This window comes from Gobius niger (assembly GCF_951799975.1).
Source record: "Gobius niger genome assembly, chromosome: 6".
In the NCBI taxonomy this organism is placed as follows: Eukaryota; Metazoa; Chordata; class Actinopteri; order Gobiiformes; family Gobiidae; genus Gobius; species Gobius niger.
Window position 1 is genome coordinate 31,796,734 of NC_136857.1, and position 144,179 is coordinate 31,940,912.

Sequence of the window (144,179 nt, forward strand, 5' to 3'; positions counted from 1 at the left end):
GAACTCTCGTACGCAATGGAGTCCTGATATGGGGCCATGCGGGTGTGGGATTGGGACAGGGTAGGCATAGGGAATGGGAAGGGTTCGGGCGGGGCAATGGGTGGGAAAAGTTCAGAGGCTGGACTACTAGAACCTTTTATAAAAGATTACAGAGATACAGGAAAAGGAGTGGGTTTGGGAACGGTTGGGACAGGGGGACTTGGTAGGGATTTGGTGGAACTTGGTCGGGATTGGGTGGAAAGGGTTCGTTTCGGGCTTGTACAAAAGATTACATGAGATACAAGAAAGAGAGGGGGTTTGAGAACGGTTAAGGCATTGGAAGGTAGGGTTGGGACTTGGTAGGAAGGGCATTGGGGTTGAACAGTTCAGAAGCAGGACTGTGGTATACTCAGGTGTTGTACAAAAGATTATAGACATATAGGAAATGGAGAGGGTTTAGGATCAGTTGGGGCATTGCGGGGACTTGGGTGGGAAGGATTCGGTTGAGGCATTGGGAGGGGTTGGTAGGGATTGGGGTTGAAGGGTTCAGCTGGGGCGCTGGGTAGGAACAGTTGAGAGGCAGGGCTGTGAAAAAAGCTGTTCAAGAGATTACAAAGATACAGGAAACTAAGCATGTTTGGACCAATCAGGGAGTTTTTAGGGCAGGAAGGAGCTGGGTTCGGAAGATTCGGTTGGGACATGGGACAAGAGCAGTTCGGAAGCAGGACTGTGGAATACTTGAGTCTTGTACAAAAGGTTACAGGGAAGGGTACAGGGTAGAGATTGGGTGGGAAGGGTCAGGTCGGGGAATTGGGGTGGGAACAGTTCAGAGGCAAGACAGTGGAATACTCGAGTCTTGTACAAAAGTGAACAGAGGTACTCCTGGGTATATTGAACATAAATATAAAAGTTCGGATTCCACAAACCATACAAAGTGATTCTTCTCCACAGCACGTCCCCCGCATCTTTCTGTGACAGTGGCCATGCGATCGCGTGATGATCGTGTCCCCAGGTGACAGGTGAGGTGGGAAATGTGAGCCGCAGCCTATTATTACATGTATCATCAAGGTCTTTATTTTCAACAAGGTGGCGCATGCCTGCCAATCAACAACACGGTCATTTTGTGATCGAGCACAGAACGGAAACTCAAAAATGAAACATGACAATTGTGTGATTAACGCAAATACATGAAGATGGAACACAATCTGAACGCAACAGAGATCTTCAAAAATATGAATACATTTACCGTTGATAGCTTCCCAATCAAACGCCATTTTCTTGGTACATCATTTTAGTGCTTTATTTAACGAATGAGCTAAGCTAATGAATATATTTTAAACATCGTTGTGATTGTCTGACTTTTGGTGTGACACAATCGCTTGGCCTGAAAAAAAAAAAAAAACATGGCTAGAAAATCGAATAAAAAAAACAAAAACAAGAAACAAAACGTATTCGCCTGTTAGCATACGCCTAGATTCAGTGAGCGCGAATGGACGGTTCTACTATCGTCACTATTCTATAATACATACAATGCTTTGGTTAATGGCAGTGACTTCTGTTAGCACCACACTGCAGTAAGGACGGGAGTTATGGTGGACATGCATTTAAAGAAAAATCGAAAGGGGGGGGGTTTATTGGCATTGTTTTCCTGAGTGCTATCTAGATTTCATCACATTATGCATTGGATATATGTATGACTGCGTAGTAGCCCGGTAAGCGAGTTTCATCATTCCATTTATATTCTATTGGAGGTTTTAGTGTCCTTGTGTCTCTTTCAGGTCCTCCCTTTCCTTTTCGAGGTCCACGCAGCTGAATCTTGGCATCGGTTTAGTGCAGATGATGCCCTGATGCCCTTAACCGCATACTGGCTTTGGAGCGCCATATAGTCCCTTATCCTGTACCGCGGTGTCCTTGTGGAATTAGAAGTGGCTGACTATTGTTAACAAAATGGAGTGGAAGCTCATTACTTTTTTTTCCCTTAAGGCTCATTGGCGCGATCATAATCAAGCGTTCCATTATTAATTGTGTCCGTTATCCAAAATGTTAAGGTTGTTCGCGGGGGCATGGTTTGCACGACTTTCTGACGAGGTGGAGTTTTGCTTTGCTTTGTTTTGCTGCCCATTTCTCTAAAGGTCCCAAAACAATATTGTGCATTGGGCCCACGGCCAGGAAGAAACGGCCTGTCTGCTCTACGGTCGTTTGTTTCAGGCCACCTCATAAAATATTCCACCTTCCAACAAAGCTTTCTTCAGGGACTTTATTTCGGCCTGGGAGTTTTATCATTTAGGCCGGCCCTCTTCCCAGTCGATGTTTGGCACACTCCGAAAGTCGCTGTCTTTGAGATCGCATCCAGTTGAGGACGATCTCTTTAAACACATGCCTAATCTGGGCCTGACACATCTCCGTTCCCCATCCAATTTATTGGTGTGAACCCGCTTGACTGAACTCAACCAACTTGAAATCAGTTAGAGGGGTGTTCAACACAGCTTCCCCTATGCTCAGGGTGTAGGGTGTCAAGGACTCCGAGGGGCACCACGTTGAGGCCATTGAGGATGAGTTATAGAAATGTGCACCAATCAAACATTTCTTCTTAGAGCACTGAAATGGCTTGCAGAAAGAAAAGGAAGGAAAAACTCAAGTTCTTTCTGATTTCAACGCCTCAGTCATTCTTTGACAGCCCAGTTAATGCCTATAGGACTGTAAGAGCCCAACTGTAAGAGTCTGGTATTTTATCTGGTGACCCAAAGGTCAACAGGAAATGTCACACACCCCTGATTACCCAGCATGCCAATAAAAAGGTGTTTAAAATAGACCTAAATTGGACAACCTAGACAAACACTTACCTTAAACTACATGACTACAACATACAGTTATCTACGATTTCTAAAATCTAAAGTCGAATATCATAGAAGACCCTGAGTATCACCTCTTGAGGCATGACATTTTGGCTTCTTTTATTTTCATGTGCAAGCTATATATTCGTGTGCTGTTATGTAAAATGTTGCTAAAACTATGATGAAAATTCTCATTGATTTTTTTTAATCTTGTGAGTTACTCCAACTCACCCCTGCAGCCCCCACAATGGTGAATCAGTGCTAACATTTAGTGTGGGCAGAATCGGCGGCCATTTGACAGCATTTCAAATATCACAAGCCAGGGCAAAAAAACAAAAAGAAAGTCTTGAAATAGAGGTGAAAATTTGATTGGATGGATTTAGATCAAGGGATTCTCAAAGTTTTTGTACTGTGCGACACTGCTCATGAATATGTTTTCCCAAGTACAGACCTAAGCTTGGGTGAAATCAGAGGGACTAAAACAGACCATGGACGAAACTCGAACTACTCCAACTAGCGTATGTTTAAGGCGAGAGACACTGCAGGCAATTTTCTACGTTTTGAGACCGATTTGTGGCCAAACGTGTATCTACACAACAAAGGTTTTATTATTTCACTGAATAAAGTTTCCTCCATTGATTTATATGGAAAAATTGCAACACTTGTCACATTGGCTTGTGGGCGCGATCTGTCAAGCACATTTGGGCATGGGGGCTCCGTTTCCCCTGAATGTCAGAGCTCGTTCAGCACGGGGCATGGCATAGTCCTGGGCATTGTAGTGTGGATGAGACATGTGCTGCCGCCACTCGGTCAGCCCCTTCTACCTTTGCCCGCTTCCACCAACTTAACGTGGCAAAAAGCACATGCTTCTGGGGAACGGGAGCTTTGTGCTGCATCAGTGAAGTTCTTCCTGCCCTTGATGTGTCTGGCAACAGCTTTCTTGCGTCTGGCCAGAGTTGTTGCTTGTTCTTTGGAGGACAATCGACAAGCCTTTGCCTATTGCAGGATTGCGTCGCCTTGGTTTCGTCTGGCACCTTGCTTCGCTTGTGTATATAGTTTACTTCATCACTTAGGAGTGTTTTTGTTTGTGCACTTAATGGCGGCAACGACTCATTCGAATTACACCCAGCTCGATCCCCTTCTTACAGAGTCCCTGAAGATATGGCGTACGTAGCTAGGTGGAAAGATAGTCTCTTCACTCTCACTATAACCTTTTTCGTTCAAGATTTCTAAGTCCTGTAATTAACAAAACGTAGGTTTCTGCAGAAGGATTTGCTGATATCTGTGGCCTCTCGTAATTTATTGAGCTTTTAAGTTGAAATAAGCCTCAATCAACAGCATTTGGGCTATTTCTACACAATGCCTTCTTACTTATGAATTCGTTAAACAATAGAAAACGTCTCTCTCTCTGAATGACTTTTTTCCTGTTCATCTACAGTGTCTCTCCTGATAATGTTCTTATTCATTGCCTGTTGATTACCAGTTTCAACTCTACCTACATAATGAAAGCTTTTCTTATTTTTACTGCACGGAAATCAAAAGCAAGTATCTGTACTGGATTTTAGAGTTTGAAGTACCAAGTGTTTGGAGCTTAAAAATGAATTGTTTGACCAGATAAAACAAGTCAAAAACCATGGCAGTAGAGATTTTACATGTTGCCGTCTGCACCCGGAGACTGTGTTTAAAATCTCTACTGCGATGGCAAACTCCCGGATGACTGAGAGCCCACACACAAACAAAAGACGAAGAAAGCAACGAATGGCGACTGTGTTATGGACTGGGGACTCCATGGGTCTATAAAACATGCCGCCTTATTGGCGCTGGCGCGATGGCTTCAGCAAGTACACACAGGGAAGTAAAGAAATCTCAAAGCAAAATGGAAATGCATTTGCCGGCAACACCGCGTAACATGACCATCCGGCTTCCCGTAGAGCGTGCCGAGTTCTAAGAGTCGTTACTTGATAGATATGATACACGCTGCGTCAAAGTGCAGGCAGTTGGCACAAGGTTAGTGTTGTGAAAGAAAAGAGTAACACATGTAAACAAAGACACTATTCCCCTCCCCCCCCCCCCCTCGAAGTCGCCTCCCACCCGAAAATGGCCGCTGTACACAAATATAGAATATATAGAAAATACATGTACACACGCAGTATTTTACAGTAACATCAGAAGAACCCTCTGGCTTTTTAGATTACACTTCAGTAAGAAAGGAGTCATGGCGGAAGGTCGACGCGTGAGGCTGCCGTACGCGGGGGCCGCCGCGGCTCAGGGGCTCGGAGTCAAAAGGGGGAAATGAATATCTGGGACAAGATGGTTTTGGTTAATGCTCCTGCACTTTCTAAAACACTGTTTACTCATGTTAAACAAAAGTCTGGGTGTTGTTTTAGATATTCTTCAGACCTCGGAAGGAACTTTATTTCCACAAATTAGCATTGGCTAACAGGACCTGGTATGGGTCATGGTTCCCACAAAATGTGTAGCTTTTCAAAGTCGTTGCCCTATAAATAAAAGCCATGTCAATCGTGTGACTTGCTGTGCTGCTAGTCTGCTTACATCTGGATTTGTTTCTAATGTGGCATTGATGTGGTCCACCTTTCGCGGCACATTTGGCAAAAAGAGCTCCGGAACTCGGGTCAAAATGAGCTGATGTTTAACATGAGTCCTTGGGCAGGTATTGCCAACCAGTAGCTCGGGAGCTACCGGTAGCTCGCCAAGCCTCTCCAGGTAGCTCGCCAAAGACTTTCTACATCTCAACACACTTGATAACTGACATTTTAGATGCATTTTCTGTTTGTTCTGAACATGCTGAACGCAATCTGTGAACAGTTAGTTCAATATAGTAAAGTAAAAGGACTAAACTCAAGTCAACTTTCTTTGAAATACCATATTGCCGAATAATTCTTCTGGGTGAACTCCACCTAAGTTGCATTTTTCACAAGTGCTTATAAACATAGGTAGCTCTCCGATGTTCATATTGTGTAAAAGTAGCTCGTTGGGTAAAAAAGGTTGGAGACCCCTGCCTTAGAGTGACATGGGAATGACAAGAACACATCTTGGTACAAAAACAAAAGCAAATGTACTGTAAATGTTAAAACTAGGGAAGCTAAGTGAATCTTTTTAGCTTATTTTGACCCAACTCCGCCAACATTCGCAGTCCAATAAGACCAGCCAAAGTGGGCAGTGCCTGGAGGACCATGTGATAGTGTCGCTAGCTTCTCTACGGAGTCCAAATTGCAGTTGACAGTTGAACCATGGCTGCATGCACACGGTTCTAGATAGTTTTAGTCCACAAAAGTCTCAATTCAAAGCAGGTGTTTTGATTTTTTTGGGGACGTTGCGAAGGGTTCCGAGCCCGTGAGCCGCCGCGCTAGCTCCTGTCACAGCGCTGTGGGGATGGCTTCGTGTGGAAATGTCCAGTCCAGAGTGTGCTCCACAGTGTTCATCCCGGGCCGTCTGTCCCTCCGTGACCGCCCTACGCACTTCCCCTTCAACATTGTATTGCTGTCTCTAGCCAACAAGTACCTGGATTCTAGATTTGTGGATTTGTGCTTTGTAGCAGGCCTCACATTTTCCTCTCGAGGCGCCGAGATCAGTGGTTCTCAACGGGGCGGATCGTGTCACCAAAAGTGGATGGTTTTTGTCAAAGCTTTGTTTCTAAAAAGGGTCGTTTTGTCGTTGGCTTTAATGACTGTAAAGAACTGTATCGTTTGACTGGTGCATATTGTGATTGTCCATTAATTGTCAACTGTTCTCAACACAGGAACTGGTAGGAGTTATTTTTTTTGTGTGTTTTATTGTAGATCTGTCGTCTCAAGAGCTCCACACACTCTTGCCCCAACATTTCTGTGCACAAATTGCGGGCACTACAAAGCATGCCTTACCATTACCTAGCAAGTACACCAAAAGTGGTTCACTTGGGTAAATATGCTCTCTGCTGGCCACAGTGAATCAAAGCGGCTTATTCCTCCTCCTTCCCCATGTAAACAAACCCCTGATGCCTCTCCATGGATGCAGCTACTGTTGGACTGTAGTACCGCTTTTGTAGTAATTATAGAACTTGCTGCTCTGCGAAGGAGGGCTTAGCTGCAACCAAGTGGGAGCTGGGCATGAAAATGTTTTTTTTTCCACGACAGGAAAGGCCAGTTGCTCCTTGATTGGCCAGTCTCCGACATTAGCAGCCAATGACTGATGGAGCTCCAACTATGACGTCACCTCCACAAGTCAACTCAAGCTTAAACTAGTATAGCTAAACCTAAAGCTAACCTCAAGGATAGTGAAGTTTTTAAGACTAACTCTAACCTTACCTTAACCCTAAGGATAATGGAGTTTATAAAAGGTCAGGTGTGAGCAACAATCTGACCAATCAGGGAGTCAATATGCAAATGTGGCCTTTCCCATCCTGGGGGGAAAATAATTAGCGAGCTGAGCTAACCTGCGCTATTCAAGATGGCATTACTATAGCTATACTGCGTGTTTGCTTCCGCGGTACTTCCGTGTTTGTTTCTGCATTATTTGTCCCAATGGACAGGAACACCGTTGTCCCACATCACGTGGCCTAGCCGAGGGGGAAGAAAACCTCTCATGGGAATCACAATTTTTCCACAATTTTTAGCCATTCTAGCCTCTGTGTGTTTAAAAATATGTATCATACACAAACAGAGCTAAGCCAAAATTGGGTCCATGTGGGCGTTTTTTCACAGTAAATAGTTCTGCAGTCATAGCTAGCATATGTATATATGTAGCATTAGGCTAATGTTAACTTCCTGGTTAATATAATCTGATTTGAAGTATTTACTTGTATTTTACGTTGTGTCTCTATATGTCTTTATCTTTCTTTATTTAGTAGAAAACTGTATTCATAATTGAGCATTTGTTAAACTAATTGTGGAGTAATGTGAGAAAGTAAAATCATTTTTCCCTCTTTTTTCCTCTTATCTATAGGGCTGGGGTAGGAGCTCGGGAAATTGAGGGAGCAACGCATGAGCAGACGCCACAGTCACCATGGAAAATTCACAAATTGAATGTGTCAAAACACAACTCTAAGTACGTTTTTAGATGAGGGAACAACACTAATATGGTAAAACCAAAACAAAAATCTGGGTCGCAATACGAGTTGAGAACCACTGCTCTAGAGCACCATGGAAATGGCCCTAGATCGCCACGGAAACAGCCTCGGGGCACTCGGGCAGGCCTCATCCGGACCGCGGAGCGTGGTGACTGGCTCTTTGTAGCTCTCTACTTCAACATGGCTGCTTTTACAGATAGACAGATGCATTTCTCTCAACACAAACACAGAAGGATTTGTGCGCGTCCGTCACATCCTGGCTCCGTAAGAAGAGTGATATGCTCAAAAAGTCCAACGCATTATTTTTTTTTGGTTGAGGAAATTCGGTCGTGGCACCCTGCAGGTACAATGGAGGTCTAATCGTGAGCGAAGCCTACTGCCCCCTGGTGGTGGTTTTTTTTTTTTTAATCAATACCATATTTTGAAGGCAAAACTTAGCCTGGCATGGCTCACATTCTCTACAAAGCCGTCAGCTGCTTGATTTCAATTTGGAAAGGGAAGATGACTGACTTGCCAAGTCACCAATCAGAAAGCCATATCCCATGTAAACAACAAACATGGCGGATTATGTGCTGACCGTGTGGCCTAATTATTCCCGGTATTACTGTAAAACAACAAGTCTGGCCCAAATAAAAAGTGTATGCCAATAGGCTCTGTGCATGGAAACTTCCTGCTAACTTCCTGTTTCCTGTCCTTGTTTATTCCTATGGAGAGTTAGCTGTGTCCTGTTTAAATAAATATTTTTTTTATACAGTACATGCCAGAAAATAAGCACATGTTTTATAGTCACTTACAACATATGAAACAAATGTATACAGATTATAAATGTAGATGTTTTTGCCTCGAAGCTAAAGGCTAATGCTAATTTGATGCTAATTGACTTTTTTAATTGATTTTTTTTTTATGAAACACAGTCTGCTTGCTTATTTCAGTTTTCTTCTGTTGTTTTAATCTTAATTTTCTTTTCTAATTATGTGGAGAGGAAGTATTTGTTACACTACACAGGTCAACAGGAAGTTAGCCATAAACATTGATCGCTAATCTGTTTATCAAACCTCAACAGTGGCGCCAGTAGAGCGGGGTTTGCAGCTGATGTCACAGCATGAGCGTCAGAGTTGAGCTATAGAGATTTGTTGATATTTGTTTTAACACTCAGTCCAGAATGGTGGTTTGACCAGCCAGGCAAGTTATCACCATCTTCTTCATGTTAATGTTCACGCACAGAAAAAGCAGGAATAAACAAGCGGTTGCGCACAGTTACTTTCTGAATCATCTCTGACTGAAAGCGGCAGATCGAGGGGCGGGTTCAGGGGCAGATTGGCGGCAGGTGTGGCATGTCAGTGGCAGGTTAGTGGCAAGTCTGTGGCGCTGGGGTACACCTGAGGGGGCGGGCAGAGCTGAGACTCCAAATGACCAGAGTGACGCTCTGGTAACTTCAGACAACGGGTCAATATTGTTCACATTTGAATAATCAGGAATTTGCAATAAAGACTCAATTTTCAAGAATAAAGCAATCGTTATAAAAGTTACAGGCCTCTGATTGGACTTTAGACGTTTGAACTTGAAGTTTATGGCAGTTCTTTATTAGTTTTATCACAGAAAAAGTGTATTTTCAGGCGAGACACTGCAGGTGATTTGGAAAAATAGATATAGTTGGGGTATAACTTTTACTGTAGATTACTTACTTACTTAAATGTAGGTTAAACAAAAGAGAGAAGTAAAGTAAAAACGTAAAAAAAAAAAAAACATTTATGTAATATTTTCTAATAGAAAGAAGAAAAAATGATGTATTTGTTGCAACAAAATCTGAAAAATGTATAGAGCCAAGTTTAAATCCCCAATATCATATTGTGTCTTTGCATAAACTAATTGAGAAAAAGATATGTTAAAAAAATTGCCTTGCCTAAAGTGGAGATGTGGCTCTAAAGTTTAGGCTGCAGATCGACCCAGCAGAAATTCACATTTGGGATCTTCCTCAAAGGAAGTGACCATATTTGGATTCCGCCGCGTTGTGTGGGAGGTGAGAGCTAACCAACGGTGCAGGCCAGGATATTTTGTGAATGGAGACGGCTCGGTTGTCGTCGCAAATGTCTTTCATGTCCGAGCTAAGATATTAAGGGAGAAAGCTGAGCTTTTCACCTGCCATGTCTTGCCATAATTATTGCTTTCAGACGGGGCTATGGAGGATGGAAAAGCGAGAGAAATGTAACGTTAAAGCCACCTGTTCGCCCTTGGCTAAACTGCTTTTGCCTACAGCTGGTAAGGGCTCTATATAACTACAATAAAAGTTTTTCCATATCACCCACTCGTCGCTCCATTGATGCGTCACTCTGGCCCCTTTGTGGTGTCTCGGCCCTCAGGCTTCGAACTAAGGACAGCTTTATGGAGCATGTTGAGCCTCGCTGGGGTAATCTCAATTAACAGTGCGAACCTCTCGATCGGGGTGCGGCAGACTTCGTGTAAAAAAATAGACATACTACTCTGTCCTAAAATGGGACCATTAGAAAGAATCAGAAAATCAACTATTCAATAAAGCATATACCGTTTTTTTTTCTTCTCCTTCCTCACTTCCTGGCTCCATTAATAGAATAGTAATTTGTATAAATAGGATTTTGCTGAACACATTTCTTAAAACTATTCAGAAACAAATACATATATATTTATATTTATATATATATATATATTTTCACATTTCTAAGAAAGAACCAAAAAAAAAAAAAAAAAGAGTTGTAGATACAGATTAAATAGCGCTTTCTGTGAAGTCCGTCAGCTGACTGGGAGTGGCACATAGTGGCATTATTGGCACATAGTTCAGAGAGTTTGTGGGTCCGCCGCTGGAGAGGCAGCTGGGGACACTTCCACGGAGAGAGAAAGAGAGAGAGAAGTCTTTTCATGTTTTTGGTGAGACGTCCACAGTCTGGTCCCACGTGTGACGGAGCCGTCGTCCATTTCCCCCAAGAAGAGGCTCCTCGTCTCGGGTAGAAAAATAAACATCCACCCAGCTCCGGACTGAACAGGTGGACATTCCAGAAGGTCCTGCGGAGAGAATATAGCAGCCAGGTTAGATCGCACAAACGCCACCGACGGCAAAAGTGGAATGACGGGGTGGCCGTTAAAAATAACCCTTTGACCTGGGAATGAATGTGATTTGGAGAGATGTTTTTACTCAGTTACTTTCGGTTTAATAATGTACTGCAGGGCTCCAGTTCCACTTCCACAGCGACAAAAATAATCTAAAGTAGGTCAGTAATAAATCTTTTTGCATTTGAAGTATGAAAATACATTTCTTTGCTCAGAATCACTCAAATCATGGTCAAATGCTCTTAATTTCAGCCATTTTAATTTATCAAAATATAAAAAAATGAGGAAGAGGAAATTATCTCCTTTTTCTTGGTTTGGGAGAGACATTTTCGCCTTTACACTGTGTTTTGGTAAGTGACATTTGCTTAAGGCCAGGCTCGAAGCAATTACGCGGGATTTGGAATAGAAACTTGTTTCTATTTGTGCCCAGTCATGGACTCCAGAGACACAACTGGGTTTTGGGACATTTTGAGTTGGACATAGAGATTATGAAAGTGTATTCCCCAAGCTGTCCAATGATGTGTAACACCTGGAAATCTGATCATAGTTGGAGAACCTGTGAACAGTTTAAGCTAAGCACCCAGGATATTTCTAAGCAGAGAAAACGGCTTCTGAAGTTATGCTCCCAGCAGCAAGTCTCTGCTGCGGGAGTGACAATAGGGCTAATTTACATCTCATTTAGATAAGTCATACCCCCCTCTAAAGCTGTAAAGAACAAGGGGGAGTAAAGGCAAAAGGCAAGAAAAATGTGCCATCAAGGAAAAAAAAAGTTTGGAAACAGGTAATATATAAATAAATATCTCTTGAATAAATCCACTTCCCATGGAGCCGACCTCTACAGCAACTAGCATCACAATGACAACTAGCAACATTTTCCCAACACACACACATGTGACCAGAGGGAAAGAAGAACACACACACGGTCATTAGTGCCATGGACAATGACTACGTTATATTATCCAAAAGCAAAACGCAAACGTGTTAGCTTACCACGTTAGCTTACAGCACAACAATGGCCTCATCATTGCTCTGCTCAGCAAACTCGTTCACTATTGTGATCAAATCCATTTTCTTCTCAGTTATTATGCAAATCCGTGCTACATCCATCTGTCTTAAACACGCTCTGAAGGCGAGTTGGTTCGGGAAACGTAATGGTCAGCAGGGGGCGCTGTGCATGCTTACAGCCAGGGCATCATCAATCACACTGGAAAAGTTCACTGGTTTCACACGGTAGTAGTATTCGGCTTTCAGAGCATACCACACACGGGGAAGCATTGCATAATAATGAAGCCACACACACACAATGACACGCCCCCACGGTGTGCGCTCTAACAAAACAAGCCTTTTTCAACCTGAAAATTGATCAACAATAGGCATATGTATAAAACTGCCTTTTTTGCGTGGCATTTGTTCGCTAAACAACGCAAACCGAAGCACGCCCCTACAGCTCGCTCCGAAATCTCCCAAATCAAGCCGGTTTAAACATACCAATACTGCTAGCTTAAACATGGTGAGGCTTCTTCGTGACCTCAACTGAACGATTCTGCAAAAAAGCCCCAAAAAGCAAACTTCTTGGTCAATTTGTGCTATTGTGAGTCAGCCGACTTGGCTCTTGCAATGTTGAAAGTGTTGTAAAATTGCCCATTCTTCCTTACAAATGTCTTCCAGAACTGAAGGATCTCTGGGCTGTCTCCCACAAATTGCTCTTTGAAGGTCCATCCACAGATCTTCCAAGGATGTTTAGGTCAGGAGACTGTGAAGGCGACGGCTAAACCTTCAGGCTGCACCTTGTGAATTTTGGGCCGTGTTTAGGATCATAAGCCATTTCACAGATCGGTGACAAATTTCCTCTGGAATTTGTCGCCATTGAATTGAAACAGTTCTTCGTCAGCACAAATATTGCCATCTCGATGATCAAAAACATGGTGTCAAAAATGTCAGCCAGCATTGGATGCACCGAACCAGTACTGGACGGAAATATGGAAGGATACTTTGTGTGGAAAAGTCCAGTGGTCCTTTTTTTAATGTTTTTTCATTAGTTTATTAATAACTCAGACATAACTAGTCATTGACGTGTAACATCTCAAGAAAAAATAAGACTTTATTGATCTGGCCTGGAATAGTATCAGATACAGACACTCAAACCCGCAGTATTAGTATTGGATGTAAAGAAGCAGGATCGGTGCCGCTCTCGTCTTATCTGGGTTATACACAGTCACTACTGGTGTGAGAGAGCTAGTCAACTCCCTCCCAGTCCACCTGCAGCTCTACCCGGCTTCATATCTGGGTCAAACTCAGGCGGTACATCTCCCCCAGGCCCCGCGTCGGAGGCCGTGGCGTGCGCTCATATGGAGGCGCTGCCCTATATGAGCCGGGGCGTGACAAATAGCTCAGATCAGTTCGAAAACAATGAATAAAAACACCTTCATTACCTCACGGCTAAACCAGACAAGGCTTCAAAGCTAATGTCGGCAAAAAGGCACTGCGACTGGACCCCGGTGGCTTCATGCTGCAGATGAGACATGAGTTTGAATGTATGGAATCACGGCATTGTTAATTTGAAAGCTAAGAGTTAAATCACTGAGCTTAAACTAACTTGAGACTTGGTGGGACAGGACCAAGAAGCTCATTTTTAAGGCAATTTTAGTGTGGCGCTTAATGTGCATATGACACATTTACCATAGACATAGATAGAGGCAAACAATTTTAAACTGTTGCCGTGCCGACCATGTTACGTCAATGGGAAATGAGTCAAACTGCTCTGGAACTTAACCTTTATCTATGTCTCTTCCTGTCAGCAGCTTAAACATTGAAATAGAAATACCTTTTCTGCCCAACATTTCTACATTAAAACCGCTGCAACTGAAACTCTGTGTTCAGAAGGCCTCACAGTCCTCCACCCATGATAGTTTGGAAATAAATATGTATTTTTATTTCTATTAAGATTATACATGGGTTTCCAATTACATCACGCATAGTTCCGGTGGCCATTTTGAACACCGAAGTAAAATTATGCAGTACTACAACATGCAACAATATCTCTACTCAGGATGAAATTGAAAAACGATTGATTGACAGTGGCATTTTTATGAACTCGTAATCATTGCTGAAGAAGATAACAGTAAAAACACGACCCCAGAGACACACATTTATGTGATATAACCAGGAAATGTGGCTCAGACACAGCAGCTCTGTCTGTGGAGCTACAGCAGGATTTACTAAAGATCTGCTTCACTCTGATGTGTGCATTTAGTCTTCAAACAGGCAACAGAAAAACTTTACAGTTTGTCATGTCAACAGTGTCTGAGTCAGTGTTTAAGCTGCTCAACACGTTAGCATGCTACCGGTTAGCAACTGTCAATGGCTTCAACCCGATAAATACATGTGTGGCTCACATCTGTGAACACTGAGGAAATACTACAGTAACAGCTCTGAGCTCTGTCACATGTTGTATCCAAGGCTGGATGTTTGGGGTTCAGGGCTTTCTCTTGGAGAGGTCGGAGCTGAGCTGTTGAAGCTAAATGCTATCCGGTAGCATGCTAGCATCTTAAACACTGACTCACTGGTTTCTTAACATAAACGTGTGTCTCTGGGGCCGTGTTTTTACGGTTTTCTTCTTGAGCAATGATTACGAGTTGATAAAAATGCCACTGTCGATCAGTTTTTCATTTTCATCAGATATTGTTTTATGTTTTAGTACTGCATAATTCTACTTCGGTATTCAAAATGGTCGCCATAACAACAAAAGTCACATGACTGAAAGGCATGTATAGATTTGATCTCTACATGATCACTTTGTTTGAAAAAAGTGTTTTCACAACTGAAAGTGAACGTTTGGCCTGATACAAAAACGATTGTCACAAAGTTTAGGCACATTTCTTCTTCAATAAACACAACTAAAAATGGGGTAATTTGACCCAGAAGGTTCTGCTCCATAAAGGGTCTCCGAGACGACCCCTGGAAATAAGGCGAGTCTCCAGGTAGTCTCTGTGAAAACGAACATGTTTGTGTAGATCTCTTTGGTATCTGACAGGTAGTATTCAACGGATAGACCACATGGAGACTTTTTCAAGTCTCCACTGAAATTGAACCTGTTTTCACCTAGACTACCTGGACCTGGGCCTTATCTCCAGGGGACATCTCAGAGACACCTCCATGACCAGCAGCAACTCCAGTCTCCAACTAGTCTCCAGGTCGGTGAGATATGCCCTTAAGTTCTGGTTCTGGGTTCGATAAAGACAAATCAAAATGAAATATTACACTTAAACGATTTATTTGTTTCTTTAGACAAAATTGCATAATCTGCGGGTGGTGCGTAGAAAAAGAAAAATACATATCGCGATCATTTTTCTTCATAAAGTTGCTCATGGAAACACCAAAAATGTCACCTTTAACCTCTTAACCCCCACCTGAACCGAGTGCATTTTATCCAGTTTGGACAAGGATGAAAATGCAACAAAAAAGTAACAAAAAAGGGGACAATAACACAATGGGAAAAAAGTGACGGAAATAGACTAAAGGGTGATGAAAAAGTAACATAAAAGCCACAAACGAGTGACGAAAAAGGTGATGAAAAAAAGAAGAAAAACTGAGGAAAACCATGGCAAAAAAACATTAAAAAACATTAGAAAACATGACAAAAATGTGATAACAATGCAGCGACAACGGGTCAAAAAAGTTCAGGATCAGTTATGCAGCTTAGCTTTCAAATGAGGCGTTACCCTGGCCTATAGGCTCCAGTCGAGAAGCTTTAGATTTGGGTAAAGCTGAACTAGAGAAAATGCGCCCGGTTAGAGGTTAAGTTAAATGTGATGGTTCAACTGACCCCGAAACCAGGTTCAACTGACCCTGCTCCTGCGGTAAAAACATCTTTAAAACCACATATTCCAGACAATTTTTAAGTTAATGACTGTTACTGTTGTATATGTTAACATTTTGTATATGCAACTCTCCAGCATCTTCCTTTTTGAAACGCTCACTCCTGTGAGAAGCCTGGGAGACCCTTGACTTACTGGATTAGATAACAGTTAAAAGTGTAGGTTAAGGGTTAAACCAATGCATTGATTTTTCTAAAAGAGTGGGCGCTGTTTGTGCAGAACTTCATCATTTGACTTATTTATTTCTTTTACCATGTTTCAGAATGTTTGACCTTTTGTTTAGTCAGACCTGTTGCTTAGTTACTTGAATAATAAATAACCTTTCATTGGATATTTCAGTCAGTTTGTTGTTTATGCTAATTCTGTTTGTGAGGAAAGGTTGATATGCCAGTGGTATTGGTCTGTTATTGTATTGAATAAAAATCTGTGCACCGTGTACTCACCGGGCACACCCAGCCCCCCGGGGGGAAACCCACAGCCTGGAGCCCATCAGCAGGAGATCTCAAACCACTTCTCTGAGACGAAGGCCACGGGGATCAGCTGCCGCTCTGTCGGGGACGGCCTGGGGACGAGAGGAGTCCGGGTTAGCACTTAGCACGACGACAAAGAGATAGCCGGTGGACGTGCTCTTGTAGAGGAAAACATTCAGCCAGGTTTTACTCGAGACCCGGATTAGTCCTGGTTTTATGTATGAAGTCTGGGACATTACGCGTGTGTTGTATTATTGGCTAAACTATATTCTATTCCACTGAGTCTTCAATTCATCCTCATCCAAATCCACTCCTAAACCCCACCGGGAGCCAGTGGAGAGAGCGGAGGACGGGGGTGATGCGTGAGTGTCTGGAAGTGTCGGAGAGGAGACGGGCTGCCGCGTTTTGTACCGGTTGAAGCCGACTGAGGAGTGATTGGTTAAGGCGAGACACTGCAGGTGAATAGGGGAAACTTTTGCTGAACATTACAGATATAAATATGAGAAAAAAAGTATTGCATTTTTTCTGTCATTTTATGTTTTCACATAAAAATAAGGCATTTTGAGCATTAAAATGGCCAAAATTGCCTATATTTTGGGCAACGAAATCAAAATAATGAATTGAGCGAGATTAAAATTATGGTTTTATTTTATTGACATATTAGTAACAAAGATTTTTTCAGAGGGGATTTTAGATATTTTGTTTAGTTTTTCAATAAACTGATCATCAGGGAAAAAATCTGTAAAAACTCAAATTCCGCCTGTTTTTTTGGATTCAAAGCTGAATAAATCAGGCTAGGAATTAGATATTAAAAAATCCCTCTGAAAAAACCTTCAAAATATTGTTAGGTCTCAGACTGGAAAGTTTGTAGTCTGTTGGAGCTTCTATAAGGGCTCACCCTCTGCCCGAGTGCGGTGCGGCATCTCTCATTCAGGGAAAACCAGCCCTGAAGTTTTGTAGCGAGTGCGCATGCGTGGCCCGTTCTTCGACTTTTCCGCACCAGGCCTGACCAGGCGTCTCGTAGGAGGAAAAATACCATATTTGGGTGAAAGCGTCATCATGGGGCCCCTTAGCAGCACACGAGGATGTAAAATCTGTCAATATTTATGAATGAATACCCGCGGGACTTCCGGGTTGCCCCCACCTCGCAGACGGACAAAACATCTTAAAATAATCATCATGCCGGGTGAGTTTTGTCATTTTTATACTCTGACATGAAAACTAAGATGTAAAGGGAGGAAAATAGATACAAATCTCCACATCGACCACTGCGTGAAAAATCAATACTTTCACCTGCCGTGTCTCGCCTTAAGTCCAGTGTACAGTGTTACAGTAGTCTATCCTCGAGCTGATGAAGGCATGAATGGCCTTTTCAGCTCGGGACAAGAAAGATTTGATCTTAGCCGCAACAACTGCACTTATCTTATCAACATGTTCTGCAGTGTGCCTTTAAATATGGGATATCCAGAATGTCAATAAATAAGTATTTGTACATTTAAGTACATACTTCTCTTTTAAAATAAACATATGGAGTGGTAATAAATGCATTCAATGTGCAGCGTTTCTAAAGAGTTCAAAAAAGAGTGATATTGGTTTATGAAAGCCAAAAGACTACACAAAAACAAGATGAGTCTAGTTTATGGAGTCATGAAATGGTTTAGGTTTGTCCTGAATGACCTGCTTTAGTCCCGGTTTGGTCCTGGTTTATTCCGGGCTTACCCTTTAGTCCTGGTTCTGACATTGTTTAGTCCTGGTTTAGACCTGACTTAGCCCTGACGTCATCCTGTTTTCACTATGATACGTAAAGCCGTGTGTGTGTGTGTGCGTGTGTGCGTGTGTGCGTGTGGCCGCTCATATCGCCTCCTGTAATTGCGTGTTTTGATGTGGTCAGTGCTGCTCCTGACCGATGGCGCCGCAGAGAGGGAGACAGCGCAGAGGTGTGAAGTGACTCATCACCACAACAATGGGCTGCGAGAACATGTCCTCTGTCTGCTCTCCTCCATTCCGCACACAAGCCCTTTTTCCAAAATCACTCCTGCCTCTCGTCGCTCCCGACACAAGGAGAAGAGCTCACAGCCATCGCAATGAAGGGGAGACTTTGTTTTATTGAACAATGTCTAATAGTATTTAGAGTAGGATTCGACACATCTATGTTGACATGAGAGAACCTTTCATATTGCAGCCTGGATGGAATTGGAAGTGGCCAATCTTGTAATCCATCGTATTTTTTGCAGTGTGGTTAGCCATGGGGAACATGCAGGATGTGTGGCCCAGGACTAAGGTGGTTGCTGAATCAGGAAGAATGACTAAGAGAGCTGTTTTTAGATCGATACAGCATTTTCTAACCAACAAAGTGTAAGATAGTGATCAAAATACCTGCAGTAACATGCAAAACCGAAGAACGTAGAGAAGAGGAATTGCTAAAATGACATAATCTCACACTTGTGAAGAACCCCAAGGTGCCACATGAGAAAGGTGGGCGCTCTCAGGGAGGTCCCAGAGTCAGGACTAAACATGGTGAGAACCTCAGGGAGTGGTCTCTAACTAGCCTGGAAAGCCATGCACACTTTTACTATTCTTTATGTACTTCTTAGTCTGATGGTCGGATGATTTCTCCATTGAGTTCTTAAGGGCGTGATTGACCAACATATACAATACATGTAGAACATCCTACTAAAAATCAGCCAATCAACAGGCGAGCTGCTAAACTATTCTATTACACATGAACTATACAACAAAATGTGTCCTCTACATTTAACCCATCCCCCGACACCACTGCACAACCCACTGGGAGCACTGGGCCAGTGGCAGGGCTGTGCCCAGGGACCCATCTCCAGATGTGGAGGGCCAGACTGGTGGTCAGAAACACCTGGCTGGAGGATTCACCTATTGTACATGTTTTTAGTGGTAGGGGAAACCGGAGTACCCGGAGAAAAGCTACGCCGACACAGGGAGAACATGCAAACTCCACACAGAAAGGGGAATCGAACCCGGGACTTTCTTGATTCGGAGCACGAGCGCTAAACCAGCCCATCAAATTTGAGAGTCTTCAGTCTTCCTCATTTGATTGACGCTTTACAAATTTGCATCTGTGTTTGATCTGAAACATATGGGGTGAACATGTGGCTGTGAGAAGACCCCCAGACGCTCCTCCTTTTGAACAGGAAGCAGGGCAGGCTGGCTGGTCAGTAACCTGGCATGAGCCGGACTGATATTACAGTGCCAAAAACATTCCCACTGATATCAATCTAGGATTGGCATGTGTTTGTGACATGTGCAGCAGCAAATCATGTTTTTCTCATCATGGTCACGTTGGTAATAAGTATCTATTAAGTTGAAGGAGAAAAGGCAGAGTGCTCACTGAGTATATGCTAGTGGGATAGAAGTAATCTATACAAACCAGATACTTTTCAGGCTCGTGGGCCGGGTCACTTGTAGAGGAGAAAGAGCTGAGCTGAGGTTCTCTGGATAAGCAAAAGAGCTCTTTTAATGTAGCGTCACCTAGTCGCGCTTCGACTCGTGGCCTTCATCAGGGTAAGTGAACAACACATGTGCAAGCCCATTTATACTTAGGGTGCTCACATGATCACAGTCACATGACGTGAAAAAAATCCACAGCATGCGATTGGGGGTGACAGACTTTCCCTCCTTTGTAGGGAAGCATTTTGGATGGACCGTTTAAAAGCCATGACCCACCCAGGTTTAAATGAAGAAATTGAGTTTTCCCTTAGAGGGCCCGGTTTTACTTTTCTTCATCCGACATATTCTATGTCCATTGGTGATTATGTGATATTGATAATCATTGTGATTGTGATTATGTCATATTGATAATGTTCCACTCTGTATCAGTATCTGTGTCAGTGCTCACCTCTCAGCAGCTTCGTACGGTTTACTCTGTCTGTTAACATTGTATGTTGAACTGTATTTGCACTGCTTTATGCAGTTATGATCTTTGTTAATAATATTGACTTTTTTCACATCATGTGACTGTGATCATGTGAGCACCCTCATTTTAAATGGGCTTGCACATGTGTTGTTCACTTACCCTGATGAAGGCCTCTACAAGACCACGAGTCGAAACGCAGGTGACACTACAATAAAATAGCTGTTTTGCTTATCCAAACTGCCTCGGCTCAGCTCTTTCTCCTCTACTAGTATCTATTTGGTTTTGGTCCTGAACACTGAAGGCACGAGCAGTTCAATATGAATTCTTGTGTGTTTGCCAACGCACAAATACCATAAGAATTGAGCTTGCAGGCGTTGTAAGCTGGCCAGGCTGCTCTCCTGTACTGACCACAGCGAGGCAGAATCCCAGAAGATGTGAGACAGGCCTCAGCTCTGACAATGTTCAAATCCAGGCTATAAAAAGGATGAATATGAAGCAAAGTATTTCATCTGCACGTTACTTACTTTAATGTCAATCTATAGTCTATGGACTGATTTGTAGAACTTTTAGTGTCTGTGAAACTCTTGGGTATGAATTGTACACTACAAATACATTTGCTGAGCTCTGAGCTCTGGTCACCTGACTGCTGACAAAGTCCACTAACATCACGAGTGCAGTTGTAAATATCATATGTGGCCATTATAAAGTGACCTACCTGTTGCCGTTGTAGGAGCTCTTGTAGACGGGCGTCTGCTGGATCATCTCGTCGGTGTAGATGGGCACACCCCCGCGCAGGCACTCGTGGGAGCACTGCAGGCTGTCGTAGGCAGTGAAGATGTCCACCTTACTGGGCACTCGTGCCGGGGTGAAGTCGGTCAGGTTCTGGCAGCTCTCCTCTTGCTGGTGGATCTTCCGCTGATGGCTATTGTGGCGACTGTTTCCGGACTGCGCACAGCTACAGAAACACGTACCAAAGACAGCAAGCAAAACGGGAAATCATACCCAGAGCCGACACGTACATCTTATTTCAGTGTTTCATTGACAGATATGAGTTCAGTGAAACTAGACAAAATCCTTACAGAAGTCGGTCATTTTTATGCTTTATATAAGTGGTACTTTTTATAAACCTCGCTAACAATGACAAAGTGGGACACGGGGGCGTGGGGTGGAGGGGGAACCGTGGCCTGGATGTCTGCGCAGTGGAAAGTAGGACAAGTGGTCACCCTGGGAGATAGAAACAGATCGTGTCCTACCAGTTCTTAAGGACCAGAGTCGTGATCAAGGCTGCGATGACCATGATGAGAGACACAGTGATTGTGATGATCTGGTGAACCGCCAAACCTGCAAAGACACACACAGAGAAGTGCAATTTACCATGGACAGTGTGCAATAAGGTCAGTCGCAATAATAAGGCAGTCCGGGAAGCTGTGGGAACACGCTGGTAATGAGAATCAAGTTTCAAGATGGTTTTCTTTATAAGCCGCAACTGGAGATGAAACACCTTCAAGAAACAACTTAAAGTCAGAACCGGGTCGAGGTGATGCTGCAGGACGACAAAAGTTAGTTTTAAAGATGTCAAGCCAAGGGAGAATAAGCCTCTCTGGGAATCACAATTTTCACTTTTTTTGTGTGTCATTTTCTAGCATATCACACAGATAAAGTCAAGCCCAAATCTGGTCCATATTGATGTTTTATTTTTCACAGCAGGTTGCTTTCACGTGACACTACAACATTCTAAATCGCTTATATTTTAACACTGAGGTGGATTGCAGCTGAGCATTCGATAGTGGGCACTATGGTAACTGTCGAACTGCAGAGTTTTTGTCTTAGTTTCTCGATCATCACTGAGACAATCTACATAAAACAAAAACTGTCTCAACGTTCAATGTCCCCTCTGTCAGCACTTGCAAACTAATGTCTAATTATTTTCTCTGAAAGGTGTCCAAAACTGGTGACAATATTCAAAAGCGTGTGTGATTTTGGCCAGTAGAAAAGACTTTCAGTCAAAAGAATAATACGTCAGGTCTGTGAATCAAATCTTTTCCAAACACTGATGAGGTACAGCATTTGGCAATTTTCTGTTGTTGGTGAATTCTTTCAAAAACTGTCTTTGTCCCATAGAGTTAAACCAAACAAACAAATGTTTAGCTTTGAGATGCTAAATGATTAGCTCAGCTATGCCTTAATCAGTGATAAAAGACCTTTTTATTTGATGAATCAGAACCCCTCTTTCCCACATAAAAACCACATGAACACAAACCAACTGGGGACAATGGCGTCACATCTCGGAAAAACGAGCTCCCCAGTCCACAAGAAAGCACCATATACACAGACGGCATTGCGTCATACAAGGGGGTGTGGCCTCGCTGAGAGGGAAGGAAGTATCTTTTGGGAAACACAATTATTTTTCACTCTTTTTATAAATTTTCTGGTGGAACATATTTATCACACTCAAAGTCTAAATTGGGTCCATATGGACGTTTTTTCACTGTGGACTTTTTTTTTTGCTTCAGTAGAAGCAAGAAACCGGCAGTCGTGATTAGCATTAGCATGTAGTATGATTCTAACATGAAGAATCATGTTAGCATTCTCTGTTATTTATGTATTTATGGGCTGTTGAACCACGTAGCTCCTCCCCATGTCTTTGTATCTTTATTTCGTAGAAAACTATATTCATAATTCAGCGTTTGTTCAAGTCGTTTTTGAGTAAGTTTACATTTATTTCCGCTTTGTTTTCCCCCTCAACTGCTTTTAAACATGACCATATATGGGCAATTCAAGACATGTCTTCTGTATCTATTGCAAGTAATGCTGCGTTCATGTGAACTGGGGAGATTTTTTTCCCTGAGACAATAGTTTTTTGCCCATGTGCTTTTTATGTCGGAAAGTGGGCATTTTATTGTCAGCTAATATCACTGATTAGCATTTAACTGAGCTAACCTTTTACATTTGGTGTTAGCGTCTCAAAAGCTAAAGGTTTATTGGTTTTATAAAATATCCCGTACATTTCCGCATTAATGTCGGGCATTTCTCTCACAAAATGTTACTCTAAGGACGACAGCTCACACTAAACACACTAAACAAGAAAGTCTAACCAAAATGCTCACATTACACCATCAATTCCACTGACTTCTGCCGTCAAGTGGAAGTCGGCAAGCTCGTTTCGCCCAGTTGTTTTTCCCCAGCTCCCAGAGACCACATGAACCCTGAGATTGATTTAAAACAGAAAATCGTGGAGCTTGGAGTGCATGTAATCTGTATTTGCAGTCCCCAAATCTGAATAATAGGTATTTGGAATGTACTGAACAGTGTTGTTTTTGGCAGCCCTCTTAGTTTTAGTCGTGGGGCCCGACCTTGTGCTTCTAAACGCAGACTATAGCACAACATTTTGCACGGAGTCGAAGCGCACTTTGAGATCTTGCCACTCCAGACTTAGCACATTTAAGTGGGAGGTAAGTGGAGAAACACCCGTGGCCAGTGTTGATGTTTTGTACACACAGTCATTTCCTCCAACCAGAGTCCGGGGTGAGAGGGAGGGGGACTGGGGGGTGAAGATGTGCATTTGTTTTGGTCGCGTTAACGCAATTATGGCCAAGCGAGTGCTGTTCCACACCACAGCGGGACCAGCTGTATCGACATCTCTTTCTCTCAGGTCACGAGCATTGTTTAGCTCATGACGGGGTTAATAAAGTGGTTAAGTTTGACCTGTGAGAGCCTCTAATGCTTAAGGAAGAACACAAGGCAGTGCCATGTAAACGAGTACATGAATGTGAGGCTGACATCAGAGACCACTCTCAGTGCTGCTGTAGTAAACCACGCCTCAGTCGACCTCTTTATATAAGCGACGCCCTCTCGCCAGTGGTGCAGGCACACAGCACAACAGCAGCGGAAGTTAACCATTGCGTTTAGAGTTTGTGCTGTCCTTGCGCCAGGCACAAGCTGGCCCTTAGTCTTTTAGTGTTTGTCACATTTGAGTCATTTCTAACTGCGACAGTATTAGTAAAGTTTAAGTCGATGAAAAGGGTTTTTGTCTATTTTTTACTTCAAAAACAGTTATTTAGTACTAGCTGAGACCCGGCCTTCGGCCTGGCCTCGCTAGTGTCCACATTTGATATTCTGAGATTATGAGTGATTACAAAGAAATGTCCAACCCGTCACACAGTTCAGCTGTAGACCAGTGGTTCCCAACCCATTCCAAAAACTATGGCCACTACAAATTTTTAAAAGAATGAATGCTGAAAAAGATTTCAAACAATCTGCAATTGGAGTGTTTGATGCACCCGTGCTCCTTTCTTATAAACTACATCAACAATATGTTCGCTAAACTCAGACAGTGGAATAATTATGGATAAATATTAGGGGTTCAGCTCTAACGGTTTGGGTGACGGTGCAGGACCCGTGGTTTGGTGCATCACGGTAGTGCACAATCAAAAAAATAATAAGTAGGTTTTGAAATGAAATAGCCTAATGATCGTTATTAGACAGTATTTATAACCTTACAATAAAATTGGCAATGCTTTCAAAGCTGCTTTAGAATAAAATGTAGGCCTACCTCTGGGCTCACAATACGTGAAAGCAAAATAGAAAACAAATGGTCCAGCAGCAAAGGAAAAAAAAAGAAAAAAACCTACGCAGTGCAGGCCATGCGCTCGTTAAGTGGTAGTTTCATTTTCGCTTTGACTCACACGGAGGATAAATCAGTCGGAGCAGCGCGTTTGATTAGAGGCTCGTGATCGAGCAGGTTTTGGGCAATGTTTTGCGCGTATTTTTTGTCGGAGACAATTTGGAGACGGAATACGGCCCACGCGCGCGCGCACACACACACGCACACACTGCCCTGTTTGGGTGCGCGTACACGCACGGCAGTCAGATGTCGTGCACTTGCGTTTTTGTGACGGCGGGTTGTCCTCGGACAGCAGCACCAAGGTCCATATGGACGCGTGGTCAAAGCCCGCGGGCGGTGGGACCGTCACGTGGGGCCGGCCGCGGATGTAATAGTCTTATATAGCGCTTTTCCAGACGCTCAAAGTTGCTGAACAATTTGATGCATTATTCATTCACCCCATACTCGGTGATGATAAGCGAGGCAACCAGTCTGCGCACATCACCACCAACCACGTATACACTCAGTACTGTCGCCAGGCTTCCTGGTGTTCCCAAACGGTCTCCCATCCCAGTCCTAACCAGGCCCGTCCCTGCTTAGCTTCAAAGTCGGTATGGGAAATAAACATGGCGGCGCCCAGGCAACGGCCATTGAGATAGCGTTTTCTATTATAGATTAATATTTCAACAAATTAAATCAGATAAGCATTGAAAATCAGTATTGGAAATTGGGACTTAATTTTTAACACATTGAGTGCCAACAACGGAAAAACTTGTTATTTTAAATTATTAATACACCTTACGTGTAGCTACGTGGTAGCTCTGTGATGAACAGAAGTGAATTAAATGCCAATCAAAAACTTGTGAAAAGTCACGATCTGGACATTTTATATTAAATTTTTGCATTTCTTTCTTTTTTAGTCTGGGGGGGCGTGGTGATGTGTAGTGAACAGCTGTAAAGCCGACACTTCTCTCTCGCGCTCTGGTTACAATCGGTCCAAGGACGACCAAGAAACATCCTAAAGTCTTCAATCCGAGGCTGTTTAAATGCACACGCGGTAATGAGCGAAAGCGATCGATAACATGTGGTGTTTCATAACGTGTCAACAATGTTACGAATATATTTAGGCATTTGCCGCTTCCCATAACGTGAGTGTCCGTCCAGAGAGGAGAGAGGAGTTAATCAGAAAGGAGAGTGTTTCATAAAACCCCCGTTATCTCCGTTTCTAAAAAAAAAAGAAAAGGAAAGTGAAACTGTTTCCCCCTACAGAGAGCTTAGATTTTCACCTTTCAAATGAGTTTTTAAAAGTCGAATTAAAAGTCTGGATTGAGCCACACTCTGCAGCTAAATCCCCAAAACAGCGCGACACTCAGTGTGTTAAAATGAAATGTCACAAATATGATCTGTGTCTCAGGACAATTGTCCAATCAGAAAGCAGAATGAGCTCCAGATCCTACAGTATAACCAGTTTAGAAATAAACTTCCAGCCCCTAACCCAGTCATTAAAGCTCAGCAGCTGATCTCTAGAGGTTCTTAGCTTTCAAATGTTCACACAAACCTGTGCCTGTGTTCATGTGCCGCCTTGAACCAACCAAATTCAGCAGCAGTGACGTTTTTTAAAGCACTAAGAGCCTCCCACGAACATTCACTCTAAGTTTACACATACATCGATTACCAAAACAATCGTTAGTCGCAGCCTTCGTCCTGCACAAGCACCTGACGGCAGCATGGGCAGAACTGAACCACTGACCTTTGTATCAGAGGTCAGACACTCTCCCAACAAAGCTACTACTAACTGCAATGCATCGTACCGAAACATGCCCCGTATACAGTCTGTGTGTGTGTATAAATATATGTGTGATAGCGCTCTCCACAGGCCGCGCTCAGTCCCCTGCGAGAGCTCTGAATCACAGAGTTGGAGGTGACTTTGGGGCTAAGCGCAACTTTTCACGCTTCATTTTGTATCGATTCTGAGAGCGGCGCAATGAGATCTCCTGCCGTATAAGAAGGCCCGGTGTGTTTTTTTCTTTTTTTTCTTGTTCCTGACCGCTGCGTGTGGGGGGAGCGGAGGGCCAGGTTTTACTGACAGCAGCTAAAAGCATTTCTGTGTCCTGGCTCCATTACATCATCTGTATTCAACTGCATGTACAAATGAAACATTCCCCCGAAACATGCGACCGTTGCTCTTCATCTACAATGTGTACATGCATGTGGGAAAACGGGACGCTGTATCATCGGGCGTCCGTTTTACAGATATATTCCAATATTATTTGACGACTCAATTGGACGGGAGTTAAAGCCAACGGCAACAGAAGTGGAGTGTGGGAGCGAGCCTGTGTTTGTGGAGTTTAGAGATGCCGGAGACAACATCGTGAGTGCAGTGGGGTTTATTTACTCTGCGGTTCATCTGCAAGAGGCAACAATAGTCTGGATATATTCTGGTCGGTCATTAACTGTAGTGATTATACGACTCTTCACAATGTAAGTAGAACGCTCCATTGACTTGAATGGGATTTTCCAACGTTCTACCGGTCATTATTTTCTTTTTTTTAAACAATGTGTTTATTGGATTTTAATGAACATTTACATAAAAAAAACAACACACACACACACAAACACACAGACTATTGCCAGCACAAGATAATAATAACAAAAATAATCATAATATTGACAAATTTAAAATAAAATATTAAATATAATCAAAACTCAAATTACTAGTCACTTTTTTTCCAAATATTCAACCAAGGGTCTCCATATCTCTTCAAACTCCTCACCTCTTCCTCTCGTAACATATGTAAGTCTTTCAAGGGCAACGCTTGATGTCATTTCCTGTGTCCATACTTTTATTGAGGGAACGTCCACATTTTTCCAAAATAATGCAATTGTTCTCCTGGCCTGCAGGAGACCAAAATCTATAAGGGTGATTTTCCTTTTGTTGATAACAAAGTCCTTGGGGTATATCCCCAGAATGCACAATGTTGCACAATGAGGTACTTCAATTCCAACTATTGTGGAAACAGTTTGAATGACAGATTTCCAATATTTCTTAATTTTCCAACAGTCCCATACGCAATGAAAAAGAGTACCCTTATCGGTAAGACATTTATTACAGTTATCAGGAATGTCAGGGGTCCATTGATGCAATTTTACTGGAGTTACGTAGGTTCTCATTAACCATTTATATTGTAACAGTCTCATTCTAGTATTAATTGTTTGCTTTTGTGCTTTAAGACAGGCATTTTCCCAATCGCCTACCTCAATATTTTCTTGAATATCTAATTTCCATGCTTCCAATCTGTTTTTACTAGATTCTGTATCATTTGACACCAGAGCTCTATAAAACAGAGAGATCAGCTTCTTTCCTTGTAAATTCAACATAACAACATTCTCTAAACATGACAAAGGAGGTTCATTCAGAATGTTTTCAGACCGGGACGACATGAAATGTTTTAATTGCAAGTATTTGAAAAAATGCTTGCAGGGAATGGAGAATATTTCACACATTTTTTTAAAGGTAAGCATTTCTCCATCCAAATATAGATCACCTATTGATTTTACACCTTTATCTGCCCAAATTTTGAAGCCTCCATCCGCTCTCCCAGGCTTAAACATTTTGTTGCCCCATATGGGAGAAAAGCGTGAAAGCGAAGGGGTGTCCCCAACATGTTTGTGTGATCTGTACCAGATATCAATTGTATTTTTCAGAAATGGGTTATTGGTTTGTTTTTTTAGTACTTTAAGATCAGCTGAGTATAAATAGTGTTTTAGCAAGAGGTTTGGTACTGATGCTTGTTCTATCGTAACCCAAGCAGGTGGTGCAATTGTTGAAAAGTAATACATAGCTGAACGTATCTGTGTTGACCAATAATACCACTTAAAATTGGGCATCTGCAAACCTCCAGTTTCATAAGGCATGTACAGCAGCCTCAGTCTCAATCTGGCTTTCTTATTATTCCAAACAAAATTCAGGAGCATCCTATTGAGTTTAGTAAAGAAATCATCTGTTAATGGAAGGGGTATGGTTTGAAATAAATACAAATATTTTGGCAAAATGCTCATTTTAATTATGTTTATGCGACCCATCATTGAGATAGGCAACGTCATCCATCTGTCCAGTGATTGACAAACTTCAATCATTAAAGGATCATAATTGGCTTGAACTACGTCTTTAATATCAGGGGTAATCCTAACGCCCAAATAGGTAAATCCCTCTCTTGCATTTAAAAAAGGAGTGCTAACTACAGGGTTAAGTCTTTCCTCATTATTTAAAAATAAAATTGAGGACTTGGTGTCATTAATGACATAACCAGAAAAAGTGCCAAATATGGCGATTTGCTTCATCAAATTTGGGAGGCTTGTAGATAAATTAGACAAAAAGAGGATGACATCATCAGCATAGAGCGAAATCTTGTGCTCTTGATCGCCCACCCGGATGCCCCACAAACCCCCGTCGGAACGGACTGACATAGCCAGGGGTTCTATGGCCAAGATAAACAGCATTGGAGAAAGAGGACAGCCCTGGCGTGTGGATCTTTCCAATACAATTGGTTTAGAGGAAGTATTATTGGTAACAATACTGGCACTAGGATTTGTATATAAGATCTTTAACCATTTGAGAAAATTATTTCCAAATCCGAATCGAGGTAAAACATTAAATAAAAATGGCCATTCAATTCTGTCAAAAGCCTGACGAGCATCCAGTGAAAGCAATGCCATATCCTTTGACTCTGCCTTTTCGTTAATTATATTCAAAACCCTTCTAATATTGTGAAATCCTTGACGGTTTTTCACAAATCCATTTTGATCATTGTGTATTAAATTGGGTATATAATGATCTAATCGTAAAGCAAGCGCTTTGCAAAGTATTTTTGTGTCACAACCCATCAAGCTTATTGGTCTGTATGAAGAACATTCTGTGGGAGGTTTATTTGGCTTCAAGATCAAAGTAATCAGAGCAAGTCTCAATGTAGGTGGAAGAGTCCCCGTACTGTATGCCTCTTGATACATATCCATTAATGGAGCTATTAATTGTTTTTGAAAGGTCTTATAAAATTCTATAGTCAACCCATCAGGTCCAGGAGCTTTATTAGTATTGATACTTTGAATAGCCGCAGAGATTTCTTCTATTGTCAAATTACTATCTAAGTCTAATTTAGCATCCTCCGACAAAACAGGAAAATCAAGGGTATTGAGAAACATATCTCTCTCACGTGATGTTTGGGGAATATCAGATTTGTATAAATGCTCATAAAAATCTCTGAAGCTATTATTAATCTCTTGAGGGTCAACAGTCAAATTTCCATCCGACATTTTTATACTATTAATTGCTCGTTCTGTCTGTAATTTCTTTATTCTCCAAGCCAAAAGCTTTCCCGCTTTTTCTCCTTGATCATAGTAGCTTTGCTTAAGCCATAACAAGCTTTTAACTGCTTTGTCTGTCGACAATTTATTATATTTACATCTTAAAAGAAGCAATTCTTCTTGTTTAATTGAATCATCTCTCTGATCTAAATCATTCTCCAAAATGTGTATTTGTTTCTCTAGATCACATAGTTCTTTCTTTTGTTGTTTAGATTTAGTGGTTGTATAGCTGATAATCTCACCCCGAATGTAAGCCTTGAAAGCCTCCCATCTTGTACAAGCTCCAGTTTGATCTGTATTTATTTCAAAATACAAGTCAATTCTATTTTTTATGAAAGTAACAAAGTCCTCATTTTGTAACCAAACAGATTTAAAACGCCACCTGCACGGGGAATGAAAAAGTTTATCTATATGGATATTCATAGATATTGGCGCATGATCGCTAATTACAATGCTATCGTACCAACAGCCCTTCACCTTAGACAAAAGGCTTTGAGAGACAAAGAAATAATCAATACGTGACCGTGACTTTTGGAGACCCGAAAAACATGAAAAACTTAACTTGGTTGGGTTTAAGTGTCTCCAAATTTCAACTAAATTTAAATCGTCACTATACTGTTTTAAAACTCTCCTTGTTTTTGACTTACTTGGGTCAGAACCTGTAGTACGATCGAACACTGGATTTAAGGTGCAATTAAAGTCCCCACCAATAATGTACGCTCCCTGTAAAGCTGATAGGGTAAGGAAGAGGTTTTCAAAAATTGTGGGATTGTCTTCATTTGGGCCATATACACTGACTAGCCGGTCATTATTTTCTGATAGAAGACCTCTGAAAAAAATAATGACCGCTGCCAATGGCTACGGAGTTTGTGCTTGTAATACAGGTTTTCATTTCACTCCGCATGTGGTAGTGGAGGACACTATCTCTGTCCCCGTCACTGCCAGAGAAGTTGGGGGAATCGCTCGTGAAGTTAACGGGATATTCAACTTATCCAGAGATTCACCACCATTCCTCCAACTGCGCCTTCAACTAAGTAGCTAGACTAGCTTCTAGCCTGGCTGCTACTAGCCTAACACTGCCAAGCAACGCGCAGACCTTTGGGAACTATTTGCAGCGGAAATCATTAAACAAACCTTTCAGGCTTCATAAAAGTGTATGAAGTTTATGTTGTGTGTGTTGGCCTGTCAGTGCTTGTTCAGTGCTTGATCTATCTATCTATCTATCTATCTATCTATCTATCTATCTATCTATCTATCTATCTATCTATCTATCTATCTATCTATCTATCTATCTATCTATCTATCTATCTATCTATATCTATCTATCTATCTATCTATCTATCTATCTATCTATCTATCTATCTATCTATCTATCTATCTATCTATCTATCTATCTATCTATCTATCTATCTATCTATCTATCTATCTATCTATCTATCTATCTATCTATACCAAAGATCCCCAACTTGGGACCGGTACAAAACCTTTTTTTATTCCGTGGACTGGTGTGCGGGGGAAGGGGTGGGGCTTAGGAACACGTGTCGTTTGTAATTAGACCATGGGTCACATTTTTAAAGCATGGAGCGCAGCCCTTTGATGCAGTGCGCCACACCGGGACCGGGACCTTCTCTCTTCTCTCAGGACTGTTCAGTTCACAGTGGGATAAATAGAGAGCATGAAAGGGTGTAAATGCAAATCAAAATTGTGAGGCTGCAGCACGATGGAGTTTTGAAGAAATTAGCCCGAGCTGAGGGAGAGAGCAGGCGCTCTTTGCAGTGCCAGTGAAAGCCAAAGGTAGAAGCTGCATGTATAACACATGAGGCTGCAAGAGGCTGCGCTCATTCTGTCTGTAATAAAACCAGATGTTCTCCAGTCCACAGGATTTCTAGGGCCACTTTCTATCAGGAGTTTTATTATATGTCTATGGATGAGCTTATTGGACCAAGATAAATCGGAGAAAATGTGGTCGTTTGTGGATTATTTAGTGTTTCTGTGCGGCCCGGTAGCCAATGTGCCACACACCGGTACCAGTCCCCGGACCGGTGGTTGGGGACCACTGGTCTTTTCTGTTCCGTCCAGTGTTAACTTTCATAATCATAAAATAATGTCAAATTTTATTTTGCATTCAAAAGACCTTATATTTGAGCAGCATCAGCTTCGTGGTTGTATAAGCTACGCAGCGGCGGAGTGATCTGCTGGAAAATAGTCCCTCAAAATGCGATCATTCATGTGATGCAAGGTCAGTTATATTCCAAAAATTCCTCTATGGACACAGACATTTATATGGTTAGTCTGGTGTAATAAGTGATTTGCCTCAGGTGCACTGTGGAGCGGGTCAGACTGTTTTGAATGCAGGCTAGTTGATACCATAGAAATGCGCTAGCCTTGCACTAGCCTAGTGCCGCAAAACTCTTCAAATATAAGAACTGCATGAATTACAGAAAAAAAATATCTCCAGAAATCAGCAACCCTCTGGATAACGAGGAAATGAGGCCCTATGTCAAAAATCCTGAAATATCCCTTTAATATAAAGCGTTACCAAAACACGTTTGGATTTTTAAGCTCAATTTGGACGCACATGAGAAACGTTATCCCCAAACCAAACACACAGTACGCACCGAGTGAAATAAAGACAGAAAAACATCCCAGCGCCTCCCTTTTCATTTCTCTGTCAAAAAGGCGGCACAAATAACTCATTTCATGGCTACAGCCCCACACGACACAGCACAACTTTATATCACCAAAAGTTCACGATAACCACCTTTTCAAACTACATTTCAACCGCAACCAGAGTTTAACGGCAGCACTTACTGAGATGGAGACAGACTTTACAGCTACTTTTCTCCGTTAGCTTCTCTCCGTTGTCTCCTCCGCCTCCTCGGTCTCGCGGCTGATGGTCCATGTCCTTTTCTTATTATATCCAAAGAAATATGTCCCGCATCTTCGTGTCGCTGATGTTTATCTCCATTTTGACAGAACAATAGCCAAGTTGAAGGCTCGTTGTAGCAGCAGCAGCAGCAGCATTGAACTGTGTTGTTGTGACAGCGATCACATGACACTGTTGACCAATCCGGAGACGCACAGGCTCCCCACGCTCACAAACAGAGGCCGATACTTTCTGATCTGGTGTCAGTTTTTGAAGCCGGAGGAGAAATGAGGCGGTGGAGAGGACAGACGTGGTGTTATAAAACATCAGCTGTTTGTCAGAGTCGTGTAGTGTGTTCATTTTTACGATTCTCAGTCGTTATGTGTGAACCCCCAGACGTTCTATAATCGCACTGAATCCAGTCATGTAGTGTCCCTGTTTGCCAGAAGCCACCATGGCTTCTGGCAAACAGGGATTTCATACGATTTTATAAAGAAAGGTGGGTCTTCTTTTAAAAATGGCTTCTTCTAGCCACTCAGCATCAGCAGCGGTTCACCCCAGGGCTGCGTCCTATACCCCTGGTTGTTCTCCCTCTACACTAATATGCTCACATCCTCACACAACTCAACATCCATTCTTAAATACGCAGACAACACAACAATAATCGGACCCATCACTGACAATAATGAAAGCCATTATCATGCTCAGGTCATCCAAGCAGTCACTTTCTGTCACAACAATAACCTCCAGCTCAACACATCGAAATATGAAGAACTCATAATTGACTTTTCTCCTTCACCCACACCCAAAACAGCTCTTTCCATCAACTTCGAAGCCATAGCCATCACAGACTCGCTCAAATTCCACACATCAGTAACACATTCAAATGGAAGCAGCATGGAGATGAAACCTACACAAAAGCAAATACAACACTGTTTTTCTTGTGACAGCTCAAATAGTTCGGAATCAGACACAACATCCTCCTTCAGTTTTACAAAGCCATAATTGAGAGTATCCTCGCATCATCAATAATAGTATGGAAACTTGGACTGCCATTCACGCACGGAACTCCAACGTATAATCAACAAATCATCCAAAATCACTGGCCACGCACTCCCATCCACAGAGACTCTGGATCAAAGACGCGTCACACAGCGAGCCTGCTCACCACCTGTTCACACTCATGCCCTCTGGGAGGCGCTACAGGTCTTTGAAAGCCAACTCAGACACATTTAAGAACAGTTTTTTACCTGCTGCCAAACGGACACTAAACAAATGCCTATAGTAACTGTTTCGGTTGTCTATAATGTTGACTATCTGTATGTGACTGACACAGGAGAGATGTGAGCATGATGTGCTGTACCAAAACACATTCCACCAACTCTGTTGTGTGGCCATTAATAAATGATTCTGATTCCCTCTGCCAACATCTGCCGACAACTAGTAGTTGTTCTGTGGACAGTTTCCCCCACCTGAGCTGTAGCTCTCTGCAGTTCATCCAGGGTCATCATAGGCTTCTTGGTAACAGCTCTGGTCAGTGCTGTTCTTTGGTCAGTAAGTTTGGGAGGATGGCTGATGTATTTAACTGTACTTGGAGAGATGTTCAAAGCTTTGTAAATCTTTTTATCACCTAACCCAGCTTTATACTTCTCAATAACTCTTCCCTGGACCTGTCTGGTGTGTTCTTGGACTTCATGATGCTTCTGCTCCTCAATAGTCTCTTAACAGACCTCTGAGACCATCACAGAGCAGCTGTATTTGAACTGACATTAGATTACACACAGGTAGACTCTATGTAGTTATTGGGTCAACATGTGATTATTCAGAAATCATCAGGAAACTTCTGAAGGCAGTTGGTTGCACTAAAAGGAAAGAGGGTGGATACTTATGCACATCCCACTTTCCAGTTTTTTTATTCAAATCATGTATGAATTTCATTTCATTTCACGATTGTGTGTCACTTAGTGTGTGTCTTTCCCATAAAATTTCAATTAAATTTCTTTATGTATATGGTCCATAGTATGGCAAAATGTCAAAAAGTTAAAGGGGACGGATACTTTTTCAAGCCACTGTAAAACAATAAAAACACTATCTAAAGAACCAACTATCTAAACTGTATCTTTAACAAAAGTATTCAAATATCAAACAAAACTTCACAATAAAGAGCTCTGCGATGAAGAACCAAACTGCTGAATGTGTAAGTGTATAACAAGCCCTGACAACATAAGGCGAGATCAAAGCAACATGAAAATGGAACAAATGACCATTATCATCATCATTCACAGCTCTTTTGCAAAAGGATAAGCATGTTTCCTTCTCCGCAGGAGTCTTGACCTTTCCAGGCTTATTGTGTGCACAGCCGTTGAAAACACTCTCGCTGGCAGTCTCTCCTGTTCTAACACCACTGTTTACTTTTCTCCTCTCTCTCTCCTCATTATGCAATCTTACAGACCATTGCTTTAAAGCTGGTTTCAAGCATTGTGTCCTCCTCAGTGGCAGTGAGTTAAGTGAAGTTTGTGAATGATAGATATGACCTGCCCTGAGGTTGCCGTTTTCTCCTCTGACGCACACAGTGTCCATGTGATGTGTATGAACTCCTCCGCTTGGTGGAGGGCCTCATCTTTTAAATGGGTCATTTGGTCTTGGCTTTGCGGAGTCGTGGATCTAATAAGGCCACTTGAATTGCTGAACACTGCTCCATAAATCTCTCGATCATGAGATAGAGTTCTACCTTCTGCGGCCATCGAGGATGAGTGTGTACTGACCAGTTCCTGAAACAACGTACGTAAGTGTTCATTCATTTTAATGCAACATAGATGTTTTCTTACCGAGCAACTGCGGGTTCTCTTTCAGTACTGTGTGGCTCATTGAGGATGACTAGGTGCCCATACTGCAGGGAGAGTATGTTTTGTGCTGCCAGACAAAGCATCCCATTTTCACAAGTCCCTGCTCCCTGATGGCCACATCCAGACCTCCTGCACTGTCCACAGAAACTCCTCAAATGTTGTAAAAGTGCACTTTTAAATTCCTCCGATATGTCAGGACACCACTTCACCTGTTTGAGCCTGATATTGGCCTGGTGGTGTTTTAAGATGCCACTGCTTGTGTAGTGCACAGTGGCTGTAATGTAGAGGTCCTATCTGAGGCCCTGTCCACACCATGTCAAGCCTAGGACTTCAAAACTATGATATTTTATCAATCCAGCGTATCATCCACATGAACCCGTGTTCGTGGCGTTTTGCGGGTCTGTAAACTCATGTTCCAAGCTAGGTCCCAGAGTGGCAAGATCTCACAACGCTGTTCCGTGGCTCTATTGTTACAGCGTGGCCGTGACTTTCACTAAAATGATGACATCCCAGCGCCAGTGTTGTGTCTGTGATCCATAATCTACTGACCTGATAATGACTTTTATTCCGCTCCTCTATGCTCCACCGCAAGCCCCAGGTGACAAGGAGAAAATCACTGCAGAGATTGCCTCCATTCAGTCTGTGTTTGGACTGAGAGTGAAAGTCACAGACGTATTTCCTTTATTTCCCTTTAGTCCCGTGAGTCTGAAGAATAAACCCACCTCCTCGTCTCTGCTGTAGATCATAAACCCATTGAGAAGTTTCATATTCACCAGTGGAGTTTTGTTTATAATTCAGAAAGTTTACAGCGCATATGCTAACTACAGCACCACAGCACCTCACACAGGCCTGGTGGATGAATCGCGCCGTTTTCACAGACCTGAGTCAATCCATGTGGACGCACACACTTACTGAGCTGGCTCTGTGTTTACAGAGAAAGTTTCTGAGTGTTTTGTCTTTCGTGTGGAGTCTGAAAGTGATCCATGCATGAGAGGTCATATTAGTTATAGTGGTTATTTGGACATTACGTTTGTTTGGGCATTACATTGGCCATTGTTTTAATGTTCGTTGCATTCCATCCATTTTCTTCCACTTGTCCGTCGCCGGGTCGTGGGGGAAGCTGTCCGAACTGCCCAAATCACATTGCACTAGCCCCTTATGGCTCCTCCTGCAGGTGGTGGGTCCACGGAAGGACGGCCTCACGATTAAACGGGCCTGTTGGTCTCTCATAAGTGGCTTCTGAACCGCTCTTTGTCTGACCCGTCAGCTAGGACCTGTTTGCCAGGGCCACGAAGCCTCCGACAACAGAGCTCCCAGGATCATTTGGACGTTCAAACCCCTCCACCACCCTTGGTTTGTTTTCATTTCATGTCTTTAAACACACAGTGAGCCGCTCGTACTTAAAGACTTTCGAGTCAGCTGTTGAACAGGGGGCATATTACGGCATATTTTGTGGCAGTTTGTTGCCAATGTTTCCTCACATTCTGCCACTCGCATTCACTGCACATTCATTGTTTGCCTTCTTAAAACATCATGCGCTTATGAACTGTAAGAAACAATGGACTATAGTTTTGTCGAGTTTGCTTTGCATGTGTGCCAGCATGCGCTCGTCAGTGTCTCCTTTTGTAAAGCAAAGCCAGACATCGGATATTTTGGTTCTGTTTTGGAACTAGGATTTGCGCCACAAGTGAAATTAGGCATGTCCGCGAACCCAATCACAAAAACGAGCAACGATCCGGTCGGACATGTGTAACACAATTGTCCCCATTCATTAGCCTAAAAGCCCCGACATCCCTAATCAAAACTTCTAAAGCTAAACAGTCTTGTAATGAAGCGTATGCCCAGCCCGGCGCATGTTAACTGTCCCTGAAAGTCATTCAGAGGGCAGTTTGCCCCCGGGGAGGAGGGGGAGGAGGGGGTAATAGTGACAAATTGCAGATGGGGGGCACGGAGCTGGAGCAGCAGTTTGGCCCGGTCCCACAGTCATCAGGCGCTGGCAGACGAGCTCCGAAATCACACTCCCTATCCAGACAGCCAGACGGGACCGAGAGAGGGAGAGGGCGGCAGAGGGGGTGAAGAGGGAGGGGGCAAGAGAAGGGTAGAAGGGAAGGGGAGAGAGAAAAGAGGGAGGTAGGCAGAGAGAGAGAGAGACGGCAAGGAAGAGAGAAAACAAGATGAAGTGAGGAAGTAAGTCATAAGAGGGATAGAGAGAATGAAATGGAGAATGGGGGAGAGGAAAAGGGGCTGAGGATGGGGAGAGAATAATGGGGTGGAAGGTTAGAGAGGGAGAGAAGAGGTGAGAGATAGAAAGAGGGAGAGGAAATGAGAGGGAGCAGAAATGGAAGAGAAGAGAGGGGGAAGAAGAGAGGGATAGAGAGGGGAGAAGAGGAGAGATAAAAAGAGAAAGAGGGGAACGAAGAGAAGAGAGAGACAAGAGAAAGAGGAAGAAAAAAGGAGGACCAAATTAATAAGAGGGATAGAGAAAGTTCTGGACAGGAACAGAAGAATGGGGTGGAAGGCTAGAGATGGAGAGAAACAGAAAGGGGCACAGATGAAGAGAGAGCTGGGAAGAAGGGATTAAGAGGGAGAGAGAAAGAAGGGGCAAGAGAGGGGGAGATAAGAAGAGAAAGAAGGAGGAGATGGAGAGAGAATGAGGGAGAGAAGAGGGGGAAAGAAGTGAGGAAGAGAAGAAGGGGGAGATAGAACAAGATATAGAGAGGGAGAGAAGGGGAGAGATGGAAAGAGGGGAGACATGAAGAGAGAGAAAGGAGAGGGAAGAGAAGCGAGGATGAAAGAAGAGAGGGAGAGATAGAAAGAGGGGAGAAATGGAGAGAGAGAAAGAAGGGGCAAGAGAGGGGGAGATGAGAAGAGAAAGAAGGAGGAGATGGAGAGAGAACGAGGGAGAGAAGAGCGGGAAGAAGTGAGGAAGAGAAGAAGGGAGAGATAGAACAAGATATAGGATAGAGAGGGAGAGAAGGGGAGAGATGGAAAGAGGGGAGAAATGGAGAGAGAGAAAGAAGGGGCAAGAGAGGGGGAGATAGGAAGAGAAAGGAGGAGATGGAGAGCTGAGAGAGGAGGGGTGAAAATTGAGGGTGAAAGAAGTAGACGAAAGGGTGGAAGAGATGAAGAGGGAGAGAAGAGGGGGAGAAGACTGAGGATAGAGAGGAAGAGAAGGGGAGAGATACAGTAGATAGAGGGGGGAAATGAAGAGGGGGAAAGAAGAGGGAAGAGAGGTGAGGATGAAAGAAGATAGGGAGAGATAGAAAGAGGGTAGACATGAAAAGAGAAGAAAGAAGAGAAGAGGGAGGGAGGGAGGGAGGGAGGAAGGGAGAGCTGCGAAATCGCCCTCCGTCCAAACCGCCAGACCAGAGCGAGTGAGTGAGCGAGTGCGAGAGAGGAGCGGCGTGCCAGTCTGCTCTGCACAGTCCACTGAACATGTCAAAAACAGGCAGACAGGCCGACGGAGAAACCACATGAAACCTGTTTTTAAAGGAAGCCACGCCGCTCTGAGGGGGAAGACCCGGGCTGAGGGCGGGGGGGGGGGGGGGGGCGGCGGATCATCCCACTTATTTTAACACCAAGACGGCCCTACACGGAAATGACTTTGTAGTTCTTTATGAAATGTTGTGATGCAAGAGAGAACGGCCCTAAACTTTAGTAACTTCCCACAAAGGAAATGACCATATTTGGATTACAGCGTCATCTCGGGCACAGCCTTTCGTGCTACACATGGATACCAAACATGTCAGTATTTGTGAATGAACACGCGTGGGGAAATGTGGAGTAATGTTTTAGTCATTTCCGAGAAATCTTCGGCTCGCTAGCGACAAAGCGTTTTTTTTTTTTCACTTTACCATTAAAACTAAGATGTTTAAGGGAGAAAACTACAACATATGTCAACGCTGACCACTGCGTTTTCACCTGCTGTGTCTCGCGTTAGAGTTAGTAAAACCATCAACAATATTCAGTATATTTAATTTGGAGTGTGTTGAGATATTTGTTCCCCGTCGCGAGAACCAGGGGCACAAGTCGGCTCACTCAGTTTCCCACAAATTGAGAAAGAAGTTTTGGTAATTTTTGCTTTTTTGCAGATTCTTTTAGTTGAGATCATGAAGAAGCCTCAACATGTTTTTTTTAACAGTGTCATTGTGTGTGTGTGACTTCATGGCCGGCTGCTGTTGCTAACTTTCTCAATAGCCAAATGCTAACGCTGGAATACTACTACATGGAATACTACTACAGAAGTTCGTTTTTCTGCATGAAACCAGTGAACTTTTCCAGTGCGACTGATGATGCCCTGGCTGTAAGCATGCACAGCGCCCCCTGCTGACCACTACGTTTCCTGAGCCAGCTCATTCAGAGCATGTTTTAAGACAGTAGGATGTAGCGCGGATTTGCATAAGTCTACTTTGAAAATAACTGGATTTGATCACCAGTTCGCTGAGGCAGGCAAAGGTTACTTCAGACGGGGGGTGAAAGTTTGTTTATTTTCACTGGTGGCCGCTGTGCCTTTGTGTCTGTTTGCCTTTTGATGAGGCCATTGCTGTGCTGCAAGCTAATGTGGTAAGCTAATGCGGAAAGCTAATGTGGTAAGCTAACGTGGTGTGTTCAGTGGATTGGATTTGTTTGCGTTTTGTTTTTGGATATTATAACATAGTCATTGTCCATGGCACTAATGACCGTGTGTGTGTTCTTCTTTCCCTCTGGTCACATGTGTGTGTGTGGGGATAATGTTGCTAGTTGTCGTTGTGTTGCTAGTTGCTGTAGAGGTAGGCTCTATGGGAAGTGGATTTATGCAAGACACATTTATTTATATTTTACCTGTGTGCAAACCTATCTTTTTTCTTTGACAGCACATTTTTCTTGCTTTTTGCCTTTTCTCCCCCCTGTGCTTTACAGCTTTACGGGGGGAGCGGGCATGGCTTGACTAAATGACATGTAAATGAGCCTTATTGTCACCCCGAGCAGCAGAGGTGTAAAGAGATACCAATTTCTGTGGTTAGAAATATTCTGGGTCCTTAACTTCAAATTGCTCTCACTTCTCCAAACATTATCAAGCTTGGAGACTACACTTTAAGAATCTGTGAAAAAAAAAATTGACAATACAACGTGACCTATATGAATCAATATCAGGGAAGGCCAGATCGATTCCCTATTGAGAGAGAATGTGGTGGGAAAACACGAAAGGCCTTAAATAGGGAGTGTGTCATTTGTCAACTTTTCAAACACACTTGCACCATCTCAGTTCTTCACACGGATGAGCTTAAAGCATGTTTCCCAACTTTCAGGTCATATTCTGAAGAACAACAACCAGCCACTGATTCACCATCGATTAAAATGGCTGCTTTTCCAATATACCGAAAGAATAGATCATTTAAAGGAATAGGCCACCGTTTTTACATACTGAGATATGTTCTTACCTCACTTTAGACGTGTTAATATATCCCCGTCTGATCTTTGTCCGTGCGCTCTGTCATGCAAACGGAGCACATACGCAGCCTCTCCCACATGTCACATAGCTCCAAAAAAGCTCACGATAGAAGCTACCAAGCTCTTCCACGTGTTCCCTATTTAAATAAAGTTACGTGAAGTGTTTTCATGCGAAGTATATTTACACAGAAATGTAACGTGTCGATTTTATAAGCAGATAAAAAGGGTACTATAACCTAAAGGTTATTGCCGGAAGTGAGCGGGGGAAGTCTTTAGGAGTTACTGCGCGGACGTTTTGCTCCTCGTATCATTACGCCTCACAATATAGTACCCCTTTTTATCTGCTTATAAAATCGACATGCTACATTTCTGTGTAAATATACTTCGCATGAAAACACTTCACGTAACTTTATTTAAATAGGGAACACGTGGAAGAGCTTGGTAGCTTCTATCGTGAGCTTTTTTGGAGCTATATGACATGTGGGAGAGGCTGCGTATGTGCTCCGTTTGCGTGACAGAGCGCACGGACAAAGACCAGACGGGGATATATTAACTCGACTAAGGTTAGGTAAAAACATATCTCAGTATGTAAAAACGGTGGCCTATTTCTTTAAGTGTCATATCATTCTAGAAAAAGTGCAATAATTAATGTGAGAATGTTCGAGTGACCTATTGTCCGTTGTCAGTTGAGTCTAAATATCACCCCTGGTCTTGCCAACCGCGCCGGTCGGTCTGCGTGGCGTGCAGTCTGTGAGGAGGCGCGCGGGGGAATGAGGCGTGCAGAAGAATGGCCCTTTAATTACTGCGTGCGGGCTGAGTAATGGTCAGTACATTAGACCGGGCGCCGAGTCAGAGCGCAGCATTAAGTATGGGATAAATCAGACGTCAGCGCAGCCACAGCACCTCAGTCCTGTCCTCTGCTTCTACTAAACTAAGTACGGGAAAAACACCGCTGTTATGTGTGCTGAGGTGCGGGGATGAACAAACACTACTTATATGAACTCCTGTATTTCAGGGACAGCGCAAGTTACTGACACAAAGCTCATCTGTTGGTTCTCGTAGGATAGTTGAGACATCAGCCAATCGCAAGTCATGAGAGTGAGGCGTCACACATACACTACCGCTCAAACGTTTGGGGTCACTTAAAATGTCCTAATTTTTGAGAGAAATACCTTTATTTTTCATTGAGGATAACATTAAATTAATCACAAATACAGTCTAGACATAGAATACCTACAGTGGGAGGAAAAAGAAGGTGAACGCTTTGGAATTTCTCAAATTTTCTAAATTGGTCACGAAATGTGGTCTGATTTCCTATTCCTTTAATATACAGACTGCAGGTTCACGTAAAAACCTGAGGTGGCAGTAAAAAGTATAAAATGAGCAATCTAGTCTCTTTAAAATTCATGATAGGGATGGGCGATACCACATTTTTTGGAATCGATACGATACCGATACTTTTGGGGTAATTTCTGTCGATACCGATACTGGTCATTTCATATGGGTGAATGTATTTCAATCAATATACATTTCTAAAACTGTTTATTTTATATAATTAACTGGTAAATTAAAATGATATTAGTTTAACTGGTTAATTAAACAATGTTAATGTGAAATTAAATACATAAACATTTTTTTTTATTAATACTTAAATGACAAACAGAACCTAAACCAGAATGATATGCCTGGCTCAATTTAATCCTTTGCTGTTGAGGACTAGTTTGGCTCAGAACAAAGATATAAATCATCCTTTTGTGTTGATTATTGCTGCCCCGTCTTCTTTTTACATATGCAAATTAGTATTGATACTTTTTGCCCAATATCGATACTCTAAAAATAGCCGTTTGGTATAGCTATATCGATACTTTGGTATCGATCCGCCCATCCCTAATTCATGACTGGAAATTAAAAATTCCGTCAGACAAAATGACCAGCCAGGAAACTTCAGGAAAAGTAGGCCACATACAGTACTAAACCCAAGTCAGTGACATAACAGAGTGCTTTTTAGGCAGGCCTAAATAATAACAGTATATTAAATAATGTTTAGGCCTTAAAGCTTTAAGTTACAGAGCTCTGAACACACCACCGTCTTGCTAGGAATGACTTTTCTCCATTCATGCGTCATCAAATTGCCATGACAACTGAGAATTCAGAGCTGTCACTGGCTGGCCTGTCTGAGCAGAGTGTCCCGGGAGTGTCCCGCTGGTCGGAGCCACTCTGAGCATGCTAGAGCCACCGGAGTCTGATTTTTGGGTAATTTAACTTGTGCTTGACTTCGTCGCATGTGGCCTCTGGAACTTAGTTGGCCCACCTCTGGTCTGTAGCTCCAGCTCTCCATCCTCTGATTTAGAGAAATGTGATGCAGCTGTCAGATCTCTCGAAAATACCTAATATATTGTGATTGTGACATTGCAATGATTAAGTTAGGACTAAACAATTGCCAATAGAACAAACTTGCCAAGTCCAGTCAAAGTGCTTTTTTCCCCCTGATGTATGAGATATGCTTTTGTTGCACTTTTTCAACAGTTCCCATTATCAAAATGTCGTCTTGTTTAAAACTGAATATGCATTCATCCTGCAGCTCTTTTCAACAGTCCTGGGTTGCACAGATGAGGAGTTCCAGGAGCGACAGATCCTCGGGTTTGAGAACCTTTGGATGCGATCAGTTTGTGATTCAGAAAGTGAGAGTTTCTGGAGTTTACAGAATTGTGGGTGTCCTCAATCACCCCAGAAACAGAGATCCTGGCATACGTCCCTGTGCAATCGCAAATCCCCGACGGCGCAACCTTTAATGTCCTCCGCCTGTGACCGCATCCTCCCCGCTACAGTTTGATCATCATTCCGAGAGCGCTCCGTGATATTTCTCGCGGTTTTTATGCTGTTTACCTGAGTGCGTGGGAGTTTACATTTGTCAGCGCGAGCCGGCTGAGCGCTGAACACTCCGCGGGTCTCCATGGAAACAGCAGAGCAGCGAGCGGTGGATGTTAGCTGTCCGCCTCCAGGTCCAACACAGGTCAACGCTGCAGCACCGATTTCACAGATCTGCCTTCGCGGATATGCGGCCAACATCGCCTCGCGAAGATTATGAAATGTCATTCTCGTTGTACTGGCTAATACCGAGATGTAAGACTTTGAGGGGATTGTGTTTGACGTGACGGACAAAAACACAACATAGAATTCCCCGAGGGCGTAGGACGACATTCTGACACCGAGGTACGAACCATCTTAAACGCGTAGGAAGCAAAGGAAGGTTCTTGGCTGTCGTGACAAACGTGCACTTAAGGCTTTGCAGAGTTGTCCCAGAGTTATTTGCATCGTTCCAGATTCTCTCCACAGACAAACAAATGGAGAAACTTTTTGCATTTCCAAAGTAAAATCTCCAAAGTTCTGTACATTTATGACTTCTTTCCAGGCTTTGGAATGTGGTCAACAACATCTGCATCATTAAGGAGTTGTGAATGGGCGTATTGAAAGGAAGACAAAATTCAGAGAAGTTTAATGACTTGCTGACTATGTGTGCACTGCACTGCACTACACTTTATCTATATTCACTAAAGGATTTAAAGCTCTCTGTCTCTCTCTTGACTCTAGTGAGAAAAGTTCCTTGCTTTGGAAGGGAACACTTGGGGCTAGTGACAGTTCTCGATTCTGAAGATGAACAGTTCAGGAAACATTTGTGGCGGTGAACAGTTCTGGACATGAAGGAAGGTGAACAGATCTGTGGGTAAAAAAAAAAAGAAAAAGTCTGGGATCCAACAATTATACGGAAGCACTTGTACTTCTTTTGAGTTTAGACTCTGTGTGGTTGGTGGGTAAACTGTTCCAGAGGTTAACCTTCCCTGCAAGGTAAATTCTTAATGACTTCCCTCACAAACGCATGAGAATCAATTTTGTGCTGCTCCCGGTGATCTGTTTGGGTCTGAACCAAATGTGGTTTGGACTTAATGGATAAGAACTGACAATGACAAAAAACACCACAAAAAAATAAAAACACACACACACACGGTATGCAGCTACATGCCTTACAAACACACAATTAACTTAAGTAACTATCCAGTGGATTTGGGGCAGAGTTAAGTGAATGTTAATGGCTCTGTAATATCAATCTGGCTCTTTGCAGGTCATTCTAAAGTCACTTTGTACGATCTGTTGAGTTTTGAACTACTTCTACGCCGAGTAATATCAGAGTTCAATTCGGGAGGTGAACAGTTCTAAGGGTGAACAGTTCAAGGACTGGCCATCGAAAGTTCTGGGGCTAATCTGTAAGGAGAGAGCATTGTGCGAGTTGCCCTACAACACTGGCATATGTTATTTAAGTATGCACAGCTCAGCTCATGACATTTATGTCATTGATTTCTGTTCTATTTGTTTGCAGCACCATGTTTGGTATTCACTTTGGAAGAGCAAAGCCCGCAGTCATCAGCTGAGGTGATCAAAGGGCTTCATTTCATCACTTTCATCACACAAAGTACATATCCTACAAGTCAAATATCATTCCAGTACAACTAAAAGTTGCTAAAAGTAAGCTAAAGTGTTGAAGTATTTGTTGTACTATTTGAAGTAGAAAATCCAAATTAATTTGTGTGTTAGTATTGTTATAAATTTCACCTCAAAAGGAGCCAGCTGAGGTGGCTAGGGCATCTGTTTCGGATGCCTCCTGGTCGCCTCCCACGTGAGGTGTTCCAGGCATGTCCTAGTGGGACAAGGCCTTGTGGAAGACCCAGGACACGCTGGTGGGACTATGTCTCCGAGCTGGTCTGGTGTCGCCTCGGGGTCCCCCCAGAACAGCTGGAGGAGGTGTGTGTGGATCGGGAAGTCTGGGCATCTCTGCTGAGACTGCTGCCCCAGCGTCCCGGCCCCGGATAAAGCAGCAAAAAATGGATGGAAGGATGGCGTTATAAACAATAACTTTGTGGCTTCAAAAAGATGATCAATGTCCAGCCAACGTATTCAGCAGCTCCTTATGGTGAGTTAGTGACATTGACAGTGTGTCTGCACAGCGCCATCTGCTGTTCTGGAGTGTGCTTCTGTATGCTTTTAGTGGAGTAGAAAGTGTTTTTCTTATCTATGAAACGGAGTAAAGACACACTTGAGCACATTGTATTCTTTGTAGTTCTATAGTTCATCCTAAATTCAGGATCAGGGCAGGTCTAATGAAACAGCTGTTAACTCAGCTGTTAGCTAGTTAGCACGAGGCTAAATCACAGGTGGCTGCCTCTCACCTCCAATCAGAGCACATCAGCAGAGCTGACAGGGCAGTTAGCTGCTGTCTCACACCCTCACACTGCTCTGCTCCTCAAGGCAGAACTAACACTACCCCCATAATACATAATACAACTATGAGCCTTGCCTTAATAATTTGGATCATAGAATGAATACAACCACATCTAAAACAGCTAAGAGCATATTCATTTTGTGATCTCCACCATCAAACCACGGGTTGAGAGAATTGTGCATGCACTGATGGGCTGCACTTAAAAAGAGCCTGAAACCTCTGTTCTAGTCAGAATAACATGTAGGCTGTGGCAAATGTTTTCATTTGGTCTTCAACTTTGTAGGGAACACTTTCAGCTTCACTATGGGGTAAAGTGCTGAAGAATGAGATTCACTGCCGGGCCAAAAAGAGAGTCGCCACCTGGACCTGGGGCTGCTGCAGTTGGTCAGGTCTAGGTTCAAACACATGATGCGTCCAAAGACTGAGGTGAGACGCCATTTTCACATGAATTGTCCCCCACAGAGTCGGTGCCACTTACTGTTCTGGAGTGTTAATCATAAGACTTTAAGGAACTTTTATTTTGTTTGTACGTGTATGTACGTGATTTTCAGATGTAGTGCAGAAAAACTAGTTATAAATTCTGAACATAAGTACAAAGGTCGGCCGGTATTGGCTATTGGCTGATATAATGCATATTAAAGGCCGAAATCTCCGGAACCGAATGTAGCCAACTTTCTGTTTGTTTGCACTGGAAAGAGCTCAGCTATTAACTCTCCCACAAGCCCCTTGGCCCCCGGAAGTGAGAAACATTGTGGTGATTTGCGGTCACAAGTTTGTACACCTCGGATCGTATTTCATATTATTTTATATTGCACACCTTTGCTTCTTTAATTTCAGAATCATAAGAGACAGAGACTTGCCGTTACTTGTTTTAGAATCTGCTGATGTGTGTCTGTTCAGCACAGCTAATGGGGAATCTAATAATAAAGTAATAAACTCTACCCCTAATAAAGCGCCTGTTTAAAGTACTAACTGAAGTAAAAAGCAGATCCTCAAATACTCTGCTTGATTAGTGTACCTACCACACAAGTGTTTTAACAAAAAATACAAAACACTTCTAATCCAATTCAACCATGTAGCAGAGTAGAAAGTTTACATATACCCGCTCTAAAAGGGAGGACAGTTTAAGTACATAGTAGCCTATTCATTATAAAATCTCCTCCACCGTTTCTTTCCCCCGTGCGCCCTTACTCCCAGTGGAAAAAAACAAAAACCTGGGGATAAAATCATAAGCGATAGAGCTGCGTAATGAGCTTGGCCCCTCTCCATAAGAATCAGTGTTATCGGCCGGCATCGCTGGACGTTAGCGGCGCTCGAAACCGGCCCCCTCCATCAGTGTTCATCATCTTTATAGGGACATTCCGAGTCGGCTGCTAATCGAGGGGAGCGCGGACGGAGCGGCTCACTGGCTTCAGCTAATGCCGCAAACGGGAAGCTTTTAAATGAGCGCAGAGCTCGTAATGGAGGCTGTTCGACATTTGGACATGACCAACTCCTGATGGTGCATGTAGCCTTAACAAAACCGTCGCTTTCCCCAGTCCCATGACGCCTCTCTCCCCAAAGCTTTGTTGCTTATCTATGATCTAACACTTGTATTGCGCTTTACGAGCCTGTGTTACCGACTTTCTCAAAACACTGTGGTCATTACTCATTCACGCCATACTCTTGTAGACCGACAGAGGCAAGACTACCAGTCTGTGCCATCGGCCCCTCCGAAAACCGCCGACTCACTCACACTCTCATTCATTCTGCCCTATTGTACATGTTTTTAGTGGTAGGGAAACCTATACAGACACAGGGAGAACATGCAAACTCCACACAGAAAGCCCCCGATTGATGAAACCCTGCGTATGATTCCACCTGGAGCAGAAAGCTGTGGACATCACGACACGCCCTCTGCCCCGCCTCCCTTTGACCATAAAAGGCAACGCAAAAAGACTTATGAATGAGATTTCCCTAAACATGAGGCGATAATGAGTGGGTTTTACTGAAGGTGAGGGACACAGAGGGAGGGGCTGACGCTGCAGGAGCTCGTGCAGAGACGACACGGGCTCGAGGAGATTTAATGAAGAGTGAACTCTGCTTCTCTGATTGTACATATAGTACACTTACAACGAAGAGCTTTATTAAGTGTTGGGCTGGGTTTGGTTTGGGTTTGCCTATAACTACATAATAAACTGTGGGGCATTTCATTCATCCAAACCACTGCGCACACAGTACGTCAGGTCGGGTCCTGTGAAGGATGGAGCAGCGGTTCTGCCCGGGTGGTTTGAGAGAGGAGAGACCAGTGTCCGGGTGTGGAGAGGTCAGTGTCCGGGTGAGGAGAGGTCAGTGTCCGAGTGAGCAGAGACCAGTGTCCGGGTGAGCAGAGACCAGTGTCCGGGTGAGGAGAGGTCAGTGTCCGAGTGAGGAGAGGTCAGTGTCCGGGTGTGGAGAGGTCAGTGTCCGGGTGAGGAGAGGTCAGTGTCCGGGTGTGGAGAGGTCAGTGTCCGGGTGAGGAGAGGTCAGTGTCCGAGTGAGGAGAGGTCAGTGTCCGAGTGAGGAGAGGTCAGTGTTCAGGTGGTGTCTGAGGAGGGAGTGGGCAGTGAAGCCGCAGTGCTGGTGTGAACTGCGTCAAGACGGCCTATAGTGTCTAAAGGGCAGTGACCTGAGCTTTGGACCTAAACCCAGTTGGTCAGACTTATGTCCAGAGAAGAGTCAACTAAAGCACAGTAAAGTGGAATCATTCCTGCTGTAAAAGGCTTCAGCGAGCACCAGTGCACATACATGCACGGGTATGAGCGTTCACGAGCGTGCACGTTCATGCGCACCAATGAAGACAGGCTTTGTAAAAGGACACAGACAAGTTGTACGTTCTTCATGCTAATTTCAGTCTAATCTTTGTCATTTCAGAAGAAAATAAAGTTCAAATGAACTAATGACCAAACTTGACTTCCTCAAACTGTCCTCCTCTCTGCTTCCCTCTCCTCGTCTCTCAGCAGTGTTTCTGAAAAGTGTGTACCAAGCTTTTTAAATGAGGCCCCAGAGCATTTTTTCCACAACCCTTGAACGGCTCATCCTCTTGGTGCTTTGCTTTGAAATCATAAGAAGGAAAAACCGTCCTGAGGACAGGCTTCCTGTAGATATTGGATTATTTAACACGGACATTTCGTCAGGATTTCAGCTGCATCAGAGCAGGTATGTCAGATGTTTGTCAGTTTACGATCTTTTTGTAAACTTCTGTCAATGATAAACTCTGTGTTAGCCGCTAACTGTCGCGGCTTCTGCTGCTTCAAACATCTGGTGAGGGGTGTGGTGGGGTTCCTGCGAGGTGAGGGAGGTGCGGCTCCAGTCTGCTTCTGTGGTACAAAGTAGCCTCGCTGTTTATGACAGTGGCGCATCTAGCAATGCAATGTGGGAACGCAACCATGCCGGTCCGGCAAAACCGGATCGCTTAGAGTAGCTTTAACCAATGGCCGCTGGCTGCACTGCTCTGTGGCGACAACACTAGGGGCCATATAGCCATATAGCCGCTCGTCCCCCATTTGAATGCATTTCGCTTTAGACACTTTAAAAACAACTTTAAGGCCTGGTTTCTAGTTTTCTTAAACTTTCTACAGATAGATTGTTACAAATAAAGAAACCAGGCTGGTTTTCGTCAAAAAGAAGTAGAAATCTCGTACTAATGAGGGCCGGACTGTTAGCGTGAACTACATGTCACGCAAGGGCGGAGTCTACAGTGAAGATCCCGCCTTTATGCCCTTTTTAGGAACATGCTTCGTCAGAACTGGGGAGGAGGAGTCTGTAAATCCGCCATGACTTCCCCCTCGAGTGTAGTCATTGAGACAAACGGGGAGGAGTGAGGAGGAGTCGTCGTCTGTTCTTTTTGTACGGTCTATGGCTTTAACACAATAATGTGTAATGAATATTCAGTGTCTGAAACATGCTATTTCAGTGTTAAAATAATCCAAAGCAGAAATTTCACATTCTGATGACGCAAAAAAAAAAATCTTCCATATTTACACTGCTTACTTTTTGCAGGAGGGTATCTGAACATAATTATTTCTGATGAATTTATGACATTTATGTCTGTTTTGTTAGAAAGGGGAGACTTTGTGCATGGTGGGTTGGCTGGATGCTTGGCCGCACTGCAAATTTCTCAAACTCGTCTTCTTCCTTATCACTCGGAATACAGGACCGTCTTGTCGAATAAAAATGTTTTATAGCTGTAGGATCGCTGAACGCTTAGGGGTCATTTATCAAGACCGGTGATAAATAGCAAGTGCAAGCTGAAAAATAAAATATACTATTCGGTGCCTGTGTTGCACATGATTTAATGTTTGAAACGATGTGTATTACAGTGTAAGGGCCACAGAGCTGCACATGAGAGAACTCTATGGGAGTAAATAATACACTGTACTGGTGATCCACTTTGCACGTGCTACCCGTTTGCGCATGAGACAATGCTTGGTCAAATGGAGTCGCTCGATATGACGGCAAAACAAAAGTCATTTCGATATCGATTCATTTCCCAGCCCTACCCTTTGAGTCCAAACTCTGCCCCAGATCATGTGTGTTCAACCTGCAGTCTAAACTTCACACTCTTCAAACACACTGTCCAGAGAGACAGATCAATGTGGCATTCACTGCCCAACGCACTGCACGTATAAGAAGCACTGCAACAGGATGACTGAACAAACTAAACCACTTACACCACAAGATCATTCATCTTGAAAAAGAACATACTGTATGTAGACTTATCAGTCAACCCTTCTCAACACAGACTCCGCCTTCGATTCATACAATCTTAAAAGGATTTTTTGGCCTTTAAGCTGTATGTTAGTGGACACACATATAAGAGTTCCTTTGTAGTCTCGGATACATCTGCCTTTCTCAAGGTGGGTGAATTGTCTTGAACCAGTTGGGGCTGTGATCAAGTTTATTTTGAATCCACAGCAAACACGCGCTTTAGAGGGACTATACAGAGTTAAAAAATGTTAAAATTAAGTATTTCCTCCCCCTACATGTTTCAACAATGTCCTAATGTGTAGAATGAGCCCAGACATATTCACCACAACTGCCTCTAAAATCCTGCACTGTCACTCAAAAAGGTGTTAATTTGGGTCCGAAGTGCCGTCATGCACGAGCTTGATATAGAAACTGCAGTTACGCATGAGACCTGAGGTGGCAGTAGTGAGTATAAAATGGCGAACTTGCATCTAGCCCCTTTAAAGGAGCAGGCCACCGTTGTTTCAAACTGAGATATGTTCTTACCTGAGCTTAGACGAGTTGATGCGTACCTGTCTGGTCTTTGTGCGTGCCCTCAGTCACGCAAAACGACCAAAGATGTTGTACGCACAAAGACCAGACAGGTACGCATCAACTCGTCTAAGCTCAGGTAAGAACATATCTCAGTATGAAAAAACAGTGGCCTGCTCCTATAACACTGAGCCACTGTGTCCTCAGCACATAATATTCCCACATGCAACATACAACATGCTTAGCTTCCAATATCGGACGAGATGGGACATTCCCATAGCCAAAGGGCTGCCAGTTCGATGATACAAGGCGCTGACTCCTCCGTGTGATGCACGTTGGCTTTAACCGAATGTTGTGATATTGAAAATGTCTCATACTTTCAGCGTTCAGCACTGGTGCGTCTAGAGGCAAGTGGTGTCTTAAAACATTACACAAGTCTGGTCTTTCTGATTCTAGACACGTCTATGCAAACAGAAGGATATTGAGCTCTCTACAAACATTCCGTGTAAGATGTCTCGCCCCTGGCGCTCGGCTGAGGCTTTCCCTCAGAGCAAGGAAACAGTAATACCGGGGTCAGGAGGTGCTTTGTGTTCAGTAACATTAGATATTTGCAGTCGATGGAAGATGACAGCACTGTGGTCAACAGCGTAATGAGTGGTGTGTCTGTGTGTATACATATAAACTGAAGACATGTTGCAAAGGAGTGGACTGGAGTTAGCTTGTAGTTTTGTCTTTTTTCATCAACACGGCACAACAGTGGGTTTCATTCAGTCGTGTTTTGTTCATTTCAAAGATACGTCGCTGCTGTCGGCTGTTCTCATCAACCCTCACAATCCAAAGTGTTCTATATTGGCCTGTGTAGTTTTTTTTTTTTTACAACATATTGCGGGAAAATCAGTCACAGCCAAGGTTTTAGTCATGGCTCGTGAGTTCTGGTCATTCTGCAAAAGGCAAATAATAATTCATGTTAGCTCTTTTATAAGTTATAACTCTTTGATATCTTTGGAGCTGAAGACACACAAAAGACTGACAACAGAAGTTTAAAAAGATGGAAGGAGTGGGAAGATAGAGGGAAATAAAAAGAAGTGAACCTTTGTTAACTGTGTTGTGTGATTAATGTTATTGAGCAACTCCAAGCACAGTTTGTCTGTCTATACCAAGATTCAATATGAGGAAATTACATGGACCAAAAACACATACCTGTGGGACACTGTCTGATGCATGGTACCACACTTAGTTAAAACAATGGCAATTGGTCATTCAAATGTGTGGGCATTTCAATCAATGCGCAATCTGAAACTAGTTTACTAGATTGAATATTGTAGGAACTGTTTTTTTTTATAACAATGACAAAGTTAAGATGAGACATTGCACATGAACATGGGGAAATGTTTAACTTCATTGTGAAAATGTTCCTGCTGATATAAATATACATATTTTCAGAGGGGATTTTGGATCTTGTTATAAACTTAAAGCAGTACTAAGTAACTCTTCCCTCTAGAGGCCATAAGCGCAACTGCAGGTGTAGTAGCAAGTTACGATTTTTTAACTTACTAAATGTCTTGGAGAGTAAATACTACACTGACAGGAAAGGCGAAGGGAGAGAGGGTTACTGTGCATCCAAGTACACAATGGAATTTTTTTTTTTCACACAAACTTGGCTGTAAATACTGTTTAAAGTGACGCTAGCCCACAGTTAGCTGTGCCCGTTAGCCTGTTAGCTTCTTCTTCATGATTCTTTTAGTGTGTATTGGTGACTCCGGTCCGGTGGCAGTCAAGTTGCAAACATGGTTTTCTGGCCAGAGACACCAGGGGGAGATGAAAGACCCTCCAATCATCCCATAAACACTTGTACTACCCCCACAGGGACTACGAAAAGGATTTATTAAGGTAAACACGTTACTTAGTACTGCTTTAATTTACACGTGAAAGTTGTTTTTTTGGATTCAAAGCTCAATAAATCATCAGAAAAAACTAGTCCAAGACTGTAACATTTGGAGTCTGTAAGAGCTACAAAGTGGACATCTTGTTGCAAAAGAGGAATGAAAACCTTAATTTTGAGAAAATGCTTTGTAACATGTAGTAAGTATCACAGCCTTTTTTGCTGTGGCTGTCTCCCTGAAAGGAAATGACCATATTTGGATTACAGCGTCCTCTCAGTCACCTTTCGCAGTACATATGGATACTGAATACATGGATATAAAATCACAAAATAAACATAGTAAAATGTATGTTTCTGACATTAAAACTCAGACGTTAAGAGAGAAAACTAGCTAAAAATCTCAACATTGACCACTGCATGAAAAGTCAAAAACATACATTACCAAAGCATAACATTATAGCTCATTTCACAGAACAATGGAGTCAGCCGTGGCCCTACCTGGAGTGTCCCCGTATGGCTTTGCTGGTTTGACCGTCTCGCCGCTGGCTGGGGCCTTGGTGGTGTCGTGCCTCTTGGTTTCCGGCGTAACCACAGTGAGCGTCCGGTGCGGCTGCCGGGGGGTGCGGCTCGTGGTGGTCGTGGTGGGGGGCAGCGTGGGCGTGGACAGACTGGTGGACACGGTAAAGTTCCTCTCGTCCAGCCCCTCCTCCGTGCCCGTGGGCCCCCAGTCGATGAAGCCGGAGACCGTGGTGGTGTGCGTCTCCTGGGAGACGCTTTCCCGCCGGGCTCGGAGCAGCAGGCGGAGCACCTCGCCGTGGGGGTCCCTGGGAGCGGCCCGCCTCCGCCTCTCCAGTCTGCCCCGGTCCGAGTGCCTGTCCGCCCGGAGGTGGTGCTGCTGGGTGGCGGAGGGGGCGGGGCTCAGGGGCCGGCGGGCCAATGGGCCGACTGTTCTCCAGGGCAGCGGGGCGGGCGTGTCCCGGAGCGGGTGTTGAAGGCGGGGGCGGGGCCGAGGCACGGGGGGCGGGGTCAGGCTGAGGCCGGAACACAGGGACAGGTCAAAGGTCAGGTGGGTCATGGCCAGGAGGATCCAGACGCGCTGACCCATGCTGGAGCTGGGCCTCACCGCGCTCCCACTGCAGAAAGAGATGTTTAAAGAGTCATCAGAACACAAATATACACACAAATATACACCACATATATATACAGAGCGTCTAGAGCAGCAGAGTGGGGAAATATGAACATTTGGGGAAACTAGTAGCGTGCCAACAGTCCCTAACAGTGATGTAGGAGCAGGTGTAGATGTAAACAGTCCTTGTGTCGTGAACCGCAGTCCATGGTAAATGGTCTTAAAGCGGGGGTATTATGCAAAATCGACTTTTTCAAGCTTTACATCATGTTAATATGTCATTCCCTCATTAAAAACATGCCTGAAGTGTTGCCTTGGCACATTCACGTATTTGTGAGTAATCTGTTAAAACTCTGATGGCAGCCATTTTAGGGATAGGTTTGCCAGAGTCCTCCTAGGAACGCCCCCACCTCCTGGAGACGCCTCCGAGCTTTCGTCACCAGCCGAGTAACCAACCACTGCTCCTCAGCAGAACCCCCTCCCCACTGATGCCACAGACAGCGTGTGGAGGGGGCGTGTCGGAAAGGGTCAGAGGTTCTTAAAGAGACAAAGGCCTATTTCAAGACATTCGCTACAGCCATTTTGAGAGAGCAATTTTATACAAGGCAGTTATTCTAATTTACTGCATTTACAGACCAACAGAAGGTTTCGTCATCATTGTAGTGTGCTATAGACTGGTGCTATGTGATTGAAAAAAGCATAATACCATAATAATATAAGTAGGGCTGGTTACTGTTGCACTTTTTTTAAACCAGCACTTTAAAGGGACTATACAGAGTTTTAAAAATGTTAAAAATGTTGTATTGTCATATGAGCTCAGAGCTGTTCACCACAACGGCCTCTAAAATCCTGCACTGTCACTCAGAAAGGTGTTACTTCGGGTCTGAAGTGCCGTCATGCACGAGCTAAATATAGAAGGTGCAGTTACATGTATGACCTGAGGTGGCAGTAGTGAGCAAAAACTGGCCAACTTGCATCTAGCCCCTTTAACAATACCTGTTTTTCAATACCGATACCTGAAATATACTTTTTTGATATATTCACTATAATATTTGTCATCTAGAAGAAGAACACACAAACTAATAGGGAATCATTTGGGTAGAAATGGTGGCCAAAATAGGAAGAAAATGGGGAATAAATTGGCAGAAATAGGGAAAATATTCGCATTAAAATAGTCAATATTTATTGACTAGGTTCGGGAGCAGGACCACGCCTCAACCTATCAAACTTTTCATACCAACCACTCTTGCACCTCGCCTCTCATTACCCACAAGCCATTATATACCGAGCCAAACCGTCGACCCCGTTGTGCCGTGGTCCTTGCTAGTGAACACACAAAACAAACAGATGACAAATGTTCATACACATTCTTATTCACGAACCGTATGGAGGGCCGAATAATTTCATTTTCAGATATAGTATTTGCACATTGGCTCCTGAACCCGCGGCCTAAAGGGAGCATCTCGCACTCAGAAACAGCTATTAGCTCTGATCGATCACGGGAAAACAAGAAAAAAAGCACTAATCAGGTCAATAAAACCAGCAACTCCATCAAGCAGCCTTTAAAATGATCACACACTGAACTGGGTTTGGTGAATTCATAGTTTACTGCACACTTCTCATCGACGATTAGCCGTAGCATTGATCGCGGCGCGCCAACCTAGCCTTGAGCCACTAGCTGCAGCGCTAATAGACTAATGATCGGCGTCTGTTCAAGCGTATCAGGTGGATTTACATACTAAGGAGATCCTGACCTAGACCATGGGTGTGTTGTTCAAATTCAAATGCACTTCATGATGAGGATTATAATTAAATCTCTTGGTCTGGTCTTTTTAATTTTGTCAAAGAGAAAACATTTTATAGGCATGAAATGTAAAAATGACCCTTGCAGCACCCAGGGGCCCAGCACCAGATATTTTACCAGGATATTGATCAGGATTAAGGTTAAAGGGGAAACCAGAGCACCCAGGAAACCCATTCAGACACTTGGAAAACATGTCAACTTCAACACAGAAATGTACGTTTGTAGCGAGAGTGCGAGCCGCAACTGTATAAAAAGAGTTCTAGTTTGCACCTCGAAGCTTCAGTTTCAGAACGGTTGACTCTCTGTGGTGAATGGTTGTATATAATCATAATTAAAATAGTAATTAAAATGCAATGTGTTTATGAGGCGCTTTATTGGACGCTGTTTAGTCTGCACTGACCGGTTTCTATTTGGCTTTGAGCACAGTAAAGATAATGCCCATGTCGTCCCTAACTGTGACTAAGTGCACCGTCTGCAGAAGCGTCCGCCGGACTTTACTGAACTTTGCCTTTAATTAAGCCGCCGTCATGATTTCCATTGTGTGCGAGGAGTTAATGAGAGCTGAAAGGTCGGGTGGGAGGTGGGGGGGGGAGTTGTCAAAGTGGAGCTATTGCGGTGCACTCCTCAGCAGAGCGCTCCTCAGTCAGCGCACAGCTCCGATTCATATCAAGGCGCGGGATTGGTCCGACACAAGGTCAGCTGATCCGCACCCGCGCTTTATCTACTGCAGACACAAAGTCATCACGATCCGAAGGACAGTCCCACGAAGCTCCCGACGAGAGAGAGCCGCGTCATCAGTAACGTCCACTTCCCCTCTCCATTTTCCTTCAGTTTTAGTCGGACTTTTGACGCCACCGTTCTTCATTTTAGCGAAGACTTGTGTGAAATGAGTCTTAAAGCGGTCAAGCAAGCTGAGTCGACAAATCTAGAACACAATCAAGAAGCATTAGAGACAAAAGGATACACTGCTCCGAAAACAATCATCACAACAAACACTCTGAACATACTGCTATTGTTTTTACATTGGGATGAAGCCAAATCTCACAATGGATAAACAGAACAAAACTTCAAAAAGAAGTACTTGATGTCTTTCAGCTGCTCTGTGGCGGTTTGCAGCCGAGTGTGAAGCGGCCGGGATGAGGATCAGCACCTCCAAATCTGAGGCCATGGTTCTCCTTCCCCTCTTCAGGTCGGTGGGGAGTCCTTGCCTCAAGTGGAGGAGTTGAAGTATCTCGGGGTCTTGTTCACGAGTGAGGGACGGATGGAGCGTGAGATCGGCAGACGGATCGGTGCGGCGTCAGCAGTGATGCGGTCGCTGTATCTGTCTGTCGTGGTGAAGAGGGAGCTGAGTCGGGGCAAAGCTCTCGATTTATCGATCGATCTACGTTCCCACCCTCACCTATGGTCATGAGATTTGGGTCATGACCAAAAGGACAAGATCGGATACAAGCGGCCGAAATGAGCTTCCTTCGCAGGGTGGCTGGGCGCACCCTTCGAGGAAAAGAGCCAGCTGAGGTGGCTAGGGCATCTGTTCCGGATGCCTCCTGGTCGCCTCTCTCGGGGGGTGTTCCAGGCATGTCCTATTGGGAGGAGGCCTCCCACGCTGGTGGGGCTATGTCTCCAAGCTGGCCTGGTGTCGCCTCGGGGTCCCCCCAGAACAACTGGAGGAGGTGTGTGTGGATCGGGAAGTTTGGGCATCTCTGCTGAGACTGCTGCCCCCGCGACCCGGCTCCGGATAAAGCGGAAGAAAATGGATGGATGGATTACAAGACAGAACCCTCTCGATGACATTGTCCAAATATTTTGACTGTGTGCATTCATCAAAAAATATGCTCTAAAACAGTGTACCTCGGGTTGGAATTACTTCAGATTAAAACATAAAGTGAAACTGACTGAGTATTTTACCTTCATTTTGAACACAACGCCGTATGAAATACTGAATAGTCTTTGCTCAGTCAGTCACTTTGTAATCATAATGGCAAAATCCTGGAGTTTTAAAACAAATTCAGCCTCAGTTCTGACTGAAAGTTTACACAATGTTTTGTTAAAAAGTTTTGTCCTCTGTTTTTGAATATCAAAATGTCCCCTCATTCTTCTGCTCGATTTCAATGTTTATGAATCTTACGAAAGGAAATATGCCATTGTTTTTTTAGCATTTGTGGCAATAGAAATATAGTATTTATGCATTCACATGGGATTAAAAAGCATTAAATGTGACACATAGCATGGGCATCTCTGTCTAAGGTCTGTTTCTGAGGTGATCATGGACTGCTGGACTGTTGTCTTTTTGTCGTCTATTTGTAATGTATACTAACCATGAAAGTGGTGCTGTGGAGATTGGGGCTCCTGCGATGGGTTTTAGGGGGTGTCCCATCACTGTGTGTTGAGCTGTGGAGAAAGGCTTAACTGTTCTTTATTTTAGGTTGACCAGAACATCTGCCCTGGGACTATAGATGAAAAAAGCAATGTCCCCGATGGGCACTAGCACACAGACCAATTCAAACCCCTTGAAGGGCCAAGGTAGACCACTAACTCTGACCATGCACCCCTGGACTCTTCTTTTCTCTTGCCCCTTGTTTATTTCCCCCTCAATCTCAAGCAGTTTTACCACTGGAAGCGCATGGCAACTGCTACAACAAATCTGTAAAACAATTCTGATTCATCATCTTCATTCATACCAAATGGGACATCTTTCACATCATAACCATCGAGAGATCAGCCTTTGTATCGTTTTCATTTTTCTCTTGGGGAATGTTTCATGTGTCTTCATTTGTATTTATAAGCAAACAAACCCAGCAGTGTTTGACCCCGAGAAATGGAGAAAAAATGTACTAATTGCACATTTTGGACGCAATCCAGGGGTTTAGACACTTTCTTCCGTCTTTGCATCAACAAAAATGATGCTGTATCAGAATGCTTTTAGCGGCTTCTTTTTAATTGCTTGCCAAAAACATCCAGAAATGTGGTCACTGTAGTCCTTCGCCTTGAAGTTAGCCCTGAACAGACACAAAAGTCACGTCATCCAATCCATCAAGGACGGCCCCACACCACAGGGCCAGTCCTCCCCTGCGCCCTGCCCCTCCTGCTGGGCTCTGAAGTCGGGCCCGGGTCAGCCTTCAGCCATCTCCGGGCTGAAGGCACATCGATTCCTCGGGGACGCAGCTCATTACAGCGCGCCGTCTATAGTGTGGGTGCCGTCCTTGGTCGGCACGGCCCCGGAGGAGCTTTGAAGCAGCGAGGTGATGACAAAGTGGCAGGTCGACAAAGGGAGTCACAAAGCACTGTGCAAACTAGAAACAGAGGTGATTCAAGATTCAAGGAAAAAAAACAGCAAAAGAGGCTATTTAAAAAATCCCTTTTTGAAGAGTTTCGATTGACCATATCTCAGCACAGATTCCAACACTATTCATTATCAGGTTGATCTTTTTTGTGAGCGTTCAGCCACATATGGAAAGGGTGTGGAGGACATATAAGTAGCAGGATTCAGACTGAGCATGTTCAGGCTGTGAAATCTGGTCATCCTTTTCTAACTAATTATCTAACTTCACTTTTGCTAATAGCTGCCAGTAATTGCTTTAAGCTTGATTTAATCTGCTTCGCTCCCAAAGCAATGGAGTTACAAGGCCGTCCTGTGTAGAAAAGTGACTCCACATTCAAATGTACTGAATCAGCAGCTGCATAAAAGCCTTAATCCTCCCAGCGTGCGGCCTGGAGAACACCTGCCCTAATGCCGCAGGAGCGTGGAACAAGGTTAAGGGAAAGTTGTCCTCGCTGCTGGGGCAAACTGTCAAGAGCAGGGCCCGAAACACCTTCTGCACTTTCTGTTCATGGACAGGAGTGTGTAGGAGGCACACTCCGTCCGAACCGTGCCCACAGCAGGTTCGCTTGTGGAGACTGGTGACTGACACAGTGGCTACGTTTACATGCAGGCCACAAATCTGATCCTGATCTGATTTCTGGAATTATCCCATTATTGAAGTGGCAGTAAAACCAGTAATAGATGTAATCTGACTTCTTTCTATTCATTCACACGTGCTCATGTGCCAACCAGGTAAAACAGCAAAAACACCAATTTATGTAACAAACATAGTAAAGATATAATAAAACAAAGCCGTTTCCATGAAATAAATCCCAATTTTTGTGCTATTCGTATTTCATTTACCTGAGATCACTACAATCACTTAACACATTGAGGCCGCGCTGTTTTTGGGACAATCCAGACCATTTTACATGATATTTGTAGCACCACAGCGTATTCTATGTTATATCTATGGACACATGCTGTGGCTTGGTTGAAAGACGAGACTCTAAACTCTCCGTAGGTGAAAACAGTCTAATTCTAATTGCCTCGGTTCCTGAGAAATCTAAGCTAAACAGAGGCTAGTTTTGATCAAATCACAGATTTTTTTCTAGATTCGGAGATAATTAGTGTTTTATCAAACTCTCTCCTTTCTGATTAACTCCTCTCTCCTCAGGCACTAACGTTATGTGAAGAGGCAAATGCCTCAATATCTCAGTTTCAAATAAATTTTCAACGACAACATCTCGGATTGAAGACTTTATCAGGATGTTTCTCAGCCGTCCTTAGACCGATTTTGACCATTTAAAAACCCAGAGACATGTTAAAATCTCAACTGTTCCGATCTGCTTTGTCAAACGCGCTCCAGAGAGCGAGAGAGAAGTATCGGCTTTACAGCTGTTCGCAACGTAACCAAAAAATATAGAAAAGAAACAAACTGATATGTATGAAATGTCCAGATCGTGACTTTCACAAGTTTTTCATCGTCATTTATTCAACTTCTGTTCATCACAGAGCTACCAAAATCATTTCAGGAAAAAGAACAAACAACAGAAAAACTATTTTTTTGCACTCAATGTGTTAAGAAATAAAAAAAAAAAAACAGGTAATGGATTTGAAGATTCTTGGTTATAATCCACCTCAAAAGCTTTGTTTCCAAAACATACAAGCTGAGCGTCATCCAGGAACAGCCCAAACACGAGCCTCAAATCAAAATGTGCATTTTATTTTGCTATGAACACAATGATTTTGTTTTCTATTTTGTTTTTGTCCAGCTTTATCATAAATTAGAATACATAGCTAATTTTATTCTGACTGTAAGTACTGCCCAATAATGAACATTCAGGCTGTTTTATTTCAATGAAACCATGAGAGAGCTGAACCGTTACACTCCTAATAATCAGATTATAATATCTGAGTTTTCTGATCACTCCAGTCTGTTTTTCTCACCATCTAATGTAAACTCTTACTAGCTTTGGCATGGGTAAAAATGTGCTATATTTGGACACATAATCGTGCATTCAGACTGCTTATCTGTCACAAATGTTTACAATGTTGATCTAGCGTGGCGAAGGAAATGTACTCTACGACAAGAGAATGAATTGGTGACGACAGGTTTAATACTGGTGTCGGTGCCGCGGTGCATGAATAATGAGAGTGGTTTTTGAAGCCTCTCCAGTCCTTTGCCCTTGCTGCTCCTTGTGTGCAGCTTAGTCCAAAAGTGGGCAGAGGAGCGCGTCTAACAAACAGGGCTCAAAGCCAGCTCGCGCCGCTTCAGGCCGACGGGCTTGTTGTGTCTACCTCACCGCATTAAACACGTTAAAACGCTTTGGCCCGACGTGTCAACAAACAACGCTTTCATGATGATGTAATCGGCTCTGTTCAGTTGTGCAGGTGTGAGTGCACTCATTTGGGTGTCAGTTTGAAACGTTTGCTGCGGATTACTGACAAATTTGATCTCACGCTCCACCCGTCCCTCACTCATGAACAAGACCCTGAGATACTTGAACTCCTCCACTTCAAGGAGGATTCCCACCCTCACCTTTGGTCATGAGATCTGGGTAATGACTGAAAGGACGAGATCATACAGTCAGCTGAAATGAGTTTCCTTCGCAGGGTGGCTGGGCACACCTTCGAGAGCGGGTGAGGAGCTCAGTTACCCGGGCTGTTTCAGATCGCCTTTTGGGATCTTTCCAATTTGCCATTGCGACATTTTCAGCAATGGAATCAGAATAACGCATCAATCTAGGTTTCAATGTATGGTTTTATTTTGTTGAAACCGGTTGGGTCAGCTTTAGCTTTTGCTTTATAAAACAATAAAAAATGTTGCCTTGTTTTTTGCAGTTCAAATGTTACATTCATGTGAACTTTGGAGCTCGTTTTCCTGAGATGTGCTCCAAGTTGTGTTCATTTGATTTTATGACGGAAGGTGAGGACTTTGATTTCATCAAATGAAAATGTCTTTTATCACAGATTAGCGTTTAGCTGTTGCCTGGCTATTCCCAGACTAAAATCCCAAGTTATATTTAGTCTGGGGACCACCAATTCATTTTCTCGTAGGAGAGGTGTGGTTTACGATCGTCCATAGCCGAGTATTGGGCGCCACGGATGTCTATCATGCGTCTGCACGTAGCCACAGCCAATCGTATCATCGTATGAGATGACGTATGACGTACCCGCTGTAAACTTTTGAGCTAAACTATTTAGAACAAGGTCCAAAGTTTGATCGAAAGATGGCGTTGCGTCTGCTGCTGTCATGTTGGATTCATGAATAAACAAACTACAAGCTTCCGTATATCGAATAGTGCGTCATCATCTTGCCGTCCCTCCTTGTTCTGTGATTGGTCCCAAATCCATAAGATGATTTGGTTGTTTCCCCAGTTAAGCGAACATTCATGTGCATTTTCCAGCAGAGGACCACATGAACATGTCAAAAGCTCAATCAATCAGACAGGAAGTACATATTAGAATTACTCTGAAAAAAATATCAAAATATTGTTCATTACAAGTCTGTAGGATCTGCTAAAGTGGAGAGTGCAAGAGTGGAATCAATGTCATCGATCGATCTCAACGATCACTGTGCAAATAATCAATGTTCTCACTTGCCGTGCCTTAAATCAAAAGAACATACCGGTGTTTGTATCTTTTAGTACAGAACAGTATATTATTTGTGAAACCTGTTCACAAAATAAACCTTAGAAATAACATGATTTGAAATGTTTTGCTGCCATAGAATTTTACGAGTGGCAATAACTTTTTACAGTGAGGATACAGAATTGTTTGTGTGGCAATTTTTGTGGGGTCTTAGCCAAAAAAGTTTGGGCATCGCTGGAACAGTCATGTGAGATGACACAAAACTCCATTGACTGCAACATAGTGACAAAAACCACATTTTTTTTCACTTTTTTGAACACTTTCCATGATCGAAAATGTGCTCCAACACAGCTCTGTCTAGCACAATTTTGCATCCACGAGAGGACGACCCACGCAGCGCCTCGCTCATATTGTTTGTTTGGTTTTATTTTCCGGGAGGAATAGTCAGTTCTCATTACACTGCATATATTCTCCATTGCTTAACAGGGCGTTTTTTTCCTCGGCACTTGATCTAATTTCTTGCTTAAAAGCATTGTGTTGTTGCCTCGGCTTTGGCATTTTACATTTTTGAAATAATGTCTCTGTAAGAATTCAATAATAACAATGAAATCCAGGCGCTAGAGCTGGGAAGACTTTGCCTGGAGCTCCTCCTGCTGGCGACAGTAGGAATAACTCACTTTCAGTTTCGATTCACGCCGTGGTTTCAGCACAATCTGATAAACACACAACGGCTCAGAATGAATATAACGTTGGACTGTGGACTTTATAAATGTGGAGAACAGTTCTGAGTTTTGACACGTACAGCAGTTGTATCCAGGAAGTACAGAATGAAATGCTGACACCGCCATACCCGAAGATTACTCAAAACTGCGTGAATATACTTGACAGTAAATCTGTGCAGCGTCACCTATTGTTCTGGAGTGCACTTTTAACAGAGTTAGTCAAGTTACTTTAAAATAGCTACAGCTCTAGTTACTTCTTTCAAAAGTACCTTAAGTTACCCGTTACTTTCAAAGTAACTAGTTACTAGGAAAGTACGCACAATTCTCTTATTAATGTATTGCCTCCCTAACTGGACAGTCAGGGAGGCTGCCAGTCTTCTGGTTAGCTTACATGATAGTCCTATCCCATTGATTCTGCCACAAGTGCATTGCTCCACCTAGTGACCTGAACATAAAATGGTGTTGTAGTCGGCCCTAGTGTGAGTGCAAATGGATGAAAGGAATGAAACCAAATTATAATTGATGATATCTGTGTTATGTGTCATTTCTATTGTTTCAACCCTGTACAAATACACACACATTATTATGGGATTGGTGCAGCACAGTGCTATAAATCTATTCACTCTGGTGCCTCACCTGCACCTTTTACATCCACCACGGAAACTGTGTATCCACAAACATAGGTGTGTGTTTGTCCTGATTGGTCAACAGTGTCAACAATGTCACAACATCGCAGTGCAAGGCTGTTGCGACTACGACGCCTTCAACTTGGCTATAGCTCTGTCAAATGGAGATAAAAGTCGGCAGCACAAAGAAGCGGGACGTATTTCAGTAGATTTAATAAGAAAAGGAGACGGGCCTCAGCCTCGAGATGGAGGAGACAGCGGAGAAAGGCTAGCTGCTAACGCTGAGGTGAAGTTGAACAGTTCGTCTCCAAACTCAGTAAGTTCCGCTAAACTCTGTTCGCGGTTCAAATGTAGCTTGAAATGGTGGCTCTCGTGAACTTTTGGTGATTTAAAGTTGAGCTGTTTTGTGTGGGGCTGTGGCCATGAAATGAGTTGTTTGTGCCGCTGTTTTAACAGAGAAATGAAAAAGGAGGCGCTGCGGTGTTTTTCTTTCTTTCTTTCGCTCTGTCATTGGCCGCTGCATTCTGTGTGTTCACTTTGGGGACTTTCTAGTTGCGTCTTTCTGCTGCCCACACTACACGATTCTAACGCGAGTCCAGTCGTGACCCCCCCACACTACATGACCCGACTTGACTGCCTTCGAATAGACACAACGCAAGAAGACTCGGCGCAAATTAGAATTAGAGCAAAATCTGGCATAAAAGTCGCGTAGTGTGCGCTGACCTCGCAGGCGGGCGGATTACGAGTAACAAACCTATTTAAATCACAACACTGGCTTTTAATATGAGCAAAACACATGGACACAATGGCTTTTTACTGTGGAGCTTTATAGAAATGTAGTGGGTAAGTCAACAACTTAAGAGTACAGTACTTAAAGCAAAACCTCTTGAAGGGCCAAGTCAGACTTTTTCCCAAACGTGGTTCTAAAAAGTCGAGAAAAACTCCATATTATGGGGCCTTGAAGTGTAAACCTGAGCCTCACGAGCCGCGGCGGACACTCCTCCCGGAGCAGGCGGCGGCGTAACGTCTCCCGACATGTTTATAATGAAACGATGGTTCCGGAGAGCGCGGGGCTGCAGATGGCTGCTGAAGTGCGCAGCCAGATTGCTTTCTGGTGCCTGTGTCCCATTTCACTGGCGGCACATGCTTCATCATACTGTCATCATCATCCGCGCCGCAAAGTTAAGCCGCGTGCAATATGGCAAGAAATCCCCTAACACGCCCCTCCCCCACCCGCCCGCTTCTGCCCAAAAGGAGGCAGCAGGAGGGGAAGTCATTGCAGATCTTCATTTCTGCAAAGAGATAAGATTCATTTACTCCCGTCGACTGGAGTAACTCTTGGACGGAAAGTTCTTACTGTCAATTCGGACAGTCAGTGTCTCATCAAAAGTCAAACGCACACCTTTGAGTAATCTTTGAATCTTCCCCGGTGACTGTTCTTTCGTCACATCTCCCTCTCATCCTTTTGCCGCAGAGTAAAACCACGCCATAGCTTCACTACAGCCACACAGGCTTTTCTTCCTTTTCTTTATTGAAACAACTGCACGCCGAAGGTGAGCAAGATAAACAAGGGTGGGAGGAGCTTAGAGTGACATCGCTTGAAGAAGATGAAACTACCAGATAGTTTGTTACACCAAATACCCGCAACAAGCTTAATGTTCGAAATGTTAAGGTTTATTTTTTTGGAAACATCAGAATCTTCTCAATTTTTTCTGTTCTTTTCTATGTCAAGCTTAAATCAGACCGTCAATACTCACCCGACCCATAGTTTACAAAAGACAATAGAATGATGTCAGCTTTTACCAAGTACTCTCGCACTCTTGACTTGTAAGTGTGCTAGTGGACTTTATCGCCCCCTCACTGTGCAGGGCCTGAGGACGCAGCCCAAGACACAGCGCGAAGATGAAAACAAAGAAGCCTGTGATTTCGCGAATGGCGGTGATTGACAAGCGTATTAACCAATCAGAGAGAAGCCAGATATGATGAATAAGGAGACAAATGTGAGCCATCTACGTCGTGTTTGCCACAAGGATTGATTACCAACTCTGTTCTGATGTTAAAAGAATGTTCAACGGCTGTTTCAATCAATGTACCTTTGGGACGGGACAAAAATGCTTTCAATGCATGGCAACAACATGAAGGAAATGCTCTTAGAAAAGACGAAGCAGGCGCATCCTTGTTAACTCATTGACTGACAGCTATTTTCAAATCAGAGAGCTCCCCACTGCCTGAGGTTTTTCAGGATTTTGACTGTTTTTTCAAGACCCACAGAAAATTCAGGGCTATGTCAACACGAAACCCACCAAAAGAAAGATTACACTCTCTCCTTTCAAAAAAGTTTGTTTGTACCTCTTTCCATTCTTTAGTAATTGTCCGTAGATAATAGGTGAGATCATCCAAAATGCTGTTTTCTGAGAAAACGAAAGAGCAATGTGCCACCTAGTGACTCAATAAAAGAAGTTGTAGTTCAACTAAGATTTTAACACCAGATATACTCAAGGCTTTGCTGCAGCTGTTCCCATTGAAAAACCGAATTGACGTCATTGTCAGTCAACGTTCGGATTTCATTTGACGTCTATAGATGTCATTGGCAGTCAGTGAGTTAAAGGAACAGGCCACCGTTTTTCCATTCTGAGATATGTTCTTACCTGAGCTTAGATGAGTTGATATGTACCTGTCTGGTCTTTGTGCGTGCCCGTGGAAGAGGGTGGTAGCTTCCAACTTCACCCCCTTTTGGAGGCCAAACGCTAACAACATCATTGGTCATTGTGCATGACTGAGCGCACGCACAAGACGGGTACGGGTATCAACTCGTCTAAGCTCAGGTAAACACAGAGGAGCCATTCCGCAGCCATCAACCAATCTCTTTATTTTCATGAGGGAACGCTTCTCTCAAGAGTGTTAGTCTAAAATCAACTTCTTTAGAGCTTTGTGCCATGTTTTAATGTTGCTCCCTCAAGCATAACATACCTGGAGCTGTACAGTGGCGCAAAAAAGTATTTGCTCAGTTCCTCATAGACTTCCTATTGGATTTCCCACTGTATATGTGAGTGTTTTGTGCATGTGTAAGCGCATACTATGCTCCGCCTGTTTGCTTTTCGCTCCTCTACATAACCACCTTTCTCTGATTCCCATCTCTGATAACTCAATCACTTAGGCAAAATCATCCACCGAAGACTCACTGACTGCAGAGAAACACGCCGTGGCCCGCTCTGACACCGGTCTGGCCATGTCCTGACGGTACTCTACGGAGGTCCGTCCTGGAGGGGCTTACCAAATACCTGCAAAAGCGCGATGCCCGTTCTTTCAGCGACTCGTCTTCTAGATTTGAGGGAAGACAAGAATCCCATGCATTTGAGAACATGTTTGTCGAGGTCCACGCGTAACAAGACCCCGATGGCGTTCTCCGTCGATGCCATTACCTATGTTGCTGCAGCCTCTGCGTTTTGCTAATTTGGTTTCGATTTGGACAGATTGATTGACACGAGCGGTCTTGAGGGGCGGACATGGCGGCCGCGGCGGTGTGTGTTTGCGTGTGTGTGTGACGGGGTGTTGATGAGACGCCTGGAGCCATGCTTTGAAGGTCAGCGTTGATTTCTGACAGACAGGACCCGAAGCACGCACTGAGCACCAGAGCAGCTGCTACATACATCCGCAAAGACCTCAGAGCCCAGAGTCAGGCGAGAGGTGCACAACATGGAGCTGTGCACGGGAGAAGACAAATAAGAAGAGTTTAAAGTGGACGTATCACGCATATAACAGTGGCTTAAACCTCAGCTCAGACATTGTACTTAAAATAATGCCTAGGAAATTTAAGGAGCACGGGCTGCTCTCATTGAAGACATTCCGACATGAATGAACACATGGGATTATGGAGGAAACAAAACAGGGTAAAATAACTCCAAATATCTTCCTTTCATTCTTGGCCTTTTCTCAATGAGCTACATAAGGTCGTCCATGAAATGCTTTCACAATTTGTGAACCACTAACCATTTGCCAAAGACTGTTGTTTCGGACCACACTATTTTTTCCCCACTTTTCAAAATGGTAAATGGTCACCTTCTCTCTCCTCTGGTCCCTGACCCACAGTTTGGGAACCACTGATTTAAAACCGAAACTGAAACCTGCTCCTGACAGTTTCTATCTTACTCCTGACTGAGAATTAGCCTGATGGTAATTGAGAACTAAGGCCCTGTCCATACGAAGTCAAGCTGAGGACCAAACGCAAAGATATTTTATCAATCCAGTGTATCGTCCATAGAGCCCGGCGTTTTGGGGGTCTGTAAAGGAACATTTTCCAAACTAGGTCCCAGAGTGGAAAGATCTCAAAACGCCGCTTACATGGCGCCGTTGTTACGACGACTCCACAACCTTTACTAAAGCGATGACATCACAGCACCAGAGTGGTGTCTGTGATCCATAATCTACTGACCTTAGAATGAGTTTTACTCATGGATCTATGATGGTTTGACTCCGCTCCTCTTTGCTCCACTGCAGTCCACAAGCCACAGGTGACAAGAAGAAAAACACGGCCGAGTCAGTCTGTGTTTTTGGACTGACAGTAAAAGTCACTGACTGGTTTTTCTGCTTTAGTCACGTTACGTCTGAAGAATAAACTCTCCTCCTTGTCTCTTCTGTAGATCGTAAATCCTTGAATCAGTTTCATTTTCACTGTTTACATTCATACAAAGGTTTACTGCACATGCGCCTCTACATCTTGTTCTATTATCTGTGTTAGCGTCACAGCGCCTCACACAGGCCTGGAGGATGAATTGCGCCGTTTTCACAGACCCATGTGGACGCACACATTTACAAAGCTGGCTTCAGGCTTACAAAGAAGGTTTCTGAAAACATAAGCGTTTTGTCTTCGTGTGGATATAGCCTAAGATGCAGTTACTGAAAGTAACTTGCAGCACCCATGAGAGCCGCATGGATTCAACTCCCCTTTGAGGCAAATACAACAGCTTCTATTCACCAAACTACTGTCCTGATATGAGAGTCCTCTGAAGAGAGTTTAAATGAGTGTGTGGCCGATGCCGCCTCGTGTCCACGTTTAAGCGCACCGCAGAAACATGAGGCGAGCTGCGCCTGGGAGACGGGAGGAGAGCGGAGATGCACTCGCGCCTCAGGGGTGACGGGGGCATCCACTTCAGCAGACTGCTCCATTTTGGTGATGTATGTGGCAAAGTAGGCGGAGAGTGAGCGTTGTCAGAGACTCTGACTCTGTCCATTAACAAGCGAAACAAAACCGTAAATTGACTGAGATACGAGGCCCCTACGTAACTTTGCCTAGTCCTTGTATAGGAAGAACGGCCGCTCACCACTGCCCGAGATGGTTCTTTACTACAGATCTACAGGCCCAAAGAATCAAAAAAACAAGCATGAGACGAATTTCCAGTTCACCATCTCTACACTGTGTCAGGTCATCACTGGGTCATTTTGAAGCGTTATCAAAATGATTTGACATCAGAAAATCCACATGTTACCGATGCCTGACATCCCCCCTATACCCCCTGAAGCCTGTGCCCAGCATGGGGCCTCTCTCCGGGCTGCTGTGCTCTTTCATCTGTCAGACATCTCCTCCTCCTCCTCCTCGGCTCCATCACGCCCCGATCAGAGGAGCAGGCCGAAACAGAAGCCCGTCTGAGATGAACTCACTCTGGGATGGAGCTGTCGACGGCAGCAGAGCACCCTGGAGTTGGGTGAGTTCAGCCCGATTGATGTTACAGTGCAAGAACATTAGCGCAGCGATCAATCCGGTTGATATTGTTAGTGAAGAGAGTTTTAGAGTTCGTGCTGAGTGGATCAAGCACAACTCATTTAAGCCAATCACAAACAAAGCCGCAACTATTTGGTTCAACAACACCCGAAAATCACCAGACCAACAACTCAGACCGCTCACTGTAAAATGTCTATAGCACTTAGTATCATTTCTGAAGCAATCTAGTTCAAATCTGATTTATTAATGTTTATTTCAATACATTATTTAGTTGCAGAGCCAAAATGAAGGCCCGGAAATGTCATTAAAAAACATTAAATTACATTTAACTGGCATATATTGCTTGAAGACATCACCAAACTACTTTTACTGCATAACTTTGTCAGAAATGAAGGTCTCCAACACATTCAGCTACAGTTTCAGCAGAAATGATGACCCTATTTTTTGCTCTAAAGTTGCTCTTTGTGTCTGAATTGCTTTTAAACTTTGTGTGTGTGGCATTAAAGATATAGTGTCTGGGAATTAAAAGCATTCAATTGCTAATGATATTGTCTTGCAGTCCTCTCATAACCCTCACCTCAATGTCCCACCAACCCTACTTTGGGAAACCCTGCACTAAAGTCATTACAGTATCTTTTATAAGTGTCACATGTGTCTGTAGGTCTACGGCAGCGTACCTGGAGTTTTTTCAATGTCGCAGAGTAGTTGGTTCGCCTCGATGTGAGCCCAAACAGATCGGCTCGGGCCTCCCGAGATGAGACCGAATGTTCAGATCTCCTGACATTATAGCTTGAAGCACAGAGTTGTAGCTCAGGAGCAGTGTGCCATTTTTGAAACAATACTTCGTGTGTGGGATTATGAGAAGCCAAACACTCTCACCGCCGGTCTCTCACATGCGGAGCAAAAGCAAACAGTCGGATCGGTTCATTGGGGAGGCAATTAGATCAACACTTACTTACAGCCGAGATTTCCGCTAATCCTAATATCTGTTTACAATAGTCTTCAGGTGAGCTCACTGGAGACGCAGCGCTGTTTACTCATATTAGGCCCCAGATTTGAAGCTCACGGAATCTCCTCTTGAACCCGCTAAATAAAGGGAAGGGCACAATTTACACTTGCAACTAAAAATCAGCAAAGCGTAAACCAGATCGATAAAATACAGGCTAATCACAAATGTCCCCCGCAAATACTCTGGAGGGAAAGCCGTAGCGGGAAAGCTCAGTGAGGGAATTCAAACAACACTCACCAAGAAAATGAGGATTCTTCAGACTGCTAAATATTTTATTGTACCGGAAAATGTTTGTTGAGGATTTCACTAATTGGGTTTGCCTCAAAGTGGACATTTCCTGCATTACTGAATATTAATTTTGTTTTTTTTGGCGATCAGACCCTGGCGGTAGACATTAAAGGGATATTTCAGGATTTTTGACATAGGGCCTCATTTCCTAGTTATCCATAGTGTTGCTGATTTCTGGAGAGATACAAGTTTGAAGCTCTTTTCAAGAAACATTTCGACTAAGGTGAAGCCAAACTGTAGAAAATGTGCTCAGTTCAGGTGGAGGTAAAACATTTATACCTTCAGACATTCGCTTTGGCGTGCTAGCAGTTCTGCTAAGGGCTAAAAAAGTTTCAATGGAAAGTTCATATGAGTTCAGGAAGACGTCGGCCACAATTAGTTCATTCCTGATTTCACAGTCTACTCTATAGGACAGATGGCAAGAAGCAAGACTTGGCTTGTCAGGATTTCAAACTGACCTGGAGCACCCTCTGCTGGCATCGGTGGGAGATACACATCACAAAACCATGAAAACAAGACTTCACTTTCAGCTAAAGGCATGCTTGCAAACCGTAGGAGCCATGATGAACACACCTTAAGCGCTAAAACTTCTCCGGTGATTGAATATCGAGGCAGTATCGTGTTTCATCTGAGGTTATACATCCTTTCATCTCTAAGCCCTATCAGCTGGTTTCAAACAGCTCTGACCAGCATCTCATACTTTGTCATTTACACAACTGCATTTCCGCTTTAGTCCCATGCATAAATGACACAGCGCAACTCTTGTGTAAAGCACGCCCTGAGGCGAGCGGCCGAAAGGGCAGAGCTCGACACGGAGAAAATCAATCAACTCAGCCAATGCAGAAGCACCAGGGTCTTTTTTAAAGTCAAGTTTGTTTCTTGGCTCATGTGAGTACAGGGAGTTCATAAGTTAAGTATGGATAAAGGGGAAGAGTAAAATATGACTAAATAAGAATGAAAAGAGAAGACTAAACGACGAACCTCATATCATTTATATTCACGGCCAAAGGAAGAGCTCTGGGCTTTGTTCATGTGGAGAGAGGACCTTGATTAAACAGGATTATACTAAATATTATAAATGCAAAGTTGACCAAATTAATGTTAGATGTAGTCGAATAAATCTACAATCTCTTTGTCTTTTTCAGTTCAAAAGACAGAGACTTAAATGAAATTAAAGCACGCTAACCTTGCTTCCCATTCTGGGACCTATAGCTTCTGAAAATGATTGTTTATAAGTGATTGTGCGTTAAGGCTTTTCTTTATGGCCTTCATGTGGATTCGGCCATAGAGAGAAACACTTGATAAGGAGCTGTCATAGGGTGAAATGATCACAAAATGACCTCAAATTAAAGGAACAGGCCAAAGTTTTTTCCATACTGAGATATGTTCTTACCTGAGCTTAGACGAGTTGATGCGTACCTGTCTGGTATTTGTTCATGCCCTCAGTCACGCAAAATGACCAAAGATGTTGTTAGCATTTAGCCCCTCCCAACATATTCCTATGGCTCCAAATGTCGTGAAGTGAGAAGCGACCAAGCTCTTCCACAGGTACGCACAAAGACCAGACAGGTACACATCAACTCGTCTAAGCTCAGGTAAGAACATATCACAGCATGGAAGAACTGTGTGCCCTCAGTCACGCAAAAATACCAAAGATGTTGTTAGCATTTGGCCCCTCCCAACATATTCCTATTGCTCCAAATGGGGTGAAGTGAGAAGCGACCAAGCTCTTCCACAGGTACGCACAAAGACCAGACAGGTACACATCAACTCGTCTAGCTCAGGTAAGAACATATGTCAGCATGGAAAAGGACATTGACGTACATTTTTGACTAGTTAAAGGTAGAGTATCCAGGTATTTTTCAAAATACTCATTTGAAATGAAATATTACATTTTTTTTTTTTTACTAAATCTGTTCCTTTTTCTCTTCTTTTCCCTTCTTCTATATATATTTGGGGTTGCTTTATTTGTCATAGTTTTCATTTGTGTTTCAAAATATATGCACAAACCAGGACAAAGACAAAAAATGACCTGATTGAGCAAAAGCAATGTGATTTTTGGATTCAGCACATCAACATTGTCCTAAATCATCTCACAAAACGTAGTCACCAAATGTGTTGTACACCAGCGTGATCCACACCAGGAGCAGAATCAACCTTACGCTTCTGAAAAGTTCTGGTAACTTTGAACCAACAGGCGCTGCTGCAAAGGACTGGCATTGCGCTTTCATAATGGATCCAGCGACCAAATGGACTCTGTGGTCAAAGAGAGTCAAACGCCCTGGGAGAAGGCGGAGCCAAACGGCCTCTACAACCATAACACAGGGATTTTAGTGTCACATTCCCTGAGCAAACATTTGAGTTAGTGGATGACCTATACCACCATGGAGGGCCAGGACTTAAGTGGAACGGAGCCGTAAATCTCAGTGGGACTTTCCTCTTTTGAATAAAGGTCAAATCACAAAGAAAGGCTTTTATTTGAATGAACTAAGGAATGAAAATGGTCGATATCATTCTCTTCTTTCAGGTGTTGAGTCTGGGGTGTTGCAAGCATTACTGATTAAAAAAAGAAAAAAAGGAAAAAAAGAACGCTGGAGACTGCCTTTCAATGGCCTTAAGAAAGAAATATCTGCCAAAACAAGCCGATAACAACCCCTTATTCAGTGCTTTCCTTCAGTGTATTTCCTTGACATTTGACAAATTTTGCTTTGCATTTTGGGGTTAAGAGCTCAATTTACATCAGACTGGAATTAGAATAAATCATTTAGAGAGACTTAGAAAACTATGCCCACAAAACCCAGGCCTTACGCTGATCCGTACAAGAGGCCAGGGAGAGTTCAACCATTCTGTGACCCTCAAACCTTTACTCCGTGAGAGCTTGGTCCGTTGTCAAAGGGCGTTGTGAAAGTGGCAGACATCCATCCATCCATCTTCTTCCACTTGTCCGTTTCCGGGTCGTGGGGGCAGCTGTTGGAGCCGCCCAAATCACATTGCACTAGCCCCTTCTGGCTCCTCCTGCAGGTGGTGGGCCCACGGAAGGACGGCGTCATGGTTCTGACCGGGCCTGTTGGTCTCTCATAAGGGGCTTCTGAACCGCTCTTTGTCTGACCCGTCACCTAGGACCTGTTTGTCATGGGAGACCCTACCAGGGGCACGAAGCCCCCGACAACAGAGCTCCCAGGATCACTCGGGCGCCCAAACCCCTCCACCACGTCAAGGTGGCGGTTCCAGGAGGTCAGTGGCAGACAAGTCCAATGGAAACACTGGCTCCAGGGTCGAGTCTTTCCAAAGTCCTGCTTTAAAAGTGTATCGAGAAAGGGATGGCAAACGTATCCGCAATAAATACATGTCCTCGAGTACGGCCACTGCGAGATAAAAAAACGGAACTCTCTGTGTGGTTGATTGACGGCTGCGATAGCTGGCTCCAGCCGTCGAAACGTGTTCAAAATGTCGCCGTAAATCTGCAAGAAGGGCCTACACACATGGAAACCCCAGCCGGGCCAGATCGACAAGCATATTAACCAATCAGAGTTAATAGTTTTAGACAAATGTGAACCATTTACTGCAAGTCGTTTTTGCCACAAGAACTTATGGATACAAGGCGTCACCATCAACTCAGGTCAGACTTTAAAACGGAGGAGAATCCAACACGAAGGCTTTTTCAATCAATATACGTTTGGAACGGGACAAAAATACTTTAGACAGATGGCACTAGGAAGAAAATCCTCTTAGAGAAGATGAAGCAGGCACATTCTCCACAACGTGCTCCGTGATTGGATCGATATGAAACTTTTGGAGATTTGAAAAGCTGTTTGCAAAGTTCCAGACGGTCCTGCTTTTGAACAGATTTGAACAGAGTGGACGGCTGGACAGGCAAAGTAAACCCGGGATTCTGATTGGTCGGAGGGTCCGCTTCCGTGCCGTTGTTTTGCCTGTTGCTTTATGTGGGTGAGAGCTAGTGGCGAATCTGAAGGCGCAGCCTGACTGCATGACAATATGACGGTCTAGATTATGGATTAATTTAAGGCTTGGAGCTATATTAAATGATTTGCCTTGATACTGCCCCCTGAGGACAGTCCGATCCACGTTCCTGGAGATGGAGATGTTCACTCCCAATAAGAGCTTGTGTTAAATCTCCATGAAGATGAACGTCCAAGCCAGGCCTGCAGCGTGTGAAGGCTCCTCTGCTCTCTCCCTATAAGCAGATCAAAGTGTCCGGGCCGTGGGAGCTTATCAGGGGCCCCAGTGGGAAGGGGAGAGGGGGTGTACGCCAGCGGGGCCCCGAATCTCGCTCCCAAGCAAAGGGCCCTGAGATCTGCGGTCGCTGTCGAATGGGGCCGACTTCGAGAAAGGCGCGTGTGAAGCTTCTCTCCTTCTCCCTCCATCTTTAAGTCATCACAAGAAGTGGGGCTTAACCCGAGACTGATAGGAGACTGTTTCTGACACATAGCACATATTGACTTCACAAAGCACAGTAGTTGTAGTAAAACCATGCTGGGTAATTGGGACAGACGGGACATTTCTCTGTGGGTTGAGGCACTTGGAGGCCACAAGAGAGTTTAGGCGAGACACGTTAGGTGACAACATTGATTTTTCACACAGTGGTCAATGTGGAGATTATAGACCAAACTCACCCTTTGCAAAGCTTATTTTGTAGTTTTTTTGACGTTTTGTCAAGTATCGCAGATAGTGTTTCCATAAATGACTTCAACAGTGTGGCACTCCTTCGTCTTTCCCATGCATAGTCATTCACAAATATCGACATGCTTAGTATCCACGTGTGGCATGGAAGCGACTGAGATGACGCTGTAATACAAACTTAAGGACAGATTTTTTTACCAATGAGCTTTAAACCCCAAAAACAAGGCAATACGTATATATATATATATATACTAGCTGAGACCCGGCCTTCGGCCGGGCCTCGCTGTGTTGTGTTGTGTTGTGTGAGTGTTTGATGCACCCGCACTCCTTTCTTATGAACTACAACGACAATATGTTCGAAAAACTCAGGGAATAGAATTCAAGAGACAGTGGGATAATTATGGATAAAGATTAGGGGTTCAGCTGTAACGGTGTGGTTCACGGTGCAGGACCCGTGGTTTGGTGCATCACGGTAGTGTAGAATCAAAAAAATAATAAGTAAGTTTTGAACTGGAATAGCCTAATGATCGTTGTTAGACAGTATTTATAACCTTACAATAAAATTGGCAATGCGTTCAAAGCTGCTTTAGAATCAAATGTACCTCTGGGCTCACAATACGTGAAAGCAAAATAGAAAACAAATGGTACAGCAGCAACGTAAAAAAAAGGAAAAAACTACGCAGTTCAGGCCATGAGCGCGTTAAGTGGTAGTTTCATTTTCGCTTGTACTCACAGGATAAATCAGTCGGAGCAGCGCGTTTGATAAGAGGCTCGTGTTTGAGCAGGTTTTGGGCAAAGTTTTGTGTGTACTGTTTTTCGGAGACAAAGCTTTGGAGACGGAATACGGCCAGGATTGGATCTTACGCTATAATAATGAATTATAATGAACCACAGCCTCGGTCACTGCAGGAGAGACTTAAACAAAGACACGCAGATGTGTTTTGGAGGATGTAACTGTACCTGTGCGGAGCGTCTACAGCTGCAGTTTAGGGTGAGTGACGATGACACACATCGCCCTGTTTGGATGTGTGCGCGTATACACACACGCGCACACGCACACCGCCCTGTTTTGATGCACGCGCGCACACATACACGCACCGATGCACACACAAACGCGCGTGCACGCGCACACACACACATCGCCCTGTTTGGATGCGCGCACACGCACGGCAGTCAGATCTCGTGCACTCGCGTTGTTGTGACGGCGGGTTGTCCTCGGACAGCAGCACCGCGGTCCATATGGAGTGGACCCGTGGTCAATGCCCGCGGGCGGCGGGACCGCAACGTGGGGGCCGGCAGCGGATGTAGCCCCCAGCACCAACCACGCACAAACTCACTACTGTCGCCAGGCTTCCTGGTGTTCCCAAACGGTCTCCCATCCCAGTCCTAACCAGGCCCGTCCCTGCTCAGCTTCAAAGCCGGTATGGGAAATAAACATGGCGGCGCCCAGGCGGCGGCCATTGAGATAGCGTTTTCTATTATAGACTAGCTGAGACCCGGCCTTCGGCCGGGCCTCGCTAGTCTCCACATTTGATATTCAGAGATTGTGAGTGATTACAAAGAAATGTCCAACCCATCACACAGTTCAGCTGTAAACCAGTGGTTCCCAACCCATTCCAAAAACTATGGCCACTACAAATGAGTAAAAGAATGAAGGCTAAAAAAAATTTCAAACAAACTGCAATTGGAGTGTTTGATGCACCCGTGCTCCTCTCTTATAAAGTACGACAATATTTGCGCTAAACTCAGGGAATAGAATTCAAGAGACAGTGTAATAATTATGGATAAATATTAGGGGTTCAGCTCTAACGGTTTGGTTCACGGTGCAGGACCCGTGGTTTGGTGCATCACGGTAGTGCACAATCAAAAAAATAATGAGTAGGTTTTGAACTGAAATAGCCTAATGATCGTTGTTAGACAGTATTTATAACCTTACAATAAAATTGGCAATGCGTTCAAAGCTGCTTTAGAATCAAATGTACCTCTGGGCTCACAATACGTGAAAGCAAAATAGAAAACAAATGGTACAGCAGCAACGTAAAAAAAAAAAGAAAAAAAACTACGCAGTGCAGGGCATGCGCTCGTTAAGTGGTTCATTTTCGCTTTTAAATCAGGATAAATCAGTCGGAGCAGCGCGTTTGATTAGAGGCTCGTGTTTGAGCAGGTTTTGGGCACACACGCACACGCACACACACGCACGCGCGCACACACACATCGCCCTGTTTGGATGCGCGCACACGCACGGCAGTCAGATGTCGTGCACTCGCGTTTGTGTGACAGCGGGTTGTCCTCGGACAGCAGCACCGCGGTCCATATGGACCCGTGGCCAATGCCCGCGGCCGGTGGGACCGTCACGTGGGGGCCGGCCGCGGATGTACAGTACTGTCGCCAGGCTTCCTGGTGTTCCCAAACGGTCTCCCATCCCAGTCCTAACCAGGTCCTTCCCTGCTTAGCATCCGAGGAACGGTCTCCCATCCCAGTTCTAACAAGGCACTTCCCTGCTTAGCTTCAAAGTCGGTATGGGAAATAAACATGGCGGCGCCCAGGCGGCGGCCATTGAGATAGCGTTTTCTATAATAGATGTATTGAGGACCAGAGCAATAGAGGCCCAGATCTATCACACCAGACAAGACCCCAGGTGTAGACTGTGCAAAGAGGCCAATGAGACAATCCAGCACATAACTGCAGGGTGTAAGATGCTGGCAGAGACAGTTTACATGGAGCGCCATAACCAAGTGGCTGGTATAGTGTACAGGAACATCTGTGCAGAGTATGGGCTGGAAACCCCAAGCTCAAAGTGGGAAACACATCCAAAGGTGCTAGAAAATGGCTTGGGGCCTGTGGGACTTTCAGATACAGACGGACAGAACGGTAATGAACCAACCGGACATTGTGGTGGTGGAAAAAGAGCAGAGGAAAGCCGTTATGGTCGACATAGCAATACCAAGCGACTTCAACATCAGGAAAAAGGAACACGAAACTAGAGAAACACCAGGGGCTGAAAGAAGAGCTGGAGGGTGAACACCCCACCATTTTGACACCGCCCCACTCCAACATTGAGGTCTAATTGTCGGATTGGCGGTGTGTCGGAATGGAGGGGTGTCGGAATGACGGTTCGACCCCCTCGGGGCTGGAGGAGTGGCTACAGCAGATCCCAGGAAGTACATCAGACATCTCAGTCCAGAAAAGTTCAGTTATTGGAACAGAAAGATACTGTGCAGAACCCTAAAGCTCCCAGGCCTCTGGTGGAGGACCTGAGCATGCAGGAAAAAAGAGAGACTGCCTGCGGAGGGTGAGGAATATATATACATTACAGATTTTTTTCCACTGTGCTTATTCAAATCAAAACAGCTTAAAACAATAAAGTCCTCAGTGACCTATGTAAGATATTTGTATAACGCAATCTGCTGTGGCTAGATGTGACAGTCAGCCTCAAGTACGCCATGTGAGTTAAACCAGTGGATCTCTACTGGTACTACGTTGGGCCCCTCCGTACACTGCACGGCGTAAAACACTGCTATTCCATCAGTGCATTATAGGGAACGGACAGCGACAGCAATACCTGGTTTTGATTAAATTAATTGAAAACATAGCCCTGTTCGATCTGCCTCCACTGAATACATCCAAATTCCCAAACCTGTCTCCGCTCTGATGGAAAAACACATGCAAAGCGACGTGCCAATAATGAACTCACAGAACCTCCTTTGATGATGTAAACGTTGCCTATAGCTTCTCAAAGATTCTGTCACAGAAACATGAACGGCTCAGCGTTAAATCGTTTATACTCTGAAGCTGAGAGGGCTGTCCTACGAACTTACAAACTGAGCTGAAGAACGAACCGGGTTTCATAGTGATGCGGCGTTCTTGATGGAATCGGCTCTTTTGTATCTCGAAAAGAGTCAAGTCTTTTGTCAGTTAATTTTTCCTATAGCTCCAAACGTGGTGACGTTAGAAGCGACCACGCTCTTCCACTGGCACACACTAAGACCAGACAGGTACGTATCAGCTCGTCTAAGCTCAGGTAAGAACATAATTCCGTATGGAAAAATGGTGGCCTGTTCTTTTAACATCTCGGGAGATGATGTTTGGAGCCATTGGATGTGTATTTGACCCACAAAAAGCAGACAGACATGCTAATTTGTATCTAAAGTAAAATCTCCAAAGGTCTGTCCATTCAGTCATGATTTTTAACGAGGCTTTGACCTAAATGTGGACAACGTTTGTGATACCTATGCTAACGGCTATAGGAGAAATTCATTGAGCAGGCTAACGGACTCTGAAAAGTCCGTTAGTCCGTTAGCCTACTTGCTAACTGTCCGCATATGTTAGCACTGAACATCTTCTACTGAACAGTGAATGAACATCCACATGGACCCGATTTTGGCTTGACTTCATTGGTATTTGATAAATATGTTTATCGTCCGCCAGAAAACATCAGAAAAGAATGGAAAATTGTGATTCCCATGAGAGTTACTTTCAGTCTTCTGTCAAACGTTAAAACAAAAAACAAATCTAATCACAATAGGAAACATTTGTCTGAATAATATAGCAAAATAGCAATTAGGTGTTTCTGCCAAATGGTTGGGCTCTTATTCTCTCAGTGCACGAGCCGAAGTCCTCCCGGTGTAATTGGATACAATTGTCCTTCCGCAGAATTATGACTCGTGTCGACACTGTCTCTGCAGCGGTACAGTGTTATTGGGAGATTATTCTCAGAGCCCTGAGCAGAGTCTGTGTGTTCTGTTTGTCTTCTAATCCTATACCCGGCTCTCAGTCTGCACTTTAAACTAATTCTTCCCCCAAAACAGAAACAATCGCGAGGAGAGGAGCTTTACCCAGAGGCGCACGTGAACGCGGCCCCGATAACACGCAGCTTACCGAGACACACTGTCGAGTTTTTAAAGAGGCCTTAATGAGACGCATGGGCTTGACTAGGTTCATTAAGGCGAGACGCTGCAGGTGAATGCTGTAGATTACTGTCATGCATATGAAAAAGAGTATGGGACGTTTTATGATTGTTTATTTTTATGAAAAGGCACATTTGAATAAAAGTAGCCGAAAATTGCAAATATTTTCAGTGACAAAACCTCAATAATGCATCGAGCAATATAAGCTACAAATATTTTTTCAGAGGTGATTTGGATCTTGTTCAGTGTTTGAATAAGCTATTTAAAAGTATTGTTGTGGTTCAGAGCTCAATAAAGCAGGCCAGTAATTATAGATATTGAAAATCCTTGTGAAAAAAAAAACTTAATAATATTGTTTAGCCCCAAGTCTGTAAAGTGTGGAGTCTGCGGGAGCTTGAGCACGAGTGGAATGAAAACTTCATTTGGAGTGGCCTATAGTTTAGTAACATCTGCACATGTGTGTATATATATCCATATTTGGATTACAGCTTCATCTCAGTCGCCTGTCGTGCTACTAATGCATTCAACTATTTATCACGATACACGGCAATAAAAGAAGCATCGGAAAGGGTGAGTTTGGTCTATGTTTATACTCGGCTGTTAAAGCGAAGATGTTAAGGGAGAAAATTTGCTGAAAATCTCTTCATTGACCACTGTGTGAGGAATTTCATTTTGCCCGCCTATAGTGACTTCCTTAAAGTGGACACATATTCACAATGCTGGTAACCACATACTTTTGTATTTGGTTCTACGTCTTTCATCCTTGTAGGTTGTCCTGTAAACTCATGAGATCATCTTCTGGTAAAATGTAATTGCTTTTCATTATTAATGCGGCTGGCTCTACGTCTTACATACTTGTAACTCGTCTTTCAAGTCTCATCAGATTTCCATCTTGCAAAATGTAAAAGCTTCTAATTATCAGTGCTGTCAATCTTACGGATAATGATGAAAATTGCACTGTTGAATTTTGCAACAACATTACTGTAATTTATATATGTATTTATATATATATATAATGTGTGTGTGTGCCCATATATGAAAAAGAAATGAAATATGATCTTGGTTTTCACTAATTACTTGTACTTTAACAGGCACATGGCTGTTGTAAGGGTAAGACAAGTATTACTGATGTAGGTGAAATCTCATGATGCTTTGTAGATGCTGATGTTAGTACCACTCTTATAATCGCCCCTGCTGGGGATTGCCTGTAGCCGGAATGTAAACTCATTTTGAATATGGGGGGAGGCTCTTATAAGCTTTCTTGCTTCGGCCTCCTCCTTTTGAGTTTTTCTTTCTTTCTTTTCTGCTCTGCAACAACGTCAATGTAAATAATGTAAATAGTTACTCAAATAAATCCAATCAATCAATCAATCAATCAATCAATCAATCAATCAATCAATCAATCAATCAATCAATCAATCACTCAATCAATCTATAATCCAGGCTGAAAAACATCGGAGCCTCAGCATAGATTTGACACATTTGGAAACAGTCTGAAATCGTGTCTTACATAACAAAGGTAAGGAGTGATCTGCTGGGCTGGTCAGGATTTTGAATTGGCCAGGAGCGCCCTCTGCAGGAAGCGGTGAGAATGACAATCTATGAAGCAGTGAAAACAAACTTTCACTTTTAGCTAGCGGCACGCTAGCAAGGCGATGGCGCTGCGGCGAAGACACTGAGTGCTGGACTGCTCAGAGCGGGTCCGACGATGGCTCTAAAAATCCAGGAAACACAGAAGGGAGTGTTTCAGCTGTAGAAGAAGAAAGGACCAAGCTGAACAGGAATATTCAACTCACAGGTCTAATCACGAGTACTGTCGGTACGCAGCATGTGGATTGTTAGCCTTTACACGATCCTTATAGTCACACAAAATTAAATAGACAATATACTAGGTGGATACATATGCCTTGCAATATAGTTCCCCTTTTTATCCGCCTAGTATATCGTCATGTTTAATTTTGTGTGACTATACTTGGATCGTGTGAAGGCTCATGTAAACATATTTAAAAAAGAAAACTAACTTCAACTAACTTCAAGTCTGTCCTCTGTTTATGTGACTGAGGGCACACGTAAAGACCAGACAGCTACATATCAACTCGTCTAAGCTCAGGTAAGAACATATCAGTATTTAAAAACGGTGGCCTGTTCCTTTAAGGGAGAAAACTCGCTAAAATTGTCCACATTGACCACTGTCACATGTCTCGCCTTAAAAGAGTGAACTGCCCTAAGAGTTAATGTTCCCCTGCCCCGCTTCTAAAATGACGACGTCAGATTCTGGTGCAAAGTAAACACAAGCTCTCCTCGCCCGGTTTGTCAGCCTTCCCCTGTGGATTAAGACACTGCTGGGGTTAACCGGCTTGAGTGGCACTTCCATAAAGATTTACAGCGGAGCGTCGTTTCGTCCCGCTGCGTCTTTCACGGTTATTTATAGACCCGCTCGGAACATGTCTTTCTCCTACTCACGGCTTTGTCACACATCGCCTCCGAGCCTCGGGCAGGCTTCACAAAACGCCAGGCCATTAGCGCGGATAGCGAGGGTGGTCACTCGGCCCATTTCTGGCTGTCCTTCCACTCATTAAGGCCTGAGTCACTGTTTTTGTTTAGTTAGCGCTCAAGGAAAAATACACATTTTCACTGGGAATTTGTTTTGCAGGTTTACAATCAGACGAGAGGGCACTGAGAGGGACTGGTATTCTCTGATCTTTTCTCATTCTGGGCAGAAAACATTCCAAACCAGCCGATCATAACCATGAGGAAATGACCAGTCTTGCTCACTGCCCATCAGAGGTTACATGAACCGAAAATCCTCCGTCATTTACAGAATATGTCTAGCTTTGACGGACTGAAACTGTGAAGAAAGTGTAAACACAGGACTTCTCTGGGCTCTACCGGAAGCAGCTACATCACACTGGAGCCGCGTGGTTTCGCTTTGCATTTCGCACGGAACCTGAACAGCCTGTTAGGATACTGGTTCCAACATGATGCACGCTCGCATCGGAGCTGAGAGCTAGCGATGGGACTGACAGCTCTTTACTGGGAGCCCAGTCTTTGAGATCCGTTCATTTCAAAGAGCCGTTCAAAAGACTGGCTCTTTTTAACACATTGAGGCCGCGCTGTTTTGGGGATTTAGCTGTTGAGTGCCAACAATCCAGACCATTTTACATGATATTTGTAGCAACACAGCGTATTCTAGGTTATTCTTGTTTGAAAGCTGAGGCTCGAAGCTCTCCGTAGGTGAAAACTGTTTAATTCTATGTGCCTGAGAAATCTCTGCTAAACAGAGGCTTAATTTGATCAAAATCACAGATTTTTTTCTAGATTCAGAGATAACTAGTGTTTTATGAAACACTCTCCTTTCTGATTAACTCCTCTCTCCCCTTCTCTCCTCTCTCGACAGACACTAACGTTATGTGAAGAGCCAAATGCTTAAATATATTTGTTTCAATTCAATTTTCAAGACAACATTGTTGCCGCAGATCCATCGCTTGGGCATTTAAACAGCCTGGTTCTTGGATTGAAGACTTTAACAGGATGTTTCTCAGCCGACCTTGGACTGATTTTAACCATTTAAAAACTCAGAGAAAAGTTAAAATCTCAACAGTTTCTGTTCGATCTTTCCATGGGAAGCCGCTCTGCTCGCTCCAGAGAGCGAGAGAGAAGTGTCGGCTTTACAGCTGTTCACTACACAATACCACACCCAGACAAAATAAAAATAAAAGAAACACAATAATATGTATGAAATGTCCAGAGAAGTTTTTGATCGTCATTTATTTCACTTCTGTCCATCACAGAGCTACCAAAATCACACATAGTGTGTATTAGAGTGTCTAGTTTCATACATATATATTTATATACTAGCTGAGACCCGGCCTTCGGCCGGGCCTCGCTAGGCTCCACATTTGATATTCTGAGATTGTGAGTGATGACAAAGAAATGTCCAACCCGTCACACAGGTCAACTGTAGACCATTGGTTCCCAACCCATTCCAAAAACTATGGCCACTACAAATGTTTAAAATAATGAATGCTAAAAATAATTTCAAACAATCTGCAATTGGAGTGTGTGATACTCTTTTCTTATATACTACAACGACAATATGTTCGCTAAACTCAGGGAATAGAATTCAAGAGACAGTGGAATAAGTATGGATAAATATTCGGGGTTCAGCTCTAACGGTTTGGTTCACGGTGCAGGACCCGTGGCTTGGTGCATCACGATAGTGTACAATCAAAAAAATAATAAGTAGTTTTTGAAATGAAATAGCCTTATGATCGTTGTTAGACAGTATTAGTAACTTTACAATAAAATGGGCAATGCTTTCAAAGCTGCTTTAGAATAAAATGTACCTCTGGGCTCACAATACGTGAAAGCAAAATAGAAAACAAATGGTCCAGCAGCAAAGTAAAAAAAAAGAAAAAAGCTACGCAGTGCAGGCCATGCGGTCGTTAAGTTGTAGTTTCATTTTCGCTTTTACTCACACGGAGGATAAATCAGTCGGAGCAGCGCGTGTGATTAGAGGCTTTTGGGCAATGTTTAGCGTGTACTGTTTTTCGGAGACAAAGCTGTAGAGACGGAATACTGCCTGGATCTATAATGAACCACAGCCTCGGTCACTGCAGGAGAGACTTAAACAAAGACACGCAGATGTGTTTTGGAGGATGTAACTGTACCTGTGCGGAGCGTCTGCAGGTTAGCGGTGAGTGACGATGACACACATCGCCCTGTTTGGATGCGCGCGCGCACACATACACGCACACACACGCGCGCGCACACACACACACACCGCCCTGTTTGGATGCGCGCACACGCACGGCAGTCAGATGTCGTGCACTCGCGTTGTTGTGACGGCGGGTTGTCCTCGGACAGCAGCACCGCGGTCCATATGGACCCGTGGTCAATGCCCGCGGCTGGTGGGACCGTCACGTGGGGGCCGGCCGCGGATATAGCACTTTTCCAGACGCTCAAAGTTGCTGAACAATTATGCGCACATCAGCCCCCACCACCAACCACGCACAAACTCACTACTGTCGCCAGGCTTCCTGGTGTTCCCAAACGGTCTCCCATCCCAGTCCTAACCAGGCCCGGGAAATAAACATGGCGGCGCCCAGGCGGCGGCCATTGAGATAGCGTTTTCTATAATAGATAAAACTGCAAAAACTATTTTTTTCCGTTTTTGGCCCTCGATGTGTTAATATAGCATTTACCCAACCCCAGCCAGAGAGATAACTAATGAAAACAAGCTCTATGACGTGATTGATTTCAGTAATCTAAAATTATAATGGCACTGACATTTACACTTTGAAAAACCTGTTTGTGAAACAAACCTTACTCATAAAAAGAGGCTCAAACTGTCTGTAACTGACTAATCATTTTTAGTGCGTTTAGCTTTAGTACACAAAGCTTTCACTTGCTCACTGCTCCGTTGTTGGGCTAATTCTGAGTTCGTTCGGTTCGAAATGTTCACCTTAAAGAGCCGCTCGGTCATGAAGGTCACATCAGAGCTGAGAGCGCAGTGACTTGGATAAATCCATGAAGGACTGAGTGCGTGTAGAGCCGGCTTTAAACTTGCACCATGTGAGCATTTGCAACAGTGAAATCTGAGCCTCAATATCAATATCAATATTGACGAGCAGATGATGCTCTGAATAAGTTATCCTCCTTTGAGACTTTTACACACAAGTTTGAACATTTTCCTGTTCCATAATTCTGCTCAGATCATGTTCAGTTTAGCTCCATTTATCCTGCCATCGCAGATTATTTCCTAATCTAATAAATAATAAGTACTGTATCTGTCTAAACACCTAAAAACATGCACATAATGAGAGATTAATTATTCCTAGGACAATACCGGCTGTATTTTGCAGAGTAAAGACGAGCAGACTGTGAGTTTCACATGGGTCACTGTTGTGCTAAAAGCTCCTTATTGGTCCTGGTTTAGGATAGAAATGATACTCAGTTTGCTGCAGTGACGTTTAAGTTGCTCCCATCCATAAACACAGACGACACCTTTGGGAATGTCCACAAACGCTCACATTCCAAGCTACCGTGAGCCGGGAAACAGAATTCTCCACAACTACTATACTTTTACACATGCTGCATTATAGATTTCACACCAAATAAAGATAATATAAAGGACAGTAATAAGTTACCAGGTAAAGAGAGGAACAGAGTGGTCCACATGGACAACAGGGAATGCTAACCGTAATGCTAACGTTAGCTGCATGATCACCAATATCTAGCTCTGAGTGCCAGTCTTTCACTTTTCTGCTTGGTTTTCTAATGTAGGAAAGTGTCCAAACATCTACAGGGACATGATTTGGACTTGAGTATGCTTATAATCTAAAACGACTAAAACGAGTGGAAAAAATAGCATAACTACGTTTGGGAATGACCTTTCTGCTCATTTATAGCTGGTTAAAGTCTTGTGGAGCTCCTCTTTGTTTTGTGTATCATGAACGGAAACAGAGGAGCTTGTGCTGTATGTTTGGACTGCTTTGGCGCATGTTTAAACTTCCCATTTGGACAATCACATTTGAAATCATTCCAGGGGCCAGGATGTTGAAGCTTAGCATTACCCAGGCTTTAAGGCGAGACACTGACGGTGAAAAACATTTAAATTAGGAGGTATCAAGAGGACCCCTCCTGGAACCGCCACCTTAACGTGGTGGAGGGGTTTGAGCGCCCGAATGATCCTGGAGCTCTGTTGTCGGGGGCTTCGTTCCCCCGGTCTCCCATTTCAAACAGGTCCTACGTGAAGGGTCAGACAAAGGCCTGGTTAGAACCATGAGGCTGTCCTTCTGTGGACCCACCACCTGCAGGAGGAACCAGAGGGAACTGGTGCAATGTGATTTCCCGCAACCCGGCAACAGAAAAGTGGAAGAAAATGGATGGATGGATGGATGGATGGATGGATGGATGGATGGATGGATGGATGGATGGATGGATGGATGGTATCAAGAGGAAACCTTTGCTGAACATTACTGATACAAAAAATGTATGGCAAGTTTTCAATCATTTTATGTTTTCATATTAATATAAGACATTCTATGCTTAAAAGTAGTTGCAGATATTTTTAGCAACAACATTTTAATAATGTATAGACCCAGGTTTATTTACAGATTTTTAATCTCTTCTTGAAGATTGAAGTTGAAGTAAGTGGGAAAAAAATCATTAAATTATTAAATATTAAAAGATCTCTGACAAAAACGTGAAAATATTGTTAAGTCCAAGACGATAAAGTTTGGAGTCTGTAGGAGCGACTAAAGTGGTGCGTAACGTGTGCCCATGTGCGACACATCTCTCCCAGAAAGGAAATGACCATATTTGGATTATTGCTCAGGGACCCTTCAGGACATGTGGATGTAAAATATGTCAACATTTGTGAATGAATGCGCGAGGGAAAGGCGGCTTTCCGGGATATTTCTGACAAACGTCTTAAAATAAGCATCGTATGGAAGTTTGGTCTTTTTTATACTCATAGACATGAAAACTAACTGACAATCCCCACATTGACCATTGTGTTACAGGGTAAACAAACATTATTATAGCCTTAACTGTATATATTACGATGTGGCTGTTTAGTTTCAAGCCCTGCTGGTTCAGACCTCAGCGGTCCCTGTGTGAGTGTAGCGGTTATACGCCTCTCGAGGGTTAATGTGCCACACTGTGTCCGTGTGTGTGCGCGGAGAACAGGCCTGGCCCTGTTTTCTGGGGCAGATTGAGCGAATGAGGCCGACTCACACTGGCCTTTACTGTGGAACCATTACTCCGGCAGCTTTAGGAGCGGCTGACCCAGAATAATGTGTTTTCACCAGGGTCAGGAGGAGCTCCAGGATAAATACTGCTAATGCTACTACTGTTACCGCTATTACTACTACTACTGCTACTACTACTACTGCTACTAATACTACTACTATTCGGAGGGAATAACGCTGTTATATATGGACCAATCTGTTTCAGCACATGGGAGCAATGCCCTGTCTGTGAACATTGTTTTGCCCATCATAGAACTATTAATATTCATTTACTGTGTTTTTATTGGCTACCACAGCCCCAACACATGACGACGTCGCGATAGTACTAACAGTGGACTGGAACTCGAGGTCGACCGATGTATGGGTATTTCAGTATCGGCCGATATCATGTTGATGAACTTGCACTGAAACGGTTCACAAGTGACGGAACTGAACGTGCTGAACTGAAACGGGTCAATATTTCCGTTATAAACCACTGTCTGACTTTACCGCTGCTACCCCTCCAGCAGCAGTAAGAGCGGCTGGCCCAGAATAAAGTGTTTTCACTGGGGATCAGGAGGAGTACCTGCAGCCTCAGGGAAAATACTACTACAGTATTAGTACTACTGCTGCGTCAGGGCAGGAGATTCATACAAACTCTCTTCTACTACTACTACAACTACAACACTGCAAACCGAAGCTACCACTACTACTAGTAATACCGCTGCTTCTACTACTACTACTACTACGACTACTCCAGCAGCTGAAGGAGCGGCTGACCCAGAATAACGAGTATTCCCCGGGGAGTCAGGTGGAGCGCTCGTAGTCTCCAGGAAAAGATTCCTCTGCCACCGGTACGGCAGCTGCGACCAAGAAAACAAACCATTTTGGCAATTTGGGGCAAGGATCTCCCCTGAAGAACAGAAATTCACTCATTGATTAAATAAAGGTCAGATATGATAAAGGGGCAGCACAAACGCATCCATGAGGGAGATGCGGTTTAGCAACAAGGCATCAAATAGAAAGGTTTCATTGTTGACTGAAAACTGAAGGCATAATGTTTTCTGTTCATTATCAATGACCTGCATTTTTACACTCAAAAACAGGATTTATTTATACGTTTGCCTCATAGTTAAAATCAAAACGTTAAATTCAACAGTTGAATTAGGCCTAATATTCACAAGGGAAATGCAGAAGGCTATTCCTACATCAGCGAATAAATGCTAACAGAGTTTAAACTGCAACAAAACAAAACTGGGAATAAAGAAAGAAAACCTGGGACTAAACCAGGTCCAAACTAAAGAAACCAGGTTCATATTAGGGCTAACTCTGAGCTGTTGTGCTTGTGTCACGATGTAGCTGCATGTGGCTAGTAATAGCAGCTAAAGGAGCTCCACATCTCCACAGGAGCTGATGTCACCTTTTTCCAGCGACATTTATTAACACATTGAGGCCGCGCTGTTTTTGGGGATTTAGCTGTTGAGCGCCAACAATCCAGACCACTTTTCATGATATTTGTAGCACCACCCACCGTAGGTGAAAAAAGTTTAATCCTATGTGCCTCGGTTCCTGACAAATCTAAGCTAAACTGAGGCTAGTTTGGATCAAAATCACAGATTATTTTCTCGAAGCTGAGATATTGAGTGTTTTGTGAAACACTTTCCTTTCTGCTTAACTCATCTCTCCTCTCTGGACCGGCACTAAGGTCAAGTCATTGTTGTACACATGTTTTGAAACACTGCGTGTCATTGATCGCTATATTTCATGGCGTGTGCATTTAAACAACCTGGTTCTCAGATTAAAGACTTTATCAGGATGTTTCTCAGCCGTCCTTGGACCGATTTTGACCATTTAAAAACTGAAATGTTAAAATCTCAACTGTTTCAATCTGTACATGGGAAGCCGCTCTGCTTTGTCAAACGCGCTCCAGAGAGCGAGAGAGAAGTGTCAACTCTACTCTACAGTTGTTCGCTGCGTAACACCACGCCCCCTCGGACTAAAAAAGAAAAGAAATGAAACGCAAGATGTCCAGATCGTGACTTTTTACAAGTTTTTGATCGTCATTTACTTCATTTCTGTTCATTACAGAGCTACAAAAATCATGTGAGTGTCTAGTTTTGTAATTTAAAAAAAAACCTAAATGTGTTCATTTAATCTCAATAAAACGCCTTTCGTAAACTCCGCCCTCCTTGAGGTTAGGACTAGGGTTAGTTTGGACTAGTTTAAGCATTGTCCTGCAGATGTGACGTCATTTCCTGTGGAAATGTGGAGCTCCACTGCTCACATGCCCTTCTATCAGCTGCGTTCAGACCCTTCTCTAAACAGGAGGAGCTAACACTAGAAAACATTCTTCACTCTCCACAGAAGTCTCTTACCCACAAAAGGACATCCTTTTAAAGCTTCCATAAAACATGTCATCCATGACTGAAATAAAGTCCATCTCTGTCATGTTGGCCTCAGTTTTGTCTTGGAGCTTCACAGTGACAGAAGCTAATGCTAATGCTAATGCTAACGCTGCTCTCACAGACAGAGCAGGGGCATCAGGAGGAGGAGCTGTCAGTCAGAGCGGAGGCAGCCAATCAGCATTCAGTTGGTGGGTGGTACAACCCGTCCTTTGCTTTGAAGCCGAGTTTCCCAACATTAAGGGTTAGCCAATCAGAGGCTGCTTTCTAAAAGTAGAGCTTCAATGGGATTTCCCATAGAGCTTCAGCCGCTCTGAGGGACGGGGAAGACCTCACTGAAACACTAGATTAACAACTGACATTCTCACACAATTTAACACGCTCTAGTGGATTTATTATGTCATTTAATACCCACATTTGCTCAATAAAATGTTCTTAATTGGGCAATTTTTTCTGAAATGTTTCCCTTTGCAGCCGCCTCTGGATTCTTGTATCAGTTTACTCTTCTCTCATATGTCAATGCTCCTGGACATTATTCAAATATGAACTGAACTGTAATTTAGCAGGTTTAGAATGAACCAACAAAGCCGGTCTGACAAGTCAAGCCTGTCCCCGTTTACAGAGAAGGACTACGATTAATAATTCATACAGATCTCTCTTGGCAGAACAGCAGCCTAATCAAACAAATGGCACTGCATGAGCCCGTAATAATAATAATCATCATCTTGGTGAGACTGAAATGTGCCGCGCAGAGGACTCGCTCTTTCTCCCTCCGCTGCACTGAAGCCAATCACCTACGGGCCGATAAGACTAATGGAAATGCCATAAGAACCCAAAGTGCTGAGGACAGAGGCGACGCAGCGGCCGATCAGACGGAGCCATTATTCTGTTTAAAGCGTATTAAAGAATCCACGTCACGCCGGCGATAAACGCGCACAGCAGGAATGAGCGCACGTGACTCAGTTTGAGAAAATTTGTTTATGTGAGTATTTGGGACTAAACTTATTATTGAGATTTATTGAGTGTGACCGATGGTTTTCTTAAAATATCAAAGTCTGTGACGCCGGTAACGCGCTACTCTAATCTGACTACTTTTTTTCAGTAATGAGTAACACGTTCAGATTAAAGGGACTGTTCGGAGTTTAAAAATGTTAGAATTAAAGCTGGGGCACCTGACTTTTTGTTGTTAAAAAGTACATTTGTTTTACCACCTCAGGGTGAGTAGTAAACACAGCAAAAAAACAGATATTGTTAAATTGTCTTCACCTAATTATTTATTGAGTGATTGAAGATAGAAATACCACTTTTTTAGGGTTGGTCACCCCTTTTCCACTTTTCCACTGCTCAAAGCTGAACACGGGCGTGAAACGTGCATATAAACAATTTGCTAGAACAATTTGGACATGCAGGAGGGATTGTGAGTGCTAGAAACGAGTTTGGGCCAAATGAGAAAATGTCAAAGTTTGTGTGGGAAAAATCAGGTACCCCAGCTTTAAGTATTTTCCTCCCCCTGCATGTTCCAGCCATGAGCTCAGACCTGTTCACCACAACTGCCTCTAAAATCCTGCATTGTCACTCAGAAAGGTGTTCATTCGGGTCCGAAGTGCCGTCATGCACGAGCTTGATATAGAAGCTGCAGTTATGCATAAGACCTGAGGTGGCAGTAGTGAGCATGAAATGACCAACTTGCATCTAGCCCCTTTAAAGTTGCTTTACTATTTAGAACATTGTTTCTCAACTGGAGCCTTTCCCAGAAACCATTTCATTCAAAAATATATACATTTTATGAAAATGTCATCCTTTTAGGCTAATTTGTAAAGAAAATACACAATTTCACATTATGTATGGCACATTTAATTCTGTTTTTTTGGTGATGGTGGGTCCCGACACGAACCAGTTGAGAGCCACTGATTTGCTAAAGATGACACACTCTGTGCTGACAACAAAGTGTCATCGAGCTTCTCAAATGGGAAGAAACATTTTAGCACAGTGAGAGAGATGGTCCCACCAGGAGGTGGCAGCAGAGAGCTGATGCAGGAGGAGGTTTTGCCAGTGTCATGATCTGAGGTAAGGGTCACAAGATTCATAGAAACGGCTTTTATTTAAAGGGACTATATGGCGTTTAAAAATGTTAAAATTATGTATTCTCCTCCTACATGTTCCAGCCATGTCCTGATGTGTAGAATGAACTCAGACCTGTTCACCACAACTGCCTCTAAAATCCTTCACTCAAAAAGGTGTTCATTCGGGTCCGAAGTGCCGTCATGCACAAGATTCCTATAGAGACTGCAATTACACATAGACCTAAAATGATCAACTTGCATCTAGTCTCTTTAACCACAGGTGAACATGAGCAGCAATAAACTGAATAAGACTCAGTCCATAGCCTTCGAGTGGTCACTGTACTATGGCAGCTTCATATGGATAAAAGAGTAACAACAAAGTAATCGTACTTTGTTACTTTTAAAATCAAGTAAAGTAACTATGCTACTTTCTAAAGGAATAATCAGTAATCAGATTACTTATTTAAAGTAACTGTGGTAACGTAAGAAATCTCAGTCCCAATCTGCACAATGATGTATTTCTGCTGCAGTAAACCCAGTCTGCATGTCCTCCCTGTGCCTGCATGTTGTTTCCTCCAGCTCCCATTTCCACTAAAAACATGTAAGATAGGGTCACCTCCGGGGACAGGATTTCCTTGAAAAATACACTAACCCCAAAAAGGTCTCCACAAATACTGTCCGAGACGCCCCCGCCTCGTCCGTGTGGTCAGGCACTTCCTCAAACTTGTCTGACTCTGATCCTGATGGATTCCTGATCCTCATGGAGTTTTCTCGGGGGTCGGCTGGGTCACGTATGTTTTCATGACAGGCATTATTCAGGATGTCACACTGTTTCCCTGCTGCTGTGGGTGCTTGTGCATGGATGTATTATCAGAGGCTTGTTTGCTCCAGGTGAAACAGACCCAACACTATTCATTAATGTTAAAAAATCTAAATGGCAGTAGCAGTCAGCAGAGCCAGTGCCTTTCTGGGGCCCTACTGTACACATCACAAGGCTATTCCATGAAGGGCGAACCCATTTATGGTCAATAACAGTTACATGGAGTACTGCAGGACAGAGGTGGAATGCATTGACCTCAATTTGTGTGAGAACCACTAACCATGTGCCGACGTCAAACTGGTGCGGAGGACGACACTATTGAAATGCTAAATGGTCACCACCGATTTAAAACTAACTGAAACCTGCACCGGACGGTTATTTCTATCTTACCCCTGACTGAGGTTTTGCCTGATGGTAATTTGTTTTAGACTGTGCACATTCAGAGAACTACAGTTACTGAATGTAACTCACGGCACCCATGACAGCCATTTGAGACAAATACAACGGCTTTGCTCCCTCCTATTCGCCCAAACTACTGTCCTGATATGAGTCCCCTCTGAAGAGACTTTAAATGAGTGTGTGGCTGATGTATATAAAGGGGGGGGGGGTATTATGCAAAATCGCCCCCACCTCCTGGAGACGCCTCCGAGCTTTCGTCACCAGCCGAGTAACCAACCACTGCTCCTCAGCAGAACCCCCTCCCCACTGATGCCACAGACAGCGTGTGGAGGGGGCGTGTCCGAAAGGGTCAGAGGTTCTTAAAGAGACAGAGGCCTATTTCAAGACATTCACTACAGCCATTTTGAGAGAGCAATTTTATACAAGGCAGTTCTTCTAATTTACTGCATTTACAGACCAACAGAAGGTTTCGTCATCATCGTAGTGTGCTATAGACTGGTGCTATGTGATTGAAAAAAGCATAATACCCCCTCTTTAAGCAGTGCAGAGAAAACAGGCCCATGAGGCGAGCACCGGGAGACGGACAGCCGAGTGAACAGTGCGAAGGAGGACTCACCAATGGGGAGCGACTGGGGGAAGGCAGAAGGTCTCTCCTGCCCATCCACTTCAGCAGACTGCGCCGATTTGGTGTTACATGAGGCAAAGTAAGCAGCGCGTGAGCGAGCCTGCCGCTGCAACAACACATCGACTAACACGCAGTCAAACTACAGTCAAGCAGCACCGGGATGCGCCCTTGCAGCTCACACAGTCTGTGTATAGGGAGAACCCACTCTGGCAGTCGAAGAGTTAAGTTAACTCACTCATCTTCATTTTTGTGGCCGTGGCGTCTTTGTTGAGCCTATGATTGGATCAAGCCGTCACGATGTGGCCACTCAGCAGCTAAAGCTCCATTAAAGTCTTCACAGGGAGCTATTTCAGACCCACACGACAGCGCAGCTATCTGCACAGAGATTGAACCCACATTGTTCTGGGTGTTTGACGACGACGCTAACATTTTTTTAGAAAGAAATGCACTTTTGACCCACGAGCAGAAGCTTTGTGAATTTAAGGTTGTGCTACGTGTCGGAATAGAACACTGGCTTAGGGGGAAACAGGGAACACAAAGTTAGAGAACATTCCTCTGTTCTGCTTCCCTGTTTCCGTGTGATCTTCTGCAGCCACGCTCTTCGGTAACAGACTGCGGGCCGACCGGGAAAGTGACATTCTATTGTGCACTGGAAACGCGTGGGCGGCGCGAGAGTTTAGTTATTCATTTATTTCAGATATTATTCACCAAGCCAGGCTTTTTTTACATTCCGATCCTAACACTGCGCTAAGTATCTGCCACCTCCCGATAACATAAGATCTATTTCCTCACAGTGTCTTTCCTTAATATTCCTGAAGCATCATGACAGATACGCGTCTCGCCTGTTGTTTCCTCTGCTCTCACTGGTCAGAGAGCCGTCAGTGTGTGATGAAGACGAAACATAAGCTTTTATTTCAAGTGCGGGTTGTGATGGAGCAGGAAGTTGCCAATCAAATAAACGGTCCTTTATTTCCGAAGTAGTCACTGCAAAAGCCAAGCACTTATCGACAATTATCTCAGACTCTGGACCAGAGAGCGAGTGCTGAAATAAAGAAAACAAACAGAACGCTCAAATTCCTTTCAATGTTTCACCCAAAGGGGGCGCTAACCGGAGGTGGGAGCAAGTCATTAAATGCAAGTCTTGAGTCAAGTCCAAGTCGACTGGTCATGGGGTCAAGTCAAGTCAAGTCTTAGCTTTTTTCAAGTCACTGTTGGACGATTAAGGCGAGACACTGCAGGTGAATAGGGAAAAATAAATAAATGTAGAGATATCAATTTGAAACTTTTGCTGAACATTACAGATATAAATATGAGAAAAAAATGTATTGCATTTTTTCTTTTTATGTTTTCACAAAAAAATAAGGCATTTTGAGCGTTAAAATGGCCAAAATTGCCTATATTTTGGGCAACGAAATCAAAATAATGAATTGAGCCAGATTAAATTTTATGTTTTTATTTTATTGACATATTAGTAACTAAGATTTTTTCAGAGGGGATTTTGGATATTTTGTTTAGTTTGTCAATAAACTAATCATCAGTGAAAAAATCTGTAAAAACTCAAATTCCGCCTGTTTTTTTTGGTTTCAAAGCTGAATAAATCAGGCTAGGAATTCGATATTAAAAAATCCCTCAGAAAAACCCTTCAAAATGTTGTTAGGTCTCAGACTGGAAAGTTTGGAGTCTGTGGGAGCTGCTATAAGGGCTCAGGCGCTGCCCGAGTGCGGCTTCTCTCATTCAGAGAAAACCAGCCCTGAAGTTTTGTAGCGTCTGCGCATGCGCGGCCCGTTCTTCCACTTTTCCGCACCAGGCCTGACCAGGCGTCTCGTAGGAGGAACAATGCCATATTTGGGTGAAGGCGTCATCACGGGGACCCTTAGCAGGACACGTGGATGTAAAATCTGTCAATATTTATGAATGAATACCCGCTTGAAAGACGGCGTTTTTACGCGGCGCAGCAGATACTTCCGGGTTGCCCCCACCTCACAGACAAAACATCATAAAATAAACATCATGCGGGGGGAGTTTTGTCATTTTTATATCTGACAAGAAAACTAAGATGTAAAGGGAGGAAAATAGATACAAATCTCCACTTCGACCACGCGTGAAAAATCAATACTTTCACCTGCCGTGTCTCGCCTTAAATGCAAGTCTTGAGGCAAGTCCAAGTTGACTGGTCATGGGGTCAAGTCAAGTCAAGTCTTAGCTTTTTTCAAGTCACTGTTGGACAATTAATTCTTCTTTTCAAAACGTGTTATGTGTATAATCTACTATTGTAATCTACTATAATATGTAACAAGTGCTTTCTCAAGATTTAGCAATTATGAAAATTCAGGCTAAAATCAAACTTTTCAAAACCTAATGGATTTGGATTTCAAGTCTAATTAATATTAAATTGCCATAAAATTTAAAATCTAATGTTTCGAGCGCCCCAGTCAATGTACCAAATGACTAGGACAGCATTTTAAGGAAGGGGGCCCCGGGGCCTACTTCAAAAATGTTTACACAAGAGTCTTTTAAACATGAGCTGCTTTTTCCTGCAGAAGGATAAATCTAAAATAATACTTTTATTTTTGTTAGTTTCTGGCAGTTTTTCTGTCAGTGGTTCCCCTGTAACGCCCCGGCCCCTGTATACTCGGATTCGCCCCTGCTCAAAGGAGATTCCGCACCGCCTTCAGTCCCGCTGACACTGGGCTCTGTGTAGCCTCTAAATCAGGGGTCCTCAAACTGTTTTCTCTGGGGGCCTGACTTTGATGGGGGGCCGGACCGGGTTGGCTATTACATAGAATTGTATGACCCAGAGCAAAATGCCTCTTTGTGAAGTAGAGATGACTCGCCTGCACAGTCGTCCCCACTATTATATCCACAAGATCAACACTTGATTCAGGCACATATTTGTTTCACTGTAGTGGTTTGCAAAAATAGCAATCACGTCTTCACACTTGGTTTTAATTTCCATTTATTTATATTTTCAAATAAAACATCATTATGTAATGTGACCAAAGTAATAACTTCTTACACTTGTATAGTGCTTTACAAGTCTGTGTCACAAGTTTCTCAAAGTACTGTCATTATTCATTCTCTCCACACTCTTCATTTACCACGTGGCTATAATGTGTTTATATTCTGATCTCTTATGTAAGTGCCCTCTGCTGGACACCTGTGGAATTATTTTTTATATATTTAAATTGACCCCTAGTGGCGGAATGAGTAAACTGGTTATTTAGTTAAAGTATCCTAACTCCGCACAGGAATGGGCTAGAGACTTACTTTTTTTTTTACATACTCAGGGATTTGTGCTCTACACGTCGGCCCGGATAAATCATCTCGCGGGCCGGATTTGGCCCACGGGCCGTAGTTTGAGCACCCCTGCTCTAAATGCTGTAACTTTTATGTGACACCTTAAAACACTTTGACAAAGATTGTTCTCAATAAATCCTGCGCCGCAGCTTCAGTCCATTGTTTCAAACGTTTTCCTGTCTTTAATCAAATTGAATGCATCCAAAGAAACACGCATGTCCTCCTGCCTTTTCGCGCTGTATTTATTAGGCGGGAAACCGAAAAAGCATGCGGCAAATTACCAAATGTAAACATAGATGTGCTAGTTTTATGCAATGACTTATGATCTTTCAACAGTTTCATTCAAATAAATAATAACCATAAAGTCACAGCGAGTCATTAAGAGTCTTTGGACTCAAGTTCAAGTTAAGTCTCGAGTCACAAACAGCAAGTCCCAAGTAAAGTCTTATTAGAGCTTTGGTCAAGTAAGTCTCAAGTCCCAACAAATGTGACTCGAGTCTGACTCGAGTCAAGTCATGTGACTCGAGTCTCCCACCTCTGGCGCTAACCTTCTCTGTGGAGAAAAAATATGGCAACCAAAAAAAAAGGTTTTGAAATTGAGAAAAAATAACGCATAAAAATGGGGGGGATTTTGTGGAAAATGGGAGAAAAATAACTTTAATTTTTAAAATAATGGGGGGAAAATGGGGATGAAACTGGGAAGGAAATGATTTAAAAAAGAGAACAATCATTGAAAATAATCGGGGGGAATTTTTTAAAAATGTGGCAGGTGTTTTTCTCCCCTTCCTTTGGAGCAACAAAGAAATGGAAATGAAGATATCGGGAGCACATTTTGGCACATTTATGATGCTTTGCAAAGATATCGCTTCATCGTCACTACTGAGAAAGTCCCTAAAAATATAGAGATATTAACTTTTTTCCAATATTGCCCAGCCTTAAGTGACGAAGATGTTGCTCCTCTCTATGGGAAGATTGGAAACCACCCAAAAAACCATCGCCGGAGCCGCTCTGTGCTCAAACTCCTTTGATCAAATAGCTTGTTGTTGGTTAAACATGGAGGCTCGCGTACGCTGCCTCTTAAAACATAACTTACGCACTTTCATTTGAACGCGCTTGACAGAGACGTGGAGGCTTCTGTGCTCTATCTGTTGATTTTGTTGCCTTTAAAATGTTATATTTCCATGGAAGAGCTTCGTCCTCAGCTGGTGCAGAGGAGAGAGAGAGCATCAATGGTGACGTCCAATGTTTTGGGAGCTGTCCAGAGTGCTGAACGACTCTCTGGCTGAAACCAACATCGCGGGGAGCTGTCCACGGTACTTTGAATCCACTTACTCACTGATAGGGCTGAGAGATGAGTGAAAACTGCTGAAATCTGCAAGTCTACGCTATCCCGGCCTCTCTACGGAGTCTCATCACGTCTAACAGAGGCTATTCTTTGAATATTTTAATAAAAGACGAGGTTTGTTTTGGTGTTTGCCCAGTTGCAGCTCTTGAACCAGGCGTTGGAGCTGTCCCCGGTGCTGAAAAGCCTCTTTGGGAGCTGTCCGAGGTACCAAATCCCTCAAGTCTGTCTGTAGAGCGGTGGTTCTCCACTTTTTCACAGCTCTCGACGCTGACAATGCACAAACAACTTCAAGCAATGCAAATGAATTGAGAGTGAGCGCCAACCTCACGCACAGCCTCTTTATTTTCACACATTCTGTAAGGCCATATCATTACTATTTATATTGTTAACCCCCAGAGAAAATCTAACTGCGATTTTTCAGCTTCGTCAGCAACAAGATGCAAATCTGCAAGAGACAGCAAAGAGACATGTTAAAGCAGTACTAAGTAACTCTTCCCCCTAGAGGCCATAAGCGCAACTGCAGGTGTCGTAGCAAGTTACCATTTTTTTTAACGTTTTAATTGTCTTGGAGAGCAAATACGACGCTGACAGGAAAGCTGAAGGGAGAGAGGGTTACTGTGCATCCAATTATACAATGGAAATTTTTTTTTTTTCACTCAAACTTGGCTGTAAATACTGTTTAAAGTGACGCTAGCCCGCAGTTAGCTTTGCCCGTTAGCATGTTAGCTTCTTCTTCGTGATTACATTAGTCTGTGGCAGTCAAGTTGCAAACATGGTTTTCTGGCCAGAGACACCAGAGGGAGATGAAAGACCCTCCAATCATCCCATAAACACTTGTATTACCCCCACAGGGACTACGGAAAAAGATTTATTAAGGTTAACACGTTACTTAGTACTGCTTTAAGGAGTTTTAATCATTCTCAAATAAAAAAGGCTTGGTGCTCTAACCTCTTTCTCCAAATCCACCTACATAAAAGTGCTCGCTCCATGTTTTCCACCTTATATTTACGTGCCTTTTTGGACCACCTCTACCCGCTAAGTGAAGCTGGAACACACACGCTGGACAACAGGCCGGACCACACACACTGGGCCACACAAAAGGTCAAATATCACACCAATAAAGGTAGAAGTTGCTCAGTGAAATGATTACTTTGCTAAAACATGCTCGGATGAAGCCAATCAAAACTCAGTGATGGTTTTGGTGAGACAACAGTAAAACATCTGTGCAGGATCCCCACGTCTGAACTCACTCCGATCGTTTACTTTCGACTCCACAAACTCGTTGGAAAATATGAGGCTGGTCGTCGTCAAATAAAAGGGACTAAAAGCTTCCGTGGATTAGCTTCTGTTTGTGGAGTTCTGAATTCTGTGGTAAATGCTGATTTCTGCGAGGCGACTGTGGCAACACACGCAATAAACAAGCGGTGAGGCTCGGCTCTCACCGTTCACCTAAAGGAGTAAAAGACCGACCCGTCACCACTTCACTGTAAAGGATCTCTCGCTAAACGACCAACTTCAGCGCTACTATTTTTAGCCGCGTGTAATCCACTATACATGAATCTCCTGCCAGTCCCTGTTCACCCAGACATACGCTCTCCAGAGCCACGCATTACGCCGGACTCACACTGATGTGTCCCGTTTCCCACCTTTTAAACTTCACTTACATAAATATGAAGGGAAAATACGCGGCAGGTCTTTTGTCTTTTTAGGGTTTTCATATAGTCATTTAAAATGGCCTAAAAACATCAGCATTTTTGGACATTTTCAAGATCAAATCTAACTAATAGAGCTTGGTTTTGTTTTTTGTATTCCTTTTTTGTGTTGCCTTGATGTGCTCTCGCAATTTAACTCCGTAAATATCACTTCACCTCATAAAAACAAGACAAACTAGGGAAAAATGTTGATGCCCGAGTTCTCGAAATGACCTTTCAACACATCAAAGAGCAGTGATAATACAACTGTATGTCTTTTATCGGATTGTTATGAAGCTGACTGTGCATTTCGCTATTTAGGTGCTCGTACTGGTGGTTTTTGTTAATGTTTCATTTTGCATCGACTGCAGCGTATTGTGCTGCTGCTCGGGCTGTGAGCTCCATCTCTCCAGGACCTGTTCACCTCCAGGACCCGGAGGCCTGAGGGTCGGATCACAGCTGACCCTTCTCACCCTGGACACGGACTATTCACCCCTCTCCCCTCAGGCAGGAGGCTACGGTCTATCAAGAGCCACAGATCCCGCCGTCAGACTCATGAACGATAAAGACACCTAATAACTCAGGACAGACTGTATCTGCTCTATTGCACTATGTGGTCTGTCCACACTTAGATCCACTGCTATCACTTTATCACTTTATACATCATATGTAAATCCAATCCTGTTTGTTCTATGTCAATTGTGTTTGTCTTACCATATTTTATCTTATTCATTTTAATATTCTTATGCATCCCACTAAAGCCTTATAGTTTAGTAGCACATGAAGGCAGCGTCAGTTTTTGGACAGACTAGTCATTTACTGGTTAAAAATAATCTGTACAAATTCAAATGTGTTGTTCAGGCTTCAAGGCTTAGTAAATCAGGCAGGGAATTAGACATTAGAAAATCTTTCTCGAATAACCTTCAAAATAATCTTAAATCCAGGCGTGTAAAGAGTGGCGTGTGTAGGAGGTGCTACAGTGGAGATGTTGTTGCAAGAGAAAACGGCCCTAGAGTTTTATAACGTCTGTGCAAGTACATTTCTCCATCTTCTGGCGTGGAAATGACCATTTTTGGATTACAGTGTCCTCTCGGTCGCCTTTCGTGCTACACGTGGATACCAAAAATGTCGATCAAATGTCATAACATAAGGGGTGGGGGTCTTTTCATACTCTCAAACTAAGATGTTGAGGGAACATTTTCACCTGCAGTGACGAAGCACTCTCTACAAGACATGGCGGAGAAGATGGTTACTCACCCGGGTCAGAGGACAGCAAAAGCACCGCACACAGATCTGATCAATATGAGCTAGTGCCCTCAGGCCAAAGGTCTCAGAGTCTCAAAGGAACTCCATGACTAAAACTGTCACATATAGAAATGACTAAAAAGGCTAAGACTAAGAAGGCAATAACACCAGCGCGTTCCCCGCCCTGCCAGGCCTGGTGGGAGGGGAGCACTTTAAGGCCAGTTAGCCACTTATTATTTTGGGGCCTCGGGCAAAGTGCAAAAGTAACTGCACCGCGAGGCCATTGGGGGATGAGGAAATCTCCCGTCTCTGTGGTGTGAAATGATGAAACAATACCTTTTCCTTGTGACGTGTATGGTGCCCTATAACAATATCATTACATTGACAGACCTTTTTTAATGACGATGATATGATAGGCTCAAAATTGCTTCTTGGCGGCTAAAACATGTACTTTGTCAGACGTTTGTAATCGGAGCTTGTGCATGGAGCCAAGAACACACCCCTGCATGTGACACAGAGCGGCGGCGTCAGGTCACATGACCCCTCTCCCCCGTGCTTCAGCTCCATGTTCTGAGCAGCTGACAGCCATCAAACTGGGACTTTATCTTTTCTCAGGACATGTGGATAAACCAATGTGCAGACGGCGCTGTTGATCAAAAATAAATCAATCTGATCAGAGGACAAGGAGAGCAGCAGCTTTTGGGTTAAGTCATGTTCATAGTGCAGCCTTCAACCAATTCATCCCAACTTCCAAAGCTGATTTTCAATACTAATCAAAATGTATTTGTTGAAAAACTACTTAAAGGTACACTGTATTACATGTTGGACTTTACAGTCGCCATCAACACAAAACATGCTTCTAATGACCAGCCTAACCTGTTTCAATCTCAAATTCTGCTGACTTTAGTCACATCTCCATGGAGACGAGCTGGAGACGTGCCCCCTTCCGTAGCGTCTCGCCTATAACCGTGTGGATGTGACAAATGTCCGCTCTGATTGGGAGCTGTTTTCTTTTTTTTTTATGAGCAGCTCAAGCAGTTCCTCCAAAACAGAAGGACCGAGGCACAACATTTACTCCGAGTTTCCCACAAGTTTCAACAAATGAAAGTCCAAACAACAGGCAGTTTCCCCGTCACGCGTCTCCCGCACGCTGCACGTAGGCGCACAACTGCACCAGAATAAACGCATGGCCGAGCCAACGAGGGGGCGGCCGGAGGAGGAGTGGAAGGATCTGCCTATATTTGTCAGATGGACACTCTGAGTTTGTATTTCACACGTGTGAAGTTTCCAAACGCTCATTCTTCACTCAAAGCTGCCAAACCCTGTAGTTTATATCACTACAAACATCTTCTCAAATACATTAGCAAAGCATTTCTTTATTATAAAAATGGAGCTATTTGGTTGAAAACTCCTAATCATATCTTCTGCCAGGTTTAGAGTCCACAGCTCATCAACAGAACGTCCCACAGGAGCCACACTTACATGAAAGGAGAGCTTACATTGTTCTTTTTTATATCTTATTGCAGAAAATAGTTATTAACGGACAAAGACAGGGGTTGGCTGTGCCTATTGTTGTTGAGGGTGTTTTAGTAACTTTGCCACCAGCACGTCATGACAGTGTGAAAACCTGACAGAAAATGACGTTGAAAGCACATTTTTGCACAGATTTGACCTTTTAAAGGCCTGTGGTCTTAACTTTGGCTCAGCAGCAAAAACAGACAATGTTTTTTTACAGTTTGTGTAGAAGAAAGACTGTTTGTCACACGGCCATTCCTTCTTGTTGCATATTGAAGTTCTATTTTGAACCTTCAAAGATCCATCCATGCAAAATGTGAATTTTAGCCATTTGTCGACTGGTCTTAAACTTTTGATCAGGACTGTATGTGCTCAACAAATGCTAATGATAAAAATCATAAACAAATCACTTACAGCTTTTAACAAAAATGGAGAGTAGGAACATTGGCCAAAAAAAGACAAAATTATCAAAAAAAAGAAGCGGGAGTTTAATTTTTCCTTTTTTTTTAACATGTGTGTGTAAAGTACTAAATAAATAATTGATCACAAAAACGCAAACATACAGCAGGAGAATCAGGATGGGAAAGTGTTCAGTAACAAAATCAAGTCACAGCGCCCCCTAGTGTGGCTATAAAAAAAGGAATGTACCAGACAAATGGCCACGTCACTGAGGTAAACCAAAGACAAAGTTCACGCCCAGCAGCTTAAACACATGACCTGCTAAACCATTATGTGATTATGTTTACGTCTCAGCTGCAGAAAACGTGCTTTTCATCAGAAAACGTCTCCTTCACTGGTGTCAAACTGTGACTGACCAAAGACGTTTTCCCATCATATGCACTTTAAGCTAATTGACCTTTCGCCAAACCCCGCCCCTTGAGTATTGCCAGTGCCGAGAGCACACGGGACATCGCAGCAGGTGAATAAGACTCACAGCTGTGGGGGAGACAGAGCCACTGCAGCCAGCATCAGGCCTCTGTAGGTTTCCTTAATAATTCCATCAACACTAGACTAGCAACAGAAGAGAACAGTCCAGGAGCAGAACTAGTCCACAAAACTGTGCTGTTGGACTGAAGGCAGCTCCAGTGATTTTTTTTCCGTTTCCGTTCTTTCCATAGACTGGTGCTTCAGCCTCCGTAGCTGTAGTGCCCCCTCGTTGCACTTGAATCTATTCCTCCACTGCACATTGTAACCCATTTATAACTGAGGATATGGCTCTGGTGTTGCACATGCACTTATCATCCATTAACACATGTGCTAAACACTTCTAACCTTCCTCAAGGGGGCGGGGCTTTTGCACACTAAAAAATAGTCTTTTTTGAGTTGCAGATGAACTGGCGAAACTGTCGAGTATTCCAAAACACCCTTGTACTTTGTAATGTGTGAATATGGTTCATATAAATATAATTGTTTTGCCATATGTTTTTTTAGAATAGGCCGAGGTCGCCCAGGGCGTAACGTGCTCGGATCCACCCACTACGTCAACATAAAAGTCGTTTTTTAAAGGCACACCGTGTAGAATTTTACTTCTAAATAAAATTGAAATACTAGCATTTATTTTATGATCGATCATTTCATCATTGGAAAAATACCTCATAAATGTACAAACAAACATGTGTTTTTGCTGTGAGCGGCTCAGCTCTCCTAAGACATAACAGTAACTTTACCCGGACTGGGTGCGTCTCCAGCTCGTCTCCATGGAAATGTGACTAAAGTCAGTGGAATTTGAGATTAAAATAGGTTAGGTCCTCATCCAAATCCTTTCTTTGATTATTCCCTGCCGTAATAGTATTCTTCTGTGTCGAGCTGGTCAATAGGAGCATGTTTTGCATTAATGGCAACAGTATAGTCCAAAGGTTACGCAGTGTCCCTTTAACATCTGCAATAGGAGTGCGTGATGCTGTTTTGGAGTATTTGGTTTTCAGCCATGTTACATTAGCTCAATGACCACTTAGAATAAACCGTCAATAAAAAGACGAGAGTCAGTAAGAAATGTCAGAGAAATGTTGTCGATCAAAGTGCTTAAAGTCGTCGTCCGCACTGAAAGTGTGGCCGACGTTTCGCCTCTCGTACGTGAAGCTTCGTCAGTCACTGCTGATCTGTTTGTCAGCAGGCTGTATTGAATCCTCCGGGAGGAATCAGAAGAGCAAGTACAGATAACGGCTTGAAACGGACACTGCACAGCATCCCTTAAAGCCGCAGACGTTCTCGTGAGCTCTGCAAACACGCTCTGCAAATGGACGGGATTCTTGCTGGAGCTGGAGCTGCCCATGCAGATGTCCTCTCTGAAATGTTCCTCACCAAAAAGCACGCGAGTACTTCCCCAAGTCTATCGGGTACAGTGCACTGATCTGAAGTTTAAGAGTACGCTTCATATATGAATTCTTCGCGCTAACTTTGTGTCGGATAAGAACACAAATATCTAGAAGTGCAATGCATTTACGTTCATTAATGAGTACGCAGCTTTTGGTCAGGGTTTGTGCACACAGGAATGTCGATGGTTAAAGGCGTAGATTGCAACTCAAAGGAAATACTTCTCAGACAAATCACAACCCGACATTTTCCCCTTCGCCTAAACAGAAGAATTAGCAGAGTCCACACATGATATGACAAACAGATGATGCTTGTAGTTCTCAGCTTCAGAGCCTCGGTTGTGTCGCTGTATCGCCGACAATAATCGCACCCTTTGAGATTAGGAACATCCAAACTGTGACTTCGTTTCCCCTCATTTAAGTGACTCTAGAACGATGAGCCTTTACAAAAGGAGCACCTTATACGTTTTACACATCACAAACCAGCGCCGGCACACATCCCCAAAGCGCAAAGACCGGGCGCGCATCACGTCTCCGAGCGCGTCGAAGTCAAACCCCCTCGTTCATAAACTGGAGTCCAGCGTTTTCGTTGCGCGGAGCCGGGTGCGCGCGTCCGGCGTGCTGCTGGCGCCCCCTAGCGTCCGCGCACTTCAACAAAACTTGATTTGGGCTTTAAAGACATCAAATAACGGACGTTTCTCTCGCCAACCCCCCCGCTGACAGGATCGACAAGACACCGCACGCGTAATGGCCTATTTAGAAAGTAGCGTACGGAGAGCTGTGCCAAATTTCCCCCACGACCCACTTCGTTAAGAACTTCCGAGGCTGTGGCGTAGATGGATAAAGGGAAAAAATGGCACTGTCTGTGTCTGTCCTCGTCGTTTGGGCGCGAATGGTTGAGTGTGAAGAAGAAGGGGGGAGAAAAAAAGGCATGAGACCTACCTGCGCACGACGGCAGAATTTATCCACATTTTCCGAGCCAAAGAAGCCCACTCAGTCCTCGTGGTATACTCCCATTTTTTATTTTATTTTTGAGGGGGGTGGTGGTGGATGGAGGGGGGGTGAAGGAAAAGGAAAGAAAAACGTCTCCTCCAACAACAACAACAACAACAACAAAAAAAGTCCACAGCGTTTCAAGTGACAGATCGTAATCCAGACATGGCTTTGTTCCCCCCCTCCCTCTCTTCCCACAGCCTTCAAGTGTGGCGCACGGCGAAATCCCGTCTGAAAACGGCGCTCGCTCTCTCTCTCCTCTGTCCCCCCCGAGTCCGAGTGATGGCGGTGTGAGGAGGGACGCTCTCAAACGCTGAAAAAGCTGCTCTCAAACTTTGCCCAGTCGTCGGTTCATGTTCCCGTTCGCGTGAAAGCCGCCAAAACGGAGGGACGAGGAACGAGCCCACATCCGTCAGAAGATTCTTTTCTCATGCCGTGCGCATCGCGGAGAGGAGTGAGCGTTCCGATAAATACACACACACACACGCCAAAAAAAAAAAAAGAAGAAGAAGAAGAAGCTGGGAGTGGAGGGGCTTTGAGGGTTTTTTTGACGCGCGCGAAAGGCAAGTCACCGCCGGTATAGGAGGTCCAAAGCGTCGTCTCCAAAAACAACCCACAAAATAGATTTAAAAAAGAGCTCCAGGGAGTGCGCCGAGGAAAGAAGTCCGAGGAACAGGAGGGGGGTCCAGGCTTGCTCGATTTGAGTGAGGAGGTGGAGGAGGCTTATGCCGCCGCCGCTGCTGCTGCTGCCGCTGCTGCCGCTTTGACGCGTCTCCGCTCTGTGCCGCCGGTGGTGGTGATGTTGCCGCTGCCGCTGCTTTCCGCGCACTGACAGACGCGGCTCGCTGCTCCACGCTGCCGCCGCCGCCGCCGATGCCGATGGCGTGACGTCACGCGAAAGCCCGATATGTCACGTGCGCGCTGAAGCAGAGCGGAGGTGAGTGAAGTGATGGGGAGCCGAATCTTTAAGCCCCTCTTTAAGAAGCCAGTCTGATTGATGTTCTGGGAGAAGCGCGGGAGAGAGGCTCTACGGAGGACCGACACTGACAAGACAATCAATAGGTAAATGAGCATCGTGGCAGATAATGATCAGAACAAATGCGAAAGGTTTGTGGTTCAAATTCAACAGGAGCAGACTGTCGCCGTGTCCTGAGGCAAGACACTTCTCCCTCCTCCTCTTTGGGAAGTTCATGTCTGAGCAAACGGATGGTGCAGATGGGCCGCTTGGCGTCATAAATCAGTGCTTTGGTGTTATCAGTATTGTCATTCCACAAATATCTCAGTATCAATGATTCAGACGAGTTGTTAATCGCAATAGGAAAACATCAAGTCGCTGTTAACATACAATACAAGCTACAAAGCACAGGACGATCACCACATTCTGACGGGTTTAAGACATCACCTCACGCACAAACTGCTTTAATCTTGTACTGTAGTTTACAACTTGTCGGAACATTTGTAAAATATCGAAACAATTTTAAAATGCGCTCTCCGTTAAAGGTGTATTGTGCAACTTTTTAAGCCGGGAAAAAAAAAGTTGACGTTCGTATGTGTTTGCCCTTTCAGTGACGCTGCGGCTGTTTGGGTGGTTAGAATGGTGCATTTATGTTCCATCTCAGTGGAGACCCAATTGTTTTCATGGTAGGTTTTTATTGCTGATGGAACTGTCTCTATGGTTCAGAAAGAACGAAAGACACAAATTGAAAAACAAGGTTATTTTTTGAAAATTGGTGATTTGGGCTTTTTTGCAGAGTCTTTTAGTTGAGATCACGAAGTGTGTGTGGCTCATTATTATGCAACGCTTCCCCGTATGTGGCTGACGGAAGCCGCTGCTGCCAATGCTGGAATACTACTGCAGAAGTTCGTTTTTCTGCGTGAAACCACTTTCCAGGCTAACTTTGGCTATATCCACACGAAGACAAAACGCTTATGTTTTCAGAAACTTTCTTTGTAAGCACGAAGTCAGCTCAGTAAATGTGTGCGTCCACATGGGTCGACTCAAGTCTGTGAAAACGGCGCAGTTCACCTTCCAGGCCTGTGTGAGGCACTGTGACACTAACAGAAAATAGAACAAGATGTAGAGGCGCATGTGCAGTAAACTTTTGTGGAATGTAAACAGTGGAAATGAAACTGATTCAAGGATTTACGAGCTACAGAAGAGACGAGGAGGAGAGTTTATTCTTCAGACGTAACGGGACTAAAGCAGAAAAACCAGTCAGTGACTTTTACTGTCAGTCCAAAAACACAGACTGACTCGTGTTTTTCTACTTGTCACCTGTGGCTTGTGGACGGCAGTGGAGCAAAGAGGAGCGGAGTAAAACCATCATAGATCCATGAGTAGAACTCATTATAAGGTCAGTAGATTATGAATCATCGGTTTAGAAAAAAGTTGTGGAGACGTCGTAACATCGGCGCCACGTAAACGGCGTTTTGAGAACTTTCCACTCTGGGACCTAGTTTGGAAAATGTTCTTTTACAGACCCCCAAAACGGCGAGCTCTATGGACGATACACTGCATTGATAAAATATCTTTGCGTTTGGTCGTCAGCTTGACTTCGTATGGACAGGGCCTTTTTCAGTGCGACTGACGATGTCCAGGCTGTGAGCATGCACATCGCCCCCTGCTGACCATTACGTTTCCCGAGGCAACTCCTTGCCTCAGAGTGTGTTTTTAGACAGAAGGATGTACATTGAAAATAACTGAGCGAGGAAACTGGATTTTAACATATTAGTGAACGAGTTTGCTGAGCAGAAGGCACACGAAGGTTACTTTAGACGGGTGAGTGAAAATTAGGTTTTTTCACTGGTGGCCGCTGTGCGATCTTGTCTGTTTGCTTTTGGATGAGGTCATTGTTGTGCTGTAAGCTAACGTGGTGTGTTCAGTGGGTTGGATTTGTTTGTGTTTTGTTTTTCGTGGAAAGATGAGTGTTCAGGTTGCGGATAATATACCGTAGTCATTGTCCATGGCACTAATGACCGTGTGTGCATCTTCTTTCCCTCTGGTCACATGTGTGTGTGTGTTGGGATAATGTTGCTAGTTGTCATTGTGTTGCTAGTTGCTGTAGAGGTAGGCTCTATGGGAGGTGGATTAATGAATGAGACATTTATTTATATGCTACCTGTTAGGCCTGGGGCGGTAACCGGATTACCGCCACACCGCGGTCACGTGACGGTGAGTCCCTCACCATCACCACTGCCAAAAAATAAATAAAAATGCCTTTAAGCAGACGAAATTTAACCAGAAAAGTAACTAATAATATACCAGAACAAGTGTCTTAACGAAAAAACTAGCAAAAGTCTCTAAAAGTCTGTATACAATTATTAAGCAAGGCACACAGTAAAGCTCACAAGGAGTATGTAAGCTGAAGAATGGGTTACGTTTACATTCCATCCAGAAAAACTTAAAAAACTCCAATAGAATTGGTTCCAGAGCGACATATGCGTCATATGGACCACCGGGATGGAGATCAAAGGCGCTATGCTAACCACCCATACAGCCATAGGGTTACTGAAGGTCAAATATGCACTAATTGAAACTTTTTGTCCCCATGAAAAGTTGCATAATGCACCTTTAAGGACGTGCCACTTGTGACAGCAGCTCATAAGTAAAACTTCACAGAAGCACAAAGCATCACTCCATAGACTTGGGAAATGAAACGGCAAAACTCAGAGTTACAGTGAGAACAGAAGTCCAAAAACATATGAAATCTCTCAATGGAAAGCAGACGCCAGATACATCTCAACCATCCATCCATGCACGCACGAGAGTGACAACAGACTGGTGCTCATCACCTGCTTACTCCCATGATGCACCGCTCTGCATACGTTTCTCTCAGAACAGAAGGCTGATGTTCACGGGGATGTGACAATAAACTGGTTTTGCTTATATTGGAAAATGGATGTAGTGGATCCATGAGTAAAACGTGCAGGTAACACCTTATTTAGCATTAACCCCTTAACTCCCACCTGAACCGATCACATTTTCCCCAGTTTGGCTTTACCCCAGTGCAAAAGCTTCTGGAAAAAAGCTGTGAAAATAGCAACAAAACTAAGACGAAAACAATGATGGAAATGTGACAAAAAAAGTGAGAAAACACTGACAAAAAAATTGACGAAAAATTGATGCAAAAGTGGCAAAAATGTCACAAGAAATTGACAAAAAAATGTCGAAAAAATGACAAAAATTTGACCAAAAAATGACCCAAAAAAATGACAAAAATGTGATAAAAATTTGACAAAGTTACAAAAATGAGTTGAATACCCAACAAAAAAAATGATGGAAAAAAAATCTGATGACGTGAGGAAAAATATCCTCTCGGTTCAGGCGGGAGTTAAGAGGTTAATGAATGATGCATCAACACCTAACTATTTAATTGTTCATGAAGTGACTAACGCTTAATACCTAACACCTTGCCTCAAGTGGAGGAGTTCAAGTATCTCGGGGTCTTGCTCACGAGTGAGACGGATGGAGCGTGAGATCGACAGACGGATCAGTGCGGTGTCAGCAGTGATGTGGTCGCTGTATCGGACTGTTGTGGTAAAGAGGGAGCTGAGTCGGGGCAAAGCTCTCGATTTACAGATCGATCTACGTTCCCACCCTCACCTATGGTCAAGAGTGAAATTTGGGTAATGACTGAAAGGACGAGATCGCGCATACAAGCGGCCAAAATGAGTTTCCTTCGCAGGGTGGCTGGGCGCACCCTTCGAGATCGGGTGAGGAGCTCAGTTACCCGGGAGGAGCTCGGAGTAGGGTCGCTGCTCCTTCACGTCGAAAGGAGCCAGCTGAGGAAGTCCGGACATCTGCTTCGGATGCCTCCTGGTCGCTTCCCTGCTCCAGGCATGTCCTATCGGTGTCAGTAGTGAAGCGTGTGGCTACAAGCTCACCAAAACTAGAGTTTAGAGTCTGTGCTCAAGCCTGAGGAGATGTCTCGCATGACGGCCAGGTGGTTGGGCTCTCCCGTGGTCCCCAACCTGCTTCCTCCTAAGGACCGGGGCCAGGCGTTGACCAGGTGAGGGAGCTGCATTCCTGCTTCGTGGAGAGTCCAGGAGGGAGCAGGAAGCTACACTCGTGATCGTCCAGGGATGCTCCATGGTTGTTGAGCTGTTAAATATCTTAGATCATAGACTGGGTTGAGTGATTTGGGAACATTTAGCTTCCGTCTTGTTGTCCAATGTGGGCCAGAGATCTATTGAACCTCGCTACTGCCACGGTCTCTCTGAAACTACTTGGAAAATTGGTCCTAAGCTATTCTAGAATCAGTGTTTAAAAACCTGCCTAAGTTAGTTTGGGTCAAGAAAGTCCCCATAAGTACAACCAGTCATTATCTTCATCACCTTTACTTAGTTGGGAGAGTCAGTAGGAGAAAGACCCTGACACAAATGGAAGCATCTGCAGTAACAACTATCTGTTACTGTAAGTGGCATCAAACACCTGGAGTGGATTAGCTATACGCAAAAGTATCTTTGATGTCATGTTTTTTCTTCTGATTCTGTGTGGAGGAATGTTTCAAAATCAAGCTCATGTGTCACCAAGGAAGACCATTCAGAGCTGTTATCATGGTCAAAGGACTTAAGTGTACGCTCTGGCAAAATCGGACATTATAAAGATTAAACACATCCCAGAATAGACCGGTCTTAGAAAGATTTTGAAAAGAAACTCATCTAAAGAAAGCTTCGGAAAAGATTTGCATACTTCCAGGCGCACTTACTATAAATCAGTTCTCTCTCTCTCTCGTTCTCTCAGTCAATTTTGTTCTTAGCAGCGTATATATTTTGAAATCATGATGGCAGACTTGTTAGAATTACACGCTGTAGATGTGCTAGGGCTGCACAATATGAGACAATAACAATAATCTAAGCATTATTTGATAAATGTCTTGAAATGAGATTATTTTTATTGTGATGTTATGTCTTTGCTATTGAAGTTATGCCAAAATTGCAAGCAGTTGGTTTTTCATCAAGTTGTGTCAAAACATGTTCATTCAAGAAGAAACCACTCCATTTGGAAGATAAATATAACACTTTCTACTCCGATACAAATGTATAAAGGCTCCAAAGTAAAAAGCACATTTTTTTGTTGATTTGAAAAGCACACTCCAGAGCAGCAGGTGGCGCTGTGCTGATGTACTGTCAAGTGCCACTGACAAGGAAGAAGGTTTGTCCGTCGTGTTGCCGTACATAGTCTGAATGCAGGCACAATTTTATTATTTTTATTATTTCTTGTATAACTTTTATTACATTTTGCGATTGACTGCGGAAATGCGGGAAGCTAATGCAGAAATTGCATAATCAAATTTGCATAAAGTGGTAAAATGCATAAAATGTCATGTTGCATAAACTGTATAAACTGCATAAAGTGGTAAAATGCATGAATGGGTTAATTTGCATAAATTATGTAAATTGCATAAACTCTTAAGTTGCATAAACGCATTAAAATGCATAAAGTGGTTAAATCCCATAAAGTGGTTACTTTGCATAAATTGTTAATATTGCATACATTTTTTAAATTCCATAAACTGGTCAAACTGTTGAAATGGCCTCAGTGCTTGATTGGCAGAAGCTGCACAAATGGCTGAAAGTCCTGGAGTCTCCCCATTGGCTGGATTCCCCCTATACACACCAATGCAAAAATTTCAAACTCTCGTATAAAAAAACTGGAAAACTACAGAAGGCCAATTTTTTCTCAAAACCCACAAGTTGCAGAAGCTGAACATGCACACAGTGCAGAAATTGCAGAAAATGCAGAAAAAAGTGCACAAAAGCATGGATTTGCGGCAGCCCCATTATAAGTCAATGGGAAAAATCTCCGACATTTTGGCCGATTGCGGAAAAACCGTAAGTTGCAGAAGTCCCCCAAAGCATGAAGGTGCTGAAAGCTCTAGAAAATCGTGAAAAAGATGGAAGAGGAACTAGAAATGCAATGGCTGCGCCATTGCGATTGACTGCGGAATTGCGGGAAGAGAATGCAGAAATTGCATAAACTGTTAAAATTGCGTAAAATTGCTTAATTTGCATAAACTACTTTGCATAAACTGGTAAAATGCATAAAATGTCATGTTGCATAAACTGTATAAACTGCATAAAGTGGTAAAATGCATGAATGGGTTAATTTGCATAAATTATGTAAATTGCATAAACTCTTTAAAATTCATGAATCCTAAATGGCATAAACTCTTTAGTTGCATAAACGCTTTAAAATGCATTAACTGGCTAAATCCCATAAAGTGGTTACTTTGCATAAATTATTAATATTGCATAAACTTTTATATTCCATAAACTGGTCAAACTGTTGAAATGGCCTCAGTGCTTGATTGGCAGAAGCTGCACAAATGACTGAAAGGCCTGGAGTCTCCCCATTGGCTGGATTCCCCCATACACACCAATGTGACAGGTCCACATACACACCAATGCAAAAATTTCAAACTCTCGTATAAAAAAACTGGAAAACTGCAGAAGGCCAATTTTTTCTCAAAACCCACAAGTTGCATAAGCTGAACATGCACAAAGTGCAGAAATTGCATAAAATGCAGAAAAAAGTTCAGAAAAGCATGGATTTGCGGCAGCCCCATTATAAGTCAATGGGAAAAATCTCCAACATTTTGGCCGATTGTGGAAAAACCGTAAGTTGCAGAAGTCCCAAAAGTAATAGCACCCTTCTCCTCAACATGCGGAACATTTTGATGCATAACTTGCATAAATTGCACAAAGCATGAAGGTGCTGAAAGCTCTAGAAAATCGGGAAAAAGATAGAAGAGGAATCATAATAAAGAACATGAAAACCAACAATTGACTGCGGAAGAATTCCGCAGTCAATCAATAATAATAATCATAATAATAAAAACTGTCAAATCTCAGTCAAATGGAATGCACAGCACATGCAAAGCACAGATGTTTCTAGGTCGTTAAAACACTATCTCTGCCGTGATCTTCATGAAACACAAAGGGGCTCAAAGTTCATTCATGAGTGCTTTCTAAAGAAAAGATACTTGAGTAGAAGTTATGAGAGAATGCTGAGGCAAGGTGTAAAGTCAATGACTGAAGAAGAAAATCAAGTATGGAGCCACTAGGAATCCATTATCTACCAGTGCTGCCATTTTCAGCAGCTGTAACCGACCTGAAGTGTCCAGAAGTACAAGGTGTTCAGTGCTCAGAGACAAGAATGGTTTAGTCAGACACTAGGATTAAAGATGTTGAATTATTTTACCTTTACATGTTTCAGCCGCTATCTGCAAGCCGCCCTCAGAAGTATCACCAAAGTGCGGGGAAGTGTCACTTATCATCTGAGGAGGTAAAACAATTCAACATCTCTAATCCTAGAGTCTGACTAAATTAACCTTGGAAGTTGTACCACTATTGATCAAGACACATACGCTGAAATGTTTAGACTGGGTCAGGAATTAGTAATGTAATCAGAGTGACTCTGGATGGGCTTTGCCCTCTAGCACCACTTAAAGAAGTATACTTTAAAAACTCAAAGTAGGTTCATTTCCACTTTGAGCTTGAAATGGTCAAACTACCTCATCGTAAATGTTTCCTGCCCACCCCAGTGCCCCCCCTCCATCTCGCTGGCCCCCAAAGTCTGAGTAGAGCTTTATGTCCCTTACTGATCCAGCCATGAGCCCATTCATCAGTCCATCCAGGTCCATCCAGAGTCACTCTGATCTTAACAGTCCATAAAACCTTTGAAAACTTTGTCTTAAGATCATTCCTGACCCAGTCTAACATCTTCACTTAACTTAACACTTAACTTGATCAGTAGTGGTTGTGTTGCTCACATTGACACTTCAGGTCAGTTACAGCTGCTGATAATGACCTCACTGGTAGATAATGGATTCCTGATGGCTTGATGCTTTATTTTTCTTCAGTCTTTGACCATTACTATGACCCTGTTGGTTATTGGCAACAAAAAGTTAATATCACTCCAATGAGCAGGAGCTCAAACATCGCTGCATCGTCTTTGCTGCTGTGCTCATGCTAAGGCACAGTGCTATACACCAAACTGGCTGACTAAAAACTTGCTATGTTAGCTCCATGCTTCATATGCTAAGATTAGCTACAATGTTTTTGAAGTGGAGAATGATATGACCTCCATATTTGGATTAGGAGTCAAACTTCTCCATGTGGTGCTAGTGTCTTGTGCTTGTGGCCCAGTGGAAACAGCACAGGTTTAGGAACTCAAAGGTCTGGGGTTCAAACTCAGTCACTGATGTTTTATTTTCTTTAGTAACTGTAGCAGTAAAGTCAAATACAAACTGTGCTTCAACTTCTTCTGTGCAGCTGAATATTAGGAGCTATGATTCAAACAGTGAATTCTCAGAGCTGGGACTCAAACACTGAGGATGGAGTAATATTCTGCATATGTGCAGAATATTACTCCATCCTCAGTGTGTACTGTCTCTATGGATGGATAACTTTTGTGTTTTATTTTTTCAATCTTTTCATAAAATCTTTCAATCTTTGTCTTTGTGACATTAGTTTTTCCTCTGTTGTATTATCCCAGTTAGTTCATGCAACGTGTGAAAGATCAGAAAGAAATTCTATTATATGAGTATCACATTATGCTGTTTACGTGCCACGTCAGTAATCTGAGAACTCCAGAAATCAGTTCATGATCAGATTCTTTGGTCTCCATGGAAACGTTGCCAGTGCCAATAGCTACATATGGCATTGTGTCATAGAAGGGGGCGTGGCCTCGCCAAGGGGGAAAACAGAATCTTTAGGGAAACACAATACTTTTTTTTCTTTTTAGCCATTTTCTGGTGAAATATAAACTTATTTATCACATACAAATAAAGTCAAGTCAAAATCGGGTCCACGTGGATGTTTATTCACGGCAGATTGTTCAGTAGAAGCGAAAAAACGGCAGTCGTGGCTAGCACTGGATAGCGTTAGCACTAGCACTAACATGTAGCATCATGTTCGCATTCTCTGTTATGTATTTAATTATGGGCCGTTGAACCACTTTGCTCCTCTCCATGTCTTTGTATCTTTATTTAGTAGAAAACTATATTCATAATTCAGCGTTTGTTAAAGTCGTTTTTGAATAATTAGAGAAAGTTTAGATTTCCATATATGGGCCATTCCTGAGATGCCGTGTGTATCTATGACAGTGGATAAACGTACGCTGTTTATTGGGTAATTAAATAATACGTGCTGACGTTATAGATACAGACGGCATCTCCGGAATCGCCCATATATGGTCATGTTTGAAAACAGTTAAGGGGGAAAACAATTTTGAAAAAATCTAAACTTTCTCTAATTATTCAAAAACTACTTTAACAAATGCTGAATTATGAATATCGTTTTCTACTAAATAAAGATACAAAGACATGGGGAGGAGCAAAGTAGTTCAACAGCCCATAAATACATTAAAAAACGGAGAATGCTAACATGATACTACATGTTAGCATCGGGCTAATGCTAACGTTATCTAGCGCTAGCTACAACTGCCGTTTTTTTCACTTCTACAGAACAATCTGCTGTGAGAAAACATCCATATGGACCCGATTTACACTTGACTTCATTTGTATGTGATAAATAATATTCCACCAGAAAATGGCTAAAAAGAGTGAAAAAGTGTGTTTCCCAAAAGATTCTATTTTCCCCCTTGGCGAGGCCACGCCCCCTTCTATGAAGAGATGCCGTCTGTATCTATAAAGTTCTATCAGGTGTTGATCGATGGAGATAAGTCGTCATCTGAAGTTCGGGAGCAGGACCACACCTCACGTACGCCCTTTTATGATCTCCATGCTATAGATACCTCCCGGCCCCTCTCCTCGGCCTCTCTTCGTTCTCGTTTACGTGCCCCTCCCTCCCACCCTTATGGGGATGAAAGCCCGAGAGCTCGCCATTGTCTCCTATTAGGGCCCAACATCACCATATTACTCGTTCTCGTTCAATAAAGTTGTTTCACTTTGATTCGAGGTTGTGGTCCTTGTGAGTGAATATCCCTTTAATGGACCACTGCCACGCCACCGCTCCGTAACCCTGGCAACCAACGGCCATCATTCGCAAGAACTCTTTGATGGAAACGCATGCACATTCGCTTTTGTCATGCGCTGAGAGGCTCTGTCCTGTGTGGAGCTTGCATGTTCTCTCCGCGTCTCCCCCATCAACCCAAAACATGCGCAACATGCCCACTGCTCCTTAATACAAGCACTCTGCCCTTTAATAGAGCGTCCCGTGCTGTGCTGGGGCGGCCTCCCATTTGCGGTGATTCAGTGGATTATCGGAGGGAGGTGGCGCTCTGAGTAACGGCCTGCTATCGATCCTGTTTCATTGAGCCGCGGAGGATTTAAGAGGCTGAACGGAGCCAGACCTAAAGAACCGTGGCGACCGCAACAGTGGCCGCCAAAAAAGGGAAAAAAAAGTGCACATGAGGTCAGGCGACGGGAACCCACGCAGCACATGTCTGGTTTACGCTCATGTACGGCTGACTTGTCTATGTGCCATGTTTGTGACACGAAACTCATCACTCAGGTCTCGAGATTTCATTAATCATACTTTGTAAGGTTAAACCAGGGGTCTCAAACTCATTTGGACGGGGGCAAAAAAGGCCACAGCAGACTAAGCCTTTTTTATTAAGTCAATTATGATTTGGCAACTTTTTATTGTTTGCTATAATAAACCTTGAAATAGACTGTACATTACCTATCTGCACATTTTGAAGCTTCCAATCGGCCAAACATTTAAAAAAAAAAAAAAAAAAAAAAATTAAATTTACAGACTCAGATAATTAGTGTTTTTGTAATTAATCTCATTTTGGTTTAGGTAAACTGTTTCAGGGCATCAGTGAATGATCTTTCAGGAGTCAGGTCCAGTCTCTGTCTGTTAGCCTATTTTCTTTAATAACTACAGTTTCTCAGTTACGTTCTGACAGTCTCCACCTATTTCAGAAGCTCCTCTTTCACAGTCTTTGTTGAAAAAAGTTGATAAGTGGTCTGCAGAAGCGCCGCATCTCCTTTCCCCTGTCTGATGTTGTCATTCTCGAGTCCGCAGTGGCATTGGCGCTACTGTGCTGTGCCTCATGGGAAATTAAGGTCTTATGTGTTTAATGCAATTTAAAGGCAGGCCGCGTTTAATATAAAGGAGAAATCATCGGTGGGCCGCAAAAATGACCTCGAGGGCCGCATTTGGCCCCTGGGACGCCTGGGTTAAAGTCTTCCGTTTCTGATTCCTTCGATTCGCAGTCAGATGGTGGTTAAATTCCTTTCCATGGGGCTCACAAACATGCCCGTTAATGTAATGGTTAATACAGTATTATCACTGACAAAGAAAGACAGGCCTGTTTGAAAACTTTAAGTGACCCTTGAGCCAAAACGATTGTCCATATCTGGTATGCAGACCTGTGAGAATAATGACTTTCTCTCTTTTCAGTGCCGCCGCTCAAGTCTTGAGGCCACTGTTATTGAATGGCATTGTACAACCCCTGATCAGGGGGTTAGGCAACCCTATCAGGGTTATGATTGTGTCAGGAACGGCAAATGTTTCACTCACACAAATCTTGCACATTAGAAGTTTAGAAAAAAGAAGGTCTTGGCTTTCAAATGAGGCATCACACAGGTACAGGCTGTAAGCTCTCCAGTCAATACGCTTTGAGATTTGGATATAAAGAACTGCTAACCCTAGTGGACGGCACAGTAGCACAGAAGTTAGCGCTCGTGCTTCACAGCTTTAAGGTCGGGGGTTCTACTCCCACCAGGACGGGGTCTTTCTGTGTGGGGTTTGCATGTTCTCCTCGTGTCTGTGTAGGTTTCCTCTGGGTACTCTGGTTTCCCCTACAACTAAAAACATGTACAATAGGCCAGGATGAATGAGAGTGTGTTTGAGAGTGTGCATGGGGATGACCGATGGAAATTAGCCCAAGGCTATAATGCGGTGTGGCTTGTTCATTAACTTGCACTGTCCGGACCAAATAAGCCAATAAACTAACCCTAAGGTGGCAGGTAACAGGTCAACGCAGCTGATGAAAAGGGCCCGTTTTCAATGAGTACGAGGAGAAAGAAGAGCAGCTGAAGAAATGTGGCCAGACAAACTCAGGTTCTGGGGGGCACCAGCTATTAAACTGTTACATCAACTGAATTCTACAAATAATATTTTGGGATAGTTGATGATGCAAAAAATACTCTTAAATTCAAACTTTGAAAGTACAATAGAAAATCTGCCCAGCTCCACCTTTTATCAATAACAAATCATTCCAAGTCCCTCCTGCCAAGAGCGCCGTACCCCTGGTTGGGAAACACTGATGTAAAGGGCGACGGAGGAGGAAGAGAAGAGGAGGCAGCAGCTCTTTTTTTGTGTCACAGTGAGATTTTCATTTTTTTGCTTGATCTGCTCCACTGTTGGAGGAACATGTGTGCTACGTGTGGAACAGAGAGTCTTTGATGAGTGGACAGTTCCACGAGTTTGACTTTTGTTTTGACAAACGTCGCAGCTGAATTCCCGCGCTGTGGAAGTGGGGCATCTCTAAGTAACGGCGTTCCTGTGTAACATGAGTGTGAATAGCTAACACCAACGCTGCCTCTCGCCCAAATGTGCGGCTGAAGACTGAAAAAGCTGATGTGTTGCCATGGAAACAACATCATCGGGCGAAAGCAGCCGTGTTCCCAGAGATCAAGCGTATAAAGTCTGTCAGCAGGCCCGCTCCCAGGGTAACGTGCTAACTGCTCGGTCTCTCAGGGCCGCGGCGCTGATGTAACAGAGGTCCGGCGGTCCCTGCACTGATGCGGTCAGTGGTGGACACTGCCTCCAGGGACGTGCCCCGGGCTTTCGGAGCAGAGGAGGAGGGCCTGCGGAGGCGGAGGCAGCCGAGAGAGGAGTCATCTGAGGTTTGTGCGTGAGATGGGTTCACGCAGGGCCGTTTCTAGTCTTTTCAGGGGCTGAGGTTAAACTGCTGATTAAGGGGAGTCACAAGTGAACATAGACCTCCTCCTCACTCCTCCCCATTTGCTACAATGACCATGTTCGAGGGGGAAATCATGGCAGATTTACAGACTCCTCCTCCCCAGCTCTGATGGTGCATGTTCCTAAAAAGGGCATAAGGGCGGGATCTTCACTGTAGACTCGGCCCTCATGCTAACGGCCTGTCAAATAAAGTCCGGCCCTCAGTATTATATGAGATTTCTAAAAAATAAAAAAAATATTGCGAAAACCAGCCTGGTTTCTTTAAATGTAACTAACCCAGCGTTATCACAGAAGGAATATCTAGCTGTAGAAAGATTGGGAAAATTAGAAACCAGGCTTTAAAGCTGTTTTTAACGTGTCTAAAGTGCAATGCTTTCCAGTGGGAGACTAGCGGCTATATGGAGGTACTTCAGCAATGGCGGCCCCTAGTGTCATCGCCACAAAGCAGAGCAGCCAGCGGCCATTGGTCCTGAGCCGCTGTGGGCGGGACTGATGTTTTTGGAGATCGGGGAAACTGGAGTCCTTCCTTCAGTCTCCTCTGAAACGGTGCAGGTTTCACCCTGTTTCAGAGCGTGGTGTCCTGCACTGGACAGCTCCTCCTTCCTCTTCCTCCTGCGCAGCTCCCTCCGCTCCACAACAGTCTACCATCTTCTGAAGAGCGTCCGTCGTATTCTCCAGTGAACAAACAGAACAATAGTAGTGATAGAAGATTTGTTTGGCTGAGCTGTGAGTCTTGTCTGGATACCTCCTCGTTTGTCTCTATTTTGTTTGCTGTCGCGCCTCTGTATTGTTTCTATGATCTATAATTGAGAAAATGATTGAGAGTAGTATTGAAAAGGAAACATGCATAAATCCGGCCACTGTGTTGTAGTTTGTGTGTATGCGTATGGGCTCATGCGCGTCGTGGCCAGCGCCCTCAGGGACACAGTTTTGACTCTGCTTTCCATGTTGACATGAAGCTGGATAGATTTGGGGAAACCAGAGTTTTCTTGAATGGAAATGTGCACAGGGAATTGAACCTGAGACCTCTTTGTGGTGAGATGAGTGTGCCTCGGCTCGTCTCCTGCCCCACACGCCCAGCAGCACAGCCCAAACCGAAGCACGCGTGGCTATTTTTAGAGGCTGATGTCAGTCTTCTCTCTTCAGGACGAGCTGCTGATGTTTGCAGGCGCTGGAATCATCTTCTTGTCAGTGCACGTGTGGTTTGGGGAGAGATAAAAGAGTGCTCTGGCTTTTTCGTTCGCTTTCTTAACATTAAAGTTTTACATGGAAACATATAAATAGGTAAAACCACACTGCAAAACATGCCACCCAATAAGTGGAAGAAAACACAAGCGTTGATTTCATTACTGAACATTTATGTTATATTTATGTTGTTTAAAAAGAGCTAAAAATGACCAAACAAACCTGTGAGTTTGGTGCAGTGGAGCGAGGAAAGCACTTCTCCTCATGGCAGGGGGCGGAGACTGCTGCGATACCACCCCCTGGTGGCCAGGAGTAGGGCTGGGTACCGTTAAACAGTATCTACTTGATACCGACCGAAAAGCTCCAGTAGGGGGCAGTATCGAAAAAATCATTTTCTTTTGGTGCTTAGTTTTGGTACTTTGTTCTCTCCAGACATCAATCTGTGACCCGCATTGATTCTACAAAGCAACATGAAGCACAGGCTTCTCTCTGTGTTTGGAGATGAAATGTGCTCACAGATAATTGGCCACTTCAGCGAGGGAAGGCTAACTTACCAAAATGTTTGTAATTACACCGCATTCCAAATTATTATGCAAATTGTGTTTCAGTGTGATAAAGGGTCTCTCTGCTGATGAAAAGCGTGAAATAGTTGAATGCCTTGGACTAGGAATGAAAACCTTCGATATTTCATGGAAGATTAAGCTTGATCATCGTATTGTTTAGAGATTTGTGGTTGATTCCGAGCACACACGGGTTTGTGTGAGGACAGTTTCTGCCAGACAAATACATCAGAATAAGAGAACAGCTGCTACAAAGTAGCAGACAGGTATTTGAAGCTGCTGGTGCTTCTGGAGTCTCCCAAACATCAAGGTGTAGGACCCTCCAGAGGCTGCAGTTGTGCATAAACCTTCTATCCGGCCCCTGATGAACAGAAACGGCTGCAGCGGCTCAGAAATACATGAGGACTCATTTTCAAACAGTCTTGTTCACTGATGAGGCCGTGTAACCCTGGATGGATGGAGTAGTGGATGGTTGGTGAATGGCCACCATGTCCCAACAAGGCTGTGACGTCAGCAAGGAGGGGGGGGAGTCATGTTTAGGGACAGAATCATGGGGAGAGAGCTGGTCGGCCCCTTTAGGCCCTTTTAGGCCCCTGAAGGTGTGAAAATGATCTTTGAAAAATATGTGGAGTTTCTGACTGACCACTTTCTTCTATGCTACAAAAAGAAGAGCCGTGCTTTCCCGAATAAGATCATCTTCATCATGACAACGCACCATGTCCTGCTGTAAAGAATACAGTACCTCTGCATCACTGGCTGCTATGAGCAAAAATGGAGAGAAACTCATGATGTGGACCCCCTCCTCCCATGACCTCAACCCTATTGAAAACCTTTGGAGCCTCAAGCAAAACATCTATGAGGGTGGGAGGCAGTTTTGAAGTAAGGATAAACATAAACATTCAAGAAGTAAAAGAGACCAAATATCTTGGAATTATTCTTGATAACAATCTTAACTTTAAAAGTAAAGTCAAAAATGTGTGTAAAAAGGCCAAATACAACTCCAGTTTCTCTTTCAATGGATTCAGACAGTGGAACTCTCTGCCCACTGATTTAAAACTGCTGACTGACATGAACAGTTTTTACAGAGGTCTTAAAAAGTGGCTAAAGTCAAGTCAAAGTTGGTAGCACTGTATGAAATGTATACTAATTATGTGTATTGTTTACTTTTTTAAATATTTTAATTGATTGTGTTTTGTATACTGTATTGTGTTGCATTTTGTGAAATGTGTAGCCTTTGCTATAACATTAAAAACAATGTATCTGGTTTGTCCAATGCAGTTGTTATGTCCTTATCAACTAAACAAATAATAATAATAAAACACGATGGAGCTAATACATACGTCGTAATGGTATATTTAAACATGTGTTTAATTTAGTTTGGGTGAAGATCTTTGCCGTGTGAAGTACTTTCATTTTGACATCGCAGCTCGTGTTTGTAAATCTTTAGCTGAAATAAAACCATGTCCTGATGTGGATCTGGTGGGAATTCTGCTCAGAACCTGAAGTTACAGGTCTGTGTGTCTGTGTTTCTTTCTGTTGTGTTGTTTTAGGACTTCCTGAGCGATACTTTTTTATACCCATGTTATTTAACTCAATTAAAAATAATATAGGTATTGAAAAAAGGCACCAGTACTGAAAAGCAGGTATTGTTAAAGTAGTAGTATCGAAAAATAAAGAACAGTTCCCAGATCTAGCCAGGGGCGACTCCAGAAGATTCTATAACGTATGGAAACCAATGGAGACTTTACACGTTTCATAAGCTACTTACAAGCCTGGGTCCAATGACTTTCTAAAACTACATTTGATTCTTGAATTTTCCAATGTTGGCCATCAACCGTTATAATGCCGATTAAAGGCCGATATCTCTGGAACCGAAAGTGAGAGAGACTTCCTGTTTTTGCATTGAAAATACATGCAAATCAACGTGGAAGAATTCTAAGCATTCAGAAAACAATACAGAATATGTTACAAGATACATTTGGAGGCAAATACTCAGTATTCTGTAACGCTGCCCGTGCCATCAGGGAAGAAGAAACCCACTGATGGAATAACCTGGTCATTAGTGTTGAAGAACCAAGACCTGACAGGTCAGAACAGGTCTCCCAAAGCATCTTAGTTCTGCGAGAGCCAAGCCTCAGTGAATTCTCGCAGCGCTTCCCTCGTTGCCAAGGAGATTTCAAACTGTTACCACTGAATGTCCTTTCTCCTCTTTTGTGCACCTGCAGTGTCTGGCCTTAAGTGAGAGGTGGAATCATGAGCGGGGAGGCAGAGCGGCGGAGCCTGGTGCATGTGAGCGCGAGAGTGAGAGCGAGCGAGTGTTCCTGCTGGGAGCTCCCGCGCTGTCACATGATAAATCACCCGGCTGCGCTCTTTTTACATGATTAGAACTTGCTGGAACATTAAATCAAGCTCGATTTGCTAATTGACTGGCAGCTCCAGCCTCGAAGAAACTGGAGGAACGCACTGTTTTTCTTTCCCCTCTTTGATGCAAAATTTCACGCTTCCTTTGCTCTCGGTTGGAGCGCCACGACCTCACCCCACCTCCGCGTGTCTGAGGAGGGATTGTGTGTTATTAAGGAATCTTTGTGAAAGGCCGTGGATTTGCTATTTTGTGTTTTAGCAAGGCTGGACTTTTTGGTCAATACTGGACCTGTACAGCTTGCAGGAAAATTACAATCTTTAAATGTGAGCTCTGTTAAGGAGGTTAAGGCGGAGATTCAAACAACCTAGTATAGATGACGACTGAAGGAGAGACGCTGCAGGTGAATAGGGGGAGGAACCAACCCGACCCGCTGTCATTTAATGGAACATGCCACCATTTTTACATACTAAGATTTGCTCTTACCCGAGCTTAGACGAGTTGATGCGTACCTGTCTGGTCTTTGTGCATGCCCTCAGTCACGCAAAACGACCAAAGATGTTGTTAGCATGTGGCCTCTCCCAGCATATTCCTATAGCTCCAAATGGGGTGAAGTTGGAAGCGACCACGCTCTTCCACGGGCACAAAGACCAGACAGGTACGTATCAACTCGTCTAAGCTCAGGTAAGAACATATCTCAGTATGGAAAAACGGTACTGTTCCTTTAAGGAGGTAAAAGCGGACGTTCAAACAACCTAGTATAGATGACGACTGAAGGCGAGGCGCTGCAGGTGAATGGGGTCGGGGGAGATGTAGAGATAGAGATATCAACTTGATTGAGATGCGCAGGTCGGCTTTTTTTCTGACCCGCACCAACCTGACCCGCGGTTATTTAAACCCGACCCACCTGACCCAGAGAAAAGCCTCTCAGTCTGCCAACCCGACCCGACCCAAACCCACACACATGAAAAAACAGCGGCATGAGTCACGCTGCAACTGGCTGTCACTCAAAAGGAAGTCACGTGACCGCGGGTTTAACAGTGGAGAATTAGCACATGATGCTTTGGTTTGATACTGCACCTGCTGAGGAACCTTTGAAATCACTCATGGACTTATCAGGAGACGAGGAGCAGAAACTAACAAGAGGCTTTACTTCAACCACGTCCTGAACTCTTTCTGTCACACGTGGAGCAGCCATTACCTGACTCTCCTCAGGTTAATAAGAAGCTGTGTCTTTTATTTTAGTTGTACCTTGCTTCTTGTTGATGCATTACTTTCATCACATTCAAAGCATGCTAATGATACGTTTACCCCAGGGGTGCCCAAAGTGGGGCCCGCGGGACAAATTTGGCCCGCCGAAACAATTCTGTTGGCCCGCCAGAGAGTGACCTACTTTTGCGCTGCGTGTGGTTAAAACTCTCTTCCATGCATTCTCAATGGTAAATATGGATGCAATACACTTTTTGACCACCAGCTTCAAATTGGGGGCGCTGTTTCACTCCTTTCACAAAGTTAAGGAAACACTGTTGTGGTGTCTTGGAATGTATTAATCACCGAGTGTAGCATCAACTTCACAATTTTCCAACTTTTATTGCAAAGGTTGTTGACATTAACAACAGTATATGTTAAAAGTTGACTTAGCTAAGAATTGATGCTGAACTGACACTTTCAAAATAATCTAGTGTTACTGTAGTGTAAATATCTACAGATGTTGATTTTATTCTACTAAAATTAGGCTTTTGCCATAGTTACCATTTGTTTTAATATAGCATGTTATTTGCATAGATAGAATGAAATGCAAATGTGGGCTAGTGAAAAAATACAAAGTAAATAGAATAAAGTAACTTTATAATTTGCAGTTATATGTGTTTTTCGTGCTTGACATCGCCGTGTTTGGCCCACAACTTACAGGCACTTTTTAATTTTGGCCCTCGGAGACAAAACGTTTGGGCACCCCTGGTTTACCCCATAAAACTTAACATTCAACTGCCGCCTTTTGTGGCATTTATGGATGAGAATGCTGTTTATGTTGCAAGCCAACAAGGACAAAAAAAATATGTGCGCTTTGTAACCCGACCCACCCGCACCTGAAGTTTGCCGTATTTTGAGCTACCTGACCGAATCCGCGGGCCCCGCGGTCTGACCGCGGACGTCGGGTCACTACAACTTCTATCCCCCATACACATAGGGAAGAAATATGGTGAGGTATGTATTATCCTTTTCATGGCCTTAATACCATCTCTGTGGTTTCTGTATCATTAACATATTCCAAGATGTTCATTGAAGGTTCTTGAGTCATCTTCTGTGCTCCTTAGTGTAGGACGTTTTTGCCTCTTCATCCAAAAGGCTTCGTCAGTGACACTAAAGTTCAAGCTCAGCCCGCAGGCTTTAGTGAGCTTAAACCTGGTGACCAACTACAGAGAACAGAAGATGACTCAAGAAGATGGAGAACTCCTGTATGACTGAGAGCCTACACAGACATATTCCTTGATGATGTTTAGTGGCCACTGGATGAGCATTCAACCCCACAAAACCTTAGCTGAATTTGAGTTAGCATTTAGCTCAGAGGACACTTGGTAAAATCTACAAAGGTCTGTACTGTACATTTGACAGGTTGACAACAGCTGAAAACATCTGGATTGTTCATAATTTCCGATGTTTGATGGCTAATGCTAACGGCTAAAGGAAAGCTACAATGAGCAGGCTAACGAAGTCTGGAAAGTCTCCCGGACTAGCTGACTTGCTAGCTGTCCGCATACGTTAGGATCGAACGCCGCTTCTCCTTATTATTTTGATGAATGTACGCTCACAGTTAGCAAGTCTGCTAGCCCGGGCAACTTTTCAGAGTCCGTTAGCCTTTTGAAATGTATTTTTCTGGGTCTGGGTGCAGTTAGCTAACAAGATGTAGCCTACGCATTCGCAGGAACAGGCTCACATACAGTAGCTAAAAGCCTTTCTATGATTTCTATAGGGTCATTTACCAAGTGTTTGCTTAAACAAATAGTCCATCCATCCATTTTCTTCCGCTTTATCCGGGGCCGGGTCGCGGGGGCAGAAAGCAGTCTTAGCAGGGATGCCCAAACTTCCCGATCCACACACCTCCTCCAGCTGTTCTGGGGGGACCCCGATGCGACACTAGGCCAGCTCGGAGACATAGTCCCACCAGCGTGTCCTGGGCCTTCCACGAGGCCTTGTCCCACTAGGACATGCCTGAAACACCTCCCGCGGGAGGCGACCAGGAGGCAACCGAAACAAATGCCCGAGCCACCTCAGCTGGCTCCTTTCGACGTGAAGGAGCAGCGACTCTACTCCGAGCTCCTCCCGGGTAACTGAGCTCCTCGCCCTATCTCGAAGGATGCGCCCAGCCTTCGAAAAGTCATTTGTGCATTTATTTTTACTCACACACACTCTCTCTCATGTACATTTCAGAGTTGTGGCCCTAATACTGTAATATAGTGATTGAAAGTAAGGGTCCGCACAGCAGTGACCATAGGTACATGTGACGTTTCTGACCACATGCCCTTCATCAGGCAAGACGGCCACAAAATTGCACATTTTATTTTCCCGCTTTTTAACGCCCTGTCTAGATAAATGACCTCCGTAAATGTTTACAGTGTGTCGCCATGGTTACTGCCCTCCACGTAATGCCAATGAAAACAATCTACAGAATGGCTAGTTACAAGATAGAGGAAATAAATCATGATTATGCGCCCTGGGATTAAAAACGCTCCCCTCTATAGCAGCCAGGACGGCGTGCGCAATCATTTTATGTACTACTTTTATTTTCAGGCCTCTTTTCCTCTTTTCGCTCCCTCCTTCTCCTCACGAGCGGATCAATATAAGTGAGAGATGAGGACACTTCAGCGTAAGTTCTGGCCTGATTTACAATTCATGTACGCCCTTCATCCACACATACATTTTCATAATGGCCGACGATAAAAGCATGGCCTGAGCTGGAAGTGCGCACGCGGCTGCTTAGGTTATACACTGCGTTCCAAATTATTATGCAAATGACATTTTTCTAAGATTTTCTAAATTGTCAACTCAAATGAGAGTCAGCATAATTTTCAAGTCTTTAACTGGTAGAGGATCATTTAAATGTGGTGGAAAAAAATTCCTAGTGATAACAGTATTTTTTTCAAAAATAAATATAGTAAAAACCTCAAAATCCACTGTTCCAAGTTATTATGCAACTCATCGTGTCAATACATTTTAAAGCTTGTAATTAACTGAAAATGGTCATTTGTTGAATTTGTAGCATTAGGAGGTCATATTTACTGAAATCAAAAGCTATTTCAATCAAAAAAATATTAACAGGTCAAGTTATATTTTACCATAGGAGCCCTTGTGTGATAGCAGCTTCAAAATTCTTAAATCCATTGAAGTTTTTGGACAGTTTCTGCTTGGATTTCTTTGCAGGATGTTAGAATAACCTCCCAGAGCTGCTGTTTGAATGAAAACTGCCTCCCACCCTCATAGAAGTTTTTTTTGTTGAGGCTCCAAATGTTCTCAACAGGGTTGTGGTCAGGAAAGGAGGGGGTCCACATCATGAGTTTCTCTCCTTTTATGCCCATAGCAGCCAGTGATGCAGAGGTTTTCTTTACAGCAGGACATGGTGCGTTGTCATGCATGAAGAGGATTTTGTTCGGGAAAGCACGGCTCTTCTTTTTGTAGCATAGAAGACAGTTGTCAGTCAGAAACTCCACATATTTTTCAAAGGCCATTTTCACACCTTCAGGGAGCCTAAAAGGGCCTAAAGGGGCCGACCAGCTCTCCCACCATGATTCTGGCCCAAAACATGACTCCGCCACCTCTTTACTGACGTCACAGCCTTGTTGGGACATTGTGGTCATTCAACAACTATCTACTTCTCCATTGATTTGACCATCCAGGGCTACACGGCGCTCATCAGTGAACAAGACTGTTTGAAAATGAGTCCTCATGTATTTCTGATCCACTGCAGCCGTTTCTGTTCATGAACATTCAATTAACAGTTTAGGGGAGGCCCGGATAGAGGGTTTATGCACAACTGCAGCCTCTGGAGGGTCCTACACCTTGATGTTTGGGCGACTCCAGAGGCACCAGCAGCTTCAAATACCTGTATGCTGCTTTGTAGCATCTGTTCACTTAATCTGATGTGTTTGTCTGGCAGAAACCGTCCATATTGTGCCTTTATCGGCACAAAACGGAGTGTGCTCTGAATCATCCACAAATCTCTTATCTGTTTGATGATTACGCTTAATCTTTCATGAAATATCGAAGGTTTTCATACCTAGACCAAGGCATTCAACTATTTCACGCTTTTCATCAGCAAAAAGTCCCTTTTTCTTTACCATATTGCTTGAAAATGATGATCTGCATAATAAAGTGGAACACCCTTTTTCAGTAGTTTTTCCCTTAACTGGGCTTAACCCGACAACTAATCATCCCAGGTCTCTGAGATTTATGTCAGTGATTCATAGAGCCCGAAGACACGATACCATCCATGAGTTTCATTATTATTGCTTTTTTTTTAACCTTTTTGACACAAAAATCCAATTTGCATAATAATTTGGAACGCAGTGTACACACATGGCCAGTGCTTCATCTGTAAAGTAGTAGTTTCAAGAACCGCTCCTGGAACCGCCACCTCAACGTGGTGGTGGGTCTGATCTTGGGAGCTCAGTTGTCGGGGGCTTGGCGCCTCTGGTGGGGTCTCCCATGTTAAAGAGGTCCTTGGTGACGGGTCAGACAAAGAGCGAGTTTCAGAATTAGAATAATTAGAATCAAGCCGGGACCAGGTCTCATGGAAGATCCAGGACATGTCTCTGTGGCCTGGTGTCGCCTCGGGGTCCCCCAAGAACAGCTGGAGGAGGTGTGCGCGGAGAGGGAAGTCTGGGCATCTCCGCTGAAACGGCCCCGGATAAAGCGGAAGAAAACGGATGGATGGATAGAATCGAGCTAACAGTTGCCACACCTCCCTTACAGTGAAAAGCAGTTCATTAGTTGAAAACGCTCCTTGCTCTTTCTCTCCTGTCATTCTTCTCCCTGCTCGCTCCTGAGACGCTCCTCGTCTCTAAAGCAGAGCCTGGGGTGAAGTCGCTGCGATGACAAAAGTCTCGGGAGTTCATGGACATTTTTGCCCCTTTTCCTCATATATCGATAACAGCATTACTTTTCTCAGGTCTGTTGTTTTTGTACAACAGAGCAAATGCTAACTTTAGCTATGCTGCTATCACAAACGCCTAAAGCTGTCGCTGCATTACCATACTGGTTTATTTGTACATCTTTATAATTATTCAAATGCTTATCGGGCGATTTATCCTTTAAACTCCACTCTGTTTCTCTGCTCACGCTGCTACAAGTGGAAACCACAAACAGCTCCTCTGGTTCTTAAAAGACTTATCATACAAATGCTGATAGCTTAGTTATTCCCCTCTTTTTTTATGTTGTGACAGTGACACTTAAAATGTGCATATTTTAATGATATTCTTCATGTAAAGTAGCAAGTGCCGACAATAAAGAGAACTCACTGTTCTGGTTGTGGAGCGACCGATTCTAACGACATGCTCGAGTGATGGAAACACCAACTTCCACTTAGACGTCTTTAATCGCATCCACTCGCTAGAGCGTGTTTGATTTTTGTGACTCAGCGCTAACATTAGGAGGATGGAAACTGATTTAGTTTCATGTTGCGTATAAAAATAAGAGTAAAACTCATGTGACTGTTGACGGAGCTGCCTGTCTCTTGTCCACATATATTTTCCCAGATGTGCAGGGCTGCTCAGTGCTCTAGCTTTGATGTGCTCACGTTGTGCAAACCAGTTCACCAACTAAAAACGTACCCAAACTCTAGGACGTGCAAGACTTCCGAAGCTGGTTTTAACACGTACGTAATACATAAATGCCTATTCATGTCAGCATAGTGGAAAAAACAACTCTGACAAGATGAATGATTATGGTTCGCAGCAAAACACGCGAGAAAGCTTCACCTGTGCGCCCTCTGCTGGGTAAATGCTGCAATGGTGGTGCAAAGGTTCACGTCACTGATGATGCAGTAGCTTTGTTATCATTAGCTGCACTTCTCCACTAGGGGGCGCCATTGCTGTCTTCTTCTGGTATCTCAATTCGGACAACTCTGATCATCTCCGAGTTGGAATAAGCACGTTGAGTAGCGTTCCGTGGCATTTATCCGCTCGAGTAGGTAGGGCTGGGCGATATGGAGCAAAAGTCATATCCCGATATATTTTGGTTGAATATCGATGTACGATGTATATCCCGATATTTTTCCGCAAAGTGAGAGCTGTGAAATGAAATGTTAGGTCGAAGTCAAGGCCAAATACAAGTCAAACATCTTAAATAAAAATAGCCTAGAAAATAAGCTGAACCATAGAAAAATCAGCTTGAGATTATGTGTTTCTTTTTGTTAACTTAAAGCAGTACTAAGTGACTCTTGCCCCTAGTGGCCATAAGCGCCACTGCAGGTGTCGCAGCAAGTTGCGCTTTTTTTACTTATAAATTGTCCGTGAGAGTAAAAACTACGCTGACAGAAAAGACAAAGGGACAGAGGGATATTGTACATCCGATTACACAATGGAGATCATTTTATTCACTCAAACTTGGCTGTAAATACTGTTTAAGTGGTGCTAGCCCACAGTTAGCTTTTCCCGTTAGCCTGTTAGCTTCTTCTTAGTGATTCCATTAGTGTGTATTGGTTGCTCCGGTCCGGTGGCAGTCAAGTTGGAAGTGTGGTTTTCTGGTCAGAGACACCAGGGGGAGATGAAAGACCCTCCAATCATCCCATTAACACTTGTATTACCCCCAGAGGGACTACGGGAAGGATTTATTAAGGTAAACACGTTACTTAGTACTGCTTTAATAGCTTATCTGAATGTGAAATATCCCGATATACACGATATGGTCTAATTCCATATCTCATTTAAAAATATATATCGATATATCTTAAATATCGATACATATCTACTTGTAGGTCGGAAATGTCTATGCTAACCAGGAATCTAACATTAGCTCAATGCTACATATGCTAACGTAAGCAACAAGCTCCATTTTTTAACTTCTACTGAACAACTTGCTGTGAAAAAACTTCCACATGGACTTGATTTTGGCTTGAGTTTAATCATGTGTGATAAATGTGTTTATAGTCCACCAGAAAAAGGCTAAAAGGAGTGAAAAGTTGAGATTCCCAGGAGAGGTGTTCATCCCCATCGGCTAGGCCACCCCTTTTTGTTTGACGTGTTGCCGTCTGCATCGGTGTGTTTTCAATATACGACATCATTTTAAAACCTAACCAAACCCTCGTTGAAGCAAACCGACATGTACAAATAGTGTACAGTGACAGGGTGACAGTTTGTGCTGATTTGGTGGAGCAGAACATGGGCTCCGTCTATGGGAGCCTCTCAAGGACAGACGAGCGAGAGGAGCCCGCGCCGACCGGAGATTCTTTGGAGAAGCGGCGTCACTTGGCAATGCCGCCCGGATGCCGCCTGTGTGGGAGTTGAGTCATCGCCATGGAAACAAGGTAACACTAACAATGAGGCGTTCAGGGCCATCAAGAAAAGAATGTGCTCGAAGTGATCGTCAATAGGCTGTGTTTTTCTCGTTGCATAAGCTGATGTTAAAGGTCCGGCTGTTATGGCGGATCCTGCCGCTTTTAACCCGTCCAGCGGAAATCTGTGGAAATACTTGAGCTTTTTTTTAACTTTATCTACTGTTTAAATAATGGCACTATATCTGTTTTTTTATAGATTATTTTTTTATAACAAACACTGAAAGAGGAAGTGTGTAAATATTTCATTGTTGGATGGTTTTCACACACCAGGAAGGTCCCGGGTTCGATTCCCACCTGGACGGGGCTTTTCTGTGTGGAGTTTTCATGTTCTCCCCGTATTTGCACAGGTTTCCTCCAGGCACTCTGGTTTCTTCTACCACTAAAAACATGTACAATAGGTGAATCCTCCAGCCAGGTGTTCCAGACCACCAGCCTGGCCCTCCACATCTGGAGATGGGTCCCCAGGCCACTGCTCCCTCCGGGTCCTCCAGTGGCGTCGAGGGGTGGGTTAAATGCAGAGGACACATTTTGTTGTACAAGTGATGAAAAAGGACAAAATAAATACATTGTTTAAAAAAGATGCCAACCTATTCTTCATCACCTGCCTCGGATTTAGTAAGAGAAGGGAATTCTGTTTCACTGTTGTTTTCAATAAACGGTTCACTCATAGTTTGGTCTCACTCCCGTTTATTCTTTGGAGTTGTTGCCATCCTTCAACTGGTCTTAAACGTTTGGTCAGGACTGTATTTGTGCTTGATGAAAAACTCATGGGGATGTGCTCAGACTGGACAATGCTCTTCTCCTCTGATTGTGTCAGACTGCTGTGTTTTGGCTCAACAACAATGATCTTGACAGGACCCGTTTGATCCGCGTTCCTCACAGGCTCTTCAGCCCTGCCTCAGGGAAAAGACTGCAGAGTCTTAATCCATGACAGGTCCAGCTGACTGAAGGACAGCGTTCTGCACCGGGTTGTCAGGAAGTTACAGTGCCTCTCGTGAGTATTCATACACCTTGAACTTTTGCACATTTTGTCATGTTTACAACCCTAAACATAAAGATTTTATTTTGATTTTTTTACTGAACGTTCACACACAAGTAACCGACAACTGTGAAGTGAAAGCGAAATGATACATGATTCTGTTATTTTTCAAAAAATAGAAAAGTGAAAAGTGGGGCGTGCATAAGTATTCATACAGCATGAATGAATACTTTGTGGAACCCCCTTTTGCTGCAATAACAGCAGAAAGTCTTTTGGGGTTTGACTCTACAAGATTAGCACATGTAGAGACTGACATTTTAGCCCATTCCCCTTTACAAAACAACTCAAGCTCAGTCACATTAGAAGGAGAGTGTTTGTGAACAGCAGTTTTCAGACCTTTCCACAGATTTTCAATAGGATTTAGGTCAGGACTTTGACTGGGCCATTCTAACACATTAATATGTTTTTATTGAACCATTCCATTGAAGATTTAGCTTTGTGCTCCGGGTCATTGTCCTGCTGGAAGGTGAATCTCCGCCCCAGCCTCAGTTCTCTTGCTGACTCCAGCAGGTTTTCCTCCAAAATGTCCCTGTATTTGGCTCCATCCATCTTCCCAACTATTCTTACAGTCTCCCCAGTCCCCGCTGAGGAAAAGCAGCCCCACAGCATGATGCTCCCCCCCGTATATTTGACACTGGGGATGGTGCACTCAGGACGATGAGCAGTGTCAGATTTGCTCCATACACAACGTTTTGCATTTGGGCCAAAAGGTTCAATTTTTGTCTCATCTGACCAAAGCTCCTTCTTCCACATGGAGCTGTGTCCTCCATATGACTTCTAGCAAACTTCAAACGGGATTTTTTATGGCCTCCTTTCAATAATGGCTTTCTTCTTCCACTCGTCCATGAAGGCCAGATTTGTGTAGATACGACTTATAGTTGTCCCATGTACAGTTTCCCCCAGCTCAGCAGCAGCACTTCGCAGTTCCTCCAGAGTTATCTTGGGGCACTTGGTTGCCTTTCTGACCAGTGTTCTCTCTGATATTTTAGGTGGAGGACCACGCCTTGGTAAGTTGGCAGTGGTGCGATACTCTTTCCATTTCCAAACAATGGATTGAACAGTGCTCCGGGAGATGTTCAAATCTTGGGAAATCTTTGTATAACTTAAGGCTGCTTTAAACTTCTCCACAGCTTTATCCCTGACCTCTCTGGTGCTCCTTGACCTTCATTATGCTGTTCAGTGACCAATACACTCCGACCACAGCTCTGAGGGCCTAAAAGAACAGCTGTAATTAAACTGAGAGTAGATTACACACAGGTGGCCTCTATTTAACCGTTCGGCCAAGGTGTGAACATTCTGGAGTCATTAGGAATGTTATAAAGGCAATTTAATGCACTCAGAAAATGCTGTATGAATACTTATGCAAGCCCCACTTTTCACTTTTCTATTTTTTGAAAAATAACAGAATCATGTATCATTTTGCTTTCACTTCACAGTTGTCGGTTACTTGTGTGTGAACGTTCAGTAAAAAAATCAAAATAAAATCTTCATGTTTAGGGTTGTAAACATGACAAAATGTGCAAAAGTTCAAGGTGTATGAATACTCACGAGAGGCACTGTAAGTTAAGTATTGACTACGTTAGTTCCTAGAAGAATCAAGCCAACACTAGCTCCACAACCCGCACAGTGAGTTCCAGTTCTTGTCCAGTCAGCACTTGCTACAAGACACATGTCCACTCCGACCTTCTTCTGTTCTAACAATAAGACAGAGGGGAAAAGCTAAGCTGGTGGCATTTTTAAAACTAAGTCTTTTCAGAGCCAGAGGAGCATGTTAGTTTGTGGTTTCCACTTGTTGCAGCATGAGCAGATAAACAGAGTGGATTTTAAAGGATAAATCTCCCGATAAGCACTTTAATAATTCGAAAGGCAAATCTCCTGAAGAAAAGTAAGATATATTCCGCATGTATTTCCTGGTGAAGTTCACAGAGAAAAGTCCAAAAGTCCTCTCCTGTCCAAGAGTCCTCTCATGTCCAAAAGTCCTCTCATGTCCAAAAGTCCTCTCATGTCCAAGAGTCCTCTCATGTCCAAGAGTCCTCTTGTGTCCAAAAGTCCTCTCCTGTCCAAGAGTCCTCTCATGTCCAAAAGTCCTCTCATGTCCAAAAGTCCTCTCATGTCCAAGAGTCCTCTCATGTCCAAGAGTCCTCTTGTGTCCAAAAGTCCTCTCATGCGCTCCAAAGGCAGCACACATCCAGCCTCGTAGGACGCTGCTCCAGAAGATTCCCACGAATCAAACTGGTGTCGATACTGTATCCACACAGACACAAAACTAAACAGCGCAGCTTAGCTAAACTTCATTGGAGTATCAGAGCGTTTCCAAACACGTGAACATGTCGGGTCATGTGACCGCAGCATGATGGCATGGATATGTGCAGCTTGGAGAAATATCCAGCTTTTCTGTCCGTACCTCTGCGTTTATACAGCCTTTACAAACATATCCACTTTGAAGAGCGCTTACAAAAGCATCCAAAGTAACAACGACCTTTATCTGGATGCCTGTGGCCACAAGGACCAAATGCAGACCAATATCTGAGTTTATAATCAAAGTACATGCGACAGGGCCTTAGGGACGAGGAGCGTCTCAGGAGTGCGACAGTGAGCTGAACCAATGAACAGCTGAACTAGAGAATGAGCCGAGCCGTGTCCATGCGGTGCTTTTATTCATGTGGGACGGACCGGAACCAGAAATCACTGTAAGGGTGTTGGTGCTACACCTTTAGCTTGATTCTAAAGTCAACTGTCTTTTGCACTAAGGGATTTGAAGGTAACAGAAGTGTTATAACATCACGTAAACGCTGCCTACCGTGCACAGAACAGCTCGTCCTGTATCCGCTGTGTGCTGGCAGAGTCCTTATTCTCGGTTTCATAAATGACCATGCTTTTTTATGATCTTTTTTTTTTCCTTTTTCTTTGCTGAGCACAGAGCTGCAGCCTTGACAACCACACGGCCCGAGCGCTCCGAGAGCTGCTGATGGACAGTTACATAAGCACATATTTAACACCATCAGTGATCAGCACAGACCAGACGCACACACTCAGGCCAAGCACATTACGGCCTGCTTTTGGAGGTTCCACTCAGACCAAAGCCATTATTGCCGTAGTTATCTCATTACGTGTCAGCATGCCATTTGAAAGCTCAGGACCTTGTGCCTGATGGGTTTCCAAAGCGGAGGTTGCAGATTTCTTTAGTTTGGCCATTTTCTGTGATGTTTATAGTTTCACTTCCTTATTGGACACTGACTACTATTTTAAACTGTCGCCGTGCCGACTATGTTAAGTCAATGGGAAATGAATCAAACTGCTCTGGAACTGTACCTTTATCTATGTCACTTCCTGTCAGCAGCTCCAAAATTGAAATAAAAATAACTTTTCTGCCCAACATTTCTGATGAACTTGCAACTGATGTCAATCATCTAGATAAGTCAAAAGCATTAAACCCTGTCATATGCACTTTAAGATGCACATAATTAAAGGTGCATTATGGAACTTTTGATACAGCATATAAATATTTGTTATATGAATGCGTATTTGACCTTTAGTGACCTTTAAGCTGAGTGCAGGCAACATGACTTTTTCAGTCTTAAAAGCTTTCATAAAGAGTACGGGGGGGTCACACATAACGCTGATGGGTTATAATACAGCGGTGTGTCTGTGTCCTCTGATCAGCAAATCAGGCCTCTGTTTGTCAGCGTGGGAAGCACATGTGTATCCCGATTGGTCAACAGTGTCATGTGATCACTGTCAGCACAACACAGTTCAGGGCTGCAAGTTCGAGTCCTGAACTTGTTTATAGTTCTGTCAAATGAGAAATGAATAAAGTCAAACATGTTTGATTTCCTGCGGCTGAGGTTTAGTTGTGTCTTTCTGCTTCACATTACACAATTGGAACACGAGTCCAGTCGTGACCCCTCCCACACTACCAGACACGACTCTCTGCAACAGCCTTGGAATCGTCACTTCTCAGGAAGACTCACCGTGTGTGCTCAGCTTTACTTTCCATCACGGCGGCCTCTCTGACACTGCAGGATCAATTGTTTTTAAGGTTTCTGGTATGTTTCTCATAGAAATAAAAAGGATAAGCAGCGTTTGATCCTAACGTATATGAACAGTTAGCAAGTCGTCTATAGTCCAGGAGACTGTTCAGCATCCGTTAGCCTGCTCAATGTATTTTTCCTATAGCCATTAGCATTAGCTGTCAAACATCGCAAATAATGAACAATTCAGAAGTTGTCAGCTGTTGTAATCCATCGATCACATTTGGGTCAAAGCCTCATTAGAAATCATTAATGAATGTACAGACCTTTGGAGATTTTAATTTCAATAGAAATGAGCGTCTAAAAGTAGCCTCTGAGCTAAATGCTAACTCAAATTCACATCCAATAACCACTGAATATGAATACTTATAAGATATTAATGATAGAAACCACAGAAAAGATACAAATGCCAAGAAAAGGCAAAACCGTAACTTGCCTTAGCATAGTATTGTGCCTGGCTTCCCTATTCATTTGTATGAGGATGGAACGTTCCATTTGAACTGGTCCGGGAACTTGACAGGTAACAAAATGTGCACATGTGTAGGAACAGGCTCAGAGCTAAAGGCATTTCTGTGATTTCTATGATGAAAACCACCAGAGACCACTCCTTCTGGAGCGTTGTAGAAGCCGCTGGGATGGAAAGCAAAGGCGCAATGCTCCACCCATACAGCTGCTCGGCCACTAAAAAGGGTGACCGACTTTGAGTAGAGCTGCAGTCCAAAATGCTTTCAAACGTTCACTTCTTTGTGCATATTATAAAAGCCACCTGAACACAGGGAGAACATCCACTCCGTCCCTGTGTGTGTCTGCGTCATTCATAGTCAGGACAAAATGATAGTGACACTCCGGCGTATGTGTGTGTGTGTGTGTGTGTGTGAACTCCTCTTCATCGTAACCTTTTGCAGCCGTAGCTTCATGTCCTGTCTTAACCGGAGCCAATTATGGATTATAATAAAGTCTGACAGAGACACCTTGTTGTAATTACACCAACAAAAGAGTTCAGAAAGGATCCTCTCAAACTCTGCTTCAGTTCCAGGGAGACAAAGGAGAAGTGAGGCCTTGCATTACTGCGCTACTTTATTGTGAAGGTTTCTGTGCTCCTTTGTTATAAAACTAATATGTAACAGTCAGGGGTTAAAGTGGGCCGAAACCGCCACCTTGGGTAAGTGAAAAAATGTGTCTGACAATCGCCAACACCAAATAAACAGAGACGGAGTGGAGCGCATGGAGCTGTGGAAAAACTGGAGAAATAATCTGATGAAAGGAGCTCAGTCCGCTTACCTTGCACTCAATATGACAGAATTGATCATAAAATCGTGAACTCTACGGAAATAAACTACTCAAGCTTTTGCCTACTTTTTATTTCACAATAATCCGTCTTTTTTGAGTACAAATCATAATGTAGACGGTTCTGTTTTATATCACTGTAATGAGGTTGATTTAAACAGTATGTTGTTGCCTAAAATTATGGAAGCCCGTTTCCGCCATGTTAAAAAGTAGTACGAGTTTAAATCTCGAAATTACGAGTTTAAATCTCGAAATTACGAGCTTTAAAACTCAGAATTTCGAGATTTAAACTCGGAATTTTGAGTTTTTCAGATCCGTGATCATAGACGTTGATACAGCGGTGACAGCGGAGCCACTGGTGCAGATGTAAACAAACAGTCATGGAGGATTAGCTTCATTGTGTTGCTACAGCAACTCTGGGACATTTACAAAGACACACAGAAGTGTTTATTTTACACACCCAGGATTAAAAGCAGTGACAAGAAAACTTATTAAAAATGGCTGTATCCACGATAGGAATGTGTTTAGGCCTTGATGATGCAGGGGCTAATGCTGCTAATGCCCAAAGCTAATGCTAGGATCGTAGCATCATGAACTTTGATGAATTTCGGATGATCATGATCATGTGAAAATGGGAAATATGCATGAATAAAGTTAATAAAACCACGGTCTACATGAAGCATCCCTTTAACAACGATCACACACTGAGCCGGGCTGCTTGATTTTGCACTTTATTACTTACACTTCATGTACAATTGGCCGTAGCCGATGCTGGCCAGATCAAGCTCCACAGTTCAGACCGCATCAGACAGGAAAGAGAACGGCAACAACATCCGGATTTTCAGTAAAATAGGGCTGACGTCTATGATTACGGATCTTAAAAACTCGTAATTCAGAGTTTTAAAAGTCGTAATTTCGAGATTTAAACTCGAAATTTCGAGATTTAAACTCGTAATTTTGAGATTTAAACTCGTAATATGAGTTTATAAGTCGTAATTTCGAGATTTAAACTTGAAATTTTGTGTTTTAAACACAAAATTATGACTTTAAATCTCGTAATTTCGACTTCCCTTTGGGCTTTTATTTTTTAACATGGCGGAACCGGGCTTCCATATAAAATGCATCAGATTACACAAAATAGTATCTGATCAATTAAACATTTTCTGGGAGGACCCTGCTGCTCCAACAAGAGCATCCCTCGAAAATGGTTGTTCTGTAAAAAGTTTTTTTTTTAAAAAGCAATTAAAAGTATTATAAAACACTGTCTGTTACATGCAATCTATACCTTGTATGCACAGCCTTTCATAAGTCGACCTGATGCAGCGTCCTGAGTCTTCAACACTAGAGTTCCACCACCTGCCATAGTCAAGCATTACCAATGATGAACATCTACAGTATATCAGTTTCCCAAACCCCCAAAACAACAGCTCACATCAGTAAAGAAAATGTGCTTCTCTGAACTTTATCGCTGCTTTTTCTCTAACTGACAATAAAAGGTGTCAACGCGCTGCAGCATCTTGAAACAGCCCATAGTTCACTGAGATGAACAAAGTGGCCTTCACAGACACGGAGGCTGTCATGTCCATACTCAAGATAAAGTGATGAATCCACCGCACACTGAAACCTCAGCTCATAATAAAAGAACGCATTAAACTGAGATGAGATCAAACTATCATGTTACAGTTCTGAAAAGTAACTATAGTAATACAACCATTGTGCTGCAGGACATACACGACTCCTTTATGCTCTCATATCATGAGCTTTGGGTAAATGCATGGTTAGGCAACAGTCTGCTGTTTACGTTATGTAACGGTTTAACCACAGTTGTGTTTGCCTAGTTGTGTCTGTGTGGTCACATGAGTCTGAATGAGAGTTGACTGTGACGTTAGATCTGTGAGTATTTGCCACAAACAGCCACTGTGGTTTTTGGCAGCCCTCTTACTTTTAGTCTAAGTCTTTTAGACGAAAATGACTCATTGATTGACTGCGGAATTCTTCCGCAGTCAATTATTGGTTTTCATGTTCTTTATTATTATTCCTCTTCCATCTTTTTCCCGATTTTCTAGAGCTTTCAGCACCTTCATGCTTTGTGCAATTTATGCAAGTTATGCATCAAAATGTTCCGCATGTTGAGGAGAAGGGTGCTATTACTTTTGGGACTTCTGCAACTTACGTTTTTTCCGCAATCGGCCAAAATGTCGGAGATTTTTCCCATTGACTTATAATGGGGCGGCCGCAAATCCATGCTTTTCTGCACTTTTTTCTGCATTTTATGCAATTTCTGCACTTTGTGCATGTTCAGCTTATGCAACTTGTGGGTTTTGAGAAAAAATTGGCCTTCTGCAGATTTCCAGTTTATTTATACGAGAGTTTGACATTTTTGCATTGGTGTGTATGGGGGAATCCAGCCAATGGGGAGACTCCAGGACTTTCAGCCATTTGTGCAGCTTCTGCCAATCAAGCACTGAGGCCATTTCAACAGTTTAACCAGTTTATGGAATTTAAAAGTTTACGCAATATTAATAATTTATGCAAATTAACCACTTTATGCATTTTAAACCGTTTATGCAACTGACGAGTTTATGCCATTTAGGATTTATGAATTTTAAAGAGTTTATGCAATTTACATAATTTATGCAAATTAAACCCATTCATGCATTTTACCAGTTTATGCAGTTTATACAGTTCATGCAATATGACATTTGATGCATTTTACCATTTTATGCAAATTAGATTATGCACATTAAGCAATTTATGCAATTTGAACAGTTTATGCAATTTCTGCATTCGCTTCCCGCAATTCCACAGTCAATCGCAATGGCACAGCCATTGCATTTCTAGTTTTTTAATGTTACCGTTTTGGTCGATGAAAACTCTAAAGGTTTTAATCAAGTTTTAGTCAGTTTCATTATAAAAAGTAATTAAGTATTGGTATTTCAACAAATTCATTTTGATAAATATTAAAAATAAGTATTGTAACTGGTGACAGACGACTGAGATTTTGACAGGTAGATTCCTCCACAAAGGCACAAGTGTCACTGTAAGCACGACTTTCCCCAAAAGCGGCCGCTCTCCTCGTCCTCTGATCATCGCTTTGAGATGTTTTTTAATTTTCTATTAACAGTGCTGTCTGCAAATTTGTTCATCAATAAGCTCTCTATTTAATAGTCTCTGTCAGTCGCTCAGACAGAGACGGAGCTTTACACCGTGTTCCAAATTATTATGCAAATTATATATTTTTTAAGATTTTCTAAATTATCAACTCAAATAATAGTCTGCATAATTTTCAAGGCTTTAACTGTTAGAGGATAATATGAATGTGATTGAAAAACACTCCCAGTGATAGTATTTTAATTAAAAAATAAATATAGTAAAAAAGTCAAAATCTACTGTTCCACATT

The 144,179-nt window shown here is 43.5% G+C and overlaps 1 protein-coding gene across 1 annotated transcript; it reads right to left on the reverse strand.

Moving 5' to 3' along the window:
* Positions 1-10,032: 10,032 nt before the first annotated feature.
* On the reverse strand, positions 10,033-108,363 carry ajap1 (adherens junctions associated protein 1). Its single transcript, XM_079558067.1, has 6 exons — positions 107,817-108,363; positions 54,192-54,826; positions 21,446-21,533; positions 20,908-21,147; positions 16,280-16,398; positions 10,033-10,914 (listed from the first exon to the last, which is right to left on the reverse strand). Exons 1-5 carry the CDS (start codon positions 107,843-107,845, stop codon positions 16,326-16,328), a joined length of 1,065 nt encoding a protein of 354 aa, XP_079414193.1. The 5' UTR covers positions 107,846-108,363; the 3' UTR covers positions 10,033-10,914; positions 16,280-16,325.
* Between the last annotated feature and the right edge of the window lie 35,816 nt (positions 108,364-144,179).

Excerpts from the sequence above, each read along its gene's own strand:
- ajap1 (XM_079558067.1), bottom strand. The coding sequence starts at position 107,845 with ATGTGGATAAATTCTGCCGTCGTGCGCAG. Across the intron at positions 54,827-107,816 it reads AATTCTGCCGTCGTGCGCAG|TGGGAGCGCGGTGAGGCCCA; the intron begins GTAGGTCTCATG and ends CTCTTTCTGCAG. Across the intron at positions 16,399-20,907 it reads AGCTCCTACAACGGCAACAG|GCCGTCCCCGACAGAGCGGC; the intron begins GTAGGTCACTTT and ends TCTCGTCCCCAG.